General features: G+C 40.9%; 2 protein-coding genes across 2 annotated transcripts in view; one reads left to right on the forward strand and one right to left on the reverse strand.

The window, feature by feature from the left end:
* Window positions 1–6,460: 6,460 nt before the first annotated feature.
* LOC121283504 (golgin subfamily B member 1-like) lies at window positions 6,461–88,983 on the reverse strand. Its single transcript, XM_041198163.1, has 30 exons — window positions 88,742–88,983; window positions 84,456–84,522; window positions 83,917–84,063; window positions 81,616–81,762; window positions 80,478–80,600; window positions 80,227–80,394; window positions 75,111–75,305; window positions 73,730–73,852; window positions 69,452–69,565; window positions 67,443–67,770; window positions 64,419–64,534; window positions 63,631–63,748; window positions 63,461–63,552; window positions 58,004–58,149; window positions 51,517–51,667; window positions 47,268–47,391; window positions 44,144–44,274; window positions 43,493–43,540; window positions 39,711–39,820; window positions 38,889–39,057; window positions 37,994–38,098; window positions 23,235–33,470; window positions 22,546–22,715; window positions 14,898–15,057; window positions 12,608–12,760; window positions 12,299–12,463; window positions 11,420–11,517; window positions 8,975–9,109; window positions 8,045–8,159; window positions 6,461–7,383 (listed from the first exon to the last, which is right to left on the reverse strand). Exons 2-30 carry the CDS (start codon window positions 84,501–84,503, stop codon window positions 7,225–7,227), a joined length of 14,094 nt encoding a protein of 4,697 aa, XP_041054097.1. The 5' UTR covers window positions 84,504–84,522; window positions 88,742–88,983; the 3' UTR covers window positions 6,461–7,224.
* A 51,887-nt stretch (window positions 88,984–140,870) lies between these two features.
* Window positions 140,871–144,179, forward strand: part of zgc:101566 (uncharacterized protein LOC449823 homolog) — a 268,851-nt gene continuing 265,542 nt past the window's right edge. Inside the window, exon 1 of the mRNA XM_041197003.1 lies at window positions 140,871–141,008. Coding sequence (XP_041052937.1) covers window positions 141,003–141,008 — 6 coding nt within the window. The 5' untranslated portion in view covers window positions 140,871–141,002. The remainder of the gene's footprint in view (window positions 141,009–144,179) is intronic.

Genomic DNA, 144,179 nt, shown 5'->3' on the forward strand with positions numbered 1-144,179 from the left:
CAGAGGACCACCCCACCTTGTAATCTTGAGCAGATAAGAGCAGGAGGCACTGGAGCTGGAGACACGCCATGTGCCTAGGTAAACCCGGCCATGGTGAGGTTGGGGTGCCATAGGGAGGTAAGAGGTGCAGTGCACTGAGGTCAGAATGTCTGTGATAGCAACCATTCCACTGTTATCGCTATATTGGTGTGAACCTCGAACATGAAGTCCGCATGGATAATGGAAAGACGAGGGCACCCTGAATCGGGTGCCAGGCATGCACAACAACAGTGTAACAACTTCAACTAATGATGTATCGATTTCCTTCCTTTCAGGCTCACCAGATGCCCGTCGGGGTCAGGAGCCTGACAGCCCGCCGCTCACCCCAGAGTACACACAAGAGAAATGCACCAGCGTCACACCCTTTCAGCCAGGCAGGCACCAGCACAGATACCAGCACCTCGGTGGGCATTAGATCGTCAGATAGTATCTCAGTGCACAGCAGTGAGGGCACCACACTCGCTTGAGATGCAGGCAGAGGCAGAGCGTGCCCAGGGCACTAGCAGTCGGAGGACTGCTGGGTACCAGGAACATGTTCAGTCGGTGGCTGATGATGTGCCTCTGGAGTCGTCTCTGAGGCAGCAGATGCTGGAAGTCCAGCAGGATGTGCGGGAGGATCTGGCAGCGATACATGAGGGAATGCATACCATGGTCTCCGTTGTGGAGCATGAGCAATGCAATGAGCCTCATGGCTGAGCGCACTGTCTCCTCCATGGAGAGAGTGGCAACTCTCATGGAGAGGCTCCTCCAGGAGCTGAATCAGGGCTTCCTGGGGATGTGCTCGGACCTGCAAGCCCTCAGGTGGTCACTGTCAGTGTGGGAGATGGATTGGACACCCAGTATCCCAGCTGGGGGACCATCCAATAATGGTGAGCAGGGAGGTCCAAAGCGACCTGGCGTTGGCACACAAGCTGCTTGTTGTCCCTCTCAGGGCGCTCCGCTTGATGGCAGCAGTTCCTCCACCCCTCTGCCAGTGACCATGGCATCCGATGAGATTGCGGTGACTGGGGAGATGCCAGCCAGGCCACTGGCTGCTCCCTCCTAGATGGGGCCAGCATAGGCTCCACAGGCCAGAGGATGCCCGCCGAGGTCATCAAGGCCAACAGGACAGCAGAGTGAGCAGGCTGTCTCCAATGCCAGTGCCAGCAAGGAGGGAGCACCTAGATATAGCACCCGCAAACATAAACTTAAAGCACCTTAAGCACAACACAGGCTTATCACTGATGATATTTTTTCCCCCACTTTTACATTAATTATTAGTAGGTATGATGGATTATACCTTTCAATTTAATTTGTATTATGTATGCCAGACACCACACCAGTAAATGTGTTTGTGTTCAACAAGCCTCTGGGTGCTTCATTAGTTCTGCAGGCGCAGGGTAACCCATAATGTTATGAGTATTTTGTTTGTCATTGAACTTTATTGAAATGGCACATAGTGCATGTTGTTCACCAAACAAATGTTCCTGTCAGGTATCGAGTATGGAGCCTGCAGCCCTGGAATGTGGTAGCGGTTCATCTTTGGTAAGCTAGCTGAAGGAGTGTTGGATCAAAGCCTCCCGGGTATCCCTGCCTCCCTGGAGTTTGCCCAGGTCAGTGTCTATTCCCTCAACATTCTCCTGACCATGCTCGTCCTCGGACTCACTACTGGACTTATCGTCTGCTGCCAGAGCAGCTGCATCAACATCATCTTCCTCCATTGCGTCTATCCCTGTCCAGCGCCAGACTGTGGAGAGTGCAGCATGCAACAGTGACACACGATCTGGAGACTATTGCTGTGCATCCCCTGAGCAGTCCAGGCATCGGAAGTGCATCTTGAGAAGACCGATTTTCTCTCTGCCACCACAGCCCTTGTGGAGGTGTAGCTCCTATTGTACCGCTGCTCAGACTTTTGAGGAGTTAGCCCTTGTCGCCTAGCAGCCATCCATCCAATCGGTCTAGAGCACTGAAGAGTCTCGGCACCTGGGAGTGTCTCAGTATGTAAGTGCCATTGGAACTGCCTGGATACCTTGCACAGACTTGTAGAATCTGCACCCTGTGGTCACGCACTACCTGCACATTCATTGATTGGAATCCCTTCCTGTTGATGAAGGCACCCGGCTCACCTGCTGGTGCCTTGATGGCCACATGTGTGCTGTCAATTGCACCCCAGATGTGGGGGAATCCAGCAATCGCTACAAAGCCTCTGGCTCGCTCTGTCTGGCTTCATCCGTGCAGTAGTGAATGAAAATTAATGCACGCTGAACAGAGCGTCTGTCACCAGCTCGACACAACTGTGGACGGCTGATTGGGAGACTGCACAAAGATCTCCCACTGACGCTTGGAAAGAGCTGGAGGCATAGACGTTGAGGGCAACTGTGACCTTAAGCGCCACTGGCCTTGGGTGTTCACCCATATCAGAGCTCATCTCAGGACCGATCATCTGACAGATGGAGGTCACTGTCTCCCGTGAGAGGTGGAGCCTTCTTCGGCATTGCACCTCAGACACATTGAGGTAGCAGTTTCACTGCCTGTAAACCCTGGCAGCAGGATATTGAAATCTTCTGCGGCCCCTTCCACCTTGCACTTCCTGTTGGCCCTGCTCCCCTTGTGCCTGCACCTGTCCTCCCAGAGGTCACCCCTCCTGGAGGCTGAAAAGGGACACCTGGCCTCCTCCCCCTTCTGGCCCTGTCTTCTTGCTCAGGGGAGGTGCCTCCAGCAGAGACCACAATCCCCATTCCCAGGATAAGGGAAGACTGTCTGACACCTGGAAGGCCCCAAGTGTTATGAATACTCCAGAGTCCTGAACTGTTATTTCTGTCAAAGCAGCTCTAAAGCAAAATGAGGATGTCATTTCACAGAAGCAAGCAGCAGCATGTTATATGCTAAAGTACAAACAACTCACACTAACAAGCCCACTTACCCCTCTTATCCCGCCCATGGATGAGGTTTTTGAAAATGTGGCCTATCCGCCTGCCCTTGGCGCCCTTGCAACACGCTGAAAATCTCACAGGCTGCGTAAAAACCACAGACAATTGATGCCTCAAGGGCCTTAATTGGCCTATTAATTAATGGTGGCGCCTCCGTTCTCATCACGCACCCACCTAGTGAAATATCGCGACGGTGCACGGTGACATCGGGAAGCACACCCAACATCATCACGCATCATTTTACATTCCAGCGTGTCGGGCGCGCACCCATACGCCAAATGTAAAATTCTGCCCAAGGAGTTGTGAGAGAGCAAAGGGTGTCCACACGTACCGATATTTTGTGAAAAAGGACATGTTCCTGAAGCTTTTCATCTTGCATTCATCAAGACAAATGCAAGATTCAAGTTCTGTACAACCAAGCAACAGCTTGTAGACGGATATCTGAAAACCAGCATACAGGTCAAAACATAACCAAAAAGACAAATGAAATGTTGCAATTCAACAGTGAGAAAGTGATATTTCAGTCTGCATAGCCCCATCTGGGGATTTCATTCACCGACCCACCGGAAAGATATATTAGAACTGAAGGTGGTACTCACTGGAACAATACTAGGGCTTAAAGGGTTCAATTATGAATGCAGGTTGTCTAAATTTAACTGATATTCCATTGTATTTAGAAAATGAGTAAGGAGTATCTATAGTGTAGGTAGAGAGCAACCATTGCCACTGAAGGGGGGATCCAAAGCTAGAAGGGTGTTATGACCCAGCAGTTGGTAAAGCTGAGTTATTTACAAATTCCAGAGGGAAACTTTAAACAACTGTCATAACCAATATTTTTAAGTGGTGTGTTTGAGATGCAACTCTAAATTCAGGAGTCAGACCACCAGTTCTCGAAAGGTTTTATATTAAACTAAATGAAACATTTTATTAAGTTACAATACATTAAACACATATACATGGCTACAAATTACTACTAAAATAACTTCTAACAAATTCCTAAATTAATCTCCAATTAGGCAGCAGCACCCATAGATTTAATCAGACACCAGGCAAAGCATTTTTACCTTACAAATTCAAAATGAGGTTCCTCTCACTTATGTTCCTGTGGAGACAGTTGTAAGTTTACAGCTGCTTTGATCTTACATTGTCCTTGCCCTGCACACATGAAAATATATCCAGCAAATCTCATTGAATGTAAATTCTCATTGTATCACCAACCTCTTTGAACTCTGCCTCTTCTAACAATAAAACCCCTTTCATAGTACCAATTTCATTAGTAATATAAACATATTGCTTGGTCTCTGCTAGCTAGGTGCCAGATTTCATCTCACTTCTTGAATGGTCTATTCAAAAAATGCAAATGCACTCTACCTCTCTTACATATCAAAGCTAGTACACATCAAAGTACCCTGACTAGCTGCCCTTAATCCAGTTAAGACACACCCACAGACTAAACCTCTATTTTAAAAGAAAACATATTTTCCAATAATATTATATAGATTAATAGCTTCATGACAAGGGAATAATCTTAAAATTTGAATCATGCCATTTAGGATTGAGGATGTACTTTTTTTTTACATAAAAGCTAATGGAAATCTGGAGTACTTTCCCCCAAAAGATTGTGGATGCAGGAATTTTCAAAGCTGAGATAAATTTTTGGGGGGTCAATGTATATGGATTAAAGGCAGATAAATGAGATTGAAGTCCAGATCAACTCTTATCTAAATGAATGATGAAAAGAATTTGAAGGACTGATGGATCTTATATTCTGAATAGCTACTTGTAGCAGCTAAATATAATTGCTCTCCAGACCCCAAAAACAAATACATCAAAGCCACAATTCAGCAAAAAATAGTGAACAGCAGTATCCCATTATAACCCATAAGGATTATCATTCATTTAGTCAACAAATGTCTGTTTCAAAACCCCTTTACTCAGTCATTTATAGTATGGTCTTCATTATTTTTCCCTTTCAAAATTCTGCTGGTGATATTTGCATCATCTATCATCACTCTGTATTTTTCCTTATTTGTTGCATTTTAGCTACTGGATATTGCAAGGCAGAAAACAGGATTGCTAGAAATATTCAATATCCAGCTTTTCCCCATCCGCTTACCCCCTCGCTATGGCCTACCAATTTGGCACCGGGGCAGACCCTCTGATTCCACTTGCTGGGCTGGATGCAGTGCAGGTCACCAAACAGAAATGATTTGAAAACATTGTGAAGCATTGCAGACCTTCTGCCCATTTAGAAGCTTTTCCTTGGGAAATCATTATTAAAAATTAATTCACTCAAACTTTATTTATTTTTATTGCCAGGGTAGAATTGTTGTTGCTTATGAAACAGAAGGACATTGAAGATTGTACATGATGACCTCGTTTTACAGAATGTTTAATAAAAATGATTCTCGCTTGACTACATCATTGTCGGGTATCCAAAACAGGCGTTGGTGCTTTAACCGTGGGAAAGAAATGTACCAGCAGAAACTGGTAAGTTGAAACTGCTGAGTGGGCTTTTGAGGGGGGAGGGGGTATAACCTTGGGCCAGGACTTATAGCTCGGCAGGTGGGCGCGCACCCAACCCGACCATGAGATGATGTGTGATGACGTCAGCTGATCATGCCAATGTCATCGCACAGTTGCGCAATAGTTCTGTCGGCGGGCAAGTGTTGGAGCCGACAGCGTGCCCGCCAGAAAATAAAGGGCCTATTAAGGCCATTAAGTTATCAATTATCATTAAACCTAACGGTTGGTGGGCAGGTGAAAAGGCCAAGCAACTTTTGCATTTTTTTGGAAACCTCGTCCACAGGCAGGTTGAGGTTTCCAAAAACAAATATAAATGAAATAAAAACTTTATTTTTTAATTAAAAACATGTCCCCTGCTCATGTGACAGAGTCATGAGGGGACGTTTCATTATATTTTTCTGTGCTTTATTAATTTTTTCAATATCTTTTTCAACTCCCTGAGGCAGCTCCGTCCTCTCACACGCATGCACGAAGTTCGCGCTAATCCTGCTCGACTTCCTCCTCCCGCCCACACAGGCAGCGCTCAGTGCGGCCGCTCGCGTATCACGCTGGGTGGGCCTTAACTGGCCCACCAGTGTGAAATCACGGTGCGCTGTTAATCGTGGGCGGTGGTTGGCTTCCCAACCGCCCCCGCCGATCCCGCGCACCCAGGGCAAAATTCTGCCCCTGGGGCGGGTTACACCTTGGTGGGGCGGGGGTGCCTCTAATATGCCTCAGAGGGTAGTGGAAATGAGGCCATTAAGTGTGAATTAATTCATTAAGGGCCCGCTTGTGGCCTGACGCCACTCCTGCCATTGGTAAAATTGCACAGGTGAACGGGACAGACAGTTCGGTAGCAGGTAGACAAGCTGCCCACTGGATTTTACTTGGCACCTCCCCCCACCACCCCTCCCACCTTCAAACCTGCCAGCAGGGGAGCAAAAATCCAGCCCATGATGTTTTTGTGCCGAACACCTCACACAAAAGATCATGCAATGAAACAATTGTACATGATACATTTCAACTTTTAATAAGAACTTTTTCTTAAACAAGAAATTAGCTGATATAATATATTCAAAACCTGTGTGTTTCTACATTGCACTCTGGTTACAAACATCTAGTCATAATCAAGATGAAAGTAACACTGTATTTTAAATTAACTTCAGTGTTTTTCTTCAACTACCTGCAAAGTTTCAATTTACAAATACATTTCCAAGCACAAAAATAATCTTTCAACCTTTACCAGATTTTCTACCTCTTGAGCGGTAGAGTTAAATAATCTTGCTTTCCACATCAGAAAATATACACAATTTTACATAATGCAGCTATTATATAAACATAAGCAGCAGAGTAACTTTGGAATTTAATAGCAGGCAAACAATTACAGTTTTAAACCCAGTTCACAATCTCACCAGCAGTTATAAACATATCTTGACAATACACTTCATACAATACTTTAACATGAATAGAATTTACATAAGTGTATCAGTGCTCAAATCATTAGCAGCTTTCACGAATACAGAGTAACTTTTATCTAATCCAGAGTTTGGAAAGCCGGCTCAGGCAGATTGTTGGTTTTGCATCCTGCCCACCGATTGACTTCAATGGAGAGTAAAGTTAGACAGAGCATAAAACTAACATTTCATCCCATTCAGTCACTTTCCCAATAGAGGGGTTAGGTTAAATCACACCTGCCCATCCCCCCCCACTGCCCGCCATAAACACGTATACTGTTCAGCAAAATCTTTTCCCTCTGGTCAATGCAGTGTACCTATAAAAGTCCCGTTAGACACATGAAAACAAGAACATGTAGCGTCACAAAATAAGCAAAGACTAAGTAGCGTGATCTGGCCCTTGAACTCATTAGCTTTGTGCAGTATAAACTTCGGCCACGCAACCACCGCTTGAAGGAAAGTGCTCCTCTCTTCACCTATGAAAAAGAAATAAGGAGTTGAAGTTAACTAATGTCCACCTCAATAATGAATTCAGAATTAAAGTAAATGCTAAAAAAGCCAGGGCGCAGAAGAGATTTTTTTTTTAAAACGCAACCAAATGTTATGATCTGGAACGCATTGCCTGAAAGGGTGGTGGAAGAAGATTACATAATAACCTTCAAAAGGGAATTGGATATATAGTTAAAAAGCAAAAAAGCTGCTGGGCTGTGGGAGAAGAACAGGGGAGTGGGACTAATTGGATAGCTCTTCCGAAGAGCTGGGACAGGCATGGTAGATCAAATGGCCTCCTTTTGTACTGTATCACTCCTTGACTATTAGCAGGAAAGTTTACCTAAGGTTCCCTAGTCACTGAATGCACGAACACCAATGTGCCGTGCTATTGAGCAGAAGAGTATCCGTTCCAAAAAATTGGAAAAATCCCCCATCTTGAAACGGGGTGTTGGAAGACAGTTCCACAACTAGCACAGGATATTTGTGGTTTCTTAATGACAGGTCCAGAAGTACATGAGAAAAGGCCTAGGGGACATAAATGCCTATATGACAGAGTACTGTGGAGGTGGGGTGGTGAGGGGAAAGAGGTATTTTTAGCAAAATGGATCAAAACTAGTATACAAAGAAATGAATGGCATTACATACCTTCCGGACCACAACATGTTCACTGGGATCTATAATCAAGGCTTCACGTTCTTCATCTGATTCCAGTTGTATGGTGTACTCTCTGGGTGGTTGTCTGGCAGCAGGCATATCAAGACTAGAAACAAAATAGCAATATGAACCAAAAGCAGCCGCTTCCTCAATACAATATCTTTAAAACATCCACCAATACCAAAGACTTAGGAGGAAGTAAAGCTTCCATGGGATTCTTGCCCCTAATTTAGGATCAGGTACCTAAGGAGCGCAGCTTTCTGCAGACCACAGGATGTTCTATGAGGCGTTTTGATAGTGTAGAAAGGGAGAAACTGTTTCCACTACAAGAGGGTTCACTAACCAGAAGATACAGATATATGTTAATTGTTTTTTAAAAAGCCAGGCAAGAGAAAAGGAAAAATTTATTTCACTCAGCATGACCTTGAATGCATTGCCTGAAAGGGCAGTGGAAGCAGATTCAATAGGAACATTCAATGGGGAGTTGGATCATTACTTAAAAAGGAAAAATTTGCCAGGCAATGGGGAAACAGCAGGAGGGTGGGACTAATTGAATAGCTCTTTCAAAGCACTGCCAATCATGATGGCAGAATGCCCATTTGTCTATGCATTATGATTCTATAATTCTGCACACAAACTCATACACAGAAGTGTTTCTCCTCACTGTAAAACCTCAACTACTGATGAGATAACTCTGCTCAGTTGAAATGAACAATGTATGTTCCAACATATCACTCAGCATGTCCATGCACTAATGACACCCTTCTTACTGATGACCAAATATCTTCATCCTCTTTTCCAATGGATAATGAAGAACTACCTCAGACAATGCAAATGATATTGGGATGGACAGGGTAGCAATAACCTTACATGATGCTCCAGGACAATTCAAAATGAAAGAGGTTCAGTTTTAACACTAACCGCTTAAGCATTTCTTCAGCTGCTATCAATGCTTCCTCAGCAGCACTCCTTCTTAGCTCTTCATGTGCTAGCATTTCTGCTAACTGAGAGAGCTCCTGGTGAGCAGAATCATTACGTTGATCCGATTCTGCAAGCCTAGATCATGAGCAACAAAAAAAGCTCTGTGACTGACAAACAACAGAAAAAGACCTGGCATTTGTATAGCGCCTTTAACACCCTCGTGATATCCCAAAGTACTTTACAGCCAATTGTGTATTTTTGAAGTCTGGACACTTATTTTGTAGGTAAACATGGCAGCCGATTTGCAAATAGTAAGGTTCCACAAACAGCCGTAAGAGAAAATGACAACTAAAAACACACTTTTCAGGTATTGTTGGTTAAATCTTGGCTGGGTAATCAGGAGGATACCCCTCCTTTTCTTTGAACCATGTCATGAGATCTTTTATATTGATGTGAATAGACTGATGGAACCTCAGTTTAATGTTTCATCCAAAGGGCAACACCTCCAGCATTGCGGCGCTCCATCAGTACAGAAGCGTGAGTCTAGGTTATGTACTCAAGTCCTGGAATGGGATTGGAATCAAAGTATTAATAAAACTGAAAAACCAACAGAGCCAGACTGATACTGAAAATATTTGATAATCTTGATTTAAATTAGTTGAATCGTAAGGAAGTCTTTGTACAATGCAATTTGCTCTCAAAGTACTGAACATTAAGTGGCGCAAGATATTTCAATCACTGAGAATCGCATCTCTGCAACTACAAAATGCCATATCAGGATCACCAAAGTACTTGGAATTTCTGCAGATTCTAAGGTGTCTGACAAAGAGAAACATAAGGATCAGTGAAACAGAAGTTGGCCATTCAGTCCAACAAGCTTGGTCTGCCCTTTTGTGAGCCATGGCAGCTTCCACTGTTTCGATATGAATTGCCTATAATTTCTTCATAGGACTGATTCCATGAATTGGCACCCTCATCAGGAGTGCAGGGTGAAGAATCGTGGATTTTTGGCCCCTAATCTTCAACTATTAAAGCTGCCAAATGGAAAAATGAGATGGAGCAGGTTCATAATTTCCCAAATAGCAATCTCTGGCAGTGCCTGGGCACAGAATTAGTTCTCATGTCAATTATGTCTGGTTCTAGTCTCCCTTCTTAAATATCTCAAACTGTTTCTGTACTCCCCCATGATGAATTCTAGCAATTTTCTCACTAAAGACATTACGAGCATACAAACAATGACAGAAAGCGACCGGCTGGTTCACCCAGCCTGTCCCATACAATTGTGATAGCTTCTGTGTCAACATATATATTCTACCCCCCTCCACCCTTGTGATCCTTTGGGTGAGGCGAAAAAACAGGTAGCAGCCTGAGTCAATTTGGGGAGAAAAAAAACACTGGGAAATTCCTCTCTGACCTCCTTAGGCGGTAAAAGCAAGACCAGGAGGTCACTCTGGCCCTGTTAATTTTACGTTGTGCCTACATTTTGTGCAAGCATGTCCTCCCTAGCCAGAATCAGGTCAAGCCTTTGCTTAAAGGAATTCAGCAAATTGGCATCCACTGCATGAGCTGGCAACTTGGTACACTATTCCAGAGGTCCACAATTCTCTGGGATAAGACCACCTGCCATCTAACCTAGGTTTGGCTTTGAACAACTTAAACTTGTGACCCTTGGGTTGTAGTTAACTTATTTGTCCCTTCCTCTCTTTTCAACTAAGGTTTTCTACTTTCCAATCTCCCAGTACTGATAGCTTTCCATCTCATGGCATGATGGTGGTCAATTCTGTGTTAAATGCTGCCTGGTGTGGTTCAGAGCCCCATTCTGGCATGGCAGTCTCTGCCACGTTTGCTACAGACGATCTACAGTGAAACTGGAGTATCCTCTCCAGGGCACAAGTCTAGGTTAAATTTATGGAGGCCCTGGGCTTCCTAAAAGCCAGGGTCTTGTTCTTGACTTCCCTAGTTGGGTCCAAAGGAATGTATTTGACACTGACTTGGCTGCAATCTCCCAATGCTACACCTGAAATCAGTGAGCTTGGGTGATTAAGGCATTCCTAATTCTCTCACCATTTCTTTTCATATCCTTGGGTCATTCTTCAGTCTGAGTTTTGCCATTATAACTTTGCAGTTTAGACCAATTCCTCTAAGCTCCTTTCATTTAATAATTGATGGTGTTCACAGTATTCCAGGCTTCTTTACTTCACTTTAACCACCATAGTTTTTTTTTTTTGCTGTGATTCATTATCACAAAAGAGATGAGTAATTGACACCTCCAGAAAACTCTCTTTGCTGAACTTCAAACCACAATTTATTTCTCCACCAAATTAAGATTCATTTGAAATATATGCAAATATTTTTACAAATTGATGAAATTCCTCCTTGGGTTTTGAATAGATGAAATAATTGTGCCGTTTCTTCCTGTAAAAATGCGGAACAAACAACACTTACCTCCTCCGTAGTTCAATCAGCTCTAAGTTGTCAATTTCCACTATAACACTGGCACGCTCCTGTGGAGCTCCTGGTGGAACTTCTTCGTTAGCTTCATTCTACAATACAACCAAGAAAAGCTGAGAATCCAATTTTAATTAACACTTGGGCTTCCTGTAAAGTTACGGCTAAGGAAAACCGAGGTCAATGGGCAAAAGAAAAACCCTCTTGCGGTTGGAAATATGATCGTGATTGTCAAAGCCTAATAGCTGCAGTCCCATGACCTGGCTGCAGAAAATCCATAAACTTGAGGTCACCCAAAACTGTTACCTGTATCCTAAATCACACCAAATTCTATTCATCCATCACCCCTGAAACACACTGGCTCCAGAGTCTGGCAACACCTCAATTTTAAAATTCTCTTCCTTGTTTTCAAACCCTCCATAGTCACCAATTAGATAGGAGTTGTATAGCCCAAATTGGTACACCCCAAATCCAAGCTTGCTTATGGGATTGAGGAGGAATTAAAGGTCAGTACAGTGATTGGGGTTATCGCGTAACATCAACTGAATCCCGCTTATTTAACAAATCAAATAATGTGCCCCTCACATCAGGTGAAATATCTACTGAATGGTGCACAAATTAACATATTTAAAAATACACAGGTATTTTAAACTACTCAACACCAATAACACAAGACTTTATTTTATATTTACAATGTTCACACTGGAGCCCAACATTTTTCTCATCCTTCCTCTTCTTTCTCATTCTTTCTACCTCGTGCATCTACTTTACCATTTCTTCTCTTCAATTTTTTTAAATGTTTTAAATTGGGGAGGAAATGAGCAAATTAAAAAGTAATGCTACAGGACAACTGGCTACTTTATATGCTCCACTTACTTGTTCTTCATTCTGCAAAGATGATCGTATAGCTTGATACTGTCTTTCTAGTCTGTAGTAACGGTCCTGGAGATCCCCATAACGCGACTGCGTATCACGCAGAGTCTGAGAGACTGCCTTTAGCTGGCTAGATAATGTGGTTTTCTCTTCAATGCACTGCATAACCTGTGCCAGCAAAACAGTGAACTGTAAGATCTGATCAAAGCATAAATGCCATAAACAAACTTTCTATCTTTAGAATTAAATTCAATGTTGGGTGAAGCTTACAATGAAGCATTTTACATAAAATGAAGCTCACAACTACATTACCTTGCTATTCAGCTGCTGGAATCGCTGTTCTCTCTGGTGAATCTCTTGTAAGTAACCCTGAGCTTCACTCTGCAGTTGTTTCTTTTCTATTAACAGAGACTTCACTTGTTCAGTAACGTTCTCATTGCCCAGTAAGGATACAATCTCCAACGGCTAAGATAAAACATAAAATTAAACATTTTTAAGTTTACAACACATTGGATCCAATAGACACTTATAGACACAATGCTTATAGACACAAACTTGTACACAAAAATTGTCCTTTATTACGGGGGAGGGGGGTAGAATATATAAGTAGAGAAATCTTGTTACAGCTGCACATGGTGCGTTCACACCTAGAGTACTGTGTACAGTTCTAGTTTCCTTACTTAAGGAGAGATAAACTTGCATTGGAAGCAGCTCAGAGAAGGTTCACTAGGTTGATTCCTGAGATGAAGAGGTTGTCTTAGGAGGAAAATTTGAGCAGGTTGGGCCTATGCTCACTGGTCTTTAGAACAATGAGACATGATCTTATTGAAACATATAAGATTCTGAGGGGGCTCGACAGGGTAGATGCTGAGAGGATGTTCCCCTTTGGGGATGGGGAGGAGGGGCACAATCTAGAACTTGGGGGCAGAGTATAAAAATAAGGGGTCTCCCATTTAGACAGAGATGAGGAGGAATTCCTTCTTTCAGAGGATGATTAGTCTTTGGAATTCTCTTCCCCAGAGATCAGTGCAGGCTGGGTCATTGAATATATTCTAGGCTGGATTAGGCAGATTTTTGATCTATAAAGGAGTTGAGGGTTATGGGGGAAGGCAGGAAAGTGGAGCTAAGGCCACAAATAGATCAGCCACGATCTTACGGAATGGCAGAGAAGGTCGAGGGGCTGAATGGCATACTCCTGCTCCAATTTCTTATGATCTCATGAAATGCAACTGATGCTTCAAAAACGCAAAACTAATTTGCAACATTTTCTATCCATCTGAGGGGCTAGTATTCCCATTAATTGCAAATTAGAAATAATTTGCAAATTTTTCTACTAATAGTAGAACAGTAGGAGAGGAAGAGGGGTTGAGGAATTGGGACCTGACCAAGAGTGTTAGTGAGGGGAATGACCAAGGAGGGATAGCCAGCAGCAGCCTATGGTTTAAACTGGAACTAGGAGAAGCACTTTTGCATTTCCCACTCCATATCTAGATGAACAGCTTTATTTTAACCTTACATTTTCGGTGGTGGTTTGCAGCAGTGCCTCACAGGGACACTTGTTAGGCTGCATGTAATCCCAATTTTACAAAAAGGATCTAAAATAGACATTAGTTCTCTTCTCTACATATGCAAAGGACCTAACAACTGTTTCAAGCAATGGTCCTGGGCAGCTCTTTTAATGCCTATACAAATATAGCAGCTGCTGAACTTCCAGCTCAGCTGGTGCATGTGCACATCTGTAAAACAGGCATCACGTAATCTAATTTCTCAGCCCTAGTCTTTAACTTTCCCAGGAAGACACAGCAAATTCAGATATTGCTTTATAAGTTACACACAACATTTTGTAATAAAAAATACACTGATTTACATGGTCTGATTTAACAAGAGGTCCAAAATAATGTAGTTCTGAAGACTTGAAAACATTAATTCTATTTCACTCTCCACAGGTGTTGGACCTGCTGAGGTTTTCCAGCAATTCCTGTTTTCAATTCAGGTGTTCAGCATCTGCATTATTTTGCTTTTATCCAAAATTAATCCTCCCTGTGTTGCTTCCTACAGCATCTGTTTCGAGGCAAACTATGAAAGCAATAAAGACTGGTACTACAAGACCAAAAAACGCCCACATGGCAGGAGGAAGGAAAAGTCAATCAACAAGCCAATTCAGGATTGAAGCGAATCCCTTACCACAAACTCCAAGAAACACTGGTGGAGATTGAGGGTGACAAGTCACTCATTAGCAATTTATTTCAAATTATGGCACACAACGATGAGACCCATGGGGCAGATCAAAAGAAAAAGGGAAAGAACATACAACATACATTGTGGAATTCCAGGTGCATAGTTTTAAATGATTGTCCTGAAAGTAATTGGACATGGGGCCTCCCAAACCCAGATTGTTACCCTCCTATCCAGAGGTGATGACAGGCATTCAAGATGCATCAGTTTAAAACGTAGATAGATTTAATATCTCATGCAAAGAAAATAAGGACTCCTTCATAGTTGATCAAGTTGAGTATTTCGGCTGATGGGGAGGAAAGGCTATGTTACCTCTAAAGTGAGTTATTCATTCAAACCATTATGAATGAGTTTTTAAAAGGCTTACCTTTACCTGGTACACACTATTTACTTTTCCCAATTCACTACTCCACACCTCCTGGTTCAATTTCCTCAGTTCCTCAATTTGTCTATCTCTGTCTGCCACTGTTAAGTGGTATTGCTCTTTCATAGCTCTAGACTCTAAAAGCAGGAAGTCCTTCTCTGATCTGAAAGAAACAACAGTGCACCAATTTTGTCTTTAATCCAAAAATAAAGCAAGGTAGGCATTACACATGAAGCAATTGATTCCCTGCAACTGACAGAAGGGAGAATAATATTAGATACATAATACCACCAACAAAACTAAAGTTACGTGAGATGCATTTGTAAAATGGAGCATCTTGGTTAAGAATGGCACAGGAATTGCTTCCAAACCATTGCCTAAATAGCTTATGTGCATATAACTGATGGTGTTACAGGGTTTTTCTGTTTAGCATTGGAGATTTAATAGCAAACATTTCAGATAAGGATAAATTTCCACCTGGCTTATACACATAAAACCTTAAAAGCACAGAAACAGGCCATTTGGCCCAACAGATCAATGCCAGCATTTATGCTTCATGTGAGCCTCCTTCCACCCAATTTCACTGAATCCTATCAGCATTTACTTCCATTTCCTTTTTTCCTCACGTCCTTGTCATCATTACTCATACATCATTAACTATCCTATCTCTGGGATGGACATTCTTTTGAAAAATATGGAACATGAAAGAAACTAAGAGCCAAAAATGCAAGTTGTTTAAAAGCAGATAATCTACGATAGCTAATCCATAAAAAGGAGAGGACTCTAGATTGGTTGAAAGTTCATTTCAATTGGTAACAATAAGCTGTCATCTGGGTGTCTGATCTTGAAAACATTAATCCATCCTATTGTGGATGTTACATTGTATTGCAATATAAATTAATGACCAGTATAAATCATTGCAAGTCTTAACATTTATAATTTCTTTCATTAGTTGAGAAATGGCACACCAAGTGCAAATAAAATAATTTTAGTTACGTTCCTGTAAATGTTTGCAAAATCTTCCACACAGGATAAATAGTTTCGATGGATTAAAGGAAAATATTACCACAACTATGCCATCCCAAAACGATACCATCTTGAGACCAGTTCGCTGGAGACATGAATTATTGCAAGCCAGCTAAGATTAATGCCAGCCTGTACACTGGGGGTTATTTGCTCAGTGGAATGAGATACAGCATTATAGCACTGCTGCAACTGTTAAACAGAAGGACACTTTTCAGCCCATTATACCTATGTCAACTCTTTGGCAAAGCTATTTAATTAGTCCTGCTCTTCCTAGTAGTCCTGCAATATTTACCCCTTCAAATATTTATCCAATCCCTTCTCAAAATTACTAATGAATTTGATTGATCAGCTCAAGTATCGTTGCACAAGTCAAATTTTAAACAAGTGAGCAATATAACAAAGTTTATTAAAAAAAAATTTCGTTCAAGGGGTGAGAAAGTAACTAACTAGGCCAGCATTTGTTGCCCATTCCTCAAGTCATAATGGAGCCAATTTAAATGAATTAAACCCCAGTACATGTTTACAAATGCAAATGAAGTCTCTTAATAAACAGGACATAGATATAAAACATAATTTATTTGTCAGCCCTTCCCTGGTAATTGGCATTACTCCGTTTTGTCTAAGAAAACAAGCTCGAAACATTACACAGTATTTACAGCACCGAAAAAGATCATTCGGCCCAACCAGTCCAGGCCAGTATTTGTCCTTCACGTGAGTCTCCTCCCACCTGTCAAAATCACTTTCTATCTCCTTTTTCCCCTTCACATACATATGTAGCTTTCCCCAAATGTAGCTCTGCTGTTCACCTCAACTATTCCTTGTGGTAGAGAGTCCACATTCTAACCACTGTCTGGGTAAAGAAAATCCTCCTGAATTCCCTGATGGATTTATTGGTGACCATCTTATATTCATGGCCCCTAATTCTGGTCTCACGGTTCACAAGTTGAAGCATCTTCTGTACGTCACCATTGCAGCTAATGTGATCTGTCAGCCATGTTTTTCTACCAGGGGCATTGTTGTTTACAAAATTTGCTAATCATTTCAACAGCACTGTTCCAGGACAGCAACTCTGCAAGGAACGGAGCACTTAATCAATCAGCACCGACCGTGGAAAACTGAAATACAGATCAGTAAGCCTGGTCCCAAAACTAAACCAAGGACTAAAGTCAGCTCTCTATAAAATTTATTTATGGTAATCAACGATTTTATAATTCAAGGATTTTCCTAAATTGACCAGTCCTGCACAATGAATTCCTTCTTGCTGACACAAAATTTATTATAGCAGATATTGAGAACTTGCTGGAAGCATGCTCACTTCTGAGTCAGAAATTCACTAACAGAATGTTGTCCGTTCCAAGCTGACAATCTTGTGTAATGCTTTATTGGAGGACTTGTTATCTGAATGAGTCATTAATCCAAGAGTATTTCTATTTACTCAAGTGGATGAAAAAGATCCTATGGCACTATTTAAAGAAGAGCAGGGGATCTACCTAATCAATATTCCTCCCTCAACGAACACCAAAAACAAAGGGCTAGATTATACGGTGGTGCATCGACAGCAGGTCCTGCACCCGAAACTGAGCGGTGTTATGACTTCTGGGTTAGCCCTGTGAGTGCAATAATACACTAAATGCCACCAATTAGCGGCAAGGGTCAGTGACAGACAGTCGTTCTGGAAGGTGGGAGTTAGGTGCTGAAACTCGCTGCCGTGACCGGGAACCAAGTCAGGCCAATACTTTAAAAGGGCCTCTGGTCAGCATTCAGTGCCACGTGAGCCCTGAAAGAATCCTGGAGAGAAAAAACAGTTTACCAGAGAGGATTATGGTCCTGTGCGGTGTATCAAGTTAAGTAAATGTTAATGATTGCTTATGTCTGTCAGCCATCTGCAGCATCACAATAAGCCATAATTGAATAATTCAGCAAGTCTTTCAGCTGTAGACATTGAGGGTTTGGCATTTATGTTATTTTTCCATTCATAGATATCTGCACCATTGAAGCAAGGGAAGAGTAGCTCCAGAAGGAGCAAATCTGTCCCCATGGAGACAACGCTCAGTGCACTCTGCTATGCAGTGGAGGCTAGAAGTGAGCAATCTCATTCTGAAGGTGGCAAGAGGAGGAACCATAGACAGATGAGTGCTGCATGGGAGGAGGTGGCCAACGGCGTAGAGTGTGGATGTGGTCAGGAGGAGTTGTTTAATGCCAGAAAAGATTCAATGACCTTGTGAGGTCAGCAACGGTGAGCATGACATCCATATGAGCAAGATGTGTCCAGCGTGGGGCAAGCGTAAAAAGTGAATACAAATGTACCAGATTACCAGCTCACCCACAGTTGCAGAGCATTCCTCAACCATGCTATGGATCTTCCAACCAGTTATGAACTATGGAGCCCAAAAACTGTGGAAGCTGGAAATCTGGAAAAAAGCAGAATGCTGGTAAAAAATCAGCAGGTCTGGCATCATCTGTGGAAAGGGAAACAGAAGGACCCATTTTCAGTGCTGATGACTTCCTCAGAGCTCAGAAGAAGAGTCATGCATACTCGAAAGTTTATCTTTCTCTCCACAGATGATGCCAAACTTGCTGACTTCTACCAACATTCTCTCTGTTTAATGAAGTTTTAATTTTGAATGTTGGTTGGTTGGCACGACAACATTCTGACAGCTAAGCATAGGCTTCAGCCAGCCATGTGCTCACCTGACAATGTTACTGAGACATGACATGAGTATTTGAGTGTTTTATGCCAACTCTATGTCTAATCTTTTCAGGAAAAGCGAGCCAAGAGCGCCAGTGAGTGCTCCCGCTTTGGTGGCAGAATCACATGGCTCGAGATCCTCACTGCATTTGAGAAATAAGTGCTAACCCCTGTTGACACTCACGGCTCATGGAGTAGAGGCAGTGGCGAGATTGGAGGGCGGCCTGGTTCTAATCAGATGGCAAAAGTATCACACTGGATGATGGGATGAAATGGTCACAGTAGTTTGAAGGTGTAATAGTGAAATGCACACTGTTTGGTGCTGGGATTACACACTTGGGGCACTTGACAAGCGTCATCATCAGAGGGTTCAAGTCTTTGTTCGTGGATTCATTGTTTCCAGAGTTAATTAATGCATGCCTGGCCGGGTAAAAGTGTAGCCGAGTCAAGGTTTAGACGTGACACTTTTAGATCCTTAGAGGGGAAGCCTCTTCAGCGCTGCCTCCATCAGGGAATAGTAAGCAACCTCCACCCTCCTCCGAGAAGCAACCCTCGGAGGATGCACTGTCACATCCTCGATCGGCATTCAGCAGCACTGCAGAAACTAGCACAATGCAGCACGTTGGACAGAGGTCATATCTGCACTGATGAGGGCATTTCACAGTCACAAGTGCGGCTGCCGGAGGGTGTAGTGGGGCAGGCTTCGGGCAGTCAGGGGTGAGCCAGAGTCTGAATCTGAGCCGGATGATGAGCCTCCGGAGCCGTCAGTAAGGTGGAAGATGCTGGATGTGCAGCATGAGGACCATGAAGACATGGCTGGGTTACCAGAGGGGTTGCATGCTCTGGCCCTGACAGTAGAGATATCTATCCAGGCCACAAGTGCTGCGATCACCCACTCTTAAAAGCGCCAAGCCTCCACTATGGACAGACTGGCTACTGTCCAGGAGAGGCAAACTGAGCATGTGTGATTGTCAGAGTGTGCTCTGACCTGTACACCATCACCCTAACTCTGAGCTCCGGCCCAGGGCGGCAGGGGAACTGGGAGCTTGGTCGCCCACCCAGCTCCTGGAACCTCACCACTTGGCAGGGAGGACCAACCAGTCCTGGTGGCAGGGGATGAGCAGCTGCAACCTCCATCTGTGAGTTTCTCTCCTGGCACTTGTGAGGGAGGCAACATCTCCACCATCCAGCAGCCACTGACACAGATGTCGACCAGGGCCTTGGTGACTGAAGACTCACATGCATCTGTGCAAGAGTCTCCTGACGTGGTCAGCACCTCAGCCTAAGCCACGCAGAGAACACCCGCCAAAGTCATCCAAGGCAAGGAAGGTGGCAAATCAGAAGCCTCTCTCCAGTGCAGCTGCAAGCGAGGTGGGGGTGGGTGGGAGCACTGCACCGGAGCATGCGTAAACATTTTTGCAATTATTCACAGTGCTCACAATGAGGGCCAGATGGGTGAGATCTATCATTGACCATGTGTTTTGCTTGTTAATCCTTCTCATTAAGTGCAAAATCACAGTTCCTCATCCACGTGTTCTTTTTTATAAATGGGAGATGTGTCACTAGTGTCTGTGGGATTTCCAAATTTGATGAACGGGGGTGGGGGGGGGGGCCTGAAGTTCATATATATTCCTGTGGGGTTATTGGAGAAGAGTGGCTTGTGAGGGCCTCAAGATTTTCTCACTGTACTTCTGAGATATTTGAGGGGGGGGGGGGTGTGTGTGTGTGTGTGAGGTGGGAATCTGTCTCCTCATTTAAGTGACGTTGGTGTTCTGCAGGGCCCGACGCAAACTGCTGCTGTATTAAGGCTTCCATAGTGTCACGACCATTAAGCCCGCTCGTGGCCAGGCACATTGACTGCAGCATCGCCATGCCCCCCTGCCTCATCCTCCTCTTCATCCTCAGATGACTGCTCCCCTTCTGGCCTCTCATCAACTTGCAATGTGTCTCCTCTTTGGATAGCTATGTTGTGGAGGGCACAGCAGACCACAAACCATCAGGAGACCCGTGAGGGGGAGTACTGTAATGCACCTCCTGATCTGTCAAGGCGTCTGAAACGCATTTTCAGAAGGCTGATTGTCAGTTCCACAATGGTCCTAGTGCTGACGTGATTCTCATTACAACTTCTCTTTACCTCAGTTCTTGAACCCTCACAGACATCATAAGCCATCTCTTCAGAGGAGAACCCTTATCTCCCAAAAGCCAACCCTCCAATGCATCAGGGCCAGTGAAAAGCATCATAGCTGCTACCTGGATATCTGGCACACGCCTGCATGACATGTTGTTTGCGGCTGCATGCCAGCTGAACAATGATTGAGTGGAAGCCTTTTCTATTGATGAACGCACAGGGTTGTGCCTCGGGAGCCTTTATGGCTTCATGAGTGCAATCGACGCCTCTCTGCACCCTGGGGAAACCATCAATTGCTGCAAGTCCTCGGTCCTCCCCATCTGGCTTTGCACATATGTGGTGAAAGCAATGCAATATCTGCCCCTCTGGAACACTGTATCAGTAAACACCTTGATGCGGTGGCTTGCTGCCAGATGGGTTATCACTGCCAGGTCCCCAGATGCTGCTTGAGAGGAGCCTATAGCAAAAACGTTGAGTGCCACTGTCAACATTAGGGCGACAGTCATCAAACCCAAGGCAGTTTGACACAATCTCTCCAGCAAGCAACTCGCAAAGGAATGTGGCAGTTGCCCTTGAGAGCCTCTGTCTTCTTTGGCACTGAGTTTCTGTCATCCTGAGGTAGCCGGAGCGCTCCCTGTACACCCTCAGTGCCGCGTTAACATCTTTCGCACCTGGAGGAGCCTCGCCAGGCTCCGTCTGATCGCTGGAACCTTGTGCTAGGCTGTTCCCATCCTGAGGAGCCATTGCCTCCAGGGCCTCCCTCTGATCTCTAACTCCTCTCTGGAGGTTGTGCCTCCTACTGACACCACAATCCCCATCTGTGTAGGAAAGATTACACCACTCACCCCAGCTGATGAAGAGAATGGGGGTTTCTGAAGACCCCTCCCATTGAGAGGACAGTCCTTCTAAAGATAGATCCAAAATTCTGCAAGGTTTAGTTTAAATAAGCACTCCCTTGGCCAGAGGTTTCTTAACTGCAAGGCTGAAGCTCTTCCCTCAGCTGCAGTTTAAAAACCCACCCTAACAAGCCTGCCCTTAAAAAAAAAAGAAAAAAACTGCAGATGCTGGAAATCCAAAACAAAAACAAAAATACCTGGAAAAATTCAGCAGGTCTGGCAGCATCTATGGAGAGGAACACAGTTAACGTTTTGAGTCCGAATGACCCTTCAACAAAACTAAGTAAAAATAGAAGAGAGGTGAAATATGTCACCTCTCTTCTATTTTTACTTAGTTCTGTTGAATGTTCATTTGGACTCGAAATGTTAACTGTGTTCCTCTCCGCAGATGCTGCCAGACCTGCTGAGTTTTTCCAGGTATTTTTGTTTTTGCCCTTAATAAAATAAGTTTCACACTTGACATCATTCAGACCTTGAAAGCGTTTTATTGCCTTCTGCCCGTATTATTCCACTCAGAATGCTGGTTAAATTGCATCAATAGGCATTTAAATAGATATTTAAATAACGTGGCTGGGTTCCGATCTTCTGACCCACACACACATGGTATTATCCGAAACAAGTGTGATGGCGTTGGGAATGCTGCCTGACGCTATCACGCCTGATATTAGGTTTCGCAAAGCAGGAAACGCTCCCGTTCACATAGCATAAAGTTCAGGCCAAAACCTGTTTATTCATTTGCTACCGATGGGACCTCACTGCATACAAACTGAATGACACATTTGCTTACATAAAGTACACAAAGGAAATTCATTGGCAGCGAAGCACTTTGGGTGTTCTGAATAGGTTAATATGGCACTATACAAATACAACTTCATTATTCAAACTGAAATTCTACCATAAATACTAACAAACCTTAGTTCAGCCAATTCATTCCGACAGGCAGAAAGATCCTGCTCAGTGCGTTCTTGCAATTTTGTTTGTTGAAGCAGTTTTTCTAGTTCTTCCACTTTATCTCGAAGCCACGTTATCTCAGAGGAGTCATTACATAAATTCTGGTCTTTGAGGCAAACAGCCTCTTTCAACTGCAAGGAAAGCAAAAACAGTATTCAATGTTTATGTAAGTATGAATGTAAAATATGATTACAGCACTTCTCCTGTGCCCTTCCTTTCTCATTAAAAGACAATCTAAACAAAGCATTTTGCTAACTTTACATAGCCTGAAATATAAATCCTGACACTGAGCAATTTCAAGACAGGGTTAATATTTCATACTATATTTTAAATTTAGCACCTTGCAATGGTTCTCTACTTTTGTTGCTAGGCAGCGCCATTATTCTGTAAGGCTTTAAAAATGCATTTCCATTAACTAAAGTATAAAAGTCAATTCTAAGATAGGGCTTGAAGTTGCACAAATCAATGAACAAGGTAAAATGGTATTCTACTTCAAATTCATCTGAATGCTTGAGTTGGAGATGCTGGAGGTCCTCTAAAGGTCTGTCTCTCTCATTCTGCAGAGCCATCACTGCTTTCTCAAAAGATTCTGTCTGAGAAGTAAGCTCCTTATTCTCATTTATGATACCTAAAAGTCTTTGCTCACTCACCAAATCTTTTGATAATACAACCAGCTTTTCTTCAGTTCTTTCCTGAAGCACTTCAACAGCTTTCTCAGAGATTTTAATCCTGGTTTCTGACTTGGCCAGACCCTCAGCTTTAATAAGTTTGTTTTCAAGTTCCTCTAAATTTGTTCTTTTAACATTGATTTCCTTTTTGAGCTCATCACATTCCAGAGTTTTAAATTCAAGTTTCTGTTGAAGTTCAAGAATTAATTTTGTCTCATTTGCTTCAGGTTTATCCCTTTGTGTGTGTAAAGTAGCAGTCTTGAGTTCTGTAACTTGTTCCATAATTTGCTCATTCTCTACTTGCAAGGATTTTATGCTTTCATTACGTTTTTCAAGGGAGCTCTGTGCTTCTTTCCATTGTTTCTCAAGGCTGCTTTTTTCATTCTCTAGATTCTTAATTTGCTGCAGTTGCTTTTGCAGTAGCTCCTTCAACTGATTATCTTTCAAGGACAAGACCTGGTTAAGCTCCTCCCTGTACTTAATTAATTGTGCTTTTAGCATTGCATTTTCAGAATTAAGATCATCCATCTGGTTGAGCAGATTTCTGATCTCTTGCTTAAGTTCATTGTTTTCAGTTGCACTTTCCTGAATAATACTATCTTTCTGACTTAGCATATCAAGATGGCGCTGCTCCAGTTGTGTATATTCCGATAAAATACGGTCTCGGTCATCTTGAAGGGAGGCCATTGATTTTGTAAATGCGTCCATTTTGGCAACGACTTTGTCTTTCTCTTCTCTGCTTTTATCAATCTGCACCTGTAATTCTTTGGATTCACTGGCTGCTTTTTGGCTATCATGCTGGAAAATATTCAACTTCTCCTCATAATCCTCTATTTGTTTTCTATATTGTTCCTGTAATTCTGCTACATATTCTGAAATTTCACCATCTTTTGATGACATGAGTTTCAAGATCTCCACATCTTTATTGCTTAGCATGAGCTTCAGCTGTTGGGAAATAGCATTCTGCTTCTGTAGGTCAGCATTTAATTTCTCATTTTCAGACTGAAGCTGGTGACTTTCTGATTGTTTTTCTGTCAGATCTTTTTCCAGCATTTGCTCTGTTATTTTCAACTTGGTTACAGAATGGCTCATGTCAGAAAGCTGTGCACTTAAGTAATTATTTTCCTGTGACAATTTGTTTAGGGCTACTTCTTTTTCTTTTAACAATCCCTCCATCTCTTCGATTTTTTCAGTGTCTTTGCAAATGATCTCTTTCATGTTAACCATTTCATTCTGATGCTTGCTCTCTGCGTTTTTACTGCTCACAGTAAGTTCATTTATTGTCTGCTCTAACTTCAAAGCTCTGTACTGGAGTTCTTTAAGGTCGAAGGATTTTAGCTTGATTTCTTCATGAAGTTTTTGTAACATTTCTTCCTTTGCTTGCACTTGATTTTCTTTATTTTGGATAGTATCTTGGAATCGAGTTTCCCATTTCTTGCTTTCTTCAATAATCCTGTCTCTGTCATCTTGGAGCGAGGACATACACTTTGTGAATGCTGCCAAATTCGCTAAATTGTTATTCAACTCGCCCTGAAGCTTCTTAATCAGCAGATCCCGGCCATTTAGTTCAGCCTGTACTTCTAAGAGTTCTGCAACCACCCTGTCTTTGTCACGTTCTAACAAATCTAGTTTGTCCTGATAATTGACTATTTCTTTTTGATGAATTGTTTTCTGTTGATCCAAAATCATAAGTAGTTCCTTCTCTTTTTCAGTAATTTGGGCTTTTGTTTTCTCTTCATTTCTTTGTAGTTCTTCTGTTAGCCCTAAGCACTGCGCGTGAAAGCCATTAGCTTCACTTCTAGCATCACGAAGCAAGGCTTTATAAGAAACAAGTTCTTCTTGAACTAGTCTGATTTGCTCTTCAGATTTGGAGGCTTTCGTAGTTGCAGATTCTAGTTTCTTTCGAATTTCTTCACAGGCAGATTCGGTTGTCTTGATTGCTCGCTCCAAATCCAAAATAAGTTCCTGATACTTGATGCAGTCCTTCTGTAATTGATTTATTTCTTGTTGCTTTTCTTTTAACAGTTCTTGCAACTCTCTGGTTTCACCATAGGGTCTGGTTTTACCTCTCCGAGCAGACCGTAGCTTCTCCTCAAACTCTTTAACCAATTTTATTTCCCGAGTTTCCTTTTCTCTGACCAATTGACATTTCTCTTCTCTGAAGCCATGTAATTCATTGACAAGTGAATTGTTTTGCACATGAAGTGTCTTCAATGCTTCTGTTAACTGATCGATTTTGTCAGCACTGTTAAGTAATTCCGCCTCCAGATACTCTTTCTCGTTTTTGACTTTCTCTGACATTTCTTGAACATTTTCAAGTTCTTCCTGGAGAAGGGATTTGTCATCCTCTAAAATTTTGACTTTTTCGTTTAAGTTTACAGTCTCTTGCTGGTAAGCTTTTACTTCTTGTTGAAGTTCTACGATTATAGCATTCTTTCCATGGCTCTCCATCTTGTGATGCAACTTCAATTGTCGAAGCTTCTCGGACAGCAATGGTCTTGCTTGATCCAAAACTTGAATCTCTCCAGCCTTGACCTCCAGAGATTGCATGCCTGAAGATAATGACTCATTTACTTGGAATTTATCAATTTCAGACTGTAATTCAGACTGATAAAATGTCTCTTTGGCTTGTAGCTCTTCTAGGATAGATGTAGATGTGTTAAGTTCCTTCAGTAAATGCTCTTTCTCATTCTGAGTTTTATCAATCTCTGATTTAAGCTCCTCATAGGTTTGCTTTAGCAAGTTGTTTTCCTCTAGGAGCTGATTGTACTGAATGGGCAATTCACTCGTGCGGCTCTGATTTGCAGCAGAAATGGTTTGCAATTCACTGTTGATTCTTTCAATCTCCCCTTCAAGCTCTTGAACTCTCTGCTGCTTGGATTTTGTAAGCTTTCTCATTTTGTCCTTCATTTTTTCATTTTGATCACTAGCCTCCTCAAGTTGTTTCTCAATATTTTGCCGCTCAGCCTCAACTTCACGGAGTTTGAAAACTACTTCTTGCTTTTCCTTTCTGGTCATTTCAACTATCTGTCTCATCTTATCCATTTCATTTCCAATGTTTTCATAGGACTGCAAAAGGGACTCATATTCATTCTTTAATTCATCGCGTTTTGCCTTCCACTCTGACAGTTCTGCTGCCTGGGAATTTTTTAGTGAATCCAGCTGGTGAGAAAAGTCTTGCTTCTCTTGAGTTATTGTTTCTAGTTTATGCTTTAGACTTTCGCATGCAACATTTAAGTTCTGTTTTTCTGTGAATATTCTATCTACTTCAGAAAGAAGCCTCTTCTTCTCTTCATGGTGTGCAGAAGCTGCTTGCTGTAAAGGCTCAAGCTGTTTCTTCGTTTCAGCCAAGCTTCTTTCAAGGGTAGAAATCTTGGAAGTAAGTTGTTCTTTTTCTGATGTTAAAGTATTAATATCCTGCTTCAGAGTTTTATTTTCCTTCAGGGCCTCTTTCCGGGATATTAGCGCAGCTTGTAGCTTTCTCTGAATCAGCTCTTTAGACTTGCTTTCTTCAGAATTATCTGCTGCCCTCTGTTCAACTTCGATGGTAGAAGTTTTTGTTCTTTCCTTTTCCATTTCATAAAATATTGCTTGCTTTTGTACTTGTAATTCCAGTTCCTCCAAAAGCTTTTGTTTCTCAGACAATGTACATTCCAAGGACTTTATAGTGTTATCACGTTCCTGTAAACTCTCATGAAACTTCACTAGCTCTGATTGCGCAGACCGTACTTGTTGCGTGTGCAGGTTCTCTTCTTCACCTGCTTTTTGAGACTGGTAAGCCCGCTTCAATAATGATTTGACATCTGCATTCTCCCCCTTAAAGGTGGTCAGCTGTGTTTGGATTTGCTCTCTCTCTCTGTGTAAATCCAACTGTTGTGTTTTGAGAGTAGCTATAGATTCAGCTGAATTTTCTACAGTGAGAGAATAATTTTCTTTATCCTCTAGTGCTCTTTCCAGAGCAATTTTGAGGTCATTTTCAGCTTGGATTGACTGCCACTGATTTCGGAGCCGGTTAATCTCTGCAGCCTGACTCTCCCTTTCCTCTTGGTGCTGACATTCTTGACTGGATAGAGAATGCTTTAACATTTGGACCTCTTCTGATATTTCAACAATCCTAACTTGTGCACTTCCTAACTCTGATTTTAGTTTTGTTTTATCTTGCTGAAGTTGTTCATTTTCACCTTGAAGGCTTTTTATATCAGCATCCTTAATTGCTAATTTCTTCTCAAGAACCTGAACTTCATCTTGCTGACCTAAGGCAGCAAGCATTTTGCTCTCCTGTTCCTCAAGCTGAACTTTAAGCTGTTCCAATATCTTTTCTTTGTCATTCAGCATGACATTGACAGAATGCAACTGCTTTTGCAAAGTTCCTATTAACTCTCTATTACACTCAAATTCTGTTAGCTTTGTCTGATATGTTTGGTGAAGTGCAGTTAGCTCTTCTTTCACATTTTCTAAATCTTTGGTTTGCACAAAATACATTTCTGAAATGTTGTTGTATTCTTCCCTCTGGAGGGAGAGCTGCTCTTTATGATGTTTATCCTTCTCCTGACCCTTTTTGATGGTTTCCTTCCGAGCCAAAAGGGCTGCCTGAAGTTTCTTTTGTAAATGTTCCTTTTCTTGTTTAAGCACATTTAGCTGGTCGACGACCTCAATGACACCAAAGCCACCACCTCCAGGAGCTTCACTTCCAACGTGCAATTCTGTGTTTGAGTGACCTGTTTCTTTAGATAACGCGATTTTAAGTTTCTCAAGGTCTGAATTAAGTCGATAGCACTCATCTTCGAATGCTTTCTCCTTTTCTTTTAAAACAGACTGAAGTTGTGCAATTAAGGAATCTTTCTGTTGAACAGTTTTAAGCAATTCCACAGACAGGGCTTCCTTTTCCATTTCCCATTTACTGACATTTTCTTGCAATTGTTCTATAACAATTTCTTTTGTGGAAAGGGTCTCACTAAGAATATTTATATCAGTGTCCTTTTCCACCAGCTGTTGTTTCAGGGCTTCAAGGTGTGATTCAAGCTGTTTGATCTGATTCTGACCAATTGTCACTTCAGAGGTAAGCTCTTGTTTCTGACTTTCAAGCATTCTGCAATTGTGCTGCAATTCTGTGATTTGCTGATCTTTCACTGTGTCAGCGATGGCTCCTTTTTGCAACTCTTGAACTTTCTTCATCAAATCCCTTCTAGTTAGTAATGCAGCTTGAAACTTCTTTTTCAGCAAGTCCCTCTCCTTTGTCAGCACTTGTGTTTGCGAAAGCAACTGTTCATTTTCAGTAGCAATGCCTTGGTACTGGATTTCTTTTGTACTCAGAAGAATTTCTTGCTGTTCCAGTTGTTTCTTATGCTCCTCCAGTTCACGTGTAAGCTTGTCTATCATTTCATCGGAAACACAATATTGCACCTTAAGCTTTTGTATTTGATTATTCAAGTGTTTTTCCTCTTCTGCTGCTTTAACCATTTCCTTTGATATGGATTCTGTAAGCTGCATAGTAGAGGCATCCTTTTCTCTCAGCTGCTGACTGAGAGAAAGCACCAACTCTTGCTGTTGGTTTACTTGCATAGTCAATATGTGTGCCGCTTGCTCCTTCTTTTGCAGGGAATCAAAATGCTGAGCCCCTTCCTTGATTGCATCTTCCAACTGTTGGGACTTCTTGTTAAGTTTCTCCTCCAAAGCACTGATCTGTTCTTGTACTGAATTACTTTGTTCATCTAAAACGTGTTGCTTTTCTTTTAGTTCAGCTTGTGATTGCTCCAGCATCTCCCGAAGATCAGTTACCTGTATTTGTAAAGCTTCTAATTCCAAGTGATGACTTAATTTGGTTTGCTTGAGTTCATTACGGAGTGAAAACTTTTCTTCTTCAAAAGAAATTAATTTATCAGCCATGCTTTCTGTAATTTCTAACCTACCTTTTTCACTTGCTGAAATGCTACTTTGCAAATTTTCAATCTCTTTTTCTTTCTCAGATAGAATTTGCTTTAACTCATTCACTGCAGATTCACTGCTGAAAACCAAGGCTGACAATTCATCCAGTCTGGATTGTTTTTCAACAACTTGCTGACTGAAGTTTGATGCCAGCACTTCTTGCTCTTGCAGACGATTTGCACTGGTATGTAATGCAGATGACTGTTCACAAAGTTCCTCTTGCAAATTATCTAGTGCCTTTTGTAAGCTGCCTATTTTAACATCTTTCAACTCTGTTTGATTCTCTAAATTGCTCAGTTTCTCTGTTAGCAGACTATTTTTCTCAGTTTCCCTTCCAAATTCCACCAACCATTTCCTTTCTGATTCCATCAGATTTTGCTCTAATTTCTGAACCTCCAATTTCAGTTTTGCTATTTTCTCTGATTTTAGACTGACCTGCTTTTGAAGACACTCGTTTTCACCCTTCATATGCTGTGCAACATCAAGCTTCTCATTAATATCGCACATTGTTGCAAGCTTCTCTTCAAGCATCCGTAATTCATCCGATTTCTGTTGTAACTGCTTTTGGTATGAGGCACTCACTTGTTCCTTTTCCATCTTCATCATGTTAATCTGGTGATCCAATTGTGAATTTCCTTTTTGGAGTCGATCACACTGCTGATGAAGATTTTCAATCAGCACTGCTTTTTCTTGATTGTCTTGAGCTGATTTTTCACTCAAAGTCTTTAGCTCTGACTCAAGTTTCTCAATACACTGTGTCTGATCCATATATTTTTTGTGAAGGATTAGTTCATTTTGTTTTGAATCCTGATTAATCATCTCAAGTTGTTCTACAGCTTCCTTATATTGGATTTTTTGTGCTTCTAGAGCTGCAATCTGGCTATCCAGATTCCTCTGATTAATAGCAAACATTTCATCTTTTTGCTGCAAAACATTCCCATAATCAGTTAATGACACCCGACTCTTCTGCAGATCCTCTTTTAGTGATTTAACTTCAACCATCAAAGAATTTGCATTACTCTCTATGACTTGAATATTGTCATCTTTTTCACAAAGTACTGTCTGAAGTCCTGCTATTTCTTCCTCCTTTGCACGAAGCATTATATGAAGTTCCCTGAACTGTTCAGACTGTGCAGCATATCTTTCCTGCAGGTGGCTAAAAGCAGTTTCTTTATCCTGCAGTAACTCCTCAAGTCGTTTTGAATCAGAAAGCATGTTTTGCACTTGATTCTGAAGTTGAGAAATCTGCTCTGTGCTCTCGGTGAATTGTGATTTCAGCAAGTCACTCTCACTCGCTTTGTCTTGCCATTTCCTGACAAGTTTTCTCTGCTCTAAAATTGAAGCCTCCTTTTGAACAACAGCCTCTTTCAACTGGCTTATTTCTGAATTCTGTTGGTTTATTTGACTATTTAATTGTGAAAATAAATGTTCAAGATTAATAAACTTTTCACTAAGTGCTGCATATTCAGTTTCCTTTGCCTGTATCTTTAACATCAATGCTTCATTGCAAGTTGTGGTACTCTCCTTGATCTGCAACATAGCCAGCTCCTTATCCTGAATAATAGTCTTTAGCTGTTCAGCTTCAGAGCTAGCAGCTGCCAGTTGCACTCTAAGCTGCGAAACAGAATCCTCGGTTTCAGAAAATACTGCTTTGACTTTGACACACTCTTCGACTTTACAGGCCAGCAGCAGGTCTCTTTCCTCGATAGTGCGCTTTAGCTCATGAGCTTTCAAAGTCATGTCCTGGATTTGGTTTTGAAGTTTCGAAATGGTTCCCATATTTTCTATGGATTGCAATTCCAGTGCGCCATGCTCTGCGGCCTTTTTCTGAAGCTCTCCAAGTTCAACAGTCTGCTGTTGAAGGGTTGTCTCTTTCTCTTGCAATGTCTGTTTAAGCTGAACGGCTTCACACATCATAACTTGCACCTGAGCTTGCAATTGTGAAATTATCTGCACATATTGGTACAATTGCCTTTCCCCTTGCAACATTTTGCCTTGCTGCTGTTGCAGTAACATTGCCTGCTGATTCGATGAGACTTGTTTCTCTTCAAGCTCCAATGTAAATTTCCCAGTGGCAACATTTAAGGTGCTGGTGCCTTCATTCATTCCCACTTTTTGCGAAAGCAAGCATTGAAGGGCTGTAATCTCATCTGTTTTACTGCTCAGTGCAAAGCTCATCTCCTCAAGTTCCTCTTTAAATTTGCGATTTTCAGAGCTGAGAATTTGTGCTTGATCACGTGCGTGCGCAGCCACAGACTCACAGTCATTCGTTTTTTTCTGCAGCTGATTCTGCTCAGCAGTCCACTTACTGACAGATATTTGTAACTCTTTATTTTCGCTCTGAAGCCATTCTTTGTCAATACTCAATGCTTCCATTTGCTTCTGCAACAACAAAATTGTATCAGCTTTCTGATTAAGCTGTCCCTGCAGGTCATGATTTTCAATGGACTTGCTGCTGAGGAGAGATTCTCTATCATCCAACTGCTGCCTGAGCTTTTCCTTTTCTTCTGTCAATGCTTGTACTTGACTCTCTAAGCTATTAGCAGTAAGCTGGTACTGACTTAGTGCTTTTTGCAGGCCATTGCATTCAGATAGTTTTTCTTTTAAAGCCACATCCTTGACCCCAAGTTCACTACCAAATTCCTGAATCTGATCTTGTAGCTGCAACAATCTCTCTTGTCCTTCACAAAGCTGGTTTTGGAGTGACGTACATTCAGCACTTTTTTTGCTCAACGCAACCTCCTTTTCAGCGTTTAAAAGCCTAAGTTCTTCAAGCTGTACTGCCAAAGGCTGCAACTGCCCTCTAATCTGCTCAGTAGTTATTTGATGCTCCAGAATTTGATTTTGCAGAAAGTTACACTCATTTATTTTTTCACGCAACTGCTCTTCCACTGTTACTTTCTTCTGCTCCAAAGCTTTTAGAAGTTCTAGCTTTGGGGTTAACGCTTCTTTTTCTTTTTGAAGCTGGGAGATTGTGCTTGTGTACTGTAAAATCTGTTCTTCTTTGGAAGTTATCCCAATTTCTAACTGTTGCACAACATCATTTTTCTTTGAAAGCTCATCATCTTTATTATTAAGGATCTTCTTGAGATTTTCATTTTCAGCGGACAGCTCTTTCATTTGACACTCCAAATTGGACTTGATCTTCATAGTATTAGCAGCACTTTCATTTGACTCAGATAGAAGTTTAGCTTGGTCTGAAAGGCTCTGAACTTGATTTTTCACCATTGCCTGCAGTTGCACATTTGTTTCATCAAGTGTTTTTGTTTGTTTTTGCAAGTCAGTAACTAATCTGGTCACTTCATCCACTTGCCTTTTTAAATCTTGCCTTTCAGTTTCTTTAGCCTGTACTTCTTGCATCAGTTGAGAATTAGCTTGTTCAACAGTTTGAAGCCTTTGCTCCAAAGAGGCAACAATATCCAGCTTCTCCTGCAGTTTGCTTTCAGCTTCTTCTCTATGTTCAGCAAAATGCTTGGATAACTTTGCCAACTCTTCCTCTTTTCCAACAGACTCAGCTATAAGGTTGTTGCACTGATTTTTCAAGGTTTTCAACTCATTCTCCAAACATTGTTCTTTCTCCTCCTTCTCTTGGAGTGAACTGTCAAGTCTTCCTTTTGCCGAGCTGATTTCAATCAACTGAGCCTTGAGTTTTTCAATTTCTTGTTGGCTGCTAGCATTTCTTTCCTGAAGCTGTTGAGTGGTTATGGAAACCATATTTTCAAGTGAGGATACTTGAGCTCTGCATTCTACAAGATGAGCTTTATTTGATATATTCTCCTTCTGTAATTCTGAGCGTAGACTTTGAATTACGTTGTTATTTTCTCCAATCTGCTTCATTAAAGCATTAATTTCTTCCCCCTTAGCTTCAGCTTCATGTTGAGCAGTACTGAGCTCAGATTCTACCTTAGAAAGTTGATCTACAAGTGTAGAAATGCTGGTATTCATGGCCTGCTCATCAACAGATTGAGCCTTCTTTAATAACATGACCTCCATTTCAACCTTTGCTAAGGCTGCTTGCAGCTCTCCAGTCTCCTGTTCCTTATATCTAATTTGCATTTTCAATGTTTCATTCTGCTCTGAATATTCTGCCATGCTCTCGGAAAGGACAGTCAGCCTATACTCCTTCTCTACAATCGTCTCTTTAAGTGTGTCAATCTCTCTTTCACAACTTTGCAAATCATCAATCAGACGGGCTCGTTCTTCCAAATGGCTCGAATTAAGCCGTTCTAGCTCATCATTTGTCTGCTCTAGTTCCTGGCGTAGAACTTCCATTGCAATTTCCTGTTTCTGCACCTGAATAACACAAGAGAAGATATTTATATAACAGTGCAAACACATGTACATTTGGTAGCCTGTATTCTTTTACAATAATCTGAATTGGGAAAACAGATTAATTTCTGTTTGACTTTGTACAAATTACGGATGATTAAATAACTTAGTCATACATTCTCCAAACATTTAAAAAGAACTCAAACTAAATTAGTCAAAGGTCTCTCTGGAATCAAAAATTTACACTAGAAATATCAAAAATGAGGTCAAAATTTATATTTCTAAAGCTCTACTCTCCGAGCGCAACATCCTGTCTATGTTTGAATATCTCTAATGGTTGTGCACTACTATCTCACCGAGTCGATTATTCTAAACATTCATCACTTTTGGTGTTAACTTCTTATTCTTTCATGGGGTGTGGGCATTGCTGGTAGGGCCACCATTTATTGCCCATCCCTAATTGCTCTTGATAAGGCAGTGGTGAGCCACCTCCTTGAGTCGCTGCAGACTATGTGATGTAGGTACACCTATGGGGCTGTTGGGAAGGGACTTCCAGGATTTTGACACAGCACCAGTGAAGGAACAGCAATATAGTTTCAAATCAGGATGGTGTATGGCTTGGAGGGGAACTTGCAGATGGTGGCGTTCCCATGCATCGGCTTTGTTGTCCTTCTAGGTAGTAAAAGATACAGGCTTGGAAGGTGCTGTTGAAGAGCCCTTGGCAAGTTGCTGCTGTCCACCTTGTAGATGGTACACACTGCTGCCACTATGCATCAGTAGTGGAGGTAGTGAATGTTTACGGTGGTGGGACAGGTGTCAATCAAGTGACTGCCTTGTCCTGGATGGTGACAAGTTTCTTGAATGCTGTTGGAGCTGCACTCATTCAGGCAAGTGAAGAATATTCCATCCCATTCCTACTTGAGCCTTACCAGATGGTGGACACACCTTTGGAAAGTGAGATGATGAGTTACTTGCTGCAGAATTTCCAGCCTCTGACTTGCTCTTGTATCCACAGTATTTCTAGTATTTATATGGCTGGTCCAGTTCAGTTTCTGGTCAATGTTGATAGTGGGAGTTTCAGTGACGATTATGCCATTAAATGTTTAGGCTTAATGGTTAGATTCTCTCTTGTTGGAGCTGGTCATTGCCTGCCTGCTTAATATATGAGGAACGTTTGTGGACTCTGGGTCCATCCTCGATGGAGTTTAGAAGGATGAGGGGGGGATCTGATTGAAACTTACAGAATACTGAAAGGCCTGGATAGAATGGACGTGGGGAAGATGTTTCCATTAGTAGGAGAGACTAGACCCGAGGGCACAGCCTCAGATTAAAGTGAAGACCTTTTAAAACAGAGATGAGGAGAAACTTCTTTAGCCAGAGAGTGGTGAATCTATGGAATTCATTGCCACAGAAGGCTGTGGAGGCCAGGTCATTGAGTGTATTTAAGACCAAGATAGATAGGTTCATGATTGGTAAGGGGAATGGGGTTGAGAAACTTATCAGCCATGATTGAATGGTGGAACAGACTCAATGGGCCGAATGGCCTAATTTCTGCTCCTATGTCTTATGGTCTTATGGCACTTTGTTTGGCCCAAAGGTTTCTGGTCACTTATTATCCCAAGCCCGTATATTGTCCAGGTCTTGCTGCACATAGATATGGTCTGCTTCAGTACCTGAGGAGTCACAAATGATGCTGAATGTTGCATCAGCGAACATCCCAACTTCTGACCTTATGATGGAGGGAAGGTCATTGATGAAGCAGCTGAAGATGACTGAGCCTAAGGCACTACATTATGGAACTCCTGCAGCAATGTCTCTGCACCGAGATGAGTGACCTCCAACAACCTCAACCAGTGGAGAGTTTTCCCCCTGATTCCCAATGACTCCAGTTTTGCTAGGGCTCCTTGATGCCACACCCAGTCAAATGCTGGCTTGATGTCAAAGGCAGTCACTCTCACCTCACCTCTGGAGTTCAGATCTTTTCTCCATGTTTGGACTAAGGCTGTAATGAGGTCAGGAGTGGCCTGGCCTGGCCGAACCTGAACTGCATCAATGAGCAAGTTATTGCTGAGTAAGTGCCACCTGACAGCACTGACGATGACACCTTCCAACACGTTGCTGATGATAGAGAGTAGACTGATGTGGTGTTAACTAGCCGGGTTGGATTTGCCCTGCTTTTTGTGGACAGGGCACACGTGGGCAATTTTCCACATTGCCGGGGAGATGCTTAGGGCACGGCTAGTTATGGAGCCAGTACTATTGCTGGAATATTGTCAGGGCCCATAGCCTTTCAGTGCCTTCAATGTTTTCTTGATATCACATGGAGTGAATCAAGTTGAGTAAAGGCTGGCAACTGTGATGCTGGGGACCTCCAGAGGAGGCTGAGATGGATCACCTACTAGGCACTTGAAATTGAAGATGGTTGCAAATGCTTCAGCCTTGTCTTTTGCACTGATGTGCTGTGCCCTCTCATCATTGAGGATGGAAATATTTGTGGAGCCTCCTCCAGTTAGTTGGTTAGTTGTCCGCCACCATTCACAACTGGAAGTGACAGGACTGCAGAGCTTAGACTTGATCCATTGGCTGTGGGATCGCTTAAATCTGTCTATCACATACTGCTTACGCTGGTTGGCATGGAAGTGGTCCTGTGTTGTAGCTTTACCAGGTTGACACCTCATTTTTAGGTGTGCTGGGTGCTGCTACTGGCATGCCCTCCTGCATTCAGGGTTGTTCCCAGGCTTGATGGTAATGGTAGAGTCGGGAGGTTAGGCTGGTCCATGAGGTTACAGATTATGGTTGAATAAAATTCTGCTGATGTCATAGAAACATAGAAAGTAGGTGCAGGAGCATGCCATTCAGCCCCTCGAGACTGCTCTGCCATTCAATATGATCATGCCTGAACCTCTATCTCAATGCCATACTCCCACTCTCTCCCCATACCCCTTGACGCTTTAAGTATCTAGAAATATATTTCCTTCTTAAATATGTTCAGTGACTTGGGCTCCACAGCCTTCTGTGATAGAGAATTCCACAGATCCGCCACCCTCTGAGTGAAGAAGTTTCTCCTCATCTCAGTCCTAAATGGCTTACCCTGTATCCTGAGATTGTGACCCCTTGTTCTAGACACTCCAGCCAGGCGAAACATCATCCCTGCATCCAATTTATCTAGCCCTGTCAGAATTTTATACATTTTAATGAGATCCCCTCTCATTCTCCTAAACTCCAGGAAATACAGGTCTAGTCAACTCAACCTCTCCTCACGTAACAAACCTGCCATCCCAGGAATCAGTCTGGTGAACATTCACTGCACTCCTTCTATGGTATATATATCCTTAGGTAAGGGGACCCAAAACTGCAACCAATACTCCAGGTGTGGTATCACCAAGGCCCTGTACAGCTGCAGTAAGACATTCTTGCTCTTGTACTCAAATCCCCTTGCAATGAAGGCCAACACGCCATTTGCCTTCCTAACTGCTTGCTGCATCTGCATGCTTGCTTTCAGCACCTCGTGGATGCCCAGTTTTGAGTTGCTGGATCTGATCAAAATCCATAGCATTTAGCATGGTGGTACACCACACAACATGATGAAGGGTATCTTCAATGTGAAGACTGGACTTGGTCTCTACAAGGGCTGTGCAGTGATCACTCCTATCGATACTGTCATGGACAGATGCATCTGCGACAGGTAGATTGGTGAGGATGATGTCAAGGCGGCTTTTCCCTCTTGGTTCCCTCACCGCCTGCCGCAGACTCAGTATAGCAGTTGTGTGTTTTAGGGCTCTGCCACCTCCAGTGGGTCTGTCCTACTGTGGGACAGGACACACGCAAGAATGCTGATGGAGATATTTGAGATATTGTCTGTAAGCAATAATTCCGTGTGTATGATGATGTCAGGCTGTTACTTGTCTAGTCTGTGGGACAGCTCTCCCAATTTTGACAACAGGCCCTTAGGTGTTAGTGAAGAGGACTTTGCGGAGTTGACAGGGCTGGGTTTGCTGTTGTCGGGTAAAGGCATTTTTCTCACTGCACATATTTCTGCTGAGCTACAACAGTGTACCACATTCACAAGTCTTGGTTTAGGCCTACTTCTACTTGAATATTCATTCATCTTAAAGAAGAAGTTTCACCTTTCTTAAAAAGAATGTTATGAAGAATTACAATTTCTTCAAATATATTTTAACTTCTCCAATACTCTTGATTTTATTAAAACAAACTTAAGTGGCTTGATATCATGCCACTAGTAATGTGTTGTGAAGATCTGGATCATGTTACAGGAATGGATAGTCACCAATTGCTATCTAAACACTATGAAAAAAAAACACTACATAGTTAAATAAAAACTATATAGCCATTCACCATGATACTTAAACAAATATCATAGAATCTTACAACACAGAAGGAGGCCATTTGGCCCATTGTGCCTCTGGCTCTTGGAAGAGCTATGAAATTAGTGCCACATCCCACCCCACCCCACTGCTCTTTCCCTATCCGCCCACTTTTTAAATATTAACAATTTGGCTGGTTATATATTTTTGAAAATGACATACTTTTTCTTTGTTTGAAGAAAGCTTCTGTGTGAGGTCCAGGACTATATTTTTCTGATCAGCACATTCGACTTCAAAAGCACTGCACTTCTTGGTAACGTTTCCTAGCTAATAGAGAGAACACAAAGTATTCCTAAATGCCACAACTTTTAGCATAGTATGTAAGTACAAAAAATAAGCACTATTTGTAAAACTAAAAAAAATAATTTTTTGCTCGCCTTTGGCAAAAAAAGACGATTTGGGATTTCTCCTACTGCAGACAAGGTAGGAGGAAACCCCACTGTTTGTGAGGAAGAGCTTGCTACAGGAGGGACTGAAGGAAAATCAGGCTTGAAGATAAAACAATGGTACAAGGGATTAGGGAGCAAACCTATGATGGGCATTGAATTATCACTGAATTGAACTGGGTATTAGATTCAGGGGTGGGGCAAAATCTCATTACAATTACAATACTTGATGGAAAATGCATACTGAATTTGTTCAAGTAAGCAAATCAATTAAATTCCTTTTTGCACAATGAGTCTTAAATAACAAAATATACAATTCTATCATGAGGATATGAAAGTAAAGAGGGATAACGTTTTGTAGGCAATCGAAGGAATTACGATACAAATGTAATTTTGGAGTGCAACTTAGTTATATAGCACATCTCACATTTGAGAATGTTCTAGAACGTTTAAGTTTGAGAGGGGATACTGATCACAGAAAAGAAGTGGATTGAAGGTACAATCTAGGATCAATCCAGAATCAAACAGAAGATCTTTTTCTCTTTCTTCAATATAAACAGCTTGCCAATTGAAAGATAAACACAGATTTATGCTTCTAAAGGATTCAGTTCATCAAACCAGGTTTCACTCTGTAATCATACAGCAATATATGGCCATTTTAGAATACTTACATTTTCCTCATTATGCAATAGTTTTTCTGTAAAGTCTTGGTTGATTATTTTCTGGGCTTCCAGGGATTCTTTTAATTTATCCATCTGTGCCAGTTTTGCCAAGGCTTCTACCAGCGTTTGTTCTTTTTCCACAAGTGAATTTTCCAGGACGTCTTTCTTGTCCATGACTCTAGAAATTAATGTCAATATAAAACAATAATTCACAACAGGTTGCATTTCTTAAAGGTTTGTTATATTACACACAATACAGAGGACAGCAAAGACAGTGAGAAGCTGGGATTGTTCTCCTTACAGCAGAGAAGATTAAAGGGGGATTGTTCAAAATTATATGGGGTTTTGGTTGAGGAAGTAAAGAGAAGCAGCTTTGACTGGCAAGTGGGTTGGTAACTAGAGGACACAGATTTAAGATAATTAGCAATAAAAAGGAAACAAATAAAAAGCATACTCACTGGTTCGACATATGTAACCCTTATCTTAGCACACCCATTTAAAAAGGCTGGCGTCTTTGTTCCAAACTTGGCTAACAAGAGGTCTGACATGAGGAATGAAAAACCTTTCGTTGGGCAAAATAAAATGACCTTCCCCATCATTTTTATTCAAGCAGGAGACCTATTTCCAACAACTTGACACCATTTTTAGCAAATAATTGACATTAGATTTCTCCAGAACCAACCAACATGGGTTAGATTCTCAATGGGGTGAGCAGAATGCCGATGGCTAATACCCACAATTGAGGAAAAAAAAATTCAACCTCTGGAAATTCAAATCTTAACAACTCCTGCATTCCACATCAACCAAAAATATAGAGGTTAATGTTCTTACCCTTTCAACTGCTCATTCAAACTGGAAATATGATGCTGGTGTTGCTCAGAATCACGGCTTTGCTGACTTCGCACAAAGGACAGTTGATTTTGCAAGCGTTCACATTCATTCTACAGGAAAGAAGAGTTTTTAGTGGACTTGCAGACAAGATTCTGTGTTTCTCATGCTTTCTTTGATGCACAGTAACAGGTTCAGAATTTAACTTTTCACACTACATTTTACTTTGGAGAAACAAAAACTGAGACTACAAAACAGAATCTTTCAAATATTATCTAACTCCATTAATTTGTATAGCATCAGCTCATTAGTAATGTGGCTGAGTAATTTCAAAAGTTTAATATGATTTACAGCATCATTTTTCAACATTGCAAAATGTACAACTGCACATTTTAAAAGATAAAACACTGGTACAATAACAAACATATAGACAGTCACATCTTCAATTTCTATAAAGTCCACTCCTTTGCATCTATGGTTTCACACTTCTGGTTTAAGAAATGTCATGGCGGACACTGAGGGGCACTCTTGTTCTTCTGTGTTCCTCTACATTCCTTGAGCGTTTACCAAACCAAAAGGTTTTCTGGAGAGAGGAACAAATTTTTGCTACCTGACTCACCACAAAACTTTCCTTTCTCATGCTGTACTAAATAATGCATATTGGGGGTGAACCTGTAATTCTAGCATTCATTGGAGGCGTACCTCAGGAAATCACAGACACACTGCTGATTGTCCATTCATTGATGAATTTTCCAAAATGCACTGCCAGCAAGCACTGCTTCCTGCTAGGAGTTCCCAACTGCAAAATCACCCTTACAGTCTCCATGTTCTGACTATCACAAACAAGATGCTTCCTTGACTGTCTAAGGAGCTTACATACAGGATAAAGAAACACAGATTATCTTAAACCTTGAAAGAGGTGAAGGCATGCAAAGAGAATGGAATTTAATGGAGGCTCATTATATTTGTTTCAGATACAGGGAATATTAGGACTGGTATGGACAAGGCCTGCCAAGGTACAAGGATTCATCCTCTGACCGGGGGAGGGGGGTCAAAGTAACTTCATTCTCTGTAAGGATGAAGAAATCCAGCACTGATGCATAGCTGCATGCTTTTGCGGAAAGGTGAACACTTAAGCAGTTTTCTAAGCAGCACTGTCTATACCAAGATGGTCATTTCACCAAAAGGCCACAAATTTATTACTACAAAAAGCAGGCTAGTTCACAGCTAGCCATCTTGCTTTCAACTGGAAACAGGAATACAAGCTTCACTTAGAATAGCAGGGCCTGACCATTACTTAGAAGGTCAGCTGCTTTACAATTTCCTTCTTCTCAATTCTTTTGACACTCTTTAAGATCATGAAAATAATGCTATAGTATCTGAATTATTCACTTTGTCATAATTTTTAGGCATAGGGTCTGATGGTCATTCAGGCATGGATAATTTGCCTCCACGGATGGTGGGAAAATGGTAGTCTCTGCATCTACAGTGATTGGAGTTTAGTGGAATAAGAGGTAATCTTATTGAGACATAAAAGATTTTGAGGGGGCTTGACAGGGAGATCATGGGGAAATCTAGAATTGGAGGCATGGCTTCAAAGTAATGGGTCTCCCCTTTAAGACAGAGATGAGGAGGAATTTCTTCTCTGACAGGATCATTAATCTTTGGAATTCTCTACCTCAAGAGTGATTAGGGTCTGGATCATTAAAAATATTCAAGATTAAATCAGATGGATTTTTGATCTACAAGGGCAAAGGTTTTGGGAGGAGGGCAGGTAGGAAAGTGGAGTTAAGGCCACAATCGGATCTGCTATGATCTTATTAAATGGCAGAAGAGGCTTGAGGAGTCGAATGGCCTACTCCTGCTGCTATTTCTTATGTTCTTATGGTGTTATTGAGTGGCTGAGTCACTAACTGCAGAGGCTAATCACCTCCTAGATCCCACAGGATATAACAAAAACCTTTAAGCAAATGACCTATCTATAAAACATTAGACAATTGCAGCCTCTCACTGCCTTATTATTCTGCTTTCCTTGCACAGTCTGGCTAGTTCCTACACACATGCCGACAGTCTGCATAGCATTTACCTGATCTCACTATAGCCAGTTAATGTTTTCTAAAGCTGCCTTTACATTTGATTTAGTGGGCTGTTAGTGCTGCCTTCTCAACACAAATGTGTCACACCTTTAGCTGTAATCCCATTTAGGCTCGCCAGAGTTGAGATCAGTCAACAGAAGAGAAAGTTTTCACCAAGTTTTACCAGTGGCAAGCCTTTGTGAATCCTGTTGTGAATCCATTCTGGTGTAGAAAGCTGACAGCATGAACACCTCATGAAATGCAATACAGAAACAGCTTAAAGACAGCTAACAAGAGGGAGAAATTTGCAGGGCTTTGGGGAAAGAGCAGGGTGTGGGACTAATTGGGTAACTCTAAGAGCTGGCACAGGTAGGTTAGGCAGAATGGTCTCCTGTGCTGCATCATTCTATGAATTAGGCTACTACCTACAAATAATTTAATGTGGTTTCAAACAATGTTAGAAACTGAATGGATACAACATTTGACTGACAAAACAGTGTATTTTTTTAAAATCTACTCTTAATGTGCACCTTGATTTGTTCAGCAATTCTACAATTAACTTGGGTCTTTTCTTATTTTTATACAAATGGAAAATCATTATTTGATATCCTAGAGATGTGAAACTTTGTCATTTGGAACATCTGATACTTTACAAATTTATCCTCTTCACACTTGCTCCACCTGCTGTGCTCAAAATTTACTGCAGATTCTTACATAGAAACCAATTCCTTGACAACGAAATAAAATATATGGGATGCAGTTCTGTACTAAAAATGGTGCAAAATAGGGACAATTAATACAGCCATTCAACATAATTGGGAGAAAATACTTAGTTATCCAAAGTTACAAAAAATAAATTTTATCCAAAAAGACTTTGTAAACATATGAATTACTGTCTATGCTGGTTCTTTAAAAGCAAAATTTGAACGTAAATTGAAAATTCTCTTGACTGAGACTTAAAGCTTGTAATATAGATTAATTTTTGCTGTAAGATGTTTACAAGAACGTGCATTTTACAAATGGGGTCTTTTTTAAGTTTGACACTCTTTAGGGCAAAGTAATGCTAAAATATAACTTTAACAGTTTTTTTTCTTTATAAAGATTATTTAAAAGGGATCTTTGGATGAAAAATGTAACATCTGATAAAATTGTTTACTTCTGCAAGACTGTTTTTAAAACTTAACTATGTTGGTTTTTGCATCTGCCAACGTAAATCTAAGAATATGTGAACAAGAGTAGACCATTCAACCTAGTAAGCCTATTCCATCAGTCAGTCAGGTAAAGGCTGATCTATAATACTTTAGACCTTAGGTGACTGTAGTTGATAAATAGAGAAGAACGTGAAATGTTTTTCAAAATAGGATGCTAGTTGTCACATTTTCTGTTTGTGAGACAACTATGTACAACTACACAGTATACTTATCTATTCTGAACATTTTAAAAAGGCTTTTTTATACATGTTGAAGTTTTAGACACTTATTTGATTTTTATTCCCTTTTCATTATTCAGGGTATTTCCCACCAGCAAGTCCTGTCATATTTGGCCTTCTTAATGCAGTCACATACAAGCACAACACAGTGACACAAATTAAAAGCCAAACTTAGACAGAATGCCTACACATATATAGAAACCAGACCTGACAGTACATGACCAAGTATACACTGGAACTGTTATTCATCACCTCAAAAAGTGAATCGTGGGCAAACACACCTGGGGAACCCTCAGTAGCTGCCCCTCTTCACACACACCAAAGGTCACCTGTATTAGAAGGCTTTGTTACTAGATCCTTGAATTTAAGTATTTTCATAGTTTCATGATCAAAGGTTTAACAGGATTCAAAAGGTCAACCTTGGGGATTAATCCAAGAGTTTTGATCTGGGCTTTATATCCCGACGAGAAACTTATAACACAATATGAAATGGCATCGGCATGCAGAAAATTTACAACTCCATCTCTGTAGGTAAACAGAAGACAGGGGTTATTCAAATGTTCTGCTGATCATGTATTCCAAACTTCCAAATAGGTTAAGTCTCCAAATAAAATTGAAAGAAAAATTAATTTGCTTAACTTGTTTAGGTCAACAATTTTGTAATCGAGTGATGCAGTAATAAATTTCTTTAAAAATAAACAGGCCAGACACATGATCTTATTATAAAGGTTGATATAAAATATTACCAATGTGACCACCAAACACATACAAGCCTTAATCATCAAACACTTTAAAACATAATTTGTTAATGAGCTCAAAAGTTTTTTTAAAAAACTATATTTATCAAACAACATTTCTATGTTCCATTACAATAACTGTCTTACATCAAGCTAATCTCGAAACTGGGAAGTGCACACCCTTCTCACCCTTACCTGGTGGAATTCTACTCTGGTACGGAGCTGTGCTTTGTCCTCCAATTCCTGACAGCGCTCCTCCAACACTAGGATTTGTTCTTGTAGTCTGTTCCGTTCCAGTTCTAGCTCCTCAACAACTGCCCTCAATCCTGTATAATTATAACTGCATTATTGCAAAGTGTGGGAATAAAAATTAAACTAAAGAAAATCATTGTGTGTTTCAAGTATTAAATCACTTGTTAAAAAGACTAATAATACTAATATATTATCCTTCTCAACCTATATTTAATCGAGAAACTTTGCTGTAGAACTAATGGTGAAGCCATCAGCATTCTCCGTTGTTAAAGCATTAATTGGACTGCAACTTCCAACAATTTTACATGTGCAGTTAAACATGGAAATCAAGAAGTTGCTGTCCAAATTGCCTGCTCCTCCAGAAGCTGTGCCATACCAGTATCTCACCCAGACTCTGCATTAACACACAAGGAATGGCATGAAATTGCAGTACTTAACATGATGGATACCCACTAAATAGGCCAGAAGAGGCGCGGGCTTGGCCATTCTAGTGTAAGTAAATTTTTAATGGCATGATCAGTTTTAATTACTGCTAAACAACTCCCCTGACACCGAAAATTAACTCTTACAAGTGTGCAGTCTCATTCATTCAGATTTTAACTATGGGGATTTAAAAATGTAAATTTTGTTTTACATTTTCTTTTTGTCTTATCTCTCTCGCTTAATCCCATCTTTCTTTCCCTATTTTTATTTCGCTTTCTGTTCCTGATTTGAAGTAAATATTCTGAGACTTTCTGATTCAAACTCTGCACTGCTCATTAATAATTCTTCAATCTGTTTGGTTAAGTAAATTATATGGTTGTCTGTCCTACTCACATAGGTTCAAATCCCATGCAGAGTAAGTTCCCATGAAAAATTCCATGGGAAAATCTGTGGGCAAACCCAAGTGTAATGAACAGCTGGTGCTGTTGGTTTGCTGCTGAAAGCAAAATCTGACCATTTATTTTTGTATACTCTGGATTATGTTCATGTGTTAAATGATTTTAAATTAGATATTCAACAATGCTTAACTTTGCTTCACACATTCTATGAACACAGAAATATGAAAGCGAGAAATAAGTGCAAATTTTGATGTTACACTATCCATATCGCGCCCATGTGAATATGTGGTAAATGACGTCTCATGCATCACATTACATGCAGAAACTCTCAAAATCCTGGATTTCAGAAACCGCCTCATCACCTCTTAAGGAGGGTGAGGTGAGATAGATGATGGGAGTGACTAAATAGACATAGAAACAAAGGAGTCCGAAGAGAAAAAAAGCGGTGTATGAGCAGAGAGAGAGAAAGAGAAAAAAAATCAGAGAATCATAAACAGTGCAGGAAATAAACAGAATTAAGAAATAAAACAAAATGAATCGAGAGCAGTGGCAGGAGTAATGAGGAAAACAGGATATGGAGCTGGGGAGCAACAACCCATGTCAGAGATTAAGAGAAAGTGGAGGATGGAAATAAGTTGGCAGATGGAAGGACAAGATTCAGGTTTTTTTGTGGAAAGGAGTGATGATGGCATTATTGATTGGTGGAAGAAGGGGAAGGACAAATAGTCAGAAGAGAGGGAGCCACTGATGGCATTAGGCCAAGTAGGAACAGTTTCCTGATGAGAGGATGAGTTTGGAGAGAGCCTGAGAGATGATAAAGAAGATGCAAAGTGATAAAGGGCCAAGGCAAGGATGAGGATGGAGGCTGTGTAAGTAGCAAAAGAAGGGGGTTGAGTTAACCAAACAGCTGAACCAAATAAATATATAAGCTTCTCACATTTGGCTTTTGCATGAAAATAGGAAGGGTGTTTCTCATGAGAAGAGGAAGCTCAGTTATGCTTACCGTCAAGGTTATAATAGGATGATTTAGAAAAGGGAATGAACTTGCAACATTACTTTGGGTGACTAAGGCAGCTCTGCAAGTGAACAACCAGTCCAATCATAAACCAACTGAGCAAACATGAATTGTAATGGGGTTGAAGGTGGGAATCTGCGTTGGTGGGCATGGGAGCTAGTGAGGGAATGAAGGGAAAAAGATCAAAAGGTAGAAATCCGTTCCTTGCCACCTCCATCTCTCCTACACCATTTTAACTGCAAATATCAAGAACAGAGATAGAAAAGAGAAAATATGTTAAAGGAAGTGTGTGTGTGCACATGTGCATGTATCTGTGCTTGTGCGTGTGTGCTAGAGAGCGAAAAGACAAAAACAGGGAGAGTGCGACATAAAAAACAGAAAGTTAGAGGAAGAGACAATTTTTTTGTATGCAAACAATGTCAGAGGGAAACACCTGACAATAATAATGGCTGAATTCCATTACAATTTAAAAATTTGTCAGACACTCTGCCCAATTTTATGTCAATAATTGCAATTGTAAGAATCGTCAGGATCCACTCCTTCCCATTTTATGCATTTGCTAAAGGGAGTAACTTTCACCTGACATTTACAGGTTTGCAATAACACCTGGGTCAGAAAGTGCGCAGGCTTGCATAACACCTGGGTCAGAATGTGTAATAGTACAATAAACAAACTGTTTGCAGATCGACAACAAAAAGCTACAGTGATGATGCACCCAAGAGCAGCGTGTTTCTAACATTACTTGTGCTGCAACTTAACTCGTTGCCTACAATCGTTAACCTTTAGCTGTTACGTTTTATAAAACAGTCATCTATAATATTTGTTGAGCAATATATTTTGCACTACTAATTTTGTACCAGATCACAGAAGGAAGTCAGGAATAGTCAGTTTTTGGATTAATTCTCAACTCCCCTGTCATGTAACTTTGCAGTTAAGAAACCAGTGGGGTCCCTGATCTGAAGACTTAAACACTGGGTCAGATGATACCTTGGAAAGAAACTAGCCAGTACATCCAGCACGCACATGCTTTTTATATTATGGATGTCAAATTATTTCAATGGTGCAAATTTCAGAGGGGGAGAAAACAAAAATCCAAACAATGCTGACCAAAGTTAGAATGTGGCAGTAAACAAAATGGGTTATTTAAACAAAAACTGTGAAGATTTTAAAAAAGCACCACAAAATTAATGTGTTGTGCACGCTTTCAATAACCGTCTAGTGGGTATCACACCTGTATGATGGGAACTGTACTCTGGCCACAAACCTCCCAAGTTCTCCCCTTCAGTGTTGTCAGTGCTATCCATACTAATGTTAGGTTCTTCAAAATGCTGTTTCTCATCATATTCATAGTCACCCTAAAAAACAAACAACATTGCATTTACTTGTTTGCAGATGCAATTTACAAAATAGTTGTCTATAGCACTTTACTCTATACCCCTTCTTCAACTGGACACCAGACATTGGAATGTCAACATTTTAAACTTTCCAACTATAGTTCCTCAGTTATAAAAAAACTCAACATCAAATAAAACAGATCTCCATCTTCAGAGGTATATTATAGATTTTTTGATCTATTTAGGTACTGCACTTAAATGGTCCACACACTTTCTGAAACGAATTGCTTTTGCTGGTTTCATTGCAAACAGGAGAACTATGATTGAACCTTGATGGTTTCATAGAATCATAGCATGATACAGCAGAGAAGGAAGCCATGTTGCCCATTGTGCCTGTAGCAGGTCACTGGTAGAACCATCTGAATATTTATACAGAAAGAAGTAAGGTTAGCAGAATTACTATCACTGAATGTTATCTGCGTTGCAGATTCTGCGTTTCCGAAAGCATGCTTCAATTAAAAAACTGAACAGCCCTTTCCCATTGTATCAGACAAGTCAGCTGATTCTAACTTAGAATGAAGCACTGAAAATTAACAGAGTAAAAGTTAAAGGCATTTCACTTTGCTGAAAAAAAAGACATGTCTAAACTTTTTGACTTGCACTCATCAGGATACTCGCAAAAATAACAATATAAGGGGGAAAAGAACAATTTATACTGTATGCGAAGAGAGTGCTGATTGGTTGGCAAGTGGCATTACCATGGAGAATTACACTGATAGCATCTGAGAGTTAACTGCCTAACATTGTTTGAAATTTAAACCAGGCAGCTTGACCCTGATTGGTAAGACATTAATAGCATACCAAAAATACGAAATAATCATGGGGCAAAAGTGGGGAAGGAAATAAATACAATAAGTATCGCTAGAGGAAAAGTACTAGGGAAATTAATGGTGCTAAAGGCTGATAAGTCACCTGGACCTGATGGGTTGCATACTAGGATATTAAAGGCAATAGAGCAATACAAGTTCAGCAGGTAATAGGGAAGGCAAATGGAATGTTGGCCTTTATTTCAAAGCGAATGGAGTATAAAAAGAGGGAAGTCTTGCTAAAACTACACAAGGCATTAGTTAGACCACACCTAGAATACTATGAACAGTTTTTGTCCCCTTATCTAAGGAAGGATGCATTGGAGGCAGTCCTGAGAAGGTTCACTAGGTTGATCCCAGGTATGGAAGGATTTTCTCATGAGGAGAGGTTGAGATAGTTGGGCCTGTACTCATTGGAGTTCAGAAGAATGAGAGGCGACCTTATTGAAACATACAAGATTCTTAGGGAGCTTGACAGGGTAGAGGTTGAGAGGTTGTTTCCCCTTGTGGGAGAGCCTAGGAGCAGAGAGCATAATCACAGAGTAAAGGGTCGTCCATTTAAGACAGGGATGAGGAGGAATTTCTTTTCTCAGAGGTTCGTTAATTCGTGGAATTCTTTATCAGAGGGCTGTAGAGACTGGGTTGTTAAGTATATTCAAGGCAGAGATAGACAGATTTTTAATCAGTAAGGGAATCAAGGGTTACGGGAAAAAGGCAGAAAAGTGGAGTTGAGAATTAGCAGTTCAGCCGTAATCTCATTGAATGGTGGAGCAGACTTGATGGGCCTAATGGCCTAGTTCTGCTCCTACGTCTTATGGTCAAGGCATTGCTCTGAGGAATGAGTCAGCGAATGGCTGTCACTTGTTCTGTTTAACTGAAACAGGCGCAATGTATGTATATGTTCTTTCTGTCTGGAAAGAACAGGGCTCTGTGTATTAATATATGTAGCTTCCAGTACTCACGAATGCGTCACATTGCAAGCCTGACAGACAATCTTAACTTGGTTGCCAGTGTAATATTTTTTAAATTATTCATTCACGGGATGTGGCCTTCGGTGGCAGGGCCAGCATTTATTGCTTATCCCTAGTTGCCCTGGAGGTGGTGGTGGTGAGCTGCCTTTCTAATCGCTGCAGTCCATGTGGTGTAGGTACACCCACCATGGTATTAGGAAGGGAGTTCCAGGATTTTGACCCAGGAACAGGAAATAATTTCCAAGTCAGGATGGTGAGTGACTGGGAGGGGAACTTCCAGGTGGTGTTCCCATCTATCTGCTGCTCTTGTCCTTCTCAGTGGTAGTGGTTGTGGGTTTGGAAGGTGCTGTCAGAGGACCCTTGTTGAATTTCTGCAGTGCATCTTATAGATGGTACACACACTACTACTACTGTGCATCAGTGGTGGAGAAAGTGTGAATGTTTGTGGATGTGATGCCAATCAAATGGGCTGCTTTGTCCTGGACGGTGTCAAGTTTCTTGAGTGTTGTGGGAGCTGCACTCATCCAAGCAAGTGAGGAGTATTCAATCACACTCCCGACTTGTGCCTTGTAGATGGTAGACAGGCTTTGGGGACACAGGGGGCGAGTTACTCATCGCACAATTCCTAACTTCTGACCTGCCCTTGTAGCCACAGTATTTAAATGGCTAGTCCAGTTCAGCTTCTGGTCAATGGTAACCCCCCAGGATGTTGATAGTGGGGGATTCAGTGATGACAATGCCATTGAGCATCAAGGGGCGATGGTTGGATTCTTTCTTGTTGGAGATTGTCATTGCCTAACACTTGTGTGGCTCAAATGTTATTTGCCACTTGTCAGCCCAAGATTGGGTATTGTCCAGGTCTTGCTGCATTTGGGGATGGGCTGCTTCAGTATCTGAGGAGTTGCGAATGAAGCTGAACATTGTGCAATCATAAACGAACATCCCAAACTTCTGACCTTATAATGGAAGGAAGGTCATTGATGAAGCAGCTGAAGATGGTTGGGCCAATGACACTACCCTGAGGAACTCCTGCAGGGATGGCCTGGAGCGGAGATGAGTGACCTCCAACAACCACGACCATCTTCCTTTGTGCTAGGTATGACTCAAACCAGTGGAGAGCTTTCCCCCTGATTCCCATCGGCTCCAGTTTTGCTAGGACTCCTTGATGCCACACTCAGTCAAATGCTGCCTTGATGTCAAGGGTAGTCACTCTCACCTCAGCTTGGGAGTTCAGCTCTTTTGTATCTTCGAACCAAGGCTGTAACGAGGTCAGGAGCTGAGTGGCCCTGGCAGAACCCAAACTGGGAGCTAGTGAGCATGTTATTTCTAAGCAAGTGCTGCTTGATAGCACTGTTGATGATCCCTTCCATTACTTTACTGATGATGGAGAGGAGGCTGATAGGATGGTAATTGGCCAGGTTGGATTTGTCCTGCTTTTTGTGTACAGGACATAACTGGGCAATTTTCCACATAGCCGGGTAGATGCCAGTGTTATAGCTGTACTAGAACAGCTTGGCTAGGGGTGCGACAAGTTCTGGAGCACAAGTCTTCAGTACTATTGCCGGAATGTTGTCAGGGCCCATAGCCTTTGCAGTATCCAGTGCCTTCAGCCATTTCTTGATATCACATGGAGTGAATCGAGTCGGCTGAAGACTGGCATCTGTGATGCTGGGGACCTCCGGAGGAGGCCAAGATGGATCATCCACTTGGTATTTCTGGCTGAAGATTGTAGCAGTTGCTTCAGCCTCGTCTTTGGCACTGATGTACTGAGCTCCACCATCATGGAGGATGGGGATATTTGTGAAGCTTTCTCCTCCAGTAAGTTGTTTAATTGCCTACCACCATTGACGACCGGATATGGCAGGGCTGCAGAGCTTAGATCTGATCCATTGGCTGTGGGATTCTTAGCACATTAACCGTCAGTCACAATCAGTGGTGCATTCTCCATGGCAATGCTACTTGCTAACTAATCAGCACTCTTTTCACATACAGTATAAATTGTTGTTTTCCCCCTTATATTCGTATTCTTGTGATTGTCCTGATGAGTGCAAGACAAAAAGCTTAGATATGTCTCTTTTTTCAGCAATACTCAAGTTCTGTAATACCAAACGATTATTTGCATTTCACTTCAGCAAATGTCAGTTAACATCTACTTTCTCAAAGTGAATACTACTTTATTCAATCTTTGCAAAGCTTAAAAACAAAATATAGCAATGAAATGCAAAATGGCAAGCAGATTTTGTAAGTAAAACTTCACATAAAAGATTGAAATTTAAATTCCAAGAATAGCTATCAGCCTCATTACATACCTCGAGCTTTTGGCATTCTGTGGCGTGTTCCTTCCTTTCTTGGCGTTGTCCTAGTCTTCGAAGTTGCACCAGTTCCTCCTCCAGCTCCTGCTGTCCTGAGACCAAAGCTGGATCAGAGCAGCCAGGAAAGAACCAGTCATCCTCAATCAGTTTTGTGCCACAGGAAGACAAGTCATTCAGACAGACAGCATGAACACAGACACACGCACACACACCGCACACTGATTAGATCCAAGTGACTGTTCATTACCTTGTGACTTCCCCAAAGTAAAATGATTGTTTCAGATTCAGTCGCATTAGCGTTCTACATCGTTTACTGATATATTAATTCCTAAAGCATTCAAGCAGTAACAAAGTGGACTTCAGACTGGTATTCTAGGAACACGTAACACTAAAACTAACTTATGCACTGATTTAGATTTCAAAATCATAGCAGCGCTGTTATATTTGGCATTTAATTTACATTGAGTGAAGCAAAAACACAAGACACTGTATTATATCTCTTCAGTTAACAATGCAATTAAAGTAAGAAAATATTTTTTGATTTCCCCCACCACCAGCAACCCACTGCCGCTCACACCCTTATTGAAAAGTTTATTAACCAAATGATATTGTAACATAAATAGCAAATTTAGAATTGAATATTTAGCCACTATGGATTAAAACAACTTTATTGTTTATTATTACATTTTATCTCCAAAGTCCTGGTTGAATAAGAAATTCCACTTTAACTACAAAATATATGGAGCTTAATTAAATTTTTAATATAGCAGAAACTGTTAAAAACTGATTAGAATCTTTACTTAATCCAAGGAATGTAAACTAACCAATCTCTGTACTTTTTAGTTGTATGGTTTGTATATGCTTCTGAATAAGTATACTTTAATTTGCATATCTGCATTCAATTTTGCTGCACACATAACAGCTGTAGCTTAAGCTTAGAATCTCAGTAATTGCACATTGAATAACGCAAAATACATTGAACCATTCGTAATCACCTCAAACCAACGGAGTTCAAATGGGAGGCAGAAGTGAAGCACTGCTGGGTGAATCACCCATTGGCACTCAGAGACTGAAAGAAGCCTGGCAACAAGTTACACATCACATCTATTTGTTCAGTGAGTGTTGTGTGGGATTGGAAATCATTTACTTTCAAGTAAAACATATACCAATTCCCTTGAAACAATATGGGAAAACTGTTTTTGGCTGAACATCTCATCATTTGCTCAGATTTCACAGTCTAAGAAGGAAACTTAACTGCCAGTTCACATCCATCCTCTTGCCTAAAATAGGAAATATAATGAAATTACTGATAAAAACTTGCTGCTTTTCATTTATTAAGCATATTTCATTTTCTACTTAAGGTGTTAAAAATGAAGTTTCAAATCACTATAAGCTGACTGATTCCAAGGACTATCTTGAGCATACTTCCTCGAACCCTGCTTCCTGCAAGGATTCTAACCCATTTTCCCAGTTTTTCCATCACCATTGCATCTGCTCTGATGATGCCACCATCCATACTAGCACTTTCAATATGTCTTCCTTTCTCTTCAACACGGAATTCAACTCCTCAATGGTGAACAGCACCCTCAACCATGTCCATTCCATTTCCCACACTTTTGTTCTCACACCTGCTCCTCCCTCCCTGAACAACAATAGGGTGCTCACTTTCTCTCCCACCAGCCACCACATTCAACAGATCACACTTTATTATTTCCATCACCTCTAGCTTGATACCATCACCAAGCACATACTTCGCACCCGCTTCTTCCAGTATTCTGAAGGGGCTCTTTGCTCCGCAACCCTCCTCAATCGTCCCCGACAGCTGTCTCTTTCCAACAGCATGTTCCATGCAACACCTGTCCTTTCACATCCTCCCTTCATGATGTCCAGGGCCCCAAATATTCTTTTCAAATTAAACAGCGATTTACTTGTAACTTATTTCAATTTAGTAGGCTCTCGCTGCTCTCAAAACAATCTCTGGGGAGATCAAAAACAGATTGGCAAAAAGAACATTCCCATCCATTTTGTGATTTTTAGAATCTGGGTGACAGTTTTGAGGACACCTCCATTCAGTCCCCAAACGTGGCCCCGAGTTTCCGGTCACCTGTAATTTTAATTTTCTGCCCCACTCCTACTCTGACCTCCTTGCCCTCAGCCTCCTACATTGTTCCTATGAAGGTAAACATAAGCTTGAGGAACAGCACCTTATTTCTCAATTCTTTCAATTAGGCACTTTACAGCCTTCTGAACTTAACAATTTCACTGTCCCCATTTTTTCAGAAGGCAGCTGATTCTACTATAAATCCAACCTTTTGTTTATTTACTTGTCCCACCACTATCTGCTTTCGACTGCCCCATCATCCCTTTTCTTATTTAATCTCTCCTGCCTTCTTTCCTTTCAAAGATTTTACCTTTTGTTCTTCCCCGCCCTCTCCTGCCTATGAACATGTTAAAACCTGTTACACCTGTAACAGTTCTTATGAGAAGTTATCAACCTGAAATGTTAGCGCTGTTTCTCTTTCCCCACAGATGTTGCCTAGCCTACAGCCTTTTCCAGAATTTTCTGTTTTTATTTCAAATTTCCAGCATTTGCAGTACTTTCCTTCTATAAATGAAGTTAAGTTCAATATTTCCATCAGTTAATAATATCATATCACAACCTATAGAAATTTGGTGAAAATGAACTACTTCCAAATCAGAAAGTGATTAATTCTACCTTGGGGAAACCACTCAGGATAATTGTCACTGGCATAAAGACACAGACAAATCAGCTTGAAGAGTAATCATTATCAGTCAGTAACAAAGGGATTTTTGACTTCATGAGGGATAAGAACATTTCAGAGAGTAGTAATCAGTTGAATAGCATAGTTATTGGGAGACTGGGATATAAAATATACACAAATGCACCTGCTACCTAACTCACTTACAAATATTAATGCAAAAGGACTCTGGCAAAAGGAACATTCCCATCCATTTTGTGATTTTTAGAATGAGCACGTTAAAGACGTCCTATTCAGATGAAACAACCTTGACTCAGCATGCAAAGCAACAAAGGAAACAATTAAAGACAACAACATAATTCAAGATGATCTCACACAAATTAGGCCAAACATTCGTCATGAGAAGACAATGGCCTACATATGAAGGTAGAAAGATCAATCAAACCGCCTTTGATGGAAAATTGTTTATCAGCATTTCTGAGCATCAAGTGTTCAGTTTAAAAACAATTAAGTCACAGCACAACAGCTTCTCAAGTGCACTACTGATGATTTCCAGGTAGTAATTCCAAAGGCTAGAAATAACCTGCAGTGCACTGCATGGGACATGGTGACATGAACCTGCATGCACAAAACTGATGGGAAACTAAGCTCTTTATGGCTGGCCAAATCACAATTGCATGAGCAGTGGAGGGGGAAGTGGATGGAATCGCTGAGTGCTCATCAGGGAAACAGTAAAGAAAAAGAAATATCAACAAAGTCATGCTCAACTGAAAGGGAACTACTCATCGATTTTCCTCAATTTAAAACAGAATTTTTTTCATATCTCTTTCAGAAGTGTATCTACAAAAGTTTCTAAATCATATCACCATGGATACATTTGAAACACAGGCAAAAAAAATCCAAACTTAAAAAGTGAGCAAAGAAACATGAGACAAGTTAAATTATGGGAAAAATTTCTATCCAATAATACAGTGTAAAACAGTTCTGGGGAAATTGTAAGCTAATCCTTTGACTGTACATCTCTGTTTGGTTTCCAGTACTTGTTTATAGTCAAAGCACATGTGTTAACATATCCTCTGCACCAATTTCACTTGCTAATAATCAGTAATGCAGATTTATGGAAGACTATGCATTTTCAATGGTCAAAAATGGCATCCGCAACAGGAAAGGTGCCCAATTTTCAATGGATCAATGTAAAAATCACTATTCCAAAAGTGTAAATGACTGGAAACCTCTCAACTAGAAAGCACAGCCAATACGATAACTAAATATTCTTGCAAGTTCATCCTTTGTGTGCATTTTATTAGAATTTTCTATTTAACACAATGGAATCTTACTTACCAGAGTTCAACATCATTAAGTTAGGAACTGGCTTGCTGGATATTAACGGTGTTTGAAGAAATGGCAAAAGTATCTCAGTTTGAAATTACATTATTAACAGCTAACGTTTTGTATCTTATTCCCTCAGCTTTTTTAGGTTTGGTAGTCTGCCCCCGAAATTGATTCTGCAACTTGCAAATGGAACTTAAGTTGTAAAAAGAAAAAGAATTTTTTTCTCTTTAAACCGTAATGCATCCTTCTAAATTATGTAAATAAAGTTTCATCTGTGCTGATGGTTTTCAAAATTTACAACTGGAAGCCACTGCACTCACCATTGATGCTGACGGTCATTTTATACAAGCTAAGTAACTGAAGATTACCATCAGACTGTGTTTTTATGATAAAATATATCCCTGAGTGACAAAATCTAAAACAGATTGGATTAAATGCATTCTCAGTAAAACTATATTTTCCAGTAAGTTTATCCATGACAGCGTTAGTTTTGTGTCAAAATGTTGCGCACTTCCTGTCATATGATATGGAGCATCTGCAGTCACAATGGCAGCAATTTTCCCAGAAACTGAACTGGCAGACAGGACATAACATCTATAAAGCAGCAAATTATGGAAAAAGGCATGCGTTCAGGCCAATGCATTCTTCAAGTTCAAATGTCTATTTATGTTTTAAAGGACTTCAGTAATTTTGACAGTTCTTTTTGTAGCATACTCCCAAGTGTCAGATTCTCACCACCAAAATTTCTAATTCAACTGCACTTACAGCATAACTAGCATCAACGTTTAGAAGCTTTAGTTAAAAGAAGAATCAAGGCTTGACCTGGCACGAGAACTAAGCAAAGTCAGCCTCTCCCAGCAAGGGAGTTTTAATCCCTCTGTGCTGTGGAGTCAGGTTGGACTCAAGCTACAGTTGTGGTGTAAATGGAGTCTCACTTATGCAATTTGCATATGGCTAATAGCAGAACATAAATCATGCCACTCTACACCAAAATTTGGCACAGATTTTTTTCATCCGAGTTTTATTCATTTATTAATACTATATTTGTATGAATATCCCTCAGACAAGGACTTTTAATAGTAATTGTACGTATAATTTTTTCTATTTATTCAGCTCTCCCTTTCTAAATATAGGGCATATTATGGGGACAGAGAAGGTCGTTACTAGATGGTGCAAGCATCAAATGTGGCAATAATGAGTGAGCTCAATCACACGTCAACTGGATGATGAAAGGTAATTTGTTGGAATGATCATGGCGCTTGTTCAGATCTTTAAATGTCACCCTTATTGCATTCCAAGCAGAAGTCTGATTTAATAAGAAAAATTCTTCACTTTTAACACATTAGTTTTTTTCATTTTAGATGCTGCATCTTATTAGCAGGTACAGCAATACAACTCTAGGATAGAGTTGCCATCTCTCCAAGACTGCCTGGCATCTCCAAGAATTAAAGGTTAATCTCCAGGACATTGATCCAAGTAATGCAGGAGAAAAATCAAAGTTGCATTAAATAATGGGCCGCAACTTCTGAACTCCAGTGTATCTGGGGGGTACCCCAAAGATGCACTAGGGGACCTTCCCCTGGAGGTTCCCAGGTAAGCAGTGCGTGGCAATTGCCCAGGAAGCTCAAACTTCCGATGGGCAATTGCCCTGTACGGAACCATCCAAAAATGCAATTTAAATCGCAAACTTCAGATTGTTCCAACTGTCTGACAGAAATAGTCACCCAGAAAAAGTTAGAACTAAAACCACTTCTAGCTTCAATAGCACTTACCCCCTCAATCCCGCAGGGGACCACACCACCTCCCCATCTTCCCTGGCCCCCATGGGTCTCTCTCTCTCACCCCACCAAACCCCACCATCCCCCAATACCTCCCCCAACTACCCTCTCATGCCCCCAAGGCCCAACTCCCAGCTTCCTGTCCACCATCCTTCCACCCCTGGGATGGGAAAAAAAACAGGTCAAGAATCGTCCAATCAAGTAAAGAGGAGCCTCTTCCTTCTCCAATTGTTGGGGAAAGGCAAACCCTGCGAGAGTTGGCATGTTGGATGACCAATGGAGGAGCTTGGGGCTGGAGTTTTTGGAAGCTGGTTGTTATGCGATGAAACCTTCAGAAATATGCCCGACCAGAGTTGACAGCCCTACGCTGAGATTGAAGAGATCCGAAAGCTTTGCATGGGAACAGTTAATGTACCAAACACTTCATCTTGTAGTTGGCAAAATACAGTTTGGCAATGCAAGTGCAATGTCATATAAATTCTGGCCGAAACAGCTACAAACATTCTGTGCCTCAACCAGAATTAACAAAAGAAACTAGGCCCTTAAATGTAACTGAACTACAACATTCACTCGAATAATTTATCTGTTAAATTACTTGCAATTAAAAAAATATAAAATTTGTTCAAATGGAGAACCATACAGCTCCATAATTTACCTTCTCTTTCTTCTTCAATTTGTGTCATCCGTAATTCCATGACAGCCCTCTCCTCTTTGGCCTGGCCTCGTGCCGATTCAGAAACCATTTCTTGCCACTCAAGCAGACGACTCTGCAGCTCTTCAGCACTCCCAGATTCACTTGTCTACAGGGACATTACACAAGTGTTCAGTCAGCCATAAGTCTAATTGAACAATTACACATTCTTCTTGTTAATGTCATTAGAATTGGGAGCATGTGGTTATTAGATAGAAGAGTAATAATTGGGCACAGTTGCCTCTCGGCCATATTTGGTTAACGATGCATAAAACTGATCTCAGGTTCAAAATAATGCAGCAAAACTGATGCTGGTGTGATATGAACTGAATGGCCTCCTTCTGCAAGTGCTGTCACTTTTGACTATGAAGTTACTTTTCTTTCCGAAGTTAATTCATTCTTAAAGTATCCTGTGTTCAATTATTTGCTGCTGGAAATGATGCAATGAGTGGGTATTCAGTAGTTTTCTGATAGCATTACAGGCATCTAATTACTTTTAAAATCAATGGACACGATTTTTTGATAGCCGGGTTTCCTGCCCCGCCACCAGAAGAGTTGGCACGGAACTCATCCCCACTGATCACAGCAGCCCCAAAATGAATATTGCAAGGGGTGTTAACTGGTTGTAGCTGGTACTTCCGTCTCTCACTTGGGCACAAGTCCCACCTCGGGGAACTACCGGCCAATCTGACAGGCCAGCAGCTCTGGATTCCCAGCAACATCAGTGGCAGTAATGGCCAGGACTGGGGCTACAAACAGTCCCCAGATTCTACGTCCCAGAGTCCAGGACCAGGTAAATGCGGGAGGTATCATGGTGGGAAGGGGAAGAGAGGCCCAGGGAGATGGGAAGGGGTGGCTGGGGACTGATAGAGAGGCCAGAGAGGAAGTACCCGAGGAGACAGAGGCCCTTGAGAGAGGCACCCCACCCTTCCCATCTAAGGACTGAGCAGGATCACCAGCCAGATTTCACCCCTGCCCGCCTCAAATTGAGGCCGGGCAGGCAGTGCCCTTAAGTGGCCAATTGGCTATTTAAGGGCCTCATTCGGGGCGAGGCCGAGCCACAATAATATAAAGTTGGATACTGATCGGTATTAAGAAAATCCAAACCGTTTGGCGAAGTCAAAACCTTGATGTCGTCAACACTTCTTTAACATTGTGATTAGAAATGTTAGGTCTTGTTAAGGGGATACAATAATGTTCTAATTACTTAAATTCTAAACCTACAGATTTCCCCCAAAAAATTGCCTTGTGTTCCATATCTAATTTCATTTGACGGCTTACTCACGGTAAGGGTATTTCACTGAATACTACATCTGTGCTGATAAAATGGTTTACCCTGGCTATTTTGCATGGAATCATCACTGTCTTTAGTGTCTTTAATGTGTTAACGTTCACGAATGTGAAGCAAGTAAAACTTTCATATTCCTTAAACCTTATTTCACTCTTTACTATTTAGACAATCCAGGTAACACTCTAACCAATCCACTCCACACACTGTGGACATGCACCCATGGTCTAACACAGCACAATTGAATGAGTCCACAACTAGATTACCCATTACCAAACTAAAGCTTCTGGTGACCAGTGCAATTCCTACTGACTGATCAGTGTCATCATCCTCATTTTCTAAGCCTTCCTTGTCATGTGTCATTTCAAAAACCCTGTTATTCTGTTTCTAATAATTCATCACAATGATATTTTGAGCAACATTTGACATATCTGTTGACCATTGCTCCGTTATTCTTGGGGTTTGCTCTTCTGCCAATTCCTGTCATCTGCTAGAGCTAGCCAAAGGGTTTCTATCCTCATTTTTTTTATTTGTATTGAGACTTGTGCCTCATATCTAAATGGTCCCAAAATGCAGCCAGCATTGAATCCTCCATCTTCTGTATTACCGCTGAAGGTTCCACTGGTGCTATGAAAGCGGCTGGAAATGAATCTTTCTGCAAAAATGTTTTTAAAGCTTCAGACATCTGTTCCAAAAGCGTACCTTTCTGAGAATCTAACTCCAGTATTCAATCTTGTATATGGTCTGTTAAATTTCATGATATATTCTTCCATGGAATACCCATCCATCCTTCGAAATGTATCAAATCTGGCCATGCCTCATATGCATTTAACAGATAATCTTTCTTATAAATTTTGTCCATAACTTTTAAGAGTTTATCCAAACCTTCCTTAGTGTCCAACTGCTGAGCCCCAAGCTCTGGAAATACTTTTAACCCTTTCCTACTTCTGGTGAGAAGCCAAGTGCCAAGGCCATACCTTGCTTTTTCTTTGGTAAGGACATATGTGTCTATATATCCACTTCACTCTTCCATTGGTCATAAGGTTCAGCTTCACAGAACAAAGCTGGAAAATCATACCCTGATACTTTACACTTGGTTTCAGCCATTCTTCTCCAAAGTAACACCAAGACCTTCTGTCTGAAAGTAAGTCTTAGCTTCCAATCTTCACCTTTAGGCCAACCATCCTCTGCTATCAATGTTAACAGAATCCAACCCGGTTGATGAAGTCAAAACCAAGACACAGTGCTTTTCTTTACTGAGAAAGTTTATTGGCTTTGTTCAGTCTCATAGCTCTCCTCTCACACCATGTCCTAGCTGTCCCCCATTTATCAATATGTGCTCAAAGCACTTAATTAAACAATGCCCTTCATCTATGTACTCAACAATATAATTAACAAACCATTAACAACCAGGGGTGGGCAGGAGGGCAACACTAAGACCACTGGGGAATTTTATGACCCCACCCCTGCCAGCAGGACCGTAAAATTCTGCCCAATAAATCAAGGAGTCATTGCAGCACATTGGGTTGTGAAGGGTTCTCAAAAATTCCCACATTTTTCATATCATCAAGGATATGACTTTTGGACTTTTAAACTGCTGAGTTAAGTGTAAAACCCTGCAGACAGGAGGCTGGGCCCATGAAGGCCTGGGACTGCACATGCCCAGGCTAATTGAGTGCAGTCTGGATTGTTTTGCCTGAAACCAGACAATGAGAGGAGACAGAATACACATTCTTCCCTTTAATACAATCAACCCAGAGAAAGACTTCACATGAAACTGAAGCCCATCAAAATCTTGCATAAATAATCGCTGCTAACTACTAAGGCAGGAAGGCACAATCAATTCAATTATGCAAACCCATCAATACTCCACACGTACAATGGCTTTCAGTTCAAACTTACGTTACTAGGACAGGAAGACATCGATAAACATCATGTGAGCCCATTAAAAACAATGAGACTACAATCACCTAAGGAAGCCCACCAAAGTCAAACAAAAAACTAACCTTGATTTGGATTCCGATAAGAAATTCGAAAGACAGTATAACTGGCCCAGTGAGTTGCGAAGGAGAGAGAGAGAAGCCAGCTAACAGAAGGGTTGTAGTTTTGAAAGCTGATACAGGGCAGTGAGCAGTTGGGAGCAGTTGAAACAGAGTTTAAGCAAGAAGATCTGGAGGTTTGCAGGCCTGCAGGCAACATCACAGTGAGGGGCACGAGGTGGCAGGCTCAACCGAAGACAACAAGGCCCCAACCGCAGCCCTCCACGAAGATCAACCACCCACAACTGCGTCCTCCACTCAACTGAAGAACCTTCGCAGATTCCACAGACCAGGACCACATGGGGATGGCAGGCTCCAGAGGACACAAAGAGCGTACCCCAAAACTCCAACCGGTTTACCTGGCTGAATTTCGATCTGTCAAGGAACCCTGGGTTGGTGAGCATGATCCCTGACCTCTCCTAGTTCAATTTAGTTAGGCTTTGGGGGTGGGACAAGGGTAAGGGGAGTAGTAGCATGATTTTCCCTCGTTATGCCGTGTGTTTCCCATTCTTAACTAAGTGTACTTTGTAAGTCTATATAATCTTAGTGTAATCCTAATGTTATAAGTTCATTTGTGGCTTCAATAAACTCAGTTTTTTCTTGCACCAAAACCAGTTGTCTGCTGCACTTTGTCACAACCCCCAAATAAGTCCAAGGTTTAGAACCCAGGGAGTGGGAGCGATTCGAACCGCTCAGAAGTCAGAGGTAAAGCTGACACACACCACCACCCCCTACAGTTGTTCTGCTTTATCTATCACTTCAAAAAACATTTGCTTCAGATAATTATTACTGATGACTATATCGATGAGTCTCAAAACTTTATTGCTAATCACGTTGTGACTCTGAAGAATATCTTTATGGCAACAAAATAATGGGAACTTTAAGTCCTGACCATCCAAAGTTGACATGTGACATATACAGGACTTTTCATTTGAATTCGCAGGTGGTTGCAATTAAGACCAGGGCCAGAATTTTTCCCTCATCGGGCAGGCTCGGCGGGGGTGGTCAGGAAGCTGGCCACCGCCCACGATCGGGCTCCGCTCTGCGATTTCACCTGGGTAGGCCAATTAAGGCCTGCCCTGCATGGATCGCGAGCAGCGGCGTTCCTTGGAGATTGAAGTGCTTTTTAAATAAATTAATAAATACAATAAAAATTTAATAAAACATGTCCCCTCATGTGACTGTGTCGCATAAGATGAGACACGTTTTAAATTTCAAAACAACGTTTTTATTTAATGTGCCTTAGCTTTAGGAAACCTCATCCCGCTTGTGGATGAGGTTTCCTAAAATAGTGTAAAGGCTGCTTGGCCTTTTCGCCTGCACGCCAACTGTTAGGTTGGACGGGCAGCGTAAATTTCAAGCTAAATACCTTGTTAATGGTCTTAATAGGCCTTTCAATTATCGGCAGGCACACAGCCGACTCCGGCACGTGCCCACCAAATGAAACATCGCGCGAGTGCGCAATGACTTCGGGACACATGCCCGAAGTCATCGCGTGTCATATTACACTCAGGCATGTCAGGCGCGGGCCCGCAGGCTGAACATAAAATTCTGGCCCAGGATTTATCCCCAGATTTTCACTAACTTTTTTTTGCTGGTTGCAGCGAAGTGAGTTATTTGTCAGCTGCATCAATTTCTCATTCTTGCCATAGGTTTTCACAGTTGATGTTACTATAACGTTATCATTCAAACATTAGTCGCAGAACTCTCTGAAACACTAACACTGATTCAAAAATGTGGACATGTTTTGCTGCTTCCAATACTATGCAGCCCAATACACAGCAAACTCTTTCAGGTCAACCGTGTTGGGTAATGCACGCCCAAACAATTTTTCACAGAAGCAGGCTGTCCAACTAAACTGCAGACACCAAGCCACGTAGGCAAAAGGGACAATATTAAACCAAAGGATAAATTTAGCCAAATACCCCATTTTTAAAAATCTAAAATAAGCAATAATAAAACAAAAATCAATTTTTAAAAATCCGTTGGCACAGTTTGAGGCTATTAAGGCTGTACAAAATATGTATCATGTATCATATGTATGTAATACTGTATGTGGATAAATTATATACAACACAAAGAAGTCTGCCAACCTGGGAAGTTGCCCGCTTGGTCACCTGTTCTAGATCTGCTTGCATTTTCTGTTGCTGCTCTTCATACAGTTCTAATTTTGCCAGAAGATCCTCTGTAAGAAAAATGCACCAACCTCTCAATAACAACAACAAAAGGACATAAAATAATTAAAAGCAATCGCTGAACATACCGTTTTGTGCTCTCAGCTTTTCAAGATCATTCACTTTTTGTTCTAGTTCCCCTTTCTCTTCCTCCAGTTCAGCAACTCGGCTTTTGAGGGCAATTTGTTCCTGGTGAGAAGTTCCAGTCTAAATGAAAATAAAAATTATTTAAATTAACGCAAAAGGATTTCTTTTTATAAATAAGATAAATGCGATCCCAATTAAAAAGGAGCCAGGATATTTTGCAGATCATTTTGACACAAGTGCATTCTACTTCATACTTTCACTTTGTAATTCACTTTCTCCTGCATGTTCATGCCAATTCCCCATCATTTCCTGGTTATGAAATACTAATAGTGAATCTGTCAGTACCTGTAATTCTGCAAAACCAGTGAAACAGAGGGAAGATAGGTGAACATGACAGAGGATAAAAGGATATGCTGATGGGGTTAGACGGAGAGGGACAATGTTCATGTGGATAGGCAGCATAATTTAGTTGAGTTGAATATCTTGTTGGTGGAGTGTACATTCTATGTCATTTAATGTAAAGACAGATCTTCTGTCCATCACTCAAAAATACTCCTTCACATGGCTGAGCTGAGACAGAAGACTCATGATGCAAAGAACCTATAGTAGATAAGCTCTTAAGATAGGCAAGGAAGGAAACTTTAATGTTCATGAAACAAAAAATACCATCACAACTATCCTACTTTCATTATGAGATTATATTGCATTTTAATTCCATTTAAATAAAAGAAAGACAGGCCTTTTTACAAGTAATCACCAGGTATCAGAGGTTTATATTTTATTTACATACCATTGCATTCCTTAGATCTTCCTCTGCCTGCCTGATTCTGGATTTGGACCAAGCTTTCATTTTCAGGAATTTGGCCTCTGATTTAGCAGCCTCTTCCATTTTAAGTTTCAGTTGCTCTATCAAGAGAATGAAAGTAAACATATTGATCATACATCTTAACAAACATCAAAAATGATTCCACTTATCATTTAACTCGGCAGCAAATAATTTCTGTACTTAGTAAAGTAAAATATGTGGAGAATTTAGTGATAGTTATGCTGTGTTATGCAGATAAATAATGGAAAGATGCTAGCATTTAATGCATTTTTTAATGTTATGTTCCATAGGAAAAAATGCAAAACATTGGTTCACATAGTGAGTTGTGTGTTATTTTCCCTTCCTGTATTTTATATGTTCAACACTGTCATTCTGAAATGAGTTTTTTTTTAAAAATTATTCGTTCATGCATCACTGGCTGGCCTAGTATTTATTTCCCATCAACCACATTGCTGTGGATCTGGAGTCACATGTAGGCCAGACAAGTTAAGGTCTGGTAATGGCAGCAGATTTCCTAGTAATGGATTTTTACAACAGTCAGACTTTTAATTCCAGGTTTTTTATTGAATTAAAATTTCACTATCTGCTGTGGTGGGATTCGAACCTGGGTCTCTAGAGCATTACCTTGGATCTCTGGAATACTGGTCCAGTGACAATACCACTATGCCACCACCTCCCTGATATAATGCTCAAGTTTAAATGGATAGGTTACTGTGGTACAATCTTGTCAGGACAGAACTACATTACAGCGGTATGCAATGTTCATAACTAAACCTCGTGTAACTCAAAACCCATGAAGGAATGAGTTGGGGGTTCCAGCTTTGATACCTCATTTTTGTGGCTATTTTCTTTAATTAAGCGGCGGTGTGATTATCCTAATAGTTCTTACCCATTTTTAGTTTAATTCTCATTTGTAGTGTTAACTTCACTGAAGTGTTAATGTACGAATTACTGACATCAGAAATGTTACTTGCATGAACACATGAAATAAAATTCTGGCTATGCTTCATTCGACAGGGGGAATAAACCCTGCACTGATGTTTCATAAAGTTGCCAATCAATTGCAGAATCCACAAGATATTTTAAAGAACAATTAGGCTATAAAATAATTGATTATTACTGAAAATTACATACGTGACAATACAAAATAGACAAGCAATAAGTGAAAGTCAAAAATTAAACACCGATAGGAGCAACTGGTGATTTTGTGACAATACTAACTTTACACTCATCCTATTAAATGCATACATGGGAAAATGCAACATCTCTGATTTTATTCTTGTATCTAAACAGAAATTGTACTGAAGAACAATAAGATTTTACAGAACAGAAGGCAGCAATTTGACCCATCATAGCTGGCTCATTGCTAGAATAATCCAAAACCATGGCCAACATACTGTCTTCCTGAGTCAATATCTTCCTCTGCTTCAAATATTTCGCCATTTTACTATAAAAAATGGAACCATCTCTGCCTCAACTTTTTCTTATGGCAAAGCATCTCAAGCTTCAATAACTTTCTACATAAAAAATGTTTCTGAACATCAATCCTTATTTCCTTAGTGAAACTTTTTAATTTAAGATCCTTTGTTATTTAATCTCGAGGAAATGGCTATTTCCACCTTTGTTCTTTTAAAGTCTTTTATTATTTTAAATACGCCTATTAAATATCCTTATAAGCCTTCTCTGCTACAGTGAGCATAGTCCCAGTATAGCCCCCTTTGTCACTTCAGCTCCTCATCCCTTGTATTATTTTCCCCATACTATCATGCAAACCTCAAGTGACATAAAATAAGGCAGCTGTAGAATTATCAAAGCGTCTCAGTTGTGCTGTAGTCTGTAGAGGCATTAAAACTTTTTGGTTAAAGGCAATTAAAAAAAAACATCGTGTACCACTCTCCCTGTTTGGACACCATGAATGACAAGGGCTCCCCAAATTCTTTCATGATGCCACAGTCAGGGAGTTTTACAAAAAAAATCAGCTCCCTGGCAAAAGTCAATTGATACTTCACCAAATTCAGCAAGGAAATTAATCACCTAACCTCCCAGTTAACTAGCGTACATTCACTGTTAGCCATTTCACAGACCACTACAGATGGAAGCAATAATTGTAACAGGGACTAAATTCTGCTGGGACTATTCGTTTCATGGGTCCTTTAAACATTACTATCTACTGATCAAAGATTCTGACCAGGGCACAAGAACATAAGAAACAGGAGCAAGAAGTAGGCCATACAGCCCCATGAGTCTGTTGTGCTATGGCTGAGCTTCAAGCTTAATTGCACTTTCCTACCCAAAGATCATTGATTCCTTAAGAGCCCAAAAATTTATCAATCTCAGCCCTCAATAGCTCAGCATCCATAGCTTTCTATAATGGAAAATTCCAAATATTCACAGCCCTCTCAGCAAAATAAAAATTCTCATTTCAGTCCTAAATAGCCTTCTGATAAAAAGCCTAGAATTTCCATAGCTCTTCCAAGAGAGTACTTTTGAAGAGTATATGATGCAGTGATAAAATGCAGGAAATATGGTAGTTAATTTGCACAAAGTGGGGGTAGGTTAGCTCAGTTGGCTAGACTGAGGTATGGATGAAGTCAATGGCATGGGTTCAATCCCTGAACCAGCTGTGGTAGTTCATGGAAGCCTGTCTCCTTGCCTTGCCCTATGCTTGATGCGAGGTGGTGTCCCTCAAGCTATATAACCACTTGTTTCTTTCTAACAGAGAGAGGTGCCTTTGGTCCTTCGTGGACTATGGCTAATTACTTTATTTTATCTAATTTGCACTAAGCAAGGTCCCATAAACAGCATCGTGCTAGTGAGTAGATAATCTCTCCGTTCGGTAATTAGATAATATAACTGCAATATAGTATAAAACGCATCTACCACTGATCATTTTAAACTACAATCTATTTGGGTAACACGATTAAAAACTGTACAAAGTGAACCAATGCTTGTACATCGAAAAATAATCAACAAATCTTGTGCAATTACCTTCCAATTCTTTAATCTTCTGTTTAGTAACATTATCTACAGTAGCAGTTGTCTCTAGTGCTACAGAAACATCACTGTGGGCTTGTAAATCTTGCAATTGTTTCTGAAGTTTTAATTGACGTTGTTCCTTCTCAGTCAGCTCAGCTTCATGTTTCTCTTCAATAGCATGCAATTGAATGTTGTGCTTCTCTTTCATATTTTTCAAGTCTGCCTCATGTCTTTCCATCAGATCTCTTACTTGGGCTCTCATCACATGCTTTTCAGCATCAAGCTTAGCTTCAAGATTGTCTTTTTCTAACTGAAGAATCTTCAATTTTTCAATCATCTCCTGAAAATTTCAAAATAGCAAAATTATTTTCCTTCAATGAAAACTGCAAACCAGTGATCTTTATAAGCCTTAAATATAAATACAAAAAGACTGTCCTCCTAAGCAGCATTATAAAACGCATGAAATTAATGATACGCTAATACACAAGAGAGGGCAATTAAAGTTGTCAAGAACTAAAAGAATAAATGTGCATCTAAAGTAGTTGATAGGAAAGAGAAGAGCAATATGAAGGATAGGAATTCTGTTACATCTTAAGCATAAGAGGCTATACATTTTTGATATCTAGAAGCGGATGCCACGTGAAATTGCTCCTGATGTGTTACAAAAACATGGTGGCACAGGATACCGGTCTACAATGCAACTTAGTGTTGTTATGATATGGCAGATGGTAATTGCCAGGCTGACCAAATCCCAAAGGGAAATTTGGTCAAGCTATCACAATGATTTTGCAATTTGTATTTATTACGAGAAGGTATGTACATTGAAGTAAGAAGTAAAGAGTCCACTACCACCTTTAGAGACTTTTAAAGGTTAAATTAAAACATTAAAAGAAAACTTAAAAACACAAGACTACAGTTACATGGTTACATTTAGTTTTATAGCAGTTGTCACAAGATTTCTACTTAACTAAATTCCCAACTACACAGCCCTTTCAGACTACAGTCCAAATAGATTCTTATATATAAAAGATCCAGCAATATTACCACATGCACCCACTGTTGCTGTAAGGGACGTATTTCACATTTTCTTTCTCCCTCTCACTCAACAATGGAATCCCAAAGGCTTTTAACAAATCCTTGGTTACTGGAACAGCAAACTTCTTCAGGGTGGCTAGAAACTTTTCCCACAAGTCTATTTCACAAGTGCACCCTTCAAGATATCTGACAGCCAATCCTCATACAACTTTCCATCTTTCTTTAAATACATATTCTCCCTTTTCATCTGTAAATCCCATTGTTCAACCTATTTTTGGAAGACAGGTTTATATTCCCAGAATATAAAAATCTTTCATGTTGTCATTATGGTCAACACTTTCAGGAAAATAAACTTAATAGTTTTGCCTTATTTATCTTGCCAGACATCTTATCATGTCCCTTTGAAAATCAAACAGCCACTCAACTTATCTAAAAATACAAATTCCATTCACAACTTATCTGCTGAAACCTCATCCTGGTTTACCCATTTCCATTTCAAATGCCTGTTTTACATCTAACCCCTTTTGATGATTTAACCCTTGCAGTCTGACTGTCTGCAAATTTAATAAACTAGCCACACTCAAACATACACACACAATACAGCCCCAAACAAGTCTGCTTTAAAGTATCCCACAGTAATGTTAGGGGGAAAAAAAAAACCTTTCCTTTACAATATAATCTGGAATTACAATGTCACCAGGATCCAATTTACATTGGAAATTATTATAACTCATTACATCGGCATTTTCCACGTTAAGGGCTAATAAACGAAAGTGAAAACAGGAAGTGAAGCAGGAAGTGAAACAGGAATGTTGACAGGGAGCTTTGTGCAAACAAGACTTTATAATATAATATTACACAGGTATGATCCACAGATGCTGTCATTTGAAATAATATTACCACAGGCTGAAAGAAAATCCCTCAGCTGGTCAGTCACAGAGATCTTTACTATCAATTCACAAAGCAGCACGCAACTCTTTCCTCACCCGTATCTGCTGATCTCTCCCATCAAGCTCTTTCTGCAGCACATCCACAACTTGTGTCCTTCCCATTAGTACCTCCTCCTTCTCATGAAGTTTTTGTTTGAGGGCTTTCAACAACTGCAGGAATCAATAGAATGAACAATAAGGATTCCCAACAACAAAAACTTGCAATACAAAATAAAAATGTTCATGCCAGTGCCAATATTTGTAATTAAAATACTCCAACCAGTAGGTCCCCACCTGACTTTATTTTTATGATGTTAGAAATTGCTGTTAATTATACTAGGGGATGAAAGCTTTGCATATACATATGTTAGTACATTTATTTTAAATTGTCTCATATCTCCATCAGATTGCATACATGTGAATGTCAATGTCAAATTAATGGATTAAGCATATGTTGACTAGCAGCACTAACAGTAATTTCTAGGATAAAAGGTAATTGATAGTTTACTAATCAAAAATGTGTCAAGTGCCCCAGACAAGTTTCAAAATCCATATGTTTAAATAGCAACTGAAGAATAGCAATATTGGAAATAAAGGATATTCCAGAAAATCTCTAAATCTCCCAGAAACCAACCTCCTGTAAGAGAGGGGTAGCAACCAATTATGTTTGATGGCTCCAGGAGAGGAAATGTGGTCACAAATTGGAAGAAGCAAAATAAGCTGCATAAGAATGCCCAACAGGTTCGATAAGGCTGGCGTAGGCTGATGGAGTGGGGTGTGGTGGGAGGTGGAAGAGGAAGAATGTCTGTCTAGATTTAGCAACTGTTTTTGTTATTCTTAAATCAAGAATAACTAACAAAAATAGCACCACATTTGTTGTAGCTGACATACAAACTTAAAGCCCCTATGGATGGGTTCAATGATTTATTGCAATCCGGGTGAATAAGTGAGTTGAGTTAGTAGTTTGTGCCAAGTATATCCAATATTTTTATGGGCAGACATAAACTGATCAGCAAAAAAGTTTTTTCTTCTTAGAAAAAGAGAGCAAGGTTACATGAATGTTGACTTCTGCCTAACCAGAAGGTTTTGTTGTCTGAAAGGGGTCACTTTAACAAGGGCAGATGCCCAATGAAATTGGCCCTAACATTAGCTGAAACTACATCATTACTTAAACAAATTCCAATAGACTAAATAATTCATAAACCAGAGCAAAATCTAAGCGCAGAATAAATTTCTGCATTCAAGTGTTTAACATGATTCCACAATGTGGAAGAATAAAATGAGCTAGGATGCATGAGCAGCACGATAGCCAAACTATTATTCCACAATTACTACTTTTATCAGCAAAGAAACATGGAGATTTACCTCCCTACTTTTAAAAACAGTGTTGTTCGCCTAAATTAGGTTCACGTCTGTAACAACAGAATTAAGGCTGTTCTGTGTTAATTCAATGGAAATTGATTAGTGACCTTAGAGTCAGAAATAAGGAGAAGCAAAGGCAAGAGAGTATACAGTAAATTAAGTGATTTATTATTATTCCAGTCTGCATAATACAGAATAAAATTAACAGCCAATTGTGTAATAACACCGGAAAAAAAGTTTTTTCAAGTTTTTTCCGCAAATACAGTTTTTAAAATATTTGTCTAAACTAGCTTTTCAGCAGCAAAAATGTGTCACTTCAATTATAGTTAGAACAGAACTCCAAGCAAAAAACAAAAACACTTCTTTGGTAAAGTACAGTCAGTGAGACTGCCAAGGAAGAAGGGAGGGAAAGGGTCTCAGTGAGACAGGCCAGGATGCAGGGGGTCTCGGTGAGGCAGGCTGGGAGGGTTTTCAGTGAGAAGGGGTCACTGAGGAAAGCACAGAGGGGGATCTCAGTGAGGCAGGTTGGAAATGAGGTAGCGACGGGGCCTGAATAAGGCTTGCCAGGAGGGAGGGTCTCTTAGTGAAGGAAGCAGACATAAGATAAAAATAGAGGTACAAAAACAGCGACTTTACACACAACCAGTGAACTGCTTTAGTTTTCAGCTCGCCAAAGTGTAAAATTCATCATTCCCAATTTGTGGCACATTGAATTTGCTAACCCTTGTTTTTTCATGACAGACTTTTTTTTATTAAAATAATGCACTTCTGCTGTCAGCCATACCACAAGAGGGAGAATTTGATGTATTTTTTCACCTTACATCTGATCTGATTTTTAAAAATTCTAAAGAGGTCATATTTATATTATAAATTAAAAAGGGATTTTTGCTTCTTGAAAGTAACAAGTCCTGGCTCAATTTCAATAGAAGCATAAGCCACAAAAATATAGAATAATCAAAAACATCTATAAAATCTAGTATTTGGGAGCCAGTTTTGGTTATTACTTCTTTTGGCACAATTTCATTCTGGACAAAATTTATTATTAGGTTTTTCAAAGGGTAACTACGTTCTAATTTAACCCACTACCCAGTAGTTTTATGATTTAAATATTTCAAGATTCACATCATATATTGCTGCTATTGCTTTCTTCAAGTGATGCATTAGGGAGAAGCAGATAGCTGTTTGGCCTGCCAATAAGCACTACAAAATCCCTTGCACAAGTTACCACTTTGAGCAGACTTTTGAATGACCTACAAACCAGCAAGCATTATGTTTTTTAGCCATGCCCATTCAGACATACCTCATCAGCCACTTCAAGAACTGCAGATGTGACCTTCAGATCTTTCAACTAAGACCATAAGACCATAAGACATAGGAACAGAAATTAGGCCATTCGGCCCATCGAGTCTGCTCTGCCATTCAATCATAGCTGATAAGTTTCTCAACCCCATTCTCCCGCCTTCTCCCTGGTAGTTCTGCACAAGGAGAAATCTCACACTCACTTGTCTGTTGTCACCACCATTATTCTGAAACATGGGGCTGACAGCAGATCATACATGATTAGCTGTTTAAATATGTGAGTCAACAGGCAGGTTGGACTTTTACAGTCAGCGATGAACACTCAATATACCTGCTTCTAGGAAGATTGCCTCAGAGGACAGATAGCAGTCCATAATAAAGGCTGCAGTGGCTCAAGCAGCTGTGCTTTTGGTGACAGCGGAAACAATGTCAGCTTCTATCTGACATCATCCCTGCTGGTGGCAGGACTCAAAACAACAAACATCAGGTACAAGATTAATAGTAATTATGATCTTTCCCTTTAAATGACTGTACTATACTCTTTAAGCTTCAGTTATGCTTTTGCACTCTAAGCACCATTAGATAAAAAGGAATAAATCAAAGCAGAAAAGGGGATTATTAAAAGGTGAAAAATAAGATTGCATCATCCAATATGTGGGGAGAAATTTGCTTCCAGCACAGCAGCCTGCTCCCAGGGAATCAAGACAAGTCTAAGTAGGCTAGGTGAACAAATTTTCCCTCATGCAGGTCCTTGGCACTAAGAGTAAAATCATGCTTATTGTTTTTAGATTACCATCTGCCTTGAGTCATCACAATTGTGAACAAATAAAAAACTCATACTTACATTACATACAAGTTGTACTGTACATTGCAAGAGCCTCACCAGTACAATATTATACATACCATTGAATAATGCACAATGCAGGATTTCTTTGCTAAAATATTAATGACAGCTCAAGGAGCTTGAATTATGGATGACTTATTATAACTGGCTGACACCAGGAACTTATTCTAATGATTTTTCTCCCGTATAATAAGTTTATTAAAGGTCTTGGAAACACCATTAAACTTAGAATTGGACAGGTTTTTCTAGCACGGTCCTCAGTAATTGGTTGTGTAATGCCGTGGTTAGTAGTTAACTTTTGAAAATAAATCATTGTTGGCTAAATATCTAAATAGAAATTCTGCTGAATATCCATCTTTTTGAAATAAAATCTACTGCAACATGTTTCTGCTCCTGTTGACGTTTGGTGATTAACAAACACATCACAGAAACTACAACTCCAGCTCCATATGCATACAGTGAACTGAAAAAATTATATTGCACATGTACAACTCTCATTTTTCAAATCTTACTTCAGAGATTTAAATCTTTCTGTCTTTAAGCTCTGAGCTCTGGGTTAGCTACAATGTAATAAGTCTTAAATGCCCAAGTGATAAAAACATTGACAAATAAACCTGCAAGATAAAAGTTATTTTATAACAAACATTACATGGTTCTGACCAACTTGAAGCTGAAATTTGCTTCAGTGGACTTTTAGCAGCATTCATGGAATCTTTTGCACAAGTTCTGCTTAGTACCTTTAAATGTGAACCTCAAATTTGTCCGATTCCTTTAGTTGCATGCTTAATACAATAACTTAATTTTTTTTTAAATTATAAGAAAAAGTTAACCTGTTCAAAATCGGCACTGGCATCTGATTTTGATGCCACAATAAAGAGCTCCTGCTCATGCTTCTGTGCTTGTTCAGCAAGTTTGTTTTCCTTTGCTTGAATCATTTCCTGAAACACATGAATCTGAAACAAAAATTCCATCATGACTTGGTGAAACTGATCAATGAAATTACTGCTGTCACAGTAAAGGTAAGGTAAATGGCACTTGCCACTATTGACATGTAACTGTCAGAGAATTCTCAAGCCTGGTTGTGAAGGAGACACTGAGACCAAGATGCTTTGATCGAGACTGTTTACTGCTCGTCACAGATCTTCTCCACTCTAACGCCAGAAACCCAGTGCTGGCTGACTCTTCTTTAGATACACATCTGTGTATAATTAACTAATCATTACCCAACATCTGCTCACCTTATTACCTTAAATTACTGGGTATTTAACATCCATCAACAGAATCTATTAGATACTACCAATAACTTCAGGCAAATTTCAGATCTGCAGTTAATTACAACACTCTAAAAGTTGTGAGTTGTACAGCTCTGTGGCTAGCTATGCAAAACAGCATCTTACTGTTTGCCTCACCGCTGACATGAAGAGAACATCGTGAAGTTCTTGGTATTTGGATGGTTCCGGAACAAACTAAATCTGCTGCAGATATTTGAGGCTAGTCATTATAAGTACTCTTTCTAATGACATGGTAAGCGTTAGTGACTCCAAATCAAGCATTTTAAAGGTAGTGTCACACTCATTCAGATTGTCAGTTGTTTTAGAAGATTTTAAAAATGTCAAATTTTAAATCGCTCATTTTTTTTCTGACTTTTCATCCCTGCCTCTTTTTTCCCTCACTTAAGTCAATGCTTCTTTCACTCTTTTTATTTCTCCTTCTGGACCTGACTTGAAGTTGATTCACGCCCTTTAATTCCCCCATTCTTCCCAGTTCTCCCACTGATTATTTCAGAATCTTTATATCTCGTTGGTTATGGAGATATCTTGTTGGTTTTTCTGTTTACTAATGTCCAAGGTGCCTAACTGCTGGACACCTTTCCTTTAAAGAAAGCATTAAAAACCAAATGTTAACAGCTAAAGAAACCTTTTGACCACTTGCCACTCAGCCATTTTATTGAAAATAAACTTTACCAATAATGTGCCTTTACTCACACTTAAAAATAACCAGACCATGGACCAATCAAACCTTGAAATATTCACTCTACTACAGTATATAAAATTCTTATGCACAATGTTAAACTTAAGCATAAAGAACATTGGGAACTACTTATTTTAAACTGCAAACAACAAAGGAAACCCATCTACGGCCTACGTGCTTTCATTAAGGTGGATCACTTCACACAGTATACTATCCCAATTTCATTGTACCAGTACTCACATTTTTCATGTACATTGCCTCCTTCTCTTGATACTGTGTTTTCTCTTTGTTGAGCTGATCCTTCAGATTTTCTGCTTGTTCCTGGAGAAGGCTGAATCTTTCTTCACTCTCTTCAACCTTTCTAGTCAGACTGTGAACCATTGACTGCAAATCACTGATTGAAATTTCCTTTTCTGCAACCTGCTCCTGCACTGTCTATTCAAAAGAATTAAGACAGGTAGTAAGAGTTTTTTTTAAACAGTAGTGTTCACATGGATCAAATCTGATTGCACCTACAATTTCTACTGCAAATGTCGTGCATAGGAGATTCAATCTGCAAACAGAAATATCCTCACACTGAGATGGAAGTAAAGGTAAGTGTGAAAGTAAGCACTTGTTTAAATAGACTTAAGTTATAAATGATTACATACATTGAAATGGGCAGACTATGAAAGTTAAAGATTTTTTGAGTTTATAAGATAGAGAACTATACACTTCACAAGCTCACCAAAAATTACAAGATGATCATGCATTAAACATATTGCATCAAAGCTACTACAAATACTACCTTTGCTTCCCTTTTACGCCAGATACTCTGCATGCCCATTGCAAAGATACACTTCCCCAGATAAACTACAGTCCTAACAAGGAAAGAGGCACTCAAAGACCATATGTCTCTACCACACTGTGTTAATTCAATGTTACTTTAATTACACAGCTCTTCCTTGAGGCTTTTCCTTGCTTGGTTAATGCTCTGAAACTATAAGGCTGAATAAAGAAATATTTTTATTAAGAACTTCAATCTAACTGAGGAAGCTTCAGGCCGATCCACATCCAATAACCTGCCCTGAAAACCTCTGCTCACATTTTGATAGCTGTGACAAATTCCACCATAGCAACTGAGACAATCCACAACATTCTAAAACGATCAACATTCTAAAACAAAACAACCCACAACATTCTTTAAAAAAAAGTTAATTCACCCTACCTCCCAATGTTAACAGATCCTTTTAAAAAAAATTCCAGCATTCAGATCTGCATCTTTGCCAAAAGCTAATCAGATCTTCCTTGGACCAAACCCTATCTGTGCATTAAATTTTGTTGAAATCCATCCATTAGTTTTTAAGATATATTGCTAGCAGACAAACAGACTTACAAACGGGGTGAAAATACTATCGCCCATCTTCAATAGCAGAGAGAACGAACCAAAGCATCACCTTATGCATAAAATATTTGTGGGACAGCAAGTCAGACAAGGAACCTTTTGCCAAAAGGTACATATTGGATCCGAGATGGACTACCACCATAATCCCCAGATCACATCAATGGACTAATAACAAAGACAGTATATCTCAGGTTACTTTCTACGAATGATATTTATTAAGCAAAATGAAACAGAAACCAAAGCAAACACAGCAGGTTCAACTGAAAGAATATTCTTCAACTCACTGTTCCAAAATAGTAGAAGTCCCAAAGACTTAACAGTTCACACAACTTGGGATATATATCTGATGAAATAAGCTTTATGAAAGACCAAACTCCCGTGGAAACCTTTGTGCTATTTCTAAAATTTTAAAAACTGGACAAAGACCTTTAAAATTGGCTGAATCTATATCTGTCCATGACCCCCCCAACAGAAGAAGCAACCTGGTAGTATTGGGGAAATTCGCACATCGTCATCTCTGGAGAACTACTAACAACCCGCTGTGTGCTGCATAGGCTAAATTCAAAGACAGCTTTACAAAGGCCATCTGCATTTCATAACCCAGCCCAACAGGACTCTGCTCATCTGCTGAGACAAAGGGCCCCACAACCGTCCTTTCAATTCTTAATTGTCGAAATAGTTAACAATCTCGTGATCCAGATGAGGAATACACATACTTTGTCAAAAACAGTGTGGAGAGGGAGGGAGGTGTCATGTGATATGGACCTCTGGCTTGTAGATCCAGTAATCTTGTCTTGCTGCACTGAAAAGCTATCTGCAGTTTAGCATCTAGCTCACAGCCTCATAGGAAAGGAGCTCTTCCCATGTTGAACACCTGGCGCATCCATACTGCTTCTGCTGGAAACTCTGTACCATTGCCTACAAGACCTATTCATCTCTGCATGCCTATCTCATTGTGTGAACTCAATGCCACCAGAAAAGTGAATTATACAGCATCAGATTTCAACCCGCCAACCTACGTGAAGGAATGCCTCAGTGGACTTTGATTCTGGACTCTGGAACCCACATAAAACAATTTTTTTTTTAAGTGGTCTCTGCACTGTAAATCTTTCTTTTCTCTATTCCCTCTCTTTACTGTCTGAGTGTGGAGGCAACGTTGCAATCCTCCTTCTGCATTCTGAGTGTGTGCAAATAAACTAACCCTTTGAGTTTTTTTTTATTCATTCATGGGATATGGGCATCACTGGCTAAGCCAGCATTTATTGCCCATCCCTAATTGCCCTTGAGAAGGTGGTGGTGAGCTGTCTTCTTGAACCACTGCAGTCCATGTGGTGCAGGTACACCCACAGTGATGTTAGGGAGGGAGTTCCAGGATTTTGATCCGGCGACAGTGAAGGAATGGTATCGCCATTCAAGCAGTTCAAGGAGGCAGCTCACCACTGCCTTCTCAACAGCAATTAGGGATCAACCTCCTTATCACTCTAATCAATATTGGCCCTCAGTAATACCATGGTAAATTTAACACCTAATGATTCACCAGTCTCTGATAATGCAAGCAGAACTGTCAGCATTCATAATCATTACTTTACTGAAACTAGCAGCAACTCCGGGAATCTGCAAACATGCAGAATAACAGGATAATTCATAAGTTGTTGCCATAGATTCTACTCTTCTCTAGAATATGTGCTGTTGAGGTCCTCTCAACTAGGATCACAGGAAACCTATGAACTGGTGAGAATGTCCACTCTTCTGCTATTAGTCTTGCTGCAAAAGCCATTTGAGAAGTCACAACTTGTTGAAGGACATATAATTGGGTTTTTACAGTGTACTAACTTCATCATTACTATGAAACACGCTCCTCACTACCCTCGAAAAGCTAATTTTATATTTGAGGAGAGTGAAATTTCTCCAGAGATAAAAAAAAATTCCACATACTTTTAAAATAATTTAAAGTTTATCTTTTATCTTCCATCTTAATCCAATCATTATAATTTATTTTACTCTGAAATTTTAAATGAAAAGTAAAGGGATTCAGTGCTTTTACCTTCATGGATTGCCGTCCGTGAGAATATTTCAACGTGATTGGCTGCTTGCTTAGCTTGCAGCCTTCATTGCTATTGCACATCTGGAGATCCATTTAACTTGGTACCAGACTTAAATTGCTATCAGGAAGAGGGAAATTCATGCCACAGAGATCACTACATCTTTGTAGGCAATTTTATTTGATGTCAGCAGTGAGCACCATTGCCTTATGACCTGATGACTTATGTGTCACTGTCCAAAGCACTGATTTTAACACCGTGGAGAAAATACTTTCTGAGGCCTTGGAGGGACTAACATCCTACCTTGAAAAAAACCACCCTCACGCAAAGCCATCAAAGGTGCAAGTTTGTGCATTCCACCTCAGAAACCGTGAAGCCAAATGCCAGCTTAAAGTAACCTGGTGTGGAGCAACACTGACGCATTGCAAGCACCCTCTCTACTTAGGAGTCACCCTTGACAGATGCCTCACCTTCAAGAACCACATCAAAAAGACAAAGGCAAAAGTGAGCGCACGAACCAACATCCTGAATAAGCTCACTAACACAAAATGGGGAGCAAACTCGAAAACATTGCAAACCAGTGTGCTTGCTCTTTGCTATTCCACTGCCGAATACGCCTCTCCTGCATGGGAAAGATCTACTCATGCTAAGAAGGATGGATGCCGTTCTGAATGCAAGCTGCCAACTTATCACAGGTTGTTTAAAACCAACAAACACCAATAGCCTATATATCCCGGCAGGTATTGCTCTCCCTGATATAAGAAGAACGGTAGCCAGCAAGAAGGCGACTCCATCAAACATCAGATGAGAGGCACCCTCTACAATGGCCATACACCTACACTCAGCCGCCTAAAGTCAAAGAAGAGCTTCATGAACAGTGTTGTTCCATTACAATCAACCCCATCTGAAGCCCACATCGCCTTGTGGAAAGACTGGCTCGCCAGTCTCGAACAACCCCCAGCAACGGAAATTCTACCGGATGAAAGCCTTCCCCCAGGAGCTAATTGCACCTGGGCAACCTGGAAGTGCCTTAACAGATTTAGGACTGGTGTAGGTCGTTCAAAGGTGTCACTAAGCAAATGGGGATATAAAACCTGCCCAACAACTTGTGAATGTGGAACCGAGCAACAGACTATGGAACATCTCCTGCAATGTCTATCGCTAGAGGAATCCTGCACTGTTGCAGATCTTGCCAAATTCAACAACAAGGTGCAAAAATGTGTCCAGTTCTGGCTGTGCCATGTATAGACTGTCCGTGGACACAATAAGAAGACCATTGCTTTGCCGCAAGACACAAACCGGTCACGACCAGCAATCAGTAATAAAAGCAGAGCCCTTCCTTTCAGCTGCAATAGTACATTAACAGTCTTTAAACCTTTAATAATTTCTATGCCTTCATCAAAGAATGCAACACATTTCATTTCATCAGCAAATCAGTATACCATACTTCAATAACTCTTCTCTACAAAACTCAATCTTAAAGATCTATAGATATTTAATATATTTCTTAAAACCTCTTAACCTGCCCTAATATCTCCTCATGTGACTCAGTCTAGTTTAGTCTGATTAAAAACTCCTGTGAAGCACCCTGGAACATTCTACTCTAAGTGAAAATTGTTCTTGTGAACTAAACTCATAGAATAATTTAAACATGAGGATAGGCAATTGGTAATGAAGACAGTTAACTTAAAACACGACATTATCTGTCTTCAAATGGAGGAGAATTGAACCATCTCTCAAATCTGTACATTAAAAGAGCAAAATTCTAAATATGGCACAGCCCATTTTGTCCATGTTAATAGCATAATAGCAGCATACACTGGATATATCAAAGTAGAATTATGAATGGTGAAACAAAATTTCCTCTAACAAAACCTAATGTGCATGAGTGTAAATGTAAATGCTACAATGAATTTTTCTTTAGGCTTACCTTAATTTCTTCACTAGGTAGAATTACTTGTTGAGGTGCATGATCTGAAGCAGCAGTTAACTGGAGTTCAATAATATAGGCCTCTTTTTCAGCCAGTTTCTTATCCTTCTCAGCAAGCATCATGTCCATATCGGAGCCACGCTGCAGCTGGACTTGCAGCTCTGTAAGCTACAAATTATTTAAAATTAAGTAATGTCATAAGTTGTAATTCACACATCCCAACTAAGCAGATATGTTTTTAAAAGTCTTACCGTCTTCTTCAATTCTGAATCTTTTTTGGCAACTTGTGTTTCCAACTCTTCAACCTTTTTCCTCAACATCAAAATTTTACCTCGATTTGCAGCTGCATGTTCCTGATCGCCATCACAGGACTGCTAAATTTAATTCATACATGCAAGTTCAGAAAGCTTGGTCTCACTAAATATCCACATTTTATTCTTAGTTTACCGTAGGCTTTTGTTAAATACTTAAATACACAGTGCTCATTTCATCTTTTCCCACACATCAAAAATGACAATATAGAAGGGGGTCATTCAGCCGACTGCATCTGTGCCAGTTCTTTAAATGAGTTATCCAATTACTCTCACTCCCCTCCTCTATCCCCAAAGTCCTGCATTTTATTTATTTTTTCCTAAGTATATGCCCAATTCCTTCTGAAAGTTAGTATTGAATATGCTTCCACCAACCATTCAGGCAGTGCATTCCACATCATAACAACTCACCACATTAAATAAATTTCTCGTATCTCCTCCAGTTCTTTTGTCAATCATTTTAATCTATGACTTCCGGTTACTGACCTTTCCGTTGCTGGAAACAGTTTCTCCATCACATATTACTGTTTTCACACACAAATTAAAATGCAGAGGCGGCTCTTTCAAAACCGTGACAATAGTGTAGGTGTACAATTCCGAGAAATCAGGTAATCTTACAGCACAGCAAGTGGCAATTCAGCTCACCGTGCTTGTGCCAGCTCTTTGAGTCCTACTCCCCTGCTCTTTCCCCATAGCCATGCAAACTTTTCCATTTCAAGTATATATCCAATCTCCTTCCAAAAGTTACTATTACCCTTTCAGGTAGTGCATCCAGAATCTAACAATAAACAGTAGATATTCTCTGCATCTCACCTCTGGTTTCTTTGCTGTGCCATGCCTTTGAATATACGTCAATTATTTCAGCCACGCAGACAAAACGTCAACACACCACTAAAACAAATATGTGAACTTTAACTCAGTCAAGACTTTGAGAAAATAAAATATCTGTCCCCCACTTTAAAGCAATGACATTCAACATAGAATTCTGCTTTGCGTGTTTCCTACAATGTATTTCATTAATAGGTTGTCGTCTTAGTATAAGTCATCAGGTATCGATAATGTCAATTACGTGTCATACCTTGTGCTTCCCAGTTGTCTGCTCCTTAGTACCAGAAGCACCGAGTTGCTTCTTCATATCTTCCAGCTGAGCAGAAAGTGATGTGACCTTTGCTTTTGTCTGCAGCTTCATTTTGGAAATTTTTGCTTCAAAGGCTTCTTTGTCTTCCTGCAGTAAAATAAATCAAGTATTTGCTTGTGTGTTCACAATGTTTCTACTTTGTTTCAAAGTTGATTGTTATGGACAATAACTTTAATGAATGTTTTATCAGGACTCTGATAGAAATTTAACAGGCAAGAGTATTAAAGGTTCCGGAACCAAGGCAGGTAGAGTGCATGATCTAACTAAATAGTGGAAAAGGCTCAAAGAGTTAAATGGCCTACTCTTGTTCATATGTTATTCTAACTTGTTGCTATTACATTAGCCATGTTAACAAATGTGAGAATGGATTTTTTTAAAATATATTTTTGGGGAATATTGTGTTATTCTGAGAAGAAGGCTATGTGTCTACGTGTGTGTATAAATGATTTGATTAAACCGGGGAAAAGTCAATAGAGACAGGTTGTCTGGGAGGTTTAAGACATGAAAGGATAGAGGTGTTAGGTGTGCATTTGTGATGAGATATTATGGTGTGTTTGAGATACAAGTAAATAGGCTGGATCTAACATTTGTATTTTTAGATAAGTTGACGGTTCATATGAATAACAAAGGGTAGTCAGAGGTGACAAGAAACATTTTTGTATCTTACAGGAGTCCCATGGGTAAACAGAAAAGGGTATATTATATTTTATTGACCCAAAAGCAGAGACAAAATAGAAACATGAAAGATTTTATATTTGAAAGGATTTGAGTTTCAAAGAGATGTGAGAGCAATGGAACCTGAGATGAAAGGGGGTGAAAAGGTATTTTAGAGTTACTGTGGAGAGTTTAGGGTTGGCTGTTTGCTGTGTGAGGAAGATCTCCTGGCAACAGCTCCAGGCTAGGAGAAGATGCAGTTTGAATCAGCCATCCAGTCAAGCAGAAAAGTCTTGGGCTGCAAAAAGCAGTCTTGTTCTGAATTCTTGGATTTCCACAGCAGAGTGGAAGAGAGTTTAAGAGGTCATGTGGTATGCCTTTATTAAAGCTGCAGCAGTTTGCTTTGGGTAACGTTATTGGATTTTTATAGTTAAACATCTATAAGGGAGTGTTGCCTGGAAAGTGTTTACTTGTGGTTCTGACCAATTAAGGAGTCTTTTTGGGCAATGTTTTGTAAGACTAATTTTAACTGCTTAACTATAATCTTGTGTGTTTAAGTTTTGTTTTCTTCTTGTTAATAAAACTTTTATTTTTAATTTTTAAAATCCCAAAAGTGTCACTGGGCTTCTTGCTGCTGAAATCAGTAAGTTTTCTTCTCATTTGCATGATACGAAGAAAGGGTATGGCCCGTAAACCAAGTTTCACTCGGATTTGGTTTGTTCAGCAATTAACATCTGCTGTGGTCATAACACAAGGAAAATGCAGCCTTGAGAATAAGGAGGCACTGACACTACAAGTACAGCATAGCTTGCAGCCCATATCTAGAGTCAGGGCCTGAAATGACACAGCGATAAAGCAGCCTCTTTAGGTGCGGACGTTGAGTAAGTGCTTACCTGTGGATGTAAAGAAGAAAGACTAAAATTTATTTGGTGCCTTTAATGACCTCAAGGCATTCCAAAGCATTTTACAGCCAATAAAGTACTTATTGAAGTGCAGTCACAGTTGTAATGTAGGAAATGCAGCAGTCAAAATTATGATTGGCTTTGCCAATGACATAATGACCAGATAAACTAAATTAGCAATGTTGGTTGAGGGGTAAATATTGACCCAATACACAGGAGCTAACTCCCCTGCACTTCTTTGAAAATGTGCCATGGGATCATATACATCCACCTGAGAGAGCAGACAGAGCCTTGGTTTAACATCTCATCTGAAAGACGGCACTTCCAAAGATGCAGCACTTTCTCCATACTGCACTGGAATGTCGGCCTAGATTTTGTGCTTAACCAATGACCTTCTGGCTCAGAGGCAAGTTTGGCAGTTCCAATCAACCATGTGCATGTTTATCAGACTAACAACTGAATGAGAAGCATGGTTGATTATTTTTATCCCTGAACAGGCTCCTAGCCAAATGAATAAATGTGTATGGCAGCTGCCTTGTATCTTCTATTTTCATCTCTAAACTTAAAGGTTTTGATTAAAATTCAACTAATACAAGTTTATACATAAAGTATAGTGCTTGCAACAACTCACTTAAAAAGGGAGAGGCAAAAAATACATGCACTTGGATTCTTTAAATTATATTACCTTAAGCAGCTGATCTTTCACATGAAGCTGGTTATCTTTCTCCCGAATTAGTTCCTTCAGCTGCAATACCAGTTGTTCATTCTGGGCCAGCTGCTCAGTTAAATCTGCCACAGAATGATCGCCAACGCTCTTCTGGGTACTTGCTGCCTACAGAATAATTTGTATGCATTAGATGCCATTAATAACTACACAGTAAGAAGCAGCATATAAATTCTGCACTGGAGATCATAATCTTTTCAATATAACTGAGTTTATAAAAATGTGTTCAATTTAGCAAGATTCTGTACCAGCAATTTAATTCAAGGAGGGTTGAAAGGTACCAGAGAATGGAAAGAAAATAATAGACGCATGTCAAATTAAATGCATCAGAAAGCACCCTTGTGTGCATATTTTTAAAAGTGCAATCAAAAACACGTGACAAAAAGCAGTCCACAAATCATTTTTGTAGCAAACAAAATAGCAACATATATCTTAAATCAACTTTATTTCAAGCTACATATAGCTGCAGGAAATGGCATGATTGTTTAAGATACATTTACCCCTGCTGGTGCTGGGGGCGGATCGTCTGCAGAGTACCACTTCCACATGGCTCCTTCTTATATGTGGCTGCAAATCAACCAAAGCAATAATTAGGTCCTTCCAAAGCACAGCGTCTTTAAATATAATGTGAATGGTCAACTAGTGACTATAATCATAGGGAACAGTGGCTTAAGTTTGTGTTTGAAGTGGCTCTGAATTTGAGTGGAAGTTTTGAATAAAGGATAGGAAGTGTTATAATATGTACAAGTTGTTGGTGTAAGATGTAATAAATATTTCTGCTAAAGTGAATCTATACACCTGTAGAGGTCATAAAATTTACATGTTTCAAATTCTGTTTAATTAAGATGCAGTTTAACTTTGAAGTTTAAAAAACAGTATAGATTCACCACAACAACCCTACTTTTAATGAATCCCCAGATTTAACACTCCAGATGGAAAGACATCATTTATTTTACAACAGAAAAAAGCTCTACTTTGGGGAACACTTGAAATAAGATCTACCCAGATCGATCCAGATACAGCAATGGAATTAAAGCTGAGGCTAAGTGAAGGTAACCGATTGTAGCATGAATCCTACATAGCTTGTGCAATCACTTTCTGATAGGGTGGCTTATCCATATGCAGGCAAATGGCAACAAGATGTGAGGAAGCAAACACTACAACAAAACTGACACAGTGAAGAAATGTGCATGAAGATGGCGAGGAGATCACCATTTTCTCTGAAGACAAAACTTCAAATCATCAATGATTTGCACCATAATGGAAAATTGAAAGTCACCGCCTGCTGCTGAATCAGAGAGCAGGGTGAGGAAACGTGGTGCAAAGCACAGAACCAGTTATCCCTTCACTGGATGAGTTTAGAAAAGCAGTGATCATTGTGTGAAACTTCTGACAGACATTACCCAGAACCGAGGATCATTTTGAACTGATTAACAAAATGGAAACAGCAAGAAATGAGGAAGGCAGAAGTAATGTAGAGAAATTTGCATTCAGTTTTTTTCTAAAACAGAATAAAACAATGTTCATTCAAATTTGTTATTTCTTTTGTTTTTCTGATGCAAGCACAAGACTTGCCAAGCCATTGTGAACACCTTTTATAAAGTAAACTCTCCTATTGGTCCTGAGATTTATTACAATAAAGCTCAACTATCTGTTTTGAGGCTGGAGATTAGAAGTGCAGCTTAGAAGCATTTTTGGATCATTTTGCATCTGTGGTAAATGTTTCATGGATCTTTTACTTATGTGACAGCAAACCACCAGCAACACTATTCATACAAGTCAGAGGATGGCCCACTTATATAATGAGAAGGTATGTGTTTGTCCCTTTAAAGTTGTAAAGTTTTATTGGCGTCAAGTCATAAATTAATTTACAGGCTAGATAAATAAACATGTGAGGGAAAAAGGAATAGAAGGATATGTTGAAGGGGTCAGAACAGGGGCGGGAGGGGACTTGTGTGGAATTTAAACACTGGTGTGGAGTTCCTGTTCCAAATGGCTTGTTTCTGTTGTAAATAATTTGTAATGATTGCTGTTAATAGTGGATTCATGCAGACACCCAATTAAAAGCTAGCTGCAAAGCAACAAACTGGGACAGTTCATACAAAGTCTTGCATCTATCACATGTCTGACACTCTCCATATTTTGTACAAATGTCAACAAATACTCAAAAATGCTGCATTCTTCTCACCTGCAGCCAGAAATTATAAGCATCTGTATACTCAACTTCACAAGCATCTTTAGTTACCTGCATCTGCCAGTTTGGACTACCTCCCCTCAAAGGAGTACTTGAGCTACAGCCTGGAAGAAATGGTCCCAGTGAAAAGCACTGCTCTATCGTAGCGGTTGAACATTGCAACTATACTCCACAGCCATGATTTCTAATGAAGAATCCCACAGCTGATCTGCTGGTTTAAAATAAAACTGTTGCTAAGCCTGGTTGTAGCTCAATCAGTATGAATAAAGTTCATCAGACTGCAGTAGGAAGGATTGGAACACACACTAGTGTGTTGACATCCGCATGACATCCAACTGTAAGTACAGCTTTACTGCACGCACTAACAACTGCTACTTTATTCTATAAATAAATTATTATTATAGCGTTATTGTTATTTATAGATTCCCTATGCTTATAAACACATTATGTATGTTCCAATGAATTGAAAAAAAAAGCACCAATAGAAAGAACTTGCACTCTTTACTGCCTTTCAAGACCTCAGGCCATCCCAAAGTACTTGAAGGCCCTTAAAATATTCTTGAAGTCTAGTCAGAGTTGGAATGTAGGGAATGATTACAGTCCAGTCAAAGTTGGAATGTAGGGAAAGGTGACAGTCAATTTGTGTACAGTAATGTTCCATAGTGCAATGCAATAAATAACTGGATAACCTATTTAGGTGGAGTTGGTTAAATGCAGGCCAGGAAAAACCTGTTCCTCTTCTTTGAAAAATACCACAGGATGGAGCCTCAGTTTAACATCTCATCCAAATGATGGCAACCTCGATAGTTTCCTCACTACTGCACTGAATGGTCAATCTAGAGTGTGTCATAAACCCATGAGTTCTAGGCAAGATTCTACCCTGAGCCAAAACTGACACCGAAATGACTACAAAATGCATCACTGGCTCTGCACTAAAAACTTAAAAATTACTTCAAATTGAGAGCTGAGGAAATGGATTTATTTTAGATATTGGAAGCTACTTGTAAAATATATTCCACTTAGTGTGAATTTTATGCCACCATGAAACATTTCCCATAGCTTCTCACTCATGGCAGTTTCAAGCATGTACAAGGGTTTGCTTCTATCTTATTCCTGATGTAGATGTTGAACAACAAATGTAATTTTACATTAAGGTTGTTATGCCAGATAATTACTTCAGGAGTAGCGGAGGGTATCACTATGATGCTTCCTTCATATTTGTGAATCAAACATTGAGTCGTTACATACTCCAGGCCTGCTCTGCATGAGCACAATCACACATGAGAGAGCTTTTAATTTTCAAGTATCTGCATCTGCCATGGTTTTCGCAGATGGGGTTTCAAGTTGCCCATGAGCTTCACGGAAGATTGATGCCAGGAGGTCTTCCACGTCAGGACTTTTGCGAGGTGTTTGTGGCATCTTGTGAACTTCATTCAGCTTTTCAAGCTTCATTAAGGTTGAATTCACTTGCTCAAAGGATAAGCGCTGAGGTTCAAAAGGGGTTGTGCAACTTCAAATGGTGTTGAGGGACATTGTTGAGGTCCTGGTGGATGGGGAGTCTTAATATCTTTGATTTGCTGGCTTCCCAGAGGGTTGTGGCATTGAGGGTAACAACACGGGCAGCCAGGTTGTTGGGGCCGACTTGAGGGTTCCAGTTATACATCTGTACTGTTCAGGTGAATATCAACAATTCAAATACTGCTCCATACTGGTACTCGTAACAGAGTGCAGTGATGTCCAAAGCACTGATGCTGATGTTCCCCAGCCAGTTTCTGGACCAAGTTTAACAAGAGTGAACATAATTTACAAAAGGCGTCACAGTAACATTATTAGCTATAAAATGAAGTGGGTAGGAAAGAAATATTCTTATATTTCTTTTAGGATAGTGGTTTGCTGAAAATTTTCCAGGAAAACTGCTTTCATCCCAAAAATGACATTAAGAATATGTAAAATGAGATAGTATCTCACAACACTAAATCCAAACATATTAGTCACACAGAAAGATCTTACTCAAGCCAGTTTTTCACTTGGCTGCAAAATTCCTCTCTTAAAAAGCAATTTAAACAAAAAAAAATCTCAGATTTAAAATTAGCTGACCATGTCAACTGCCATTTGTGAAAAAGAGTTCCAAACTTCAATCAGCCTTTATGTAGTCTCTCCGCATAATTAACGCCTGCATTCCAGGTCTGGTGGCAGGAGGCCAGGTCTCCCTGAAATCAGCAGGTCAGGAAAACCCAACAAAGTTGGCGGCGGGGGGTGGGGGAGCGTCATCTACATTTAATAGTGTGATCTTGCCAGAAACATTAAAACAATATTTGCACTTGGTATGATCACTGGAGCATCCAAAATATAAACAAAAGGCGGCAGCTTACTAGGAATGCATTAATAAAGTGTCCCTAAAACAATATTTGCACTTGGTATGATCACTGGAGCATCCAAAATATAAACAAAAGGTGGCAGCTTACTAGGAATGCATTAATAAAGTGTTCCCAGCACTAAATGAAAGAAATTAGCACAGGATATTGTTCCCCGACAGGTTGTCCCATTGCCACTGACTGGTGGATGCCTGCGCCTGCGCAAATCAGCCCTTACCTGTGCGGGGCCCGACAGCTGTAGGCGGACCAACGAAGCCCGATTCTCACAACCTGCGGCTCGAAGGGGGAGGAGGATAGGTTATAGCGCCATGATGGTATTATATGAGTTGTTATAAACTCCTGGGGAGGCAGAAGTGGATCATATGGGGCAGCTGAACCTCCCGTGGCGCCTTCTTTTTCGCCGCCACAACACCGAACAACATCCGAACCGCAGCCAAGCTTCGTCGCAGCCCGTGTCGTCGTGACGTACGCACGTACAACGTTGTCCCTCAAGCGTGGGCACGCACAAGAACGTAGCGTGTGTCAGGCCCATTGTGGTAAGTAGGCAGAGTAGGCATCTTTTGATGATCTGCTTCTATCACTGCTTGTTTGTCCCTACAACCACACCCCCACTCCACCTCTCTCTCTCTCTATCTCTCCACCCCCCACACACACACACCTTAAACCAGTTTATATTTCAAATCTTTCTTGGATTCGAACTCAAGTTCTGTCGAAGGGTCATGAGGACTCGAAACGTCAACTCTTTTCTTCTCCGCCGATGCTGCCAGACCTGCTGAGTTTTTCCAGGCAGAGGGAGATGGGCGAAGCCTGGTTAACAACCAGCTAGTGGTACTAGTGATCTGAGAGTGACACACATACCAAACCCATTGAACATTAAAAGCTGCTTTTTTTTTAACCAGTAAGATGCTTATTGCATTGTCAAGTCCCTCACCTTGGTTCAGGATTTGCACTTTACAGCCTTCTGGATTCAAGATTGAGTTCAACAATTTTAGATTGTAACCTCTGCACCCCTTTTGTTTTGTGTTTCTTTGTTGGTTAGTTTTATTTTTCACATGTTTTTCTCTTATTACCGCTTCTTTGCTTGTGGATGGCAGCTATTCCGGATTCTGCCATTCCCTTCTAGACATTTTTTTGTTTCATTACTTGTCCCATTATCACTCCCTTTGGCCTTGAACCATGAATCCCTTTGTCATTTAATCTTTCCTGCCCTCCACCCTATCACAGACCTTCCGTTTTGTTCTTCCCGCCTTCCCCCTTTCACTTGCTCAAAACCGATGAGATTTCTAACTTTTCTCAGTTTTGATGGAAGGTTACAGACCTAAAATGATAATTCTGATCCTCTCTCCGCAGAATCTGCCAGATGTGCTGAGTATTTCAGTTTCTATTTCAGAATTTAAAGCTTATATTGGAGAAGAAAGAAAGCATTTTTATAGTAACCACCAGAGGACCTTCCAAAGTGCTTCACACCCAAGTACTTTTGAAGTGTTTGAAGTGATGTAATTTACACACAGGAAGCCCCCACAAACAGCAATGACCGTATCATCTGTTTTTGGTGTTGGTTGAAGGATAAATTTTGGCCCTAACACTGGAGAGAACTTTCATGCTTTTCTTCCAATAGTGCTGTGGGATCTGCCAGCCTAGATTATGTGCTCAAGCATAATAGAACAGCAACTGATATTTAGATAGCACTTTTAACAAAATAAAACATCTCAAGGTGTTTCACAGGAGCATTATAAAGCAAAATATGATACCAATTGTTACAAATACACAATTTTATAAGATCGTTATGGTTTAAACTGTTTCTTTTAATTCAAGATAAAATGGAGCATGTGACCTCCTACTGGTTCTGATCGGCGTTATGCCAATGGCCCTGGTTGCCATGGGGTCCAGAAGCCCAGATCAAGTTCTGTTGAAACCCAAGTGCCAGCTTTCACATCCAAACACAAAGGAAGAGCAGCTGTTCTTGCTGTTTGCAGGCTTAATAACACAGAGAACCTGCGAGGAGAGAGAGAGGGAAACATCAGCTGTTGCGAACAGCAGAAGCAAAGGCTGTTCTCTGTTCGTCACCAGGCAGAACGTAAGTAGGAGCCCATTCTCCCTTCAAAGAGACGAGACCCATAGAAGTTTAAGGGCACTAAGATTTGTCCTGATGTGGCCAAGAGAAGGAGTCACCAGAGTGGGCCTTGCTGCTGGAAGTTGGTTCTGAAATTCTTAGAAGACACTAGACATTACAGCACAGTGAGAGGGGAGAAGTGAGCCTGTAGGAAGCTGATAGTAACATTGGACTGGTTTCTGAGGTTTTCAGTCATGTTAGGAAGTTAAGGGAGAACATCTTTCCTGTAGGTTAGTAAATTAGTTGCCTGCTAAATAAGGCTTAGTCAATGTTACTTTTAGCATGTTTGTTACAGTAAATACATTTAAACATGAAACCTTGTTATGTGTTCCTTTGTGTCGGTCACCGGCAATTCAAGTCTCTTTTTAAAAATTATCCATCACTATGGTGATCATAACACAAACCATATAAAGAGATATTAGGGCGGATAACCAAAAGCTTGGTTAAAGAGGTAGGTTTTAAGGATGGTTGTAAAGAAAGAAAGCAAGGTGGAGAGGTGTAGGAAGGACATTCCAAAGCTTGAGGCCTAGGCAACTGAACACATAGCCATCAATGATGGACTGATTAAAATTGATTAATAATGCTGAAAAGTCAATACTGTCCCATACTTTAAAGGAAATCTTGCTAATATATTTTTGCTAATTTCACCTCCAGAGATTTTTGACACTTTAACAAATTTGATTAGATCTTTATGCCAAAATAAGTTCACTCAAAATAAGTAAGGCTTGATAGGTCTATAACATTTCTCTGCCAATATAGAATCATTGCCAACACTGAGTGTTAGCTGTGGCTCTGTTGATACCTTTTACCTCTGAGTTAGAAGGTGTGTGGATTCATTGTCCCATTCCAGGACTTGGGCACAAAAATCAAGGCTGACATTTTAAACAGTACCAAGGGACTGCTGTGCTATCAGAGATGCAGTCTTTCAGATGGGATTTTAAACCAAGGACCCATCTGCCTTCTCAGGTTGGCGTACAAGATCCCACAGCACTATTTCGAAGAACAGCAAAGGAATTATCCCTGCTATCCTGACCAACATTTATCCCACACTTAACATGACAAAAAACAGATTATTTGATAGTTATTACATTGCTGTTTGTAGGAGCTTGTTGCATACAAATTTGCTGTCATGTTTCCGACATTACATCAGTGACTACACTTCCAAAGTACTTAATTGGCTGTAGAGTGCTTTTAGATCTTCTGAGGTCATGAAAAGCATGATATAAATACAAATATTTCTTTTTTACAGTGTGACTTTAGGCAAACAAAATAACACCTACCTCTGCATTACAACTTTCAACTCTTTCTATTGCTCAACACCATCCTGTGTGGAAATGCACTTCAGATCAGAGTATAATAGAATTGTGCACAATTTGCAATGAACTCACAGCAACTATCACCCAAGGGTTCACTTGAAGATATTAAGGAATCAACCAATAGTGGACTTACTGTAATGTACACCATGAAAATGTAGGTTTAATGATATTCTGTTAAATTAATGTCATGGATTGAATGTACTTCCTCTCTCACTGCCCACATTAATCAGTATGTTTTGTATGTAAAGAAGTGCGTCTTTTACTCTTGGGAGTGTGTATTCCAATTAAATAATTCAACAGCAAGCTTTTGTGAGTTTAAAATAAAGAAGGTTATTTATTCTCACACCACAAAATAACACAATGTCACACAATTGGTCCCACACATGCACACACACACATGCAAATATTGGATACAGATAAAGGTAATGCACTTTTACAGATTACAGTTAATTCAGCCTCTGAATTACAATTTCTTCCATGTGGCGGGCCTATGGTTTCTTGAATGGATTCGATTATTTAAAGTTGAAGCCGGGGTCTTGTAAAGCAAAGGTTCACAACAGGTTGCAAGGTTTCTTGAAGTCAAATATCCAGGAAATTGGTTCTCAGGTGAACTTTGAAACTGGAACAAGTTAAATACTTTGGCTGCTTGTTGGCTTTCAGGTAGTTTCAGAGTCTGGTTCTCAGCCTGGCTGGCAACTGGTAGTTCAGATGGATCTCTGCGTCCTGTGGTAATAAAGGTGCAGTCTCTGAAACTACTTTTGATCACGTAATGGCTGGGTTAACAGTTCTGAAGCCCACACAATCTAGTTTTGATGGGGGAGGCCATCGTAATACAATGGGAAGTTAATGGTAGCCATTGAGTGTCGATCTTCCCTTTTCTCCAGTATGAAACATGGAGATACGCAGTCTAGGAACTCCATAGCCTGTAGGCATTGGCCCATCCTTAAGAAATGAGATGTGTGGATTCTACAAACGGCTATGAGGTACCCTGACCTATGTCCATATTTAATTAGGCAATCGCTGGAGACTTGATACTGTCTGTAGTCCAAACGCCACAAGTCACATAATTTGTGGCTGCCATCTTGACAGCTTGTTTGTGTCCAATTTTTAAAAGTATTGAGTGAAAGTTCATAACATGACATGCCTGTACTGGATACGACATTAAGCAGTTCCTATTTCAATAAAAACTAAATAAACAAGTCAGTCCCATGTGTCTTTGTGCTTCTGTCATTAACATTAAATTGTGTGATGACAAATGGATGCATATGCCCTGATGTGGTTCCATGTTGATTTCCAAACTCTTAAGTATAATATTAATCATTTCAATATGCTCAATAATTTACTGTTTATATCTAAGGCATATTTCAAATAGAGTTAAATTATAAATAGCATGTACCAAAATTATAAGCTTCATTACTCTCCATTTGCCTGTTGGGAACTGAGAAAATTGCAGCTATGCACAAGCTGTAGGTATGGGAGGAAGTGACAGCCTCAAACACACCATCATTAGAGGTGAACAAGTTCAAGTGTGATAAGTGAAATTTGGCATGGTTATTTATTTTGTATTGTAGTTTGAGTCATTGAGTAAGGGTTAATTTAAAGGAGAAATCTATTGAGTCTTGGTACTTTTGAATTGTTATACACTGATTGCCATAATTGACTACTGCATCCAATTAGGTATCGACTGCGAACTTTGACACCTTGGACAATATTCCATTCTTCAACTCAGACATTTCTCCTCCATTCAATGCTTAAAAATTGTCACAAAGTAACAATTTAACACGACTGTCATTGGTAAATAATCTAATGTTCTATATTCCCCTAATATAGTTAAATGAGATATTTATTATCCTTTATATTTTATGTTATATTCCTAACTTTAAAATATTTTAAATGTCTTTGTTAGGAAATCTTTGTTTTGCTTTTCAGATTCTCACAGACTAGCATTACAAGTAGATGGAATGGATTCTTCATGCTCAGGAATTTATTTTCACAAATGAATATTTAGATAAATGATAAAAATAACCCAAGGACTATAACAATGTGTGCACCTCCAATCTTCCAAAAAGTGTACTGATTATCATAATAATGAGATGAGATCAGATAGGAATATCTACGTTGGTTTATTTTGTACACAGTAAATAATCATCAGTTTTACAGCAAATCCCATTTGAGTGCACCTTAACTTCAACCTCTCCTAACAATAAATAAAATAATAAAAATACATCACACTCCTCTGGATAACCATTTAAGTAACATCTTTTAATCAGCCTTATCAATCAATAAGTTGAAGCGTTACTCATAGCCTGGTCAACTCCCTTCTTAAGATAGATTGGCTTAATCACCTTTCTCAGCAGACCTTACCAATTGATGCTGAATATGGCTTATCCTCTGTGGAAAGAAAGTATTGCAGTTTGATTCCTGACTCCTTCCCTGTCCAAGGTTTGACCAGTAGAGCTGTCTGTAAATCCAGCTTTTGCCCAAGATTGAGTGTGCAATTCTTGAGACTAGCTCTGGCAAATTCAGAGGAATGGCATTCCAATCTTTACTGGATAATAAGTTTCCATTGGAAAAACTCAGCAGGTCTGGCAGCATCGGCGGAGAAGAAAAGAGTTGACGTTTCGAGTCCTCATGACCCTTCGACAAAACTTCGACAGAACTTCTGTCGAAGGGTCATGAGGACTCAAAACGTCAACTCTTCTTCTCCGCCGATGCTGCCAGACCTGCTGAGTTTTTCCAGGTAATTCTGTTTTTGTCTTTGTTTTGGATTTCCAGCATCCGCAGTTTTTTTGTTTTTATATATATATACTATAAGTTTCCATTGTCTGACCTGGACTCCAAGGATTAAATTGCAAGATTGTACAAACTAGGGTCATACTCCATAGAAATTAGAAACCTAAAACATGATTTGATCAAAATGTTCAAACTATTTAGGAATACTGATGCTAGATAAAGAGAAACTATATTCATGGGTTGGCAAGTCTAGGAATAGGGAATAAAGTCTAAAGGTTGGAGCCAGGCCTTTCAGGAGTGAAATTAGGAGACACTTGGACAAAACACTTTTAGTAAAGAGTGATAGAAGTTTAGGATTGTTCTGCAAATGGTAGTTGATACAAGGTCAATTGTTAATATTAAATCTGAGGTTAACAGATTTATGATAACCAAATGTACTAAGGGATGTGAGGCATATGGAGCCATCATTTCATTAAATGGTGGAAAAAGACTCAAGGGGCTAAATGGGCTATTCTGTTCCTAGATGCTTCATTTGACTTGTAATCCATATTTCTTAGTCTTTCTTACTTCAACTTGTCTTATACTCCCTTGTTATTGGTTAAGAGAAAATTCAATAGTACTTCCCCTTTAAATGTGGAAACAAAATGCAGACTAATCATTCGAAATGGCCAGATTCATAGGGCAGAATTTTCCCTCTGTCGGAGAGGAAGTTTAGGAGCAGGGACATGGAGGCAAGCCTCCGATCAGTGCCCCCAACTGGGGGCATGCTGCCATTTTACGTGGGCGGGCCAACTAAGGCCCGCCCAGGGTGACGTCTGCAAGGAAGTGCTATGCGCTCCTTGTGCTGCGGGGGGAAATCCCTAATCTGAAAGTGCACTCTTTAGCACATGCACACGAAAAAGCGCACTCATCTCCCTGAGGCTAAGTGCTGCCTCAGGCAGATCGGCGCCAAATTTAACAATGTTAACAATAGAAAAAAAAAATCCCCTGACATGTCCCCTCATGTGACACTGTCACATGAGTTGGGACATGTCCATCACTTTCATTAACACTTTTATTAAAAATTTGAAAAACTACATGAAACCTCATCCCACCCGTGGATGAGGTTTCATGCTTTTTCCAATGCCCACCAGGGCTCCTGGCCTGCCCACCAACCTTAAAGTTGGACAGGCAGGTCCATTAAGTACTTTAATTACTTTGTCAATGGCCTCAATTAGCCGCTGACAGGTCGGCGGGCACACAGCTGATTTCTGCTGAGCCCCCGCCCACCTGACAATTGAAATGGGGCACGGTGACGTAAGGAGTTCTGCCCAACATCATCCTGCGTCATTTTACATGTCAGTGAGTGGGCCCCGCCCCCTGCTTACCGACTGGGAAATCCTGGCCATAAGGTCAACTTTCCTGGTTTCTCTCTGATAGATGGCAGCCATGATGGTCTCCCAATGAATCTCACTATCGTAGCACCCAAATTATAATGTAAAAGAAGCCTTAAAGATAGTGAAACAAAAGCAAAAATTGCTGGAAAAACTCAGCAGGTCTGACTGCATCTGTGGAGAGAAAGACGGAGTTAACATTTCGAGTCCATATGGCTCTTCTTCAGAACTAAAGAGAAGTAAAAATGTGGTGAAATATATACTGTTTAAGAGGAGTGGGACAGGTGAATAGAGGATACTGGATAGAGGGCCAGTGATAGGTGGAGGCAAAGGAGAGATTGCAAAAGATGTCATGAACGTAAGGTCGAAGAGGTGTTGATGGTGGTGATACTGGCTAAAGGAGGTGCTAATGGTGACATTAAGAGTAGAAAGCAGGATGGGCAAGTGACAGATGGCCCAAGTGGGGGCGGGGTGGGGGGGAGGGGACAGTGTAGGGGTAACATATCGAAATAGGTTAAAAGGTGGGGATAAAACAATGAATGGAAATAAATTTTTGAAAATAATAATAATAATAGGTGGGAAAAATATATATATAAGAATTTAAAAATAAATATTTGATAAAAGAGGATCAAAAACGGGTGAGGATGGAGGAGAGAGTTCATGATCTGAAGTTGTTGAACTCAATGTTAAGTCCAGAAGGCTGTAAAGTGCCTAGTTGGAAGATGAGGTGGTGTTCTTCTATTTTGCATTGAGCTTCACTAAAACATTGCAGCAGGCCAAGGATGGACATGTGGACATGAGATTGGGAGCAGTGAATGCTCAGTTGAAAGGAGTGTTTGGGCCCTTGGACGATGAGGAGGGAGGAAGTAAAGGGGCAGGTATTGTACCTTCTGCGATTGCATGCGAAGGTGCCATGGGAGGGGTTTGAGGTGTAGGGGGTGATGGAGGAGTGGACCAGGGTGTCCCGGAGGGAACGATCCCTGCGGAATGCCACCGGGTTGTGGGGGGGAGTGAAGAGAAGGCGTGTTTGGTGGTGGCATCATGCTGGAGTTGGCAGAAATGGCGGAGGATGATCCTTTAAATGCGGAGGCTGGGGGTGATAAGTGAGGACAAGAGGGACCCTATTATGGTCCTGGGAGGGAGAGGAAGGTGTGAGGGCAGAGGCACAGGAGATGGGTCGGACACAGTTGAGGGCCTTGTCAACCATCGTGGGTGGGAAACCTGGGCTAAGGAAGAAGGAAGACATGTCAGAAGCATTGTTTTGGAAAGTGGAATCATCGGAACAGATGCGACAGAGGCGAAGGAACGGAGAGAGTGGGAAGGGGTCTTTACAAGAAGCAAGGTGTGAGGAGCTGTAGTCGAGGTAGCTGTGGAAGTCAGTGGGCTTGTAATGAATATTGGCGGACAGTCTATCACTAGAAATTGAGACTCACTTGGATGTGTTGGCATCACACACTAAACCAGAGGTGAAGTCAGAATGACCTCCCTTGGTATTAAGGCAGCATTTGATTGAGTGTGGCACCATGGACCCCAAGTGTTACAGACAGGAGGGGGTTTAATTTAAGCAGCCCTGATTTCTCCTCTCACCACCTTTCCATAAACAGAAAAGCGTCTTGATTTTGATTTTCCCCTTTATAAGCTGTGGCCTTTAAAAAACACCTCAGTTTCGGTGTGGTCCAATTTCTATTATTTACCCCCACAGAAAACTCCTGATAGGATGAACTCAGAGGCTTAGTTTATTTTACACAGACTCAGATGCGGTTGGTGAGCGCTAACGTGGCCTCCTTTTCACTCATACAAATAAAAAGGGGGATAGAGAAAGAAAGAGAATCAGGTCAACAACCACAGAGTAAAGAATTAGTTTTTCACTTGAGTCCAGAGTCCAGAATCAAAGTCCAATTGTGTATTCCTTCACAGAGGTCAGCAGATTGCAAACTGATGCTGGATAATTCACTTTTCCAGTAGAGATGACTTCCATGATGAGATAGGCATGCAGAGATGAATCAGTCTTGTAGGCGATGGTACAGAAGTTCAAGAGTTCCAGTAGAAACAGTGTTGATGGGGCAGGTATTCAAACCTGGAAAGGGCCCCTTTTCTGAGCTGCTGCTTGATAGATGGAAGATGACAGACTGATTTGCCAGCAAGACTGTATACATGGTTTTCCCAGCTAGGGGAGTCATGCCACATGGCTTCCACCTCTCTCTACTTTGGCTTTGACAAAGGATGTATATTCCTTCGTTTGAGTTCCTGAGATTGTTAATCTTTCAACTATTAAGAATTTGAAAGGAAAGTTGCAGGGCTCTTTGTCCTAGCAGACCAGTGGATTCTGGTGATCAGGCCTAGCTTATGAAATGCAGATGGCCTTTGTATGATTCCCTTTGAATTTGGACTCTGCAGCCCACAGGGATCATTATTGTCTCTTCAGAGATGTCTCTTCACAAGGTGCTGCAGTATTGCCAAAGAGCTCTTGTTGGTGGGTCACAACCAGACATAGCCTCAGTCATTTTAAAAGGCTATTGACCAGTTTCAAAATTTTAGTAAGTAGCTTTGAGAATATATATATTTTATAAAAGTATAGAGTGTGAGGCCTTAGCCCTGTTAAATCCCTCGTGGCCTCATAGAAAAAAAATGTTTTCATATGGTCTTATGAAAGAAGAATACAATAGATCACTGGCTCTACTTGTCCCACCCCTCCTTAAACCAATTCATATTTCACCTCTCTTCTATTTTTACTTAGTTCTGTTGAAAGGTCATTCGGAATCAAAACATTAACTGTGTTCCTCTCCGCAGATGCTGCCAGACTTGCTGAGTTTTTCCAGGTATTTTTGTTTTTGTTTTGGATTTCCAGTATCCACAGTTTTTTGCTTTTATCTTACTGTTTAATTGATTTCTCTTCAAGGAATGCCTACCTTGAAGAAGTATTGCTCTTCTCTCTGACAAGATTTTCGTATCTCTCTTTTGCCTTGTTCACTTTCATTGCTTTCCATTACTCTATTGGTGTTTGACAAGGTGTTTACTCACCACCTTCAACACCTCTTTGTCCTTTTGTCAGTGACATCTTTTGGTTATTTCCACCTATCACTGGCTCTACTTGTCCCACTCCCCGCCCCCCTTAAACCAGCTTATATTTCACCTCTTCTTCTATTTTTACTTAGTTCTGTTGAAGGGTCATTCGGACTCGAAACGTTAACTGTGTTCCTCTCCACAGATGTTGTCAGACTTGCTGAGTTTTTGCATGAAAGTAAACAGGCAGGTGCAGCAAGCAATTAGGAAGGCAAATGGTGAGCTGGCCTTCATTGCAAGAGGATTTGAGTTCAGAAGTAGGGATTTCTTCCTGCGGTTATACAAGGTCTTAGTAAGACCACACCTGGAGTATTGTGTACAGTTTTGGTCTTCTTACCTAAGAAAGGATATACTTGCCATAGAGGGCGTGCAGCAAACGTTCACTAGGCTGATACTGGGGATGGCTGTACTGTCGTATGAGAAGAGATTGGTTTGACTGGGCCTGAATTCACTAGAGTTTACAAGAATAAGAGGAGATCTGATTGAAAGGTATCATATTCTAACAGGGCTAGACAGAGTAGATGCAGGATGTTTCCCTTGGTTGGGGAGTCTAGAACCAGGGGCCACAGTTTCAGGATACAGAGCAGGTCATTTAGGACTGAGATGAGGAAAAGTTTCTTTACTCAGAGGGTGGTCAACCTGCGGAATTCTCTACCACAGAAGGCTGTGGTGGCCAGGTCACTGAGTATATTCAATAAATAAATCTATCATTTTTTGGATATTAGGGGCATCAAGGAGAGAAAGCAGGAATATGGTGTTGAGATAGATAATTAGCCATGATCATATTGAATGGCGGAGCAGGCTCGAAGGGCTGAACGGCCTAATCCTGCTCCTAGTTTCGATGTTTCTATGAACATGACAATGCCCATAATCACAGTGGTGAAGACTTCAGATCCTCTACGTAACATAGAGACTACTGCACATTTCTTCAAGATGTTCTCCATGGAGGGCTTTCTCTCATTACATATGACCATGTGTTCCCAATGCAATATACGGACACTGGGAAGAGATGGACCTACTTGTCCCTAACTCTATTATTTCTTGAAATTCTTTTCTATTGATGCACAATCATGGTCATACAATTTAATGAACTACTTGTTTCTTGATTCCTTCATGGGATGAGGGAGTCACTGGCTAGGCCAGCATTTATTTCCCAAGCCTAATTACCCTTGAGAAGGTGGTAGTGAGCTGCCTTCTTGAACCACTGCAATCCATGTGGTATAGGTACACCCACAGTGCTGTTAGGGAGGGAGTTCCAGAATTTTGATCCATCGATAGTGAAGGATATTTTTCCAAATCAGGATGGTGAGTGGCTTGGAGGGGAACTTCCAGGTGGTGGTGTTTCCATTTGTCTGCTGCCCTTGTCCTTCTAGATGGTAGGTGTTGTGGGTTTGGAACGTTCCGTCTAAGGAGCCTTGATGAGTTCCTGCAGTGCATCTTGTGGCTGGTACACACTGCTGCCACTATGTGTCGGTGGTGGAGTGAGTGAATGTTTGTGGATGTGGTGCCAATCAAGTGATCAAATGGGCAGCTTTGTCCTGCATGGTGTCAAACTTCTTGAGTGTTGTTGGACCTGCACTCAACAGGTAAGTGGAGAGTATTCTATCACACCCCTGACTTGTGCCTTTTAGATGGTGGACATGCTTTGGGGAGTCAGGAAGGGAGTTTTTCACCACAGGATTCCTAGCCTCTGATCTGCTCTTGTAGCCACAGTATTTATATGGCTAGTCCAGTTCACTTTCAGGTCAATGGTAACCTGCAAGATGTTGAGAGTGGGGGATTCAATGGTGGCAATGCCACTGAATGTCAAAGGGTGATGGTTAGATTCTCTCTTATTGGAGATAGTCATTGCTTGCCAATTGTGCCATCAGTGTTACTTGTCACTTGTCAGACCAAGCCTGAATATTGTCCGGAAACTGCTGCATTTGGACATGGACTGCTTCATTATCTGAGGAGTCACGAATGGTGCTGAACATTCAACCTTAGGATGGTAGGAAGGTCATTGATGAAGCAGCTGAAGATGATTGGGCCTAGGACACTACCCTGAGGAACTCCTGCAGTGATGTGCTGGAACTGAGATAATTGACCTCCAACAACCACAACCATATTCCTTTGTGCTACGTATGACTCCAACCAGTGGGGAGTTTTCCCCTTGATTCCCATTTACTCCAGTTTTGCTGGAGCTCCTTGATGCCACACTCTTTTAAATGTTGCCTTGATGTCAAGGGCAGTCACTCGCACCTCACCTCTGGAGTTCAGCTCTTTTGTCCACATTTGAACCCAAGTTACAATGAGTGGCCCTGGCGGAACCAAAACTGGGCATCAGTAAGCAGGCTATTGCTAAGCAAATGCAGCATGATGACCCCTTCTATCACTTTACTGATGATCGAGAGTAGACTGATGGGTTAGTAATTGGCTGGGTTGGATTTGTCCTGCTTTTTGTGTACAGGACATACCTGGGCAATTTTCCACATTGCCGGGAACCAAAGAACCAAAGAAATGTTACAGCACAGAAAGTGGCCATTCAGCCCATCGTGTCCATGTCGGCCAAAAAAGAAAAAATAAAACAAACTAACCGCCCATTTAAATCCCATCTACCTGCTGGGAGAAACAGGGCATCCCTGTCTACTCTATCCAGGCCCCTCATAATCTGTACACCTTAATCATGTCATTGTGTGCAGTTTTATCTCCTTATCTAAGGAAGGATATACTTGCCTTAGAGGAATTGCAGCGAAGGTTCACCAGACTGATTCCTGGGATTACAGGTTTGTCATATGCGGAGAGATTGGGCCAACAAGGCCTGTATTCAATGGAGTTTAGAAAAATGAGAGGGGATCTCATTGAAGTGTATAAAATTCTGAGGGAGTTGGATAGACTGGATGCAGGGATGATGTTTCCTCCTGCTGGAGGGTCTAGAACAAGGTATCGCCATCTCAGGATAGGGGGTAGATAATTTAGGACTGAGATGAGGAGACATTTCTTCACTCAGAGGGTGGTGAACCTATGGAATTCTCTATTGCAGAAGGCTGTGGAGGCCAAGTCACTAAATATATTTAAGAAGGAAATAGATAGATTTCTGGACTCCAAAGGCATCAAACAGTATGGGGAGAGTGCGGGATATGGCATTGAGTTAGAGGATCAGCCATCATCATTTGAATGGCGGAGCAGGCTTGAATAACCTACTTCTGCTCCTATTTTCTGTTTCTATGTTTACCACCTTATCCACCTGTCTTTCCAGCTTCAAGGACACACACACCAAAGTCTCCCACTTTCCCTACCCCTCCCAATCTCTTCCATTTATTGTGTGTTCCCTAGCTTTGTTTGCCCTCCCCATATGCATTACATCACACTTCTCTGGATCGAATTCCATCTGCCACTTTTCCTCCCACTCAGCCTTTGATATAATTCTGGAAACAACAGCTATCCTTTTCACTATCAACTAGACGGCCAATATTTGCGTCACCTGCAAATTTCCCAATCATGCCACACACGTTTAAGTCCAAATCATTAATATATACAACAAACAGCAAGGGACCCAACACTGAACCCTTGGAACACCACTGGAAACCGTTTTCCATTTGCAAAACCATCCATCAACCATTACCCTTTGTTTCTTGTCGCTGAGCCAATTTTGAATCTAACTCTCCACTTTCCCCTGTTACCCATGAGATCTCGCTTTCCTGACCAGTCTTCCATGGGGGACCTTGTCAAATGCCTTACTAAAATCCATGTAGACAACATCCACTGCACTATCCTCATCAATCCTCCTTGTTACTTCCTCAAAAAATTTGATTAAATTAGTAAGACACGCCCTTCCCCTAAAAAAACAGTGCTGACTATCATTAATGAATCTGTTCTTTTCTATGTGACAGTTTTCTTTAAACAATAATGCTATATCCCCACCTTTTTCAACCTCATCTCTATGCTGCCTGAAAACCTTATATCCAGGGATGTTGAGCTGCCATTTTTGCCCCTCTTTAAGCCAGGTTTCCCTTATAGCAATGATATCATGCTGCCCTGTGCCTTTCTATGCCCTCAGCTTGCTGGCTTTGTTTGCAATACTCCTTGCATTTAAATAAATACCTTTTAATATTGCCAATTTCCTGTGCTGTAAACCTTTCAATCTTTGCTTCTTCTGTCTTTCAGAGTCACCCATTAATTTTATGTCTCCTTCTCCCTGGTCTGAATTTGTCCTATCTGAATCTGCTCTCATGTTCCTATTCCTCTGTCAATCTAGTTTAAACCCTCCCAAACAGCACTAGCAAATCTCCCTGCAAGGACATTCGTCCCAGTCCTATTCAGTTGTAGACCGTCCAGCTTGTACAGACTCCGCAGAACGGTCCTAATGCCCCAGAAATCTGAAGCCCTCTCTCCTGCACCATCTCTCCAGCCAAGCATTCATCTGGTGTACTACCTTTGTGATCCTGCTTGCTAATCTCCTTCCTAACTCCCTGCACTCAGCCTGCAGGACCTCATCCCTTATTTTACCTATAATCATTGGTAACAATGTGAACCACGACCTCTGGCTGTGCACCCTCACCCTCCAGAATGCTCTGAATTTGCTTGGTGATATCATGACCCTTGCACCAAAGAGGCAGCATTCCATCCTGGAATCAGGCCAGTGACCACAGATGCCAGTAGATGCCAGTGTTGTAGGTGTACTGGAACAGCTTGGCTAGGGCACGCAGCAAGGTCTGGAACACAGGTCTTCAGTACTATTGCCAGATTATTGTCCGGGCCCATAGCCTTTCAGTATTTGGTGCCTTCACCCGTTTCTTGATATCATGTGGAATGAATTGAATTGGCTGAAGACTGGCATCTGTGATGCTGGGGACCACCAGAGGAGGCTGAGATGGATCATACACTTAGCACCTCTGGCTGAAGATTGTGGAAAATGCTTCAACCTTCTTGCACTGACGTTCTGGGCTCCCCCATCATTGAGGATGGGGATATTTGTGGAGCCTCTTCCTCCAATGAGTTGCTTAATTGTCCACTACCATTCATGACTGGATGTGGCAAGACTGCAGAGCTTAGATCTGATCCATTGGTTGTGGAATCGCTTAGCTCTGTTTATCGCTTGGTACTTATGTTGTTTGGCATGCAAGTGTGTTGTAGCTTCACCAGGCTGACACCTCATTTTAGGTATGCCTGGTGCTGCCCCTGATAAGCCCTCCTGCACTCTTCATTGAGCCAGGATTGATCCCGTGGCTTGATGGTAATGGTGGAATGGGGGATATGCCAGGCCATGAGATTACAGATTGTGTTCGAGTACAATTCAGCTGCTGCTGATGGCCCACAAAATCTATCCTGTTTAACACGATGCTAGTGCCATACAACACGATGGAACGTATATTCAATGTAAAGATGGGACTTCATCTCCACAAGAACTTTACGTTGGCCACTCCTAATGGTACTGTCATGGACAGATACATCTGTGGCAGGCAGGCTGATGAGGTTGAGGTCAAGTATGTTTTTCCCTCTTGTTGGTTCGCTCACCACCAGCCGCAGACCCAGTCTAGCAGTTATGTCCTTTAGGGCCCAGCCAGCCTGGTCTGCACTAGTGCCACAGAGCCAATCTTGGTGATGGGCATTGAAGTTCCCCAACCAGGGTACGTTCTGTGCCCTTGCCACCCTCAGTGCTTCCACATGGAGAAGTGTTCAACATGGAGGAGCATTGATTCATCAGCTGAGGGGGAACAGTACATGATAATCAGCAGGTTTCTTTGCCCATGTTTGATCTGATGTCATGAGACTTCATGTGATCTGGAGTCGGTGCTGGGGACTCGCAGGGCAACCCATTCCTGACTGTATACCACTGTGCCGCAACTTCTGCTGCGTCTGTCCTGCGGGTGGGACAGGACATACCCAGGGATTATCAGGGTGGTGGTAAGGTTTGGTTCTTGAGTATGAACATGTCAGGTTGTCGCTTGACTAGTCTGTGAGACTGTTCTCCCACATGTTAGCAAGGAGGCCTTTGCAGGGTCGACAGGGCTATGTTTGTCATTGTTGTTTCCATTGCCTAGATCGATGCGGGGTGGACAGCCTGGTTTCATTCCTCATCCAATTTTTTGTAGCGGTTTGATGCAATGTGAGCTATTTGAGAGGGCAGTTAAGAGTCACCACATTGCTGTGGGTCTTGAGTCACATGTAGGCCAGACGAGGTAAGGACTGCAGATTACTTCCCATAAGGGACAGGTGGAATTTTAACAACAATCAATAATGGCTTCATGGTCATCATTAGACTTTGTTACAACTGGTCTCCAGGTGAGGTCCCCTAATTTGTTATGATCCTGGATGAGATACCCCAAATTGCTAACTTGCTGAATGGGGCCTCAATTTTTTTATGCTCCCAGGTGAGAAGGAATCAGTTGGCTCCTATTCTTTATTCAACCCCCTCGGTTAGTCGCAACAAAGTGTGTTTAAAAAGGATCCCTTCCCTTATGGATAACTTTTCCCAGTCCAAATGTAGTTATGTTTTAGAAGGAGTCAATTTAACCAGGCTTTCTTAAGTCAAGGAAAGAGTAAGTTTATTAGTTACTAAAAACCCAATAAAAAGTTATGAATATGCAACGCACATACACACAAAACAGAAATGAGAAGTTGTGTCTGAAAATAAAAGTTAAAAAATGTATATGAATCAGTCTTTGGCTTGTCTGTGAGGAGTAGATGGTGAAGCATTGTGGCTGTTAAGTTCGATGATTCTGGTAGAGCTGACTTTGGCAGTTGGGCAGTTGGTTTGGAGGCCTTGCATGTTAGCTGAAGGAGCTGTCCTGTTTCCTTTTTGACTGTGGCTTTGCTGACTTGTCTCCAGCCAGAGAGAGAGTGAGAAAGAGAGAGGCTTTTTATCTGCAAGCTGCAGGGATGCCTAGTTGATGTTTTTCTGCTGGCACAGCACACACTAGTGCACCAGAACTAGAACACCTAGATTGGGTTGGCAGCTAGCTTATTAACCCCTTTTCTTGTGTATTCCTGGAAGGGAAAAAAAACAAACATGTCTTTCACCAAGAATCTGCTTTCTTTCAACTCAGACCATTTCCACATTCTGAGTTATGATTCAACAGGAGAAGGTTTCTTTTGAGATGTGGGGAATCAGTCTCCATTGCCTCTGCAACCACAGGAGATTAAAGTTCAGTCTTTTTCATTGCATCTCTTTCTTTCAAGTGTCTCTGTCTGAAGTAGGCCTTGATACCTTTTTTTAGGTGCATCATTCCATGTTTCCCCTGGACTAATTGGTCAAGTATAATCCACATAAGAATTTTCCAGGAAATGTTACTTTACATTCTCAGACAGGTTTTGTTTGATTGTCTTTTATTTAAAAAACATGTGTCCCTTAAAAAGTTCGATATGCCTGTAAGGAATTCAGGGATGTGATCCACTGTCGTGGTAACTTTTAATTCCAGATTTTTATTGGATTCAAACTCAACCATTTGTGATGTCAGAATCCAAACCCAGGTCCCAAGAACATTAACCTGATTAGTAATCGAATGACAATACCACTACACCACACCCTTCACATACATCCACACACGCGCATTTCAAGCTGTGTTCAAGATTTCATCTTGTTGTGACCATAGCCAATGTTATTCGCTGAGCAAGTCAAATCCCAGAGAGAAAATTGTCTTACTGATCATAAATTTGTTTTGTATTTTGAAAATGAGGGAAATAACTACTCTTTCCAGAAGCATAGATACCCAGTAACACTTTTAGGATTTTAAAATTAAAACATTCATTAACAAGAAGGAATAAAACACACAAGATTAAATTTGCACTGTAAACAGTTTTACAAAACATCCCCTCAAAAAACCTGTTTGGTCAGGACAAACAAGTAAACTAATTGGCAACAGCTCCCTTACAGATTTTTAACCATAAAAATCCAGTAATATTACCCAAGGCAGAAACTTCTGTCACTTTCGTAAAAGGTATACCACATGACCTCTCACTCCCTTCCACCCTGCCGTGGAACTCCAAGAAAGTTCAGAAAACAAACTGTTTTCTGAGACAAAGACTTTTCTGGTCTCACTGGATGGCTGTTTCAGACTTCTTCTCAACACAGGGCTGGTCCCAGGACATCTTCCCCACGCAGCCACCACAAGTCAACTAAACATCTTTCCTTAAATATCTGCTTTCCCCTTTGATCTTAGATTCCATTGTTGTCAAAAATCTCTTTGAACTCAACTTTTCTAAATATAAAAATCTTTCATATTTTCCTATTGCCTCCACTTTTGGGTCAAATAAAATTTAACAACCTTCCCTTGTTTACTTATGAAACATTTGTAAGTTGTAAAAGTCTGTTGTCACTTCTAAACTCCCCTTTGAAAATTAATAGCTGAATATTCAAGTCCCTACTTATCACCTAATGCAAATTGTAAAACCCAACTTATTTACTTATACATTAAACTTCAACCATGCATTGTCACAAATGCATGCAGCTAGCACCTTTACCTTTAATCTCTCAGTTCCCACAGACAAACTGTCTTTACTAACCTTCCCCCAGTTTAATGAATCATGGACACACACACACAAACACACAAACACACAGCCTTTATAGGATACTACCATATTCCCAAAATATTAAAGTAATAACTATCTTCACAATCTTAAAACTGGATTCATAGCCACCACACATTCAAAAAATGGTGTTATCCTATAATTTCAAATATTAACAAAGACATTATGAGTATCACTCTATGCAAACTGTTTAATGACAAGTGACTCAAATTAATTCAATGTTTTTCCTACTTTTATAAAAAAATATATTTTTTCATGGGATGTGGGTGATCATTGGTAAGGCCAGCATTTGTTATCCATCCCTAATTTCCCTTGAGCCAAGTGGTATGCCACGACATTTCAGGTGGCAATTAAGAGTCAACCACATTGCTGTGGGCTTGGAGTCACATGTAGGCCAGACAAGGTAAGGAAAGCAGTTTCCTCCCCTGAAGGGCATGAGTGGATCAGATGGTTTTTTTTTTAAACAATAATCATTTCATGGTCTCTACAATTTAAACTAGTTTTTTAATTCCAGATTATTAATTGAGTTTAAACTCCATCACCCAGTGTCCCCAGAACATTAAGCGTGGGCTTCTGGATTCCTCGTCCAGTGACGAAACAAGACGCCACGATCGCCCATATAATCAAAAGCTTCACAGTTGTTTGAGATCCAGAAGGACTGTCTGAACTTACACAAGAATAATACTCCGCTTGGACACTGAATAATAAACTTATTGTGAATTTCCTAGAGATCTACCAAATGGACTTCCGGCATCTCGCTGCACTGTTGCTGTCCTATGGAGTCTCTGGAGGCTCGCTGTCGCTGTCCTTGGTGCTGAAGCCTCTCTGTGTTGCTGGACACTGACTTATATTCACAGATTGTAACTGCCGGAAATTAAGTACAACTGACCTCTTCTGGTTTCAACAGCACAACTTATTTTTTTTTAAAGTATCATCACAATTATATCTTTTTTTTACAGCACGAAGCCTCCCGATGCTAAAGCGCATTAGAATTGTTACACAAGGGAAGTCAAGAGCTGAAATGTCCAAGCCTTTAGCAAAAGGGCGCTTGAAATGTTTGTCTCCATCCCTACCACATTTTTCACAACCTCATAGTACAATTCAACTCTAAGCTGCGCTGCCTACCTCACACCCGTGAAGTGAAAGTCGCCGGGGAACCATAGGCTGCTCTCTCATTAGAGAGAGACGACTGGTTGTGAGTTTAACCTGAGGGTCACCACACCTCAGGTGAGGGGCGAGATTGAGGAAGCAGGGCCTTCATACATGACCTCTGCCGGTACCAAAATTTAACCTGAGCTGTTGGTGTCACACTGCATCACAAACCAGCCAACAGAGCTAACCAACCCCTTACACCCATCAGCAACAGGATCAGCTATTTCCACCTGCATAATTTTACCTATTTCCACCCCATCTGCTGCTGTAACCTTCATCCATGCCTTTGCCCTCTCCAGATTGAACTGCTTCAAATTCTCTCCTAATTTAACTCCCATTCTTGACACTCCATAAACTTCAGTTTATCCAAAACTCTGTCACCCATATTTTCTACACAATAAGTCCCACGCAACCACCACATCTCTTCTCACTAATCTATATTGACTTCTAGTTCCAATCCTACCCCCACCTCACCTCCCACAGCATTAATTTAAAATGTTCATCCCTATGTTTAAATCGATTCATAGCCTTTCCCCCTTTATCGCTGTAATCCCCTCCAGCCCATGTGAACTCTTCATTCCTCCGAATCTGCCCCCTTGTGCATTTTTCCATTCTTTCACCACAACATTGACAGCCCTGCCTTGAGCTGTTTAGCTTCTATCCTTGCAATTTCCTGCCTAAGCCCCTTTGCTTTAAGACCCTGCTTAAAACATACGTATTTGCCTAAGCTTCTTTAACCACTTTTTTTGGCCTATCATCCAATTTTGTTCACTTATGCCTTTGTGCAGCACCATGCAATGTTTTTTCTACATTAAAGGTGTTATGCAAATGCAAATTGTTTCAAATTTTGTTAGCTTAGTTGCAGAGTGCCCAACTGTAATGAAGATCTTTTAGTAACCAGAAACTGCAATCCTCAAGAACAAAATGTTATAAGCAAAGTAGCAATAGTGAAGTTAACAACCTTGCACAATTTGCAGCACTGATGTCATGGTTGAACAGAAAATATAAGGAATAAGGAGTTTCCATGGGCCAACTCACCTTGTGCCAATACCCATGGATCTTTAGCGGAAAAGTAAAATTGTCACATAATTGGAGGATACAGAATGGACCATTGGATAATAAAGCACACATCAACAAGCTAATGAGCTGTCAGAGTGCAACTTCACAAGGCATAGGACCGGGGAGACAGAGGACAGTGCTGAACCCATGGTTTATTTTATATTTCATGGATATTCTGTGATTCACATATGTTATATGATTTTGTTCAACTCACACCATGTGTGCATTATGTACATGGATAAATGTACTTATTTACATATTGTAAACCATCTACATTCCAGAGAGGGAGAAATAGTCATCCTGCAGTAAAATCCATAAAGCACCATTCACCAGAACAACAATTGTCATTACTTCCACTTGGGGACACTGGTTCAAATCACAAAGTGAAGCATTAAGTATCAATGATGAAGTGATAGCAGTGGTGATGGCTGGGGATTGTAAGATGAATTTATATGAAACAAATACATTTGATTCCCTTCTTCCACCCTACTAACCCTATCTTCTCCCCAGCTCAGCAAGCTGTTTTTTTTTCTCAAATAAATCCAATATCCGGCCACAATGTTTGACTTTCTGTCCTAGCTGCTAATCACACTTTTTTGTAAAAAAAAATGTTTTATAATCTTGTCCTAAAATTGTCCTTGATACTATTGTAGCTTTTTGGCCTGCTGATCTATTCTTTCTAAAATTTGAACTGGATTTAATTTTTATAATCTGCTAAGTATTTTTATGTTCCTATTAGATCATTCATGTCCTCTATCCCCCAAGAAAAAGCTTCAGATTATTATTCCTGGTCTTCAGCACAGGCTTTGTTAATCCCTTCTAAATTATCTATCGAAACTGGATTATCTCCTTCATACTCCAAATTAGGCCTTACAAGAGCACTGTTCAATATATGCAATCATAGCATAACTGCAATGGATTTGACCTCAACTGCCTCATGATATTTTGACATGGTAACATTTTGAAATCTTTTCTTTGTCTAAACTCACTAAGCTAAACTCATAAAAACACTGTCACTGCTGCTACTCTGCAAATTAGTAATCATGCACAGATAGATTATTAAAGACCTGAACAAGGCCTTAATGAGCAGAATTCCGCATTTTCTTCAATGTCCACAAATATTTGTTATGAAGACTAGAAACACTCAGAGCAGCAGAAAACATCATTCATTCATTCTAAAACTTGAGGTCATCCAGAAACCTGTTGCCCATGGTCTCGCTCCCACAGAAGTACCTTTTGCCTATCACCCTTGAGCTTGCTGACAACAGTGGCTCCCAGTTAAGCAGCACCTCAATTTTCACATTATAATCCTTATTTTCAAATCCCTTGATGACCTTCTTCAACTGTGTTCATCCAGTGTGGGATGTAGCCCACCTCATATCCTTTTTTTGAGGGATGTCTGCTATATAGTGATGCGCTCGCACAGCATTGAGTCATAGAGGTCTACAGCACAGAAAAAGGCCCTTCGGCCCATCGAGTCTGCACTGGTCAAACAAGTACTTAACTACTCTAATCCCATTTTCCAGCGCTAGGCCCATAGCCTTGTATGCCATGGCACCACAAGTGCACATCCAAAATACTTCTTAATTGTTGTCTGTGTTCTCTATGTTGTCAGTAGTAGCTAACCAGGAATCTCTCTCACCCTTACCACTTGCCATGGGTTTATTGGAAGGTTTAGCAGATTGATTATCAACCTGTTTGGCCACACCATGAATGCTCATTCAAGTCCTGGAGTGGGACTTGAATCCAAAACCTCTGGCCCACAGGCAGGGGTGTTACCCACAGAGTCATAAGACCTCCCCTTGAAAGCCTTGCCCCTCCCCATCTCTGTAATCTCCTCTAGGCTAAACACTTCTAGATACCTGCACTCCTCCAATTCTGGCCTCTTAAGCACCCTAGTTTTAATCATTCCACTATTGATGCTGAGACCGACGCTAAAAAGACCCTAAGCTCTGGAATTCCTTCCGTAAATCCTTCTACCTCTCTTTTCTCCTTTAAGAGTCTCCTTAAAAGCCACCTCTTTGACTAAACTTTTGGTTATCTGCCCTAACATCATTTTAGATGGCTCGGTGTCAAATATTGTTGGATGATGCCCTTGTGAAGCCACTTTGGACATTTCACTACACTAAAGACGCTACATAAATGGAAGTTGTTTTTGTTAATACCTTATACCCATTATTTTTTACCCAGGTCTACTTTGTTGCTAAAATTAGCCAAGCCATGACTTCCAGCCTCTCAGTAATATGTTACCACTCATTGAAAATATATTTGCATTATATAATGCATCAGACAGGTGCTTTATTTGACTTTCCATTACAGTTATACATAATTACATGCATGTTGAAGAATAGTAATGTTAAAACAGTGTCACCCTTATATATTGTAAAAGTTCATTACTGGCCCTTAGAACATAAGCTTAGAAACAGCTCTAAACTGAGATGATAACACGTATAAAATAAATGGTTTAGTGTCTGTTAAAATAACAGATGAATGGCATACAAAAGCATTAATCATTGAAATAATATCTTGAGTACTAATTTCTAGGCTACCATCACAAAAGACAAATGCAGACAAGGAAGGTCAGTAGGTGCATCCAGGTCATCCTTCCATAGATACCAATAATCCCCCTAATGCCAGCCCTTTCCATCAATGCATCTAACTCCCTCTGAATGACTCCAGACTTGATCATTCTTTATCTGAAGTGCTTCTTGGCCTCAAACTAATTAATTATTTAACACAAAATAAAATGGATATTTATGTACACATTTTGTTATACCATGGTTACATTACAGATGTTAAAGAAATCCAATATCCAAGCAACATGTTTTGTGGAAAATAATGCAATTCTTCTACATACTGGGAATACAATGTCTGAATTCAGATTGCCTGGCTGCCTGCATTGATCTGGTCTCACCATTTGAAACCTTACAAATTACAGCAGATAAGCTATTAATTTGGGAGTATGTTCCAATGTTTAATAACTTTAACTATGCCACACATTGTTAATCAATATGAAATAATCATAATGAATACTACTTCACATGTGCAGAATATTTAAGCAAAAGTGGTTCATTTGACCACTGACTCAACAAAATGCATTATGGAGGATATAATATACTGTCAGACCAATCTACTTTGTAAGACACATGGGTCACAAGCAAAGTATTTTGACCCTTCTACTAAAGGTAACACATTTGTGTTCTTGAGTGACCTGGATGCTAAACCTTTTCGGAATTTGTCCTTTGAACAACTGCTTCTTTTCTTGAGTTCACCGTTAGGGTCTCCTGTTATGAGGCTGCCAACTGACTCCAGACCAGAGATCCAGGTAAGGTCCTCAGAGAGCCTCTCATTATTTTCTGATAGGATTGTTTTCTTGTCCAGAATGGAAAGCTGTCTCATACTACCAAGCATTCGAGATGGTCTACCAACTGGTTTAGAGCTGCTAAGATTCTGAACACAAGAAAAGGCTATGAATACAACAATTATTTTCTTAATACAGAAATGATTATCAGTAATTGTTGAACTTCCTATGAACCAATTTATTCAATACATCCATAATTCTGTTATACCTTATATGTTATAAAAACAGGAATGTTGGAAATAAGACAACATCTGTGGAGAGAAACAGAGTTAATGTTTCAGGGTGATGACCTTTCATCAGTACCCGAAAATTTCTCTCCACAGATGCTGCCTGAGCAGCTGAGTATTTCCAGTATTTTCTGTTTTTTACTTCAGATTTCCAGCATTTTGTTTTCGTATACCTTTTATGTTATTTGAAAAATGTCATGAATATAAAGTGCTATGCAAAGTTATACATTTGAATGAACTCTCATAACTCATTAATGGCTTCAAACCTATGATCAAGGTCATTAGTTCAATGAATATGTCAAATCCTATGGCCTGAATTTTTGGGATGGTGGGTTCTCGCTTTCTGCCATCCGAACTGAGTGCCCTGCAGCCATTTCATGCTCAAATGAGTGTTCCGTGGTTGCAGGTGGGACTTCCGACCATCACTTGGGAGGAAGTCCCACCTTAGAGAGCTGCCAGCCAAAATGATAGGCCGGCAGCTCTCTTGTCCCTGCAGCAACAACGCTGCAGTAGACAGAAGAACTTCATGAAAGCATCAGGGCCTAAATCCAGGGAGTTTAAGGGATCTCAGGGTGGGCAGAGTAGGGAATGCCTGGGTTTGGGGGGAGGGGGCGCAAAGGGGATGATCAGGGGAAGAGAGCAGGAAGGAGAGGGAAATCCAGAGGCCACTAGACCTTAAGGCATTTGCATCCAACTTGAGCAAGGGTCTTCTATGAAGCTCCCCCCTACCCCCAAACTCCGAGAAGTAATTCTCGGGCGCTTTTTCGGGTTTCCCCCACAGAAGCTCCTGCCAGCCTAAAAATTGAGGCTGGGTGGGAAACAACCCTTAAGTGACCTATAATTGGCCACTTAATGGTCTCAATTGGGCAAGGCCAGACTTCTTGTCCGAGGTCTTGCCCACCCCAATGTAAAATCATTGTGTGGTCTGGACAGGCAAGAATCTGAATTGAATCCCATCGCTTTAATTTCACACTCCGCCCACCCACCTAAAAACCCGCTGATAGGGGAATGTAAAATTCTGGCCTAAGGTTATTGCATGGGACAACAGAATTTCTGTTGGTATATTCTGCTATTCCATCCACTTAAAATGTTGGACTACAGTACTGCAATTCTGGCAATTTTCCCTCAAACTCCATGAGTAATCAATTAATTCGCAGAAGACTTTTTTTAACACTTTCATTTGTTCATGTTGCCCATCCCTAATTGGCATTCAGCAGTTGGTGGTGAGCTGCCTTCTTGAACCGCTGCAGTCCATGTGGTGTAGATACACCCACAGTGTCATTAGGGAGAGAGTTCCAGGTTTTTGTCCCAGCGACATTGAAGGAACGATAATATAGTTCCAAATCAGGATATTGTGTGACTAGGAGGGGAACTTTCAATCAATAATGGTCAAGGTTGGATTTGAGCCCTTATGCCCAGGGATATTAACCTGGGCCTCTGGATTACTAGTCTAGTGACATTACCACTACACCAACTTCTCCCAATTTTCCACATTGTCAGGTAGATGCCAGTGTTGTAGCTGTACTGGAGCAGCTTAGGTAAGCACCCAGCTAGCTCTGGAGCACAAGTCTTCAGTATTATTGGTGAACAGTTGTCAGGGCCTATAGCTTATGCAGTATCTGGTTGCTTCAGTCATTTCTTGATGCCACATGCAGTGAATCAAGTTGACTGCGGACTAGTAGCTAACACTCATGATCTCAGGAAGAGGCTAAGATGGATCATCCACTTGGCACTTCTGGTAAAAATGGTCGCAAATACTTCAGCCTGTTTTTTTGCACTGGTTTGCTGGGCTTCCCCACCATTGAAGATGGGGATATTTTTGGATCCTCCTCCTCCAGTTAATTGTATAATTGTCCACCACCATTCACAACTGGTTGTGGCAGGACTGCAGAGTTTTGATCTGCTCCATTGGTTATGGGATCACTTAGCTCTGTCTGGTATGCAAGTAGTCTTGTGTTGTAGCTTCACCAGGTTGGCACCTCATTTTTAGGAATGACAGGTGCTGCTCCTTGCATGCCCTGCTGTACTCTTCATTGAACCAGGGTTGTTCCCCAGGCTTGATGCTAATGGTGGAGTGGGGGATATGCTGGGGTGAGGTTATAGCTTATGGTTGAATAAAATTGCACGGCTGCTGATGGCACACAGTGTATTGTGAATGCTCAGTTTGAATTACTAGATCCATTTGAAATCAATTCCATTTAGCACAATGGGACTTTACCTCCACAGGGCTGTGCAGTGGTCACTCCTACCAATACTGTCATGGACACGGATGTTGGTGATGATGAGTTCAAGTAGGTTTTTCCCTCTTGTTGATTCCCTCACCACCTGCCACAGACACAATCTAGCACCTATGTCCTTCAGGTCTCAGCCAGCTCAGTCAATAGCAGTGCTACTGAGCCACTCCTGGTGGTGGACATTGAAGTCCCCCACTCAGAGAAAATTTTGTGCCTTTGCAACCCTCAGGTCTTCCAATTGGTGTTCAATATGGTGGAATACTGATTCATAGGGCAATATTTTCACCCTGTCGGGGAAGATGTGCAGGAGCGGGTGCGGGCAGGCAGGTTCCCAATCGGCCGCCCCGGTCATGGGTGGGCCTTACTATGATGTCTGCCAGGAAGTGCTATGTGCTCCCAGTGCGGGTGGGGGGGATTCCCTGTGTTCCCTGATTCTTTTGTGCATGCGTGCAAAACAGCGCACATTTCTCCCTGAGGCAAAGTGCTACCTCAAGGAGATTGGCTCAGAATTGAAACATCAAATAGAGATGAGATAAAAATTTTGCTTCCATGTCCCCTCATGTGACACTGTCACATAAGTTGGGACATGTCCATAACTTTTATTTTAAAATATTCTGGAATTTTTAAATTGCTCATGAAATCTCATCATGGATGAGGTTTCATGCTTTTTCAGAAGCCCGCCAGTGTTCCCGGCCTCCCCGCCAACCTTAAGGTTCAATGGGCAGGTCCATTAATGATGTCAATTACTTTTTTAATGGCCTTAATAAGCCATTGACAGGTCGGCAGATGCACAGCCAAGTCGGCTGCCTGCCTGCCAATCTGAAAATGTGAACGGCATGAGGTGACGTCTGGATGCCCGCCCAATGTCACCTGCATCATTTTACATGTCAGCGAACGGGCCCCGCCTCCGCTCGCCGACCAGAAGATACAACCCATAAGCTGAGGGGAGCGTGGTACACGATAATAAGCAGGAGGTTCCCTTGCCCATATTTGGCCCCTGATGCCATGAGACTTCATGGGGTCCAGAGTCAATGTTGAGGACTCCCAGAGCAACTCTCTCCCGACTGTATACCACTGTGCCACCATCTCTGCTGGTTCTATCCTGCTGATGGGATAGGACATACCAAGGGCTGGTGATGGTGGTGTTTGGGACATGGTCTGTAAGGTATGATGTGTAGAATATACCTGTTGCTTGGTTAGTCTGCGGGGCAGCTTCCAAATTTTGGCACAAGCCTTCAGATGTCAGTAAGGAGGATTTTGCAGGTCAAGAGGGCTGGGTCAATGCCGTGAGGGCTGTCTGATTTCATTCTTTTTTGACTTTGCAACTAGGCTGCATTGTTTAGCCACCTGATCGTCTCCCAATTTTCCATGAAAAGTGCTGCAGTTATTTCATATATCCTTCTCTTCCAATGGGCTAGCAGAGAATAGGAACTCCACAATGAATTACAGATGCGCACTCATGTTTTAACCATATTGTTTCATAATGCATTAGTATAGCATCATAGCATCACCTTGCAGAGATGGTTTCAGGAAAAAAATCTACCTCTTGATTTTGAATGATTTTTTCTCTTTTGCTCTCCTAGGCCATGTTAAGAATTTTAAGAGTGAAAGTAGGTAGATAACTATTGACATTTTCAGGATCTTCCCATTGGCGAGCAGGGGGCAGGGGGCGGGGAGCGGGGCTCACTCACCGACGCATAAAATGAAGCACGGTGGCGTCGGGTGGAACTCCCAACATCACCGCGTCCCATTTCAATTTTCAGGTAGGCAGCGGCTCAGCAAAATCAGCTGTGCGCCCGCCGACCTGTCAACAGCCAATTGAGGCCATTGACAGAGTCATTAAACTAATTAATGGACCTGTCCGTCAAACCTTAAGGTTGGTGGGCAGGCTGGGAGCCCCGGCGGGCTTCAGAAAAAGCATGAAACCTCATCCACGGGCGGGATGAGGTTTCATGTAGGTTTTTTAAAATTAAATTAAAGTTTCTTTAAAAAGTTACAGACATGTCCCAACTCATGTGACAGTGTCACATGAGGAGAAATGTCAGCAAATTCTTTTTTTCTATTTTTAATAATTTGTACATTACAGCCGATCTCCCTGTCAACGGCAGCACTTAGCCTCAGGGAGATGAGCGTGCTCTTTCGTGCGCATGTGCGAAAGAGTGCACTCTCGGGTTGAGGGATTCCCCCCGCCAGCCACAGGGAGCGCGTAGCACTTCTGTGCGGACATCATGCTGGGCGGGCATTAATTGGCCCGCCCATGTAAAATGGCGGTGCACCCCCAATCGGGGGCGCATCTCTGCGCACCCACATTTCAACTTCCCCCCAACGGGGGGGTAGAATCCTGCCCAATGTCTGGTAGAAAGTGTTGAAGTGCTAACCACCTGAGCTGGCCAGACTCTCTTCATTATTAATAAGTCACTGACCACCTCGAGGAAACAGAAAATACAAAATTTAGTCAAGTATGAAATTATAATCTTATCTCTCTAGTCCTTAACAGCACAAGTCATATAACTTGACTAAGAATAGTTTTCTATGACTTATTTTATTCTCTATCACATGCCTGGTAAAATATCGATAAGTAAGAAAAAAAGCCTAGTGATGGGACTCAAAAATAAATGATACGGATTTGCACTAAACCTTGTTTCTAGGTTACCAGTATCATAGATGCTAGTCTTTAGACAATTCAAATCACTTCATGTGATACCAAGACACAGTCAAATGCCCTGAATACAGCAAAGGTTATGGGCCCTGCCAGCATCCTAGTTGTAGTACTGAAGACTTGATATCCAGCACTAGCTATGCCCCCAGCCAAGCTGTTCTACTATTGCTATAAAACTGACATCTACCTGGCAATGTGGAAAATTGCCCAGGCATCTCCTACCCATAAAAAGCAGAACAAATAAAATCTGCTCAATTAGTGCCCAGTCTATTCTCAATCATCAGCAAAATGATGGAAGTTGTCTATAACCATGCTATCAAGAAGCACTTAGCAATAAACTGCTCACGAACATTTAGTTTGTGTTCCACAATGGCAGCTCAGCTCCTGATCTCATTACAACATTGGTCCAACATGGACAAAAGAGTTGAATTCAAGAAGTGAGGTGAGAGTAACTGCCCTTGGCAGCATTTGACTGAGTGTGGCATCAAGGAGCTCAAGCAAAATTGAAGTCTATGGGAATCAGGGGCATCATGCCCACATATTTATATTCATGGATTTATGGAAAATGGACACATTACTTTTAAAAGCTAAATGGAGAATGGACAATCTGCTTTGAAACAAAATGGAGTTGAAGGTGACCTCTTCATTTCTGCTGACATACATGGAACTATACCAGGCTGGAAGTTAGCCAGCTTATCTGGTCAGGATATTAAAATGCAAACAACCTTTAGGAACATCCCCTTAAGATATTAAAATGCAACAGATCTTTTCTATGGATATATATTTTGTGGCTACCATTGTAGAAGGTATTGATGCTATGGTTATTAACAAAAACCAAGTTGTGATAAGGAACATGTATTAACAAACAAATTGAGAGCAACCTCAGTGAGTTAATCTGGCCAGATAGAGAGAAAGACCAGCAAAAGAAAGACCCTGTTTAAAATCCACCAGCAGGCAGAGAATTGAGGGTGGCTTTTACCTACCGATATGAAGAGCCAAACCGGAACTTTGCTACAGAGGTTAGACTACACTTTGACAGGCGTGATTCCAGGAATCTACTGCTGTAGTGTTCCTATTTCTTATGTTCTTATGTTTTTAATATCGTGGATTTTTCGCTGCAAGAAACAGTCGAAGTGGGCAGTACCACCCACCAGTTCTCTAATACTGTTGCAAACAGTTGAGGGAATGCATGCAGCATTGAAAGCCCCATTAATAACAATCCCTTTAGTTTCAGGAAATAGAAAAGACTTTCATTCAGTAAACATCCAGCTAGTGTGCAATGTATCCTACATATTAACGTGCATTAATCTGGAAACTATCATGCCACTTCTATCAAACTTACATCCATTCCAACCTCAATGGTTCTAAGTCATGCAACAGAGTGTTGCTTAGTACTTATGGATATTCTTTGCAATCATAAATAATGGCTCTAGTTGAATGTTAGCAGACAGAGGGGAAGAATGAATTCAAAAAGACCCATTGGACTACAAGCACTTTAGCAGACCATGAGCACTTTGAAATAAAAGCAAAATATTGTGGATGCTGGAAATCTGAAATAAAAACCGAAAATGCTGGAAAAACTCAGCAGGTCTGACAACATCTGTGGAGAGAGCCCTGAAGAAGAGTCATGCTGACTCAAAATGTTAACTCTGTTTCTCTCTCCACAGATGCTCTCAGATCTGCTGAGTTTTTCAAGCATTTTCTGTTGTTATTTATGAGCATTTTGAAGTCTGGTTTTAGTTGCCTGGATAAACATACTTGAGCCCTATAGTTCAACTCAGCAAGAGTTTCCATCCATTCTTAGCTTAGGACATCTTGTGTAGTCTAGTTATCAACCCATGGCTCTTTGCTAAAAAGTTAAGGAATTACGTTCAGAACATTGTAATGCAAGCTGTACACATACATATTTTTGAGAAGGTTCATTCCCTGTACACCACTGTCTGGTCCATTCTGCAAGGAGTCTTTCATCAACCGCATATTTCTTGGAAGAAATCTTATACAACTTTTCAATGGCATTTTCTGTTGGCACTTTAACAATTCGTAAAGGCTCGAAATAAACATTTCCTCGATACCCCTGCCATACCTTCAAAACAACATGAAAAACAGCGCAGTAAAATTGTTTCAGAGTTCAATGTGCTGGCTTTACCAATTTTTGGGCATTTACTTAGCTCAACCAGCCCTTTAGTCATATAAAATATTTTTCCCATATTGTTAACCTGGCAAGGTCAATGCCAATTTGGACAATTGGATCAATGCTCTCAGTTTCAAATTCCTGTACGATCTTTTTTTTATATATTGAATGTTTACTTTCACAAATCTTTGCTCTAATGCTTAACTTGCAGTGTAATTCCAGAGCCAGGAATATAGAAACAGGAGTAAATCGTTCATTGCCTCGAGTCTATTCTGCTTGGCGTCAGGACTCAGATTGACTCTGAGTGGTGTGAGGGTCATTCAAGGTGCCAGTCCTACACCATTTTCTATTGTCACTATACGCACTGTGAATTCAGTGTGGTGTCAAACCTAGTTTACAAAGTGTTCAGCATGTCCGTTGGAACCTGGACACTTTGGAAGCCTACCTGAAGTTAATTTAAATATTCAGAGACTGAGGATTCTTAACTGTGATCTCTAAATGTCTACAATTCAACTATTGGTTACATGCCAGCACAGAGTAATCTCTTAAGCAGGACAATTAAAGTTGCAGCCAGGAAACGTAAACAGAATATTGCCTGGTTGAAGTCTCATGTTAGGTGCCTGGCTAAAGCTGGTGGAACCACTAATTTTAGATCAGATTTATGTGGTGGTAAGGCCACTGTGCTCCTGATGCATAACTCACACAGTTGAGAAAGAAAGAATTTACATTTATATAACACCTTTCAGGATCTCTGGACATCACAAAACATGTTACAGCCAATAAAGCATTTTTAAGTATAGTCACTGTTGTAATGTAGGAAAAGCAGCAGCCAAGTTGCACACAGCAAGGTTCCACCAACAGCAATGTCATAAAACCAGATTAACTCATTTTATGGTGTTCGTTCAGGGTTAAGTTATTTCTTTATTCTTTCATGGGATGTGGGCGTCACTGAGACCAGCATTTATTGTCCATCCCTAATTGCTCTTGGACTGAGTGGCTTGCTAGGCCATTTCAGAGGGAAGTTATGAGTCAACCACATCATTGTGGCTTTGGAGTCACAAGCAGGGCAGACCAGGTAAGGATGGCAGATTTCCTTCCCTAAAGAGCATTAGTGAACAGATGGGTTTTTACAACAATCAATCTGGTTGCCATGGTCATCATCACTGAGACCAATTTTATATTCCAGATTATTCATCTGTATTTAAATTCCACCAGCTACCATGGTGGGATTTGAACCCATGTCCCCAGAGCAATAGCCTGAGCCTTGGGATTACTAGTCCAGTGACATTACCACTACTGCCATCATCTCCCAGGATGCCAGGGAGAACTGTCCTGCTGTTCTTTCAAAGGATTTTTTTGCATCCACCAGACAAGGATTAATGTTTCACTCAAAAGACAGAGCCTTCAACAATGCACCTGTACTGGTGTATCAACCTAAATCTTGTGTTCAAGGCTCTGGAGTGGGACCCACAAACTTCTGAAATAGAACTGAGAATGCTCCCAACTTGGTTACAACTGACAGCAAAGTACCATGCTAAACTTTCTGGATTCGCTCTCTGCCAGCTCTTAGTCTTAGAGAATCTGGCAGGTTTAATATCAGGTTGCTGCAGGTTACACAAGTTCTCTGAATTAAGTGTTGGCAGCCTCAACACTCACTAAAGTCAATATTAAAGAATCTTTAGCTGTATTTATAATGTCTCTTCTGCTTCAATGGAAAGTGGTATAAGGTGTGCAAAGCAAAATTGGTGGTAAAACCCTGAGGTGTAAGATTGCAGCCAGGAGGATGTATCAGCATGGTTGGGGACTTCCAAATTCACCCTTAAACATGCCAAATAAAATGACCTCTTATTCACACAAACTGTACATCTATTTAAAATGGCTTGCAGCAAAGTAAGTTGGGTAGGAAAAATACATTTGTATTTTAAATTGATCTGCAGCTATTTGTTCCAAGTGGGACATTATCATTACAGAAAGTGACTTCCCCTTTCTTTGTTTTTAAATTTTTCAGTTACTGAATTTTAGAGTTAAAAATATTTTTCTTATCCAGAGTGCTGCAGTGTTTCATTCTCACAATTAGTCATGTTAAAACAAGCCAAGCAAAATTGGACAGATAATTGATTTAATTACTCTTACTTAAGTGTCTATTCCACTTTAATGCTCTATTATCTCTAAGTTCTCAGTTAAGAGCATTATCCTTGCAAGGCCTCAAAGAGATGAAACATAATTAATTAAGCTAAGTATAGGTTTAAAGAACTCTTGCAGGTAAAAGCACAGCATTTACTCTGGATATATGATTAGGTAGCATAATTGTTGAAATCTACTTTAATCTTAAATTCATAGATCCTCTGGAAATGATTGTACAAGACAAGAATTGATAATGTGAAGAGAAAATATTTCTCTCGGCTTCAGACTCACTTTTAGTGGGCACAATGAAGTTGCTGCATCTTGGGAGGTGAGATATTTTGTAGCTCGGTAATAATGTGACTCCAAAGTTCTGCACAGCAAAGACAAACACTTCTCATAGTTTTTTTATTCGATAATAAGCTATGTTTGTTTAAGATATTCAGCCATTCTTTTTTGAAGATGCATGATCATAACAATATATGTACATATATAAATATAATAAGTTACATATTAGTCTTTTTGGTAAGTTTACCATTCAGCATTAGTTTTGCCTTATTGTGTCAATGACTATATAAGCCTCTTCACTCAATTTGAGAATCATAGTATTTGAACTTTATGTTATGGCAGGTGAATGGTAAATGCCAAGCTGCCCAAATCCCAGGGAGAAACTTGAAGCGGCTGTGCCACAACTATTTGCAATTTGTACTTATTTTGAGATGCAGGCATTGAACTCAGCTGAAAAGAAGGCCACCAAGTCCTATAGGTTTCTTACAAAACTAAATTAAATCTTTATTGATAGCAGGAATGATTTTAAGCACATACATAGATCTACAAATTACTACTATGATAACTTCGAAATTACCTAATTAATCTAAACTCCAGTTACACCTTGGGTTAAGGCCACAGTGAGGCACATAGGTTTTTAAAAGACCTAGGCAAAGTAACACAATACCCTGAACAGTCGAATTCAAAGTGAGTTTTATCAGCTTCAGTTCCTTGTAGGCAGCAGCTTGAGGCTTTTCACATTTGTGTTAGATCTTAGAATGCCTGCCCTTACACACAACCTTTGCTCCTTTATACATATTTCCCCTTTGAATGCAAATTCCCATTGTTTCACTATGTCTTTGGACTTAACCTCTCTAATAATAAAATCTGTTATAGTATCAATTTTACTAATAATCTTTGGGAAAAATAAATACACTGTTTCTGAACTTGTCCTGACTAGATGTAACATTTCACTCTCTCTGAATTCAAGCTAGTCTGGTTTATTTAAAAATGCAAATATTCCCTTTACATCTTAAATTCTAAAATTTCTGTGTTTACCTACTTAACATTTCAAACCTAGTTTATCTTCTCATACATCAAAGCCTTCAGACCAGCTAACTTTAATTCAATTAAGCACTTCCCCACCCCACCCCCACACAGATACAGATGTAACTATTACTCGACTTTGCAATAAATTCCAATAACATTATGAAAATTATTATATCTTCCTGACACTTTAGTTCATTGTATAATTAAGTGGGACAATTAACTCATCTTGGTGGCATTGTAAAAAAAAAAATACTCACAATTTGTTATGGCATGGTCTTTTGTTGCTCCTAAGCATCATGGCAAGTATCCAATCTGAAGGCCTGCAATTGCTTTCAACAGGTCTCTTAGATATTTTCATGGTTGGATTCTCAGTCTGAGAGATGCTGTAAATAGAGTCATAACAGTGCAGGAGGTGGCTATTCAGCCCATTGAGTTCAGACCTGCACTCTGTAGAGCAATCCAGTCATTCTCATTCCCCCACTCTAACCCCATAACCCTGCAAGCTTATTTCTTTTGCGGGCATCCGATTTCATTTTGAAATCAGTCATCGTCTCCATCTCCACCACCCTCATGGGCAGCAAGTTCCAGAACATTACCGCTCACTATGTAAAAAAGTTCTTCTTCACATCTCCCTTGTTCCTCTGATCCGAAACCTTAAATGTGGAAGCCCTAGTTCATGTACCATCAGCTAATGGGAACAGCTATTACTTGTCTACTTTATTTAAACCTGTCAAAATCTTGTATGCCACTATCAAATCTCCTCTCAATCTCCTTTGCTCCAAGGAGAACAATCCCAGATACTTCCGCCTAACTTTGTAGTGAAAATCCCTCATCCCTGGAACCATTCTGGTAAATCCCCTCTGCACTCTCAAGGACCCTCACATCTTTCCTCAAGTGTGGTGACCAGAACTGGTCACTGCTAGTAGTGGCGTAAGCAGATATTTATAAAGGTTCAGCATAACTTCCTTGGTATTCAATAAATACCTGGATGTGAAGCAGTTTAGATACAATGTGGAAAATTGCACCAGCAATGTTGTGAAGCAGGTTTTGCTTTCTCTGCTGATATCAACTACCTCTTATGATGCATTTAATCTGGAAGATTAGGGTTGGTGCAATTTCAGCCTTGCATTAACTCTAAACACAACATTTTGGAGACAAGATACAATGGATAGAGATTCCCTAGAGACAATAGTCTCACACAATTTTGCAGTTTTGCTCATTGTTTGGCTCATTGTACCTGAACAATGCTCTTCGGGAACTATCCACATGGTCTAGTTCCAACCCCCATTAAATCGATCATAGAAACATTGGAAAGGAGGTCTTGTGGTGCTGTGGGTAGCACCCCCTACCTGAACCAGAAACTCTAGGTTTTAGTCCCACTCCTGATGGCCAAGGAAGGCCTGCTCACAACAAGCTGAGAGTCAATTGTAAATCCTTTTGATGACAGGTGGTAAGAGTGGGAAAGACTCCTGGTCAGTCATGTGATGGAAAGAAAATTGGAGCCTCTACCATCACTATTCATAGCTCCAGGATATAGTTCCTATAACGCTTTAAAATGTGTATCCGCAGTTGTTTCCTCTCATGAATGAATAATAACCCTATCACCGCGGCATCAGCTTCGTTTTTCAATTGTTTTCTTTATTAAACATTATGTGCCAAATCCATTCTTTTAGACGAAGGGTGAACTGAGGAAAAACGGCGCTAAGTAATAATTTTAAGTTTTCCAATTTCAAATAGTTGAGCGGCCCAGAACATACCAGTATTGAGTGAGCTTAAAACAAAAAAGCTTGAAGTTACATGACCGACCTGCAGCTATACCTACCTCTGTAGGCAGACGCAGGAAAGCTGCGATTTTCCTTCCTTGTTGATAACGGATTGACTCCAAGAGGGAGCTTGGAGCTTGTAATGAAAGGACAGTATCTATAATAACAGCTGAGAATAACATGTTCTGTGCACGATGAGCGGGTATTTAAGGATGAGAATTTCTAAACTGCAAACTCTTCAATACAATGCCTCTGCGTTCGTATGCGTACGTTATGTAGCACACTGAGCAATGCAAGGCGTTACTCCGTGTGAAAAAGGAAAGGTGACTTCATACTAACAAATACATCTTTACTTCAGAATTTGTTGCAATCGCCTCTTCGATAAAAGCGGCAACGGTGTTCAGAGTGATGAACTGAGACACACTCATACTGCTGTCTAACTTTTAACTTAAACTCATCCTGAACAGAGACGTGTTCCCATGGAATTTTCCTACGTGTATTTTCCTATTGTGTATCGTCGAACTTCACTGCGCTTAGATAAATTATGAGAAAGGGATAATTAATTAACAACCTGCCTTAACACTCAAAGATATCGAGGGTTGGCTATCGGGTAAAATTGGAAACTTTTACCGTCGTTCCTGAAGAATGGTCTCTGTAAGAAGAAGCTTACATTCTGCGCTGGCAATTAATTCGGTTGGCAGATTCAATAATCCTCTTGCTTAGCAACAATGCTGCTTCTGCAGAGCTGCACCAAAACACTGCACTATTCTCCAGTCATAGTGTGTGTTTACAGGAAGAAGCCTTGAGGTGCTCACTGTACGACACAATGAAGTCCGAAGAGCTCTATTACAGAAAGAGCATTTTACTGAAAATCCAACTCTAGACATTTTCAAAGTCATAGAATGGCTACACACAGAACGGCCAATCGACCAGTTGTGTTCTGACCAGCTCGTTGTAAGAGCTAATTCCACTCCTCTGTGCTGCAACATTTTTTTTGTTCTTCAGGTGCTTATCCAATTACGTTTTAAAAACGCCAAAGTTTCAGGCAGTACATTCCAGATCCTAACCGCTTGCAGCATATAAATGTTATTTTTCTTGGTTCTTTGGTTCTTTTGCCATTCACCTTAAATCATTGTTCTCTGGAAGATTCACCTGGGTTTGGCTAGAGGAAGGAATCTCCATGGTAACCCTCACTGTGAAAGTTTGTTCGGGGATTAGAGGTTACCCAGCTGGAAAAGGAAAAAGGAAATAAGCTATCAGGAGCTGTGAATAACTTTGGACTGGTTCCTGCAGAATGAAGTGTCTGATTACAGTCTGACACACAAACTCCTTTCTGTTTATACCTAGCTTTTTCTTTGAATGTAAATTTTCCGTTGTATCACCAGACTTTTAACATTATATCTCCGAACTGTAATGTCCTTTCATTTCACCAATTTCATTAATAAGCTGAAAAAAATAAACACATTGCTCGGTGTCTTCTAGCTAGGCGCAAGATTTTACTCCCACTCTTGAATGCTTTATTGAACAAATGCAAATTTCCGTGTTACTTTCTATCCTCTTTACATTTATCTAATTAACATCTCAAAACTACTATACATCAAAACACCCAGACTAACTGGTTTTAATCCAATTAAGACACACACAGTCAAACACATAGACACAGACCCCAATACAATTCCATTTTAAAATAATTTCCAATGACATTATAGACATTAATATCTCCTCATGACACCAATCAAATTGTCTAAAGTACATTCATCATTCTTTCCATTGTACTTTTAAACAATAATTATGGACATAATTAGGGAGGAATTGGTCTTTGTTGCATGTTTCCAGGTGGAAAACAGGGACAAGTAGGACCATTTTGATTAGACTTTTTTTATTATTTGTTCATGGGATATGGACGTCACTGCCTAGGCCAGCATTTATTGCCCATCCCTAATTGCCCTTGTTTAGAGGGTATTTAAGAGTCAACCACATTGCTGTGGGTCCAGAGTCACATGTAGGCCAGACCAGGATGGCAGATTTCCTTCCCTAAAGAACATTAGTGAAACAGATAGGTTTTTGAGGCAATGGTTTCCTGGTCATCATCAGATATTAAAATTCCAGATTTTTATTGAGGTCAAATTTCACCATCTGTTGTGGTGGGATTCAAACCCAGGTCCCCAGACCATTACTGGAATACTAGTCTAGTGACAATACCACTATGCCACCGCCCCACCTGTCCTCCCACCATCTCCCCGATGGGTGGAATTTTCCAATCTCCCCCACCACCACGGCGAATTTATTGGCGAGTTGGTGGTGGGGGGACAATGTGGCAGGAGTTGAAAACTCAGACTCCCACTAGCGTTAAATGACGGCGGGAACTTGGACTCCCGCCCATCATGGTAGGTCACCATTCCCACCAGAGGCCAGCGCGAAACTGTTTTTCATCCTGTTAATGGGACGCAGATGAAAGCCTGACCGGAATCCTGCCCCCTGTCCGATTGTCTGCACCACCAGCAGGATATCATGCCAGTCCAGAGCACTTCTGGACCAATGTGGCGAGCAAATGTCAGACTCACCTGCTAGAATGCCTGGGGCAGCTTGTGGAGATCCACAGGGAAGATGGAGGTGTCCAGTGACCAAGGACCCTAGAACACCACGTGCAGCAGATGTAGGTGGGGCATCAGCCAGGTGGATCTTCTATCATCAGGATCTTCCAGGAGGTGCATCTTCTCCTTCAATGGTGGGCAAGTTGACGTCTGGGTACCTTTTAAATATGGCATCTGGATATGATGCCGGGACACAAGCCATCTAGCCCACCCTACTGTGCAAAACATCAGGAAGCCCCTGATATAATTAATTAATTAATTAATTAATTATGTCAGCATCGCACGATATGGTGTGAATTCCCACCGGCCTCTGGGGCAGGAAAGACTTCCCATTCCCACCTCTGCCCCCCCGTCATGGGACTTAGTATCAGGATGGAAAATTCTGCCCTGTGTCTCGAGCCATATTGGACAATATGGGGCACCTGAAACAGACCTTAGACCTCATGCAGAGATTACCGAGGGTCCTACCTTCTGTTTAAAGACTCTTCCAGTAACTTGGCAGTGTGGGCCTGCAGTGTTCAGCACTGTATTTGCTGCAGCCACCAAAAAATGGGCAAGTTTGTTTTTAAATTGTGGCACATAACGTCCTAGTGGCCCTGAGGGAAAAGGAGATGGTGGATCCTATCAGATGGCTCCCCGAGCAGACTGTCAAAGTCATTTGGCAGAATGCCTCATCGCCAGAACTTTCCAACAAGCACCAAGATGTAGCTTGGCTGGTGGTGAGAAAGGCCTCCTCATCAGATCCTTCCAACACGCCAGGAGTCTTACCCCCTCCACACATTGCCCTCGAGGTGGCTGTGGTGGGGAAGAGACTGTTATTCACCTCCTTGTGGATCGTGTCTTTGCAAAGAAGGTCTGGAGAGAGATGGTTTTTGTCGAGGTTCATCCCGAGCAGTTCTGTGACACAGGACTCTGTGCTCTACTGGCTGTTCTCAGGGACACACAGCGAGACAAACATCAACTGCAGCTAGAGGATTATCAACTCAGTGAAAGACACTGAGTTGCCCGAAACTTGTTGGTCTTCCAATGCAAAGAGTTGTCCCTGACCAAGTGTTGCAGACTGGCACATTCCAAGGTCCAGGACTACGTGCTGAGGGATGCATAAAGCTTGGGGCAGCTGCTGCAAAGACACAATGGGGAAAGATCGCTGTCTAAGACCTTTCTGCCTTGGTGCACTGAGGGGCTGGGAATTGTATAGGTGAGGGGCTCCGAGAGGGGCTGTAGGACTCTCAAGGAATGTATGTAGTGAAAACTAAATGTATCATAATTGTAATGAAGCACCTCAGAGTGCAACATGATGTATGTCAATAACTTGAACACCATTGCACTGTCTGACTGTCTGTAATGACCATTTTGAAATGTCTGTAATGTCCATTGATTGCAGTGAAGCACCTTGTGATCTATGTGGAAAAGTTGAATATGATTGCATTTTTTGTGATGGCCATTTAGAAATGTTTTGTGATGTTCTTTCAGATATTTTATGAATAAAGTATATTTTTCCAAAAAAAAGCTTGTTTTTAAATTGTATCTTGCCATGGAGCCAGAAGGTTCTACAGCACTCCTGAGGGCTGCTGCCAGCTTGCACCAGCCACTTGTCCATTCCCCACCTTCCCCTCGAACAATCTAAAAGGGAGGTGGAAGCAATTCAATAATAATGTTCAAAAGGAAATTAGATAAATGCTTGAAGGGGAAAGCTTTGCAGACTCCAGGGAAATGGCAAGGCAATGGGACTAATTGGATAGCTCTTTCAAAAAGCCAGCACAAGAATTATGGGCCAACTGGCAACCTTCTTATGCTGTATTATGATTCTAGGACTACTTTCTGGCTCTGGTGATTTGCCGGACCAGGTGACATGTATTACTGCTGCTTCCACCATTAGGGCATATAATTTAATGAGCTAAACCTATACCCAAAATGTCATAAATATATAGTTGGTGTTTCCTACATCTAACAAGTATAACGTTTCAATCAAACAAATTGTTTAAAATATAGATCTCTCCCAACATCCATTGACTACAGCGGAAGTGTATTAGGTTCAAATGTGTATTGCTGAAGTGCACCAAAATCTGTCAACCTGTTTGGAAGCTTCCTGCTCTGCCATGCAATATTAAAATCCATTCAGATGTGGACATGTCCACATATTATTTTCTGTTTGTATTATAGCTATGTAATGCATTAGGCATTAAATTGTGAGCAACTGAAACATTGGGGAGGAGAGAGACGATTGGAAAATAGTGGATGATTGTATTTACAATCAACACAGTGGAGAGAGGGATGGATTACGTAAAATGTAACTATTGCACCGTTAAAAAAATATCTTAATACACAAGTAAAACAATTAGGAAAATAGCAGCTCCACATTTACCCCATTGTGGGAATAAAATCTCATGTGACTCCACAATCTCAGTAAGTCTAACCTGTGAAAATGAATGGCTTGGTATTCACAAGATTATGTAAGTAGCATTGGTGCAGTGGGGCTGGTTAGCTCAGTTGCCTAGATGGCTAGCGTGTGGTTCAGAGTAATGCCAGCAGTGCGGGTTTGATTCCAGTTCTAGCTGAGGCAGACTTGGGAACTGCCTCCTTGCCCTGCCCCTGAGAGTGGAAGGCAATGGCAAACCACCACTAAAAAAAACCAGCCAAGGAAACAGTTTAGGATATAGTATCAGCAGACACGAGCCAAAGACTTGTCTCTGGACAGAGCACACATGAATAAATGAATGAATTGATGCAGTTAAAGGTAAATTAATGCAACAGACCTGGACTTAGAAACTAGTCTCGTAGAATATAGTGCTTATTTCCTGTAATAAAAACAGAATGTCATTTAGGAGTAACTCAATCTAATCTATAAACCTGCATTATTCTTTGGGATGACGTTTACGGAGGGCAATATTACCTTTAATTGCAGGAATGAAAGCTGTTTTCTGTGGAATTAACAATGATGAGTATCAATATTTTCAAGTATAATCTTCACTTCAATTCCACTACTGTAGTCTGCATTTCTTCCATCTGTTAAGATTAACAAACTCAGAAAAAATAACTTTGAGGAGAAAAAAAATATTCTTCAACAGAGCCCATCTTTATTAACCATGTTATGTTCTTTAGTATCTTTAGACACCATTCATTTTATACAGTTTCCTACTGATTCAATCATCTGTTACAGAAGAATCTGGATTAGGATGATGAAAAGGGAAAGCCAAGTGTGAGAGAAAAAAAAGCAAGAAATCTGATCAAAATAGGTTTTAATAAGTTTGTTTTTATTAATTCATACTTTGTGGGAATTGTTGGGAAGGCCAGCATTTATCCCCCATTCCTAACTGCCCTTGAAAAGGTAATGGTTAGCCACCTTCTTGAACTGCTGCATTCATGTTGTGTAGGTACGCCCACAGGTGCTATAGGGAGGGAATTCTAGCATTTTGACCCAGCTACAGTGAATGATCAGTGATATATTTGCAATCAGAATTGTGTGTGATTTGGAGAGGAACTTGCAGGTGCTGTCCCCATCCTCCTGTTGCCCTTGTTCTAGGTGGTCAAGGTTGAGGAGTTTAGGAGATGTTGTTGAAGGAGCCTTGGTGAGTTGCTGCAGTGCATCTTGTAAAGCATACACACCACTGCCAATCTACGTCAGTGCTGGAGGAGTGAATATTTAAAGTGGTGGATGGAGCACCAGTCAAGGGGATTGCTTTGCTTTGTATGGTGTTGAGCTCCAGGAGAGTTGTTGGAACTACATCCATCCAGGCTAGTGGAGAGTATTCACCACACGATTCACTTATATCTTGCAGGTGATAGTAGGCAGCCAATGTTTGGCTTGTCACTACACTGCCAGATCCTTGTACCAGCTTTGATATGCTTTTGGATCTGGTGGAGTAAACGAAGGATTTATTTTACAAAGTCAGCACAGAAATAGACAACTTGGTCCTTCAGGTCCATGTCAGTGTTTAAGCTCCACACAAGCTTCCAACCATCCTCTTCCTCTAACTCAACTATCTTTAGTGCTCGGATATTCACTTCCATTAGCAGTTCTAATCCCCCTTTTTTGTTATTAAATCAGCAATAAATCTACAGTTGTTAAACAATATTACCTCTGTGCTCACAATATTATATATTAATACATTAAAGGTTTTATGAGCACTTTGAGTGGTACTTAACATAGGCAATGTGGATGTCATCCATTGGCTGGAAAGCCACTGGGAGAGCCATGTCACCGCTTTTGGGAAAGGCTTGCCATATTAAGTTCCTGAATGTAACTGGGCAGTGGTAGGATTTCCCTGGGATCAAGGACACCGGGAGTGGAAATCCTGCCCACTGAGAGCTGCCAGCCAATCGGAGGCCACCAACTCTTCATTGCTCAGCAGCTCCACTGGAGAGCTGGTGGCTGCTGCCAATAATATACCCACTCGAGGCCCAGGATCACCAATGGACCCAGGCCACAGGTGAGTGTTGCAGGGAGAGGGATTGCAGGGTGAGGATCGCAGGACGGAAGGAGCTGGGCAGCAAGGGCAGGGCAATTACTCTCCGTGCCTTCCCCCACTTTTTCCCTGAGTGCCTTTGAATGAGGGTCCCCACTTCCTTGGAAGCCCGCAAGCAATGCTGACAGGCTTTGCTTTTCGGACTTCCTGCATGGCGAGTTCCTCCGTTGTTGCGCACTTAAATTCCTCAATGGACGGCAGGGTGGGAAGACCATCCACTAGTCTTCTGGCCCAGGAATTAATCAGGGTTGAGGCAGGAAAGCAGCGGAGTACCCAACCACCTCCCACTCATCATTAAACGCCCCCTGCATCAGCAAATTCACTATGGGGGAAGAGTATTAAATTCTTATCTTCGGCTCTGATTTATCCAAGTGGATTTTGATAAATTAAAAATCAGATCCAACTCTGTCAACTTCCAATATAAATTAAGGAAATGATAACAAAACACTTAGAAAGGCATAGTGTAATTCCAACAAGTCAACATAGTTTTGCCAAATGGAAATCCTGTTTAACAAATGTATTGGAGATTTTTTGAGGATGTAACCAATAAGGTAGATAAAGGAGAACCAGTAGATGCAGTATACCTGGATTTCCAAAAGGCATTCCATAAGGTGCCACACAAATGGTTAAAAGGTTAAGATAAGAGCATATGGTGTAGGGGGTAACATGTTAGCATGGATAGAGGATTGGTTAACAGGCAGGAAGCAGAAAGTGGGCATAAATGGGACATCCTCAAGGTGGTAGATAGTGAATAGCGGAGTATCACAAGGGTTGGTGCTCGGGCCTCAACTATTTACAATCTATGTTAATGACTTAGAAGAGACAGAGAGTAATATATCTAAGTTTGCTGATCATATTGAGTGGCAGAGCAGGCTCGATGGGCCATGTGGTCTACTCTTACTCCTACTCCTTGTTTTCTTGTATTTCTATGTCCAGATTTATAATAGAAACTCCTTTGTAAACCTGCCACCCTTAATTTATGCCCTGTCCTTCAGTGGAAGCATGTAGCACCACTACTGGTGGGAAAGTATAATTCCTTTACAAATGTGGACATAGGAATTTATAATGAAAATACATGAAAATAAGGACAGAATATATGATTTTAAAATGAGAACTGAATTATGTTTGCAGTCCATGATTCAGTTACCCCTGCACTTCAACTTCTTCATCTAAAGTCTTCACTCAAGGATGCACATGGTCTATACCATCTGGGTCCAATTTTAACTCCTTTGAGTGAGTTAAAACTGGACTCAGATTCCTGTGGACTGCCATTGGTGATTGACTATTTTTGTGTGTATAGGCATCTACTAGATATTAAAAGTCTTGGGTCTATGTGCACCTTCTATTGTGTGGCACTTACTACAATGTTAAACATTTGCTGTCAGACATTTTTTTGGGTCTAAATGAAAGAGCATTAATCAATGAAGAAATAGGGAATGTATTGATCAAAAGGAGGGAACGGGAAACAAATCTCTGATTGAGAAACTACCAAGGATTTATTAAAAGAATAAATCTTGAATCACCAGTCAATAAAATCAAATAATTATTTGTTTTTGAAAAAGGTAAATGAATTGAACTGAGCATAACCCTTTTCAAAAGGAAAACTGTCAACTTGTTTTCTCAGTGACTGACATGTCTAATGTTTAAAACAAGCTTGCAACATAAAGATATCACAAAATTATGAATTTCACAACAATGTCAATAAATATAACTATGAAAATCTCTTTGTATCTCCTGAGTGCTTCTACTAATGTTTACTTGAATGTCTCAGGCTTTCTCAAAAGTTTGGACTCAGATTTCACCGTTTTTTTCCCCTGTGTTTTGACTGTTAGCTATGAGCCGAACTTGTGGTCTGAGCATATGCAATGTTCCAATTACACACAAGATACAACAGTGAGTGGCACATTGGCAGAATAGATTGTTTTTAAAAATTATGTGTGACTAAGCCAGAGGACAAATTTCAAAGAGTCTATTCAAGCTTTTTGAGAGAACTCCCTTGTATGTGAAAGAAAAAGGGAAGTAAAGGCTTACTTCAAGCATGACAGACAGGATCAATCACACATCCATTACAGTTTTTTTTTTATCTTTGAATTCCAAACAATCTATTATCTTTCTATGTGGTAAAGAAACAATGTTACTTTTGTACATGATAGTATTCCAGTTAATGTGTTTTCAAATTTGATTTGAACAATGAATTTGAATAAAAACAATAACAAAATTACTACCGATCTTTGGAAATCTGAAAACAATAACAGGTTAGGCTAAAACTAAGAAGGAACAGAAGTCATTCGGTGTTTCAGCTCTAAAACATTTCCCAAATCGAGAGGAAGGGTCTTAGACCTGAAACGTTGATGGCTTTCTCTACAGATCTTGCCTGACCTGCTGATTATTTCCAGTCTTTACTTTTAAAACTTTAGACAAAATGATTGGTTAAAGAGCTGGGTTTTAAGTAGGCTTTTAAAAGGGGAGAGAAGTAGGAGGATTTAGAGATGGAACTCCAGCACCTAGGGCCTTGGCAGCTAGAGTTATTAGAATCACCTTGAATTTACAGCTGGGGAATAGGCCAGTAGGCCCAAATAGTCTGTGCTGGTATTTCAACAGTGGGGTGAAAGGAGGGGTGGGATGCACAAAAGGGCACAGTTGGAGCAACGAAGAGCTCATTTGTAAGATTATTAGGGCTGGGTGTGTTTATAGGTATAGGGGAGGGAGGAAATGAGACTAAGCTCCAACCATTTCACAGGACTGCTGAATACCAGGCACCCATCTCCAAATAGTCCATCTTTCATAGCACCTTGGGTTGCATTTTTACTTTTAAAATGTAATGGGTTAAAAAATAATTATGTAGTCACAGGACTAGATTATAATTATATTAAGAACTCACTTATGATTTTACAGAATAATGGTGAAATTTGGTCTCCAAAACAATGGCACAAACTCTAGAATATCATGGAATTAAAAAATGGAATTTCACATTTAATCACTTTGACATTTTATGTTGCATAGCATAAGAGCACATCTGTTGTAAAATAACCTATCTGCTGGCTCACTGTGAATAAAGTTAAGAAGATTTACTAATATATATAAAGAAAAGCCCTGATCATCAACAACAACAACTTGTTTTTATATAACATCTTCAACATAATAAAACACCTCAAAGCACTTCACGGGAGTTATAATGCTAAATTTGCCACTGAGCTGCGTAAGAAAATAATATTGCAGGTGACCAAAGGCTTGGCCCAGGAGGTAGGTTTTAATGAGCTTCTTACAGGATGAAATGCACAGGCTGAAGGAGCGAATTCCACGGCTTAGGGGGGTTTGCAATGAAAGGCAGCCAGTTTTAACAGTCTGTTGAAATAGAGGATGTTCAAGAGGCTACAATTCAAGGAATGTAGATATCTCGGAGGTCGTGGGGCTAGAAGCGATTGCACGGATATGAAGGGCTGAGGCCATGGAAGGATTTGATAACAAGGATGAGCATTTTAAAAATGAGTTGTTGCCAAGATCAATCAGTAAGCACAGGTTTGATGGGTGGATGGGATGGTGTGAGTAAGAACATAGGAAACAATTTTCAGTGACCTCAAGTTTATGGAGGATAGGAGATCAGCCAGCTATCCTATTTTTCTATAAGTAAACTGGGCACCAAACTTGTTCAAATTACACTTACATAAAACAGCAGCAAATTCTAACTGAAACAGTGTGGCACATATATAATAGCAGGAAAAGCAGTTACAAAAACATTCAATGAGAAAACCCTGCCAAGTATATATGAAAATAACCAGTTTGCAGCTGGCAACAACTAGCTATAAAAAGACAACCAGTGAAGTCTCTCCAAATACTCCTGAAAATTCCTTTAGTTGCTATCTTGGTTTCCTAGTGAGCTGCGAGATTTAGTGCTGGAAATATGACTTGTGGCATAATCAAAAATCAGGAACAAACTTGGATTTTTTTTATTCAATCATGGGATGTGGGCATTGCTGGCTATGCTAGCATTTATTGCCCATCCCTACTTGCCCTTGCAGTGGTGGTGGTGAGCTGCCTTCTTGAACCACTGCAGTCCATGTGGTGTAGGTACACCCACAGCGCTGTTAGGGAGGGAGTTCCAGGATTTTGACCCAGCAACAGTGAAGTAACAGCAATATATTTCCAAGTCAGGAGGCTGTATGGCTTGGAGGGAAACTTGCAGGTGATGGTGCTCCCACGCATTTCCTGCCTTTGCGCTTCTAGGTGATAGTGGTTGTGAGTTTGGAAGGCGGTGTCTAAGGAGCCTTGGTGAGTTCCTGCAGTGATGGTACTGTAAAGAACATATCCTTTCATTTCTGTTGGACTGCATATTAAAATTACAATGGTTGCAGTTTGAAAGACATGTCTACTGGAACAGTATGAAGGATTGATACAATGTTGCTGTCCTGGAACAAAATGTGCCAAGAAAGACAGGTCAGTACCAAGGAGGAGTCCGGTCAAACAGGCAACTGTCTGGCAACAACATTTTTAATTGGTTCCTGACCAGATGACCAGGGTTTGTGTGAGAACAGTACAGCAGAGAAAAGCTCCTAACCTGAAAAGAGAAAAGACATAAAATCTCTTTCCCTAGATATCTGTAAGATTCCAGTAATTCTAAAACAATGGCTAGCTGGCTTTTCCCCCTCATAACTCTATAACCTGCTCTCTCTCTGAAAAACCCCTGCCAAGAGAAAAGGGGAAAAATCACTGTTAGCGACATTGAAAACCAAGTGCTCATCTAATGATTTAAAGACTGAAAGTTCAGGGAAGACCATCTCATGCCATCAACAAAGAACTGAAAGGAATTTGGAAGACGTCGATCAAAATCAACCCATCGAATCCTGTACTCCACAATTGGTGCTATTGAACTGTTTATTCCACCCTTAAAATCCAAGTTATTGTGTGCCTTATGTGTCTTGTAAATGTGTGTATAGGGATTTAAGAAGGGATAGGGTTTAGGTTACAGAATTAGAAATTGGAAGTTCATATTTTTTCCTTTTGCCATGGTTAAAGATAATTTGTTCAATCAACAGTTATTTACTTATTAAATTTGCAAACCTGGTGCTCATATTCTGTTAGCCTAAATTAAACAATTAGATGGTTTGATCAAGCTTTTCACATTTGTCCTGGTTTGGGGAACAATGGGGCTTGATATTGCAGTGCACTTTCCCCAGTGAATCTTGACAATACACACTGCTGCCACAGTGCGTTGTAGGTGGAGGGAGTGAATGTTTGTGGATGTGGTGCCAATCAAGCAGGCTGCTTTGTCCTGGATGGTGTACAGCTTCTTGAGTGTTGTTGGAACTGTCCTCATTCATGCAAATGGAGAGTATTCCATCACAATCCTGACTTGTGCCAAGACCTTTTACCACCTCAACATGGCCAAAGGTGATTCCTAGTGTAAAGAACCATATTATTATTTTTTTTGGACTGTTGCTTTAAAGTTGGACTGTGGCTTTTAAAAACTACCATGGCTGCTGTTGAAAGACATCTTTACTGGAACAGGATGTGAAATATAAAATGTTGCTATCTCTCGGAACAGAATGTGCCAGATTAGACAAAATGGTGCTGGAAAGGGGGCCATGAACTAGGGGGAACTGCCTAGCAACAACATTTTAATTGGCTCCTGGTCAGGTGACCAAGGTTTTGTGTGATAGCAGTGAGCAGAGAGATCCTAGCTTGCAAAGAGAACACAGCTAAAACCTCCCTTTCCTATGTGTGTAAGATTCCAGTAAATCTACAAGGTGAGCTAGCTGGCTTTTTCTTCAAATCTCTGTAACCGACTCTCTTTGAAAAATCCCGTCAAGAGGAAATGGGGAAAATCACCAGTAGAGACATTGAAAAGCAAGTTTTCAACCAGTGAACTACACACTGAAAGTGCTGGAAGACCACCTCGTATCACGAACAACAAACTGCAAGGAATTTGGGAAGACATCAATCAAAATCAAACCGTCTAATCCTGTACTCTGGATTGGTGTTATTGAACTTTATATCTTACCCCTAAAATCCATGTTTTGTATGTCTTATGTGTGTGTGTGCATTTGTGTATCGGGGTTAGGAAGGGGTAGAGTTTAAATTATAGAGTTAAAAGTTAGCAGTTCATATTTCTTTCTTTTGTCACTGGTTAAAGACCATTTGTTTAATAAACAGTTATTTACTTGTTAAATTTACAAACCTGGTGCTCGTATTCTGTTAACCTAAATTAAACAGTTAGGTATAATTGGGCAGTTTGGTGGTATAATCAAATTTTTCACATTTGTCTTGGCTCGGGGAGCAGTGGGGCTTGATATTAGAGCGCACTATCCCCAGTGAATCATGACACTAATCAATAAATGTATTTTTGAAGTATTGTAACTGTGGTAATATAGGGAAAAACTGGCAGCCAAGTTGTACACAGCAAAGCCCCAAGAACAGCAATGAGTGAAAGACCAGTTGCATGAGGGATGAACGTTAACCAAGAAAATGTCCTCTTCCTTTAAACATGCCATGGGATTTTTTAATATCTAGTTGAGATAGGCAGTCTCAACTAAAGGCCAGCACCTCCAACAGTGCAGCACATTGTTAGTGTCAACCCAGATCAAGTCTCTGGAGTCAGCTTGAAATAATGCCCTCTGCCTCAGGCAAAAGTGCAGTGAAGTGCACCAAGGTTGACACATAATAATGTAATAAAGACATTAAATTACAAAAAAAAATTGCCATAGCAGTAAAGAAGTACATCCAATGCTTCAATGAATATTGGCACATGTCTGGTCTTAAATGGCACTACTAACACTACATGGTTCAGGGTTAGTGGTTATGGTTAAGTGGTGAGAGTCTTATGGTTAAAGATTAATGGTTAGTGGTTAGGTTCAGGGAGTTGGGGTTTGAAATGGTTATTGAACTTATGGACAAAACGTAAAACAATTCAAAATTGTGATTGTGATTCAGTCTTGTATGCTAGCATCACAAACCCATTTGCTGGAATGGTAGTTCTGCTGTGCCTCTTTGACCAAGCAGGTAACAGAAATAGACAACGGTTTACATTGAGCACTGGATCAATGAGTCAGAGTCATCTTTGAAAATCTAATGATTGGAAATTTGCCACACGTTCTCTCAAAATGCAGGAGGTCGAAAGTAAAGCCTTTAGAAGAGGGTCACGGAGGGGACGCCAGGAGCAGGGGTTGGTGAGAGGGGCATTTGGGGTGGGGGGGAGGCAAAACCGTGGGGACTAGGATTGTGGTGGGGGGCGTTGTTGAATACTGAATGGGGGGGATGATTGAGGGGGATGCATTCTATGGATGGTGGGGGGGGGGGCGTGGTGGGAGAGGCTAAAAGCTGGTTGGGTTGTGTGTTTGGGGAGGAGCATGCTGATTGGGTGGGGGTGATTAGAGGTGGTAAATATTGATTGAGTGGGTGAGGGGGGGCTGAATACTGATTGAGTAGGAAAGGGCTGAATGCTAATTGGGGTTGGGGAGACAAATGCAGATTGGATAGATGTTTGTGGGGTGGGTAGGATGTCCGATGGTGAGGGGACTGAATGCTGATTGGGTGGGGGGGGTGCGGGTGTGGCTGTGGGGGCCTGAACTGGTGGGGGGTTCATTGCTGATTGGGTGGGGAGGGGCTGAATGCTGATTCGGTTAGGAGGTGGCTGAATGCTGATTGGGTGGGAATGGGGTTCAATGCTGTTTGGGTGGGGAGGGGCTGAATGCTGATTCGGTTAGGAGGTGGCTGAATGCTGATTGGGTGGGAATGGGGTTCAATGCTGATTGGGTGGGGAGGGGACTGAATGCTGATTGGGTGGGGAGGGGACTGAATGCTGATTGGGTGGGGAGGGGACTGAATGCTGATTGAGTGGGAAAGGGCTGAATGCTAATTGGGGTTGGGAAGGCAAATACAGATTGGATAGATGTTTGTGGGGTGGGTAGGAGGTCCAAAGGTGAGGGGACTGAATGCTGATTGGGTGGGGGTGATGGTGGTGGGGGGTGGGTTGCTGTGTGGGGCCTGAACTGGAGGTGGGGGGGGGGGGGTGTTCAATGCTGATTGGGTGGGGAGGGGGCTTTATGCTGATTGGGTGGATAGGGGACTGAATGCTGATTGGGTGGGGAGTGGGCTCTATGCTGATTGAGTGGGGAGGGGGCTCATTGCTGATTGGGTGGTGGGAACTAGGGGCGGGGCTGTGGTGAGCTCCTGCTGGCGTCAGTTCCTGTTTCTTTGGCTGCGGTTCCAATGTCGTTGGTTGTTGCTGCGGTTGAGTGACGGAGCTGGCCTCAGGCAGAGGCAGGGAGGGAGGCGGCCTCACCGGGATCACCATGAAGGTGAGGGGCATCGGGAGCTGCGTGTGTCTGCAGGCGCGAGCCACTCAGTGAGCGGGGAGTGAGCGACCGATCACGGCTTCCCCCCCCCCCCCACCACCCTGCCGTCCCCCGTCCCCGGCCCCACCTCGCTCCGTCACATAGGCTCACCGGGACCTCGCGCTCACCTCACTCCCACCCCGGCCGTGGTGGAGGCTCTGTCTGTGCGAGGAGGGCCGCATCCCCCCGCCCCACCGCATTGAGCCAGGCTCAGAGCCTGCTTCCCCCTGGCAGGACAGGGCAGTCTCCATCCTCAGGGTTCGGTATGAAGGGAATTGCTAGAAGTTTCTCTGCATTTGCTGCGCGTTTGGCTGGAAAATTCCATCATTTATTTCTTGTCCCTAACGCTACGTTAGAAACGTTAGAACAGTTACCCCTTTGGCGTGGCTCTGCATTTAACTTGGGCAGAGAGGATTTCCCCTTTTGTAAGCTGTCAGTTCAGGTGTTATAAAGGAACCCAGCTGAAGTTATTTAAAAGGTCCGGCTGGCTTTCAACAAGACTTAAGTTTGTGAGCCTGGCCAAAATGCAGGTGAAGAATTAATTGAAGTAAAGCGGCATTTGGTTTTGTAAAAAGCGGAGCTGGAGCCAAATATTCAAGTATGAAATATGCCTTAATATCTTTAGTGCAGTGTTCATTGCTTTCTATTGTGGAATGTATTGTTTTATAATTGAAATGTATCTGTTGCCTTATGTGTCAATGCTTTACCTACTTTCAAAAATCAATGAAACGTCATTCATATCCTTGTGGTTTTAAAGAACAGGTTTGATCTAACCGTGTGAAAATATATACTGAACCATCAGCAAATTAACTGATGTTTCTTTGGAATGATGGTTAGAACGAGGAGTGTTTCTATGTGCCAACCCCCCTGCAATTGCTGGTTTTCTCTTGGAGGACACAATGTCCTAATGTACAAAAGGCAGTGTCAGCTACTGGAAAGGATAACAATGTTCTTACTTTCAATTGTACTTAAGCTTACAGCAACAGAAATAAGTAAGATGGTCGTTAGAACTAATGTAGGGTTGGTGTGGATGATATCTCCAGGAGACACATCTGATGGTCTTATGGATCTCCTAGAATACTCAGTTGCCTGTATCCTAACTCTCAACAAGCCTCGTTCGACCATCATTCTGTAATCACTGACCCACATTGGCTCTGTTCCACCAGTGCCTCAAATTTAAAATTCTCATCCTTGTGTTCACATCCTTTCCTGGCCTTGCCACTCCCTATCTTTGTAACCTTATTCTGAGAACTCTGCGTTCCTGAAGTTCTGACGTCTTGTGCACCCTGGGCTTCCTACATCCCCACCATTGGCTGTGGTACCTTCAGCTGTCTAGGCCTTTGTAATTTTCTCTGTAAACCTCTCCACTTTTTCCTCCTTTTAAGATTTTCCTTTTAAAATGTACCTCCTTGACCAAGTTTTTACTCTCCTCTCTTAATGTTATCCTGTTTGACTTTCAGCATTTTTGACTGATTTTTCCTTTAATGTGCCTTGGAATGTTTTACTACTTCACAGGTGCTTACAAACGCAAATTGTTGAATTTGCTCGTGGATCCCAGGATGAAAGGTTTTGCTTTAAACTATTCATGTTTGTAGGCAGCTTGTTTATTTCAGTAGTACTGCAAATATTGCCTTACCATTTGTAAGGTTTTTGCTAGGTGTGCTCTCTAATACCATCATGCAATTGCTGTAATGAAAAACTCCATTAGCATTTTTTTAAAAAGTGCACACTGAATCTTTTGTCATTCTGTGCTTCCCTCCAGGAATGCTACTTTAAACATATTGAGCTGAAACTCTGGCTTTTCGGAAGGTCCTTGCTGTCCCCAGTGGCGCTCTCACCAACATTCATTTCTCTGTCCCCTTACTTTTATATGTCACTTCAGTCTGGAGCTTGCTCCCTGAATAAGTGACTGTTGCTCCCTCATCCTGTGCACCTGTATCCACCCCCGTCATATGTAGTAGCATCGTATTTTGAGACAAAGCTAGATCTTTAGGAAGGCCAAACCACAGGAGAAAGTTACAACTGAGTATGGTGTTGGTGAGGCTTCTGGAATTTCTGCAAAGGATGTATTCTTGATGGGAAATTTGTAGGTGGTTGCTTAGAATGTAAACCTAGATGAGACCCTTCTGATGGTTGATACTGTAGGTAAGGGTTGCACTTTATAGGAGACTCCACAAAGCATTGAATGAAAGTTCAGAATTCAAATAAATGAGAAAGGTGTTTGTACTACAACTTTCCAATTGCAGACAAAAGTATCACCTGTTTGTTCATTTTCTTGAATTAGACTCGAAATACATTTGTTCCAAAGCTGCATTGCAGTAGGAATCCTGCCTGAAGAGGCATTTGCTGCATGTGGAGAGGCAGTTGGGCCAGGTACAAAGATGCTAAGGAGCATCTAACAGACAAAATCATCACCAGTGTTACATAAAAAGGTCAATGGTGATCATGAAACATCGATGTGTTGAGCTTTTAATGTTAACCTCAACTTCATTGCTATTAACTCTTAAAGCCCAGTTGAATGTATTTTCTCTGCATTCTTGCTGTCACAGCCTTGGAAAATGAAAGGGCTTGATAGTCTATTGATCAGAGTAAGAAGGAATTTAGCACCAGCTGTTGCCACACTTCCTCTTCACAAATGCAGAAGAGGAAGCCGTTAGCTGTTAAATGGCGGATGAATTGAACAGGTATTTTGCATCAGTTTTCACTATAGAGGATATAAGTAACATCCCAGAAGCAGCTATAAATCAGGAAATGGGAGGGAGGAACTCAGGAAAATTACAATCACTGGAGAAGTGGTGCTGAGTAAATTGTTGGAGCTGTGGGCTGATGAGTCCCTGGGTCCTGATGGACTTCATCCTAGGGTCTTAAAAGAAGTGGCTAGTGAGATAGTTGATGCATTGGTTTTAATTTTCCAAAACTCCCTAGATTTGGGAAAGGTTCCATTAGATTCGAAGATAAAATTTGTAACTCCACTATTCAAAAAGGGAGGGAGAGAGAAAGCAGGAAACTACAGGCCAGTTGGTTTAACATCTGTCATAGGGAAAATGTTAGAAGCTATTAAAGAAGCTATAGCAGGACACTTGGATAAGTTCAAGGTAATCTGGCAGAGCCAATATGGTTTTGTGAAAGGAAGAT

Source organism: Carcharodon carcharias, chromosome 10, assembly GCF_017639515.1.
Source record: "Carcharodon carcharias isolate sCarCar2 chromosome 10, sCarCar2.pri, whole genome shotgun sequence".
Lineage (NCBI taxonomy): Eukaryota > Metazoa > Chordata > Chondrichthyes > Lamniformes > Lamnidae > Carcharodon > Carcharodon carcharias.

Bases quoted from the DNA above. Each gene is read 5' to 3' on its own strand.
- LOC121283504 (XM_041198163.1), bottom strand. From the start codon at position 84,503: ATGTGGAAGTGGTACTCTGCAGACGATCCGCCCCCAGCACCAGCAGGG. The intron at 84,064-84,455 runs GTAAATGTATCT...ATTATTCTGTAG, and splicing joins CGCCCCCAGCACCAGCAGGG to GCAGCAAGTACCCAGAAGAG. The intron at 12,464-12,607 runs GTAATGTAGTTG...TTGCTGGCACAG, and splicing joins TCCAGCAGCTGAATAGCAAG to GTTATGCAGTGCATTGAAGA.